Source organism: Suncus etruscus, chromosome 18 (genome assembly GCF_024139225.1).
Source record: "Suncus etruscus isolate mSunEtr1 chromosome 18, mSunEtr1.pri.cur, whole genome shotgun sequence".
In the NCBI taxonomy this organism is placed as follows: Eukaryota; Metazoa; Chordata; class Mammalia; order Eulipotyphla; family Soricidae; genus Suncus; species Suncus etruscus.
The window spans coordinates 13,467,043-13,611,221 of record NC_064865.1 but is presented as its reverse complement, the minus strand read 5'-3'; the positions used below and the strand labels follow the sequence as shown (position 1 = coordinate 13,611,221).

At 34.7% G+C, this 144,179-nt stretch overlaps 1 protein-coding gene and 2 pseudogenes across 1 annotated transcript; 1 reads left to right on the top strand and 2 right to left on the bottom strand.

Moving 5' to 3' along the window:
- Positions 1-5,259: 5,259 nt before the first annotated feature.
- Positions 5,260-5,940, bottom strand: LOC125996284 (prefoldin subunit 3-like; annotated as a pseudogene).
- A 50,951-nt stretch (positions 5,941-56,891) lies between these two features.
- LOC125996283 (syntenin-1-like) lies at positions 56,892-57,609 on the top strand (annotated as a pseudogene).
- A 10,657-nt stretch (positions 57,610-68,266) lies between these two features.
- Positions 68,267-141,743, bottom strand: LOC125996282 (cysteine-rich venom protein TEL1-like). Its single transcript, XM_049765225.1, has 7 exons — positions 141,648-141,743; positions 109,122-109,238; positions 107,523-107,614; positions 102,056-102,197; positions 101,284-101,378; positions 99,032-99,120; positions 68,267-68,451 (listed from the first exon to the last, which is right to left on the bottom strand). The coding sequence occupies exons 1-7, from the start codon at positions 141,741-141,743 to the stop codon at positions 68,267-68,269; spliced, it is 816 nt and encodes a 271-aa protein (XP_049621182.1).
- Positions 141,744-144,179: the final 2,436 nt, after the last annotated feature.

The following is a 144,179-nucleotide window of genomic DNA, read 5'->3' as shown; positions in this document are numbered from 1 at the left end:
ATAAATTAATCTGACTATAATATTAATGTTTTTAAGTTTATTTTTCTATAAATTAAGATAATCTTATCTTTTTAAACTCTAAATCCTTTAGACATAATACTTTTTTAGGAATCACTTAGAAATATGTTGGATTTTATTGTTTGCAAAAATAATTTTATTTGAAATTTGAAATTTAAAATTATAATGCCTTCCAGAAATTATGGTCAAAGACCCACCTTTAATTGCTAAGTATAAGCAATAGCTTCTCCTGTCATTATCTTTTATCTTTTACTACTATGTAATTTAACATTTATTTTCATTACCTACTTAGTTATCAGTGTTTAGCTCTACTATGAACCTGCACAAATGAATAATAGTCCTACTAATACTTAAATTTTAAAATGATACAAGTTTGCTTATTTTGTTCAGTTCTTTACAGATTTTTTTTGTTATTCGCCAGAAGTAACTTGGACACATGGCCATTTCTGGTATTACTAAGTCATCTAGGTTGAAGTGTTCAGTGTATGTCAGACAATGCCCTCTGCTGGGATGCTTTATAAACGTAAGATAAACTAGTCTGAATTCTTTCATAAGCATCATTGGATCATTAAAATGCATTTTTCTCTCTCGCATTTCCTCACATATTTTTCTCCAAAGAACTAATGATTTAATACAAAACAATCTCTATAGTGACTATAAATGCTATTGCTTAAAATGAATTTAAAAGCAAATCTAAATAAATGTTAGCGGAGAACATTCAACTGCATAATATAATAATTCTGGAGCTATATTTAGGAAGGAAAGTTGATTTCCCTATTCATGAAGGGTACAAATATGTTTTTTAAATAGGTAGATTATCAATAGCTAATATACTCAATGGTTGACCAATAAATCAAGATCTTTAATGGTTGTCTTATTTATAATTACAGCTATTTATTATGATTTATTATAGTTTTTGTTTCAAATATTAAATATAAGAAAAAATCTATTTTGATACTTTGATTATTTTCGATAGTTTCTGAATTCTCAGTAGGAAACTTGAAACTATATATAGAATTTGACATGCATGTCTACCACTAAGTTAAATTTGAACTTACAAAGAGCAAAGAGTTAAATATGAAAGAATTTTAAAGTGTTTTCTGAGATTTTTTCCAGTTCCTGAAATATTTGTAATACTTTGAAACACTTTATTTATGTAACAGGGATTATATATTCCATGTTGCTTTTAAGAGTTCTGGAGAATTCCCCAGGGGTTCTAGTTCCATGATCAGATTTGTAGCTTTCTCAAACCAAAATTGATCATAGGTCTATAAAGATAGTATAATGTTAAGGAGCTTGCCTTGCATGCAGTAGACCATTGTTTGATCCCTTGTACCACTTATGGTCCTAGAGCACAACAGGAGTGCAGAACCAGTGCAGAACCATCCCCACTGATATGCACCCCCCCCGGGCAAAAAAAAAAAAACCCCACAGCATTCATGATAAAATTTAGCATTTTCTATCAACTCATTTAAAGAACACAGTACTATAGTAAAGCTAATGGCCACAAGACGACATTAGTAATTTTCTCTTGGCTGTTTTTTTTTTTGAAAAATACTTCTGTAGAAGATAGGACATTTTGTAAGAACAGCTATACTAACTCAATAAAATATTACAATGCATTACAAGATTAAAATGCACTCTTCCACCCATCTTTATTTTTCTCCCAAGTAAAAATTTAGTGGCAATTTAGTGTTCTCAAACCAATGTTGGTGCTCAAGCCATCTGTGCTCCAGAACACCAGGCAATAGAGGATTACAGAGACATGTGTAGTTATGTTAGAAGTTCCATGATGTGGCAAGTTTCTCCCGCAGATCCAGGCATTTGACAATCATTTGCTCCTGATGACTAATCTTACTGACTCTTATTATTAATAGTCTACTCAAATTTTAAAGCATGATGCCTGCCAAAATCCTATGAGGATGGTAATTTTCCTTTTGTGTCTGTTTTTGGGCCAAACCCGGTGGTGCTCAGGGGTTACTCCTGGCTCTGCACTCAGAAATTGCTCCTGAGTTGGAAGATCTTATGGGATGCTGGGGATCTAACCAAGGTCAGTCCTGGGTCAGCTACCTGTAAAGCAAATGCCCTACCATTGTGCTATGACTCAAGTCCTGAGAATAGCAAGATTTATAACTCTTTTATGTCTTTCTTCATTGTTCTAAAAAAGAACCGAATTTGCACTTAAAGCTCTATAAGTAGTTATGTTGGTGGATTAAAAATGAGATATATAAATTGTTTCAAGAAAGTATATATTGGCATAACAGGAAAAGTGCATTGTAAATGCGATAAATTTTATAGATGGGAAGCACAGAATCAGTAGATTAGCTAGAGTTCTCAAAAAGTCTAGAAGCAGAAATCATTGCTTCAAAAAATCACTGGATACAATGAATGCTTAACATGACAATATTCCATGATTTCATTGTTGTTTATTATGTGGCTTAGATATTTAGTTATGTATCTAATTACCATCAGCAATGGAACTGAATCCCTTTGGCCCCTGTTTCTCATTATTTGACATCTATCTTTCTCCTCAACTTAAATTTTTTCTTCTCCTCACTATACTCTAGGGCCAAGAGTGTTCTAGAAGACCCCCATTTAAACCACTGAATTTCTTTATGAAGTTATTCTAAATACCTCATAAAACTGATATAATCTTGCATTTGTCCTTCTTCTGGCTCATTTTATCTAAAATAAAAGATTACAGTTCTATCCATGTTGCAGTGACTTGTGTAATTGCAACATAACTTACAGATGTGCAATATTTCATTGTAGCCATATACACATGTACCACATCTTCATGACCCACTCATCTGTTGTTGGAAATCTAGTATGATTCTACCCATTAGCTATTGTACTGAATGTTGCAGTGAATAATGATGTTCGTATTTCCTTTTTAATATTTATTTTCCAGGGAAGATACCCAAAAGTGGAATTCCTCAATTCTAATTTACTGAATATTCTTTATACTATTTTTATAGGGTTTAACTAGACAGAAATCTCACCAGAAATGAATGAGAATTCCTTTTCACTAAATCCCTACCATCACTGACCATAAGAAATCCAGAACTATTCTAGGCTCATGGATCATAAGAATCAATGTTTCCAAAATTACCATATTAATACCATATGAACTACTATTTAGATTGAGTGCAATTTCTATCCAAATTTAAAAAATGCAATCGTAGAGTTTATGTGTAACAAACATGATTGCAGATGGGTTTCAGACATATAAAGAACACCCCCCTTCACCAGTGCAACATTGATACAATCAAACAGCCAATTACAAATCCCCAAGTATATGTTCAGCTCATTTTTGATAAAATTCTCAAAATTTTTGAGATCATGATGAAGATAACCTTTTTAACAAAGTGTTGGGACATTTGGTTAGCCACTTAGTAGCATATGAAAGAATAAAGATAGTGTATGCCAAAACTTCAGTGCTGACAAGGTGACCTCTTTATTCACTAATGACCAATAGAAATTCAAGATTTCATATATCAAGCAGGCCTTCATGATCAATAAAATTGCTGAAACTCAAAGAGGATATGGTCTAATATCTTTAAGAACATATCCAACCCAAATATTGTTAAGGATGTTGAAATATTGTAACAAAGGTAAACAAATGTTTTGGCACATTTTATGTGTCTGATCCAGTATTGTTTAAGATAACTTTTCCTTAAATACTACTTTGTAAGTGCAATTTGACCTTTTAAAATTTCTTCTAATCATTGGTGTCTGATATAGACAGTCATAATAATTTTTGAGTACTATTCATCAGCTACACTTAATGGTGTTCAGGGAATACTCTCATCCCAGTGCTTGGGAATTTCCCCAAGATGTACTTGGTAAACCATGTGGCATTAGGAGTCAGATTTGGGCCTCTTGCATCAAAGTATGTACTAAAGTTATTAAATACTTAAAACCTTTAATAAACAGTGATGAGCACCTTATAAATTTCTTCTTCAGTGGTCTTTCTATATACACACAAATCAGGATTTTTTCATAATGTTTTTATTTTTCAGGGAAGAAGAATGCAAATATAAACCTATTACAACACAGAATATTTATTTTCAATGACTGCGATATTCTCTTCTCATAGATTTTGTAGGAACTCAATGGTGTATCTCTAAAAATTATTTTTTAATTTCATGGTTTTAATATCATAAAATACAAGTACAAAATATTGTACAAGTATACTTTTTACTACACAAACAAGAATACATTTATATTTCTGCCAGAATGTGTATCACTCAATATTAGCCATTATACCAAATATATTTCACAGGGAATTTTTTTTACTATTCTTATGAGGTTTAATCATGAATCAGAAAGCTCACAATTCATATATTTATCTTATTGTTCCTGTTTAGCTGCTTTGGAGAACTGTGAAGAAATAAAAAACTACTTTAGCTATGGGTAATTTTGATATTTCTTGTTGGCTGAGATCTTCCTTATGTTGGCATTGTAAAGACACCATGCATTTATATGGAGTAAGAAAAAAGTCTCAAAGTCCCCTTAGAGCTTTTAGAAGGCAAATTACATTATCTGAAAATGTACAGAATAGTGTAATAAATAGTTATTGACTAAACAGTTATTCATGAAACTGTTTACATAAAACATAATGACAAAAGAGGACTAGAAAGTCCCAAATTATGTAGTCAAGAAAAAAGTTTGCAAGGATCCAAACTGATTTCCCTACCTCTAAATTAATTTAATCACATTAAAAAAATATCAGCCAATAAAAAAGCACACTGTGCTAAGTGTCCAAATTCAACTTTCTAACCTGTACCTCAGTTTTCAGACATTTTGGCTAAGACATTTTTATGACAAACAAAAAAAGAAAAGCAGCAGCATTTATTTTGCTGAAAAATGTGAAAAGTAATAATACTGCTTATTCTTTTTTTGGGGAGGGGGGCACACCCATTTGACGCTCAGAGGTTACTCCTGGCTATGAGCTCAGAAATTGCCCCTGGCTTGGGGGCACCATATGGGACGCTGGGGGATCGAACCGTGGTCCATCCTATGCTAGCGCTTGCAAGGCAGACACCTTCCCTCTAGCGCCACCTTCCCGGCCCCATTCTTAAAAATATGTGAAATTAATTTTGTTTTTATAAATAAAATGTTTTTTAATTTTAATTATCATTCTTCCTGTTAAAAATCATTTGGATTTACTATGTCAACCTTCAAGGATATATTTTGGGGTATTTAAAAGAACATATTTGGAAAATTGAATGACATTTTTTAATTGCCACCATTATGCTTTGTTCTTGGTATGCTCTCGGTATCATCTTTGTTTCTGCGTTTCACATTCCAGTTATAAACCCTGGCCATATTGACTTCTGTGGTAGTAAACTGGTCTCGAAGAAACTCAAGGTTTTCTTCAAGAGAATCGGGATTCTTTGTCGCAGTTGATAAATTCTTTTCCATCAATGCCTGAGCTTCATCAATATTATATTCAAGCATTACATTTGCCCCCAAATAAACTGTTTTCCAAGCATGTCTGAGCTTCATCAAATCATATTCAAGCATAAAAATTAGCTCCCAACCAGAGACACACTTTATCAGTAGGAGGAACTGAAGCTTTGCAGTACAGGTTGTCTGCCAGTAGGAATCTGGTCTCCATTGACTTGGGGGACTTTATTTCTTTTGAATGTATTTTAGAATTTCTAAAGTCTGCTTAATTTCAGGAATCTGATTTTTAAACCTCCTTTTCTTTTGAACAAGATTGAGTTCCATAAATTTATACTTCTGGTACTGTTCATTGAGTTTTTTTAATACTACATCTGCAGTCTCATTCCCAGGTTGCTTCATGAAGTTATCTACATCCTCCACAAACACGGCCTCTGGAATCCCCAGGTGCAGCCGCCTCCCATTCCCAGCAGTCACTCCACCACAAGCACCACCATCTTTCTCGGCTGCCATGTTGGGGAAGCCTCTCTAATAATTGTTTTTATCTTGTACCCTTGTTAGTCTTCTTGTCTTTCTGCAGTATACTCATCACTAATGAGCAGTAATGTAGATGCAAATTTGGTTCCCTTTGTCAGGAAAAAGAAACTTTCTGATTATGAAAAGGAATTTCCTATCATGTAGAAACTTGCATATTTTCTCTAATTTTCCAGTTCTACTTTACTACCTATATTTGAATATCACATATTAAAGAAAGAGCTAAAAAAGAAATAAAAACAAAGAAAATGAGAGTTCAAAAGAAAGTATGCATTTTGTACTTAGAGAAGCTAAAGGATAAGGATTTGTAAACAAAAAATAACATGGTAAAGGACAAAAAGAGGTTTACATAAAGAACAAATACATTCAGTAGCATGGTCATTCCTTTAGATGCATGGGTGGAACAAGAGGGAAATGCTGAAAAAAGGCTTTTTTTTTTTTATAAAAGTGGATTATTTAATTTTTCAAAAAAATAATGCTGGGGCCAGAACAGTGGCACAAGCCATACAGCATCTGCCTTGCATGCACTAGCCTAGGACGTGTAACACAATTCAGCCCCCAGTATCCCTTATGGTCCCCAAGACAGGAACGATTTCTGAGTGCATAGCCAGAAGAGGCCCCTGAGCATCACCAAGTGTATCCCAAAAACCATAATAATAATAATAATAATAATAATAATAATAATTATTATTATTATAGCATATCCAGCATTTGCAATTTATATATTTTGTTTATATATGAACAATTACATTTTAAAACTATTTTTGTTGCTTTTCTGAATTCAATAACAATAACATACATTGAAAAATTACATTCATATTGCTAAAATTTTTAATTTTTTTCATTTAAAACATCATGACTTACAAAGTTTCCAGAGTTGGGTTTTAGTCATACAATATTTCAGCACCAGTCCCACCACCAGTGTCAACCTCCCTCGACCAATATTGCCAGAATTCTTCCCATAATCTTCCACCTTCCTCTGCAGCCTGCTACCATAACAGAACTGTTTCTAAAATTGACTGTTAAAGATTGGGTCTTATGATTTCATTATTACTGGCTCTGTGGTTTGCATATTTAATTCTAACATCACCAAAACAACTGAGTTTTCTCTTGACCTTTGTTCACCATGATTTCACATTTGTCTTTCTTTTATGTCATCCTGTGACCTGTACAAACACCAACATCTCTAGTTATAGAGACCTGATTTTATCATCCACAACTGAGCAGAAAGTTTCCTGACACCATAAAATGACCTGGGGGTGTGAAAATGAACGTGTGTGGAGTCTATAGTTATTCCCATGACAGTATGCTTCAAGGGTGGAGAAGCCCTGTATCTCTTAGGCCAAGGGAATTGCCTGTCTAATTCCCCCAATATTTACTGTGCCTATGCAGAGAGAGAGAGGGAGAGAGAGAGAGAAGAAATACAATTTATTCTTTTTTTTTTCTGTGCTCATGGTTATAGTTTAGTTGTTGTCTTTATTGCTGTGTTTTGTTTTGTTTTGTTTTGTTTTCTGAAGTTGCTGGTTTCAGTTTTTATTTGATTTTTGTATATTTTTGTTGGTTTTTATTATTTTTTGTTTTTTTTGTTTATTTTTTGTTTTTTTATGCTTTTCTTTTTTCCCTTTCTTTATTTAAATTGATATTTATAACCTCTAGATGAACTCCCCCATTTTTGTTTGTTTGTTTGTTGATATTTTTCTTTTTTTTCTTTATTTTTTTTCAAACAGAATCACATCTTGTTCTGCCTCATAAATTGAGGGGAAAAAATAATGGATAGTATCAGGACCAAACAGTTGTCTAAACATTCAGTAGAAATAAAAAATGATCAGACCTAAACATCAAACCCAAAGTCAACGACAACAGAATTGATACCCAATCTACAACAAGCTATACACAGATGGGACCAGCTATACTAGCAGTCCAGGGGCAAAGAAGAAGGAAATGGGATGCATGCTGGGAACAGGGGTGGAGGGAGGACAACTCTGCTTTTGAAAATGACTCTGACTCAGTGTCACTATGTGCCTTAAATATTATTGTGAAAGACATACACCAAGATCTCTAGATACAGACAGAGGTCTGATTTTACCATACATGACGAAGCAGAAGTCTTCCATAGACCACAAAAGCACCAAGGGGAGAGTAAATGATCATGCAAGGAGTCTATAGTTAATCCCATGACAGTATACTTCAGGGGTGGAGAAACCCTGTATTTCCTAGGCCAAGGGAATTCCCTCTATAATATCCCCAATAGTTACTGTGCATATGCAGGGGGAAAAGAAAAAAAAATAGCACAAAATAATCATTTTATCTACATATATAACTATTGATTGATTGATTTTTTTGACTTCTTTATTTTGGTGTAGATATTAAAGTTGATGTCTCCAATTTTATTTTATTTTATTTTATTTTATTTTATTTTATTTTATTTTATTTTATTTTATCTCTCTTTCTTTTTGCACTCTGGCATGGTTTGATTTCAGGACCAAGACTATTGTGTGGTGCTTGTCTTCATTGCTGTAGTGCTCACTGGATGTTTAATTTGATATTTCTTTCTGTGTTGTTGTGGTGTTTCAATTACCTTTTTTATGTCCTCTCTCAAACTGAGGTTGAAAGCCTCTAGAAGGACTTCGCCCATTTTCAGCTTATTTGATTTTTTTTTACTTATTTTATTTTATTTTTTTACCCCATTCTATTGCTTTCTTTCCTTCAAACAAAACCACGTAACTCGAACTATCTAGCTTCACCTCTCAAATAGAGGGGGAAACAAGGGAGGATACCAGGACCAAACAGATATATGATCACTAATAGTAAGCTAGACAAAGAGGGGACCACCTACTCTAGCAGCCCGAAGGGTGATGATGGGGGATATGGGTTGCAGGAAGGGAACGGGGATAGGGGGAGGACAAATTAGGTGATGCCTAGTCCCCTAATTCAATGTTAGTATGTATCTAAAATACTACTGTGAAAGATATGTAAGCCAATATAATCAAAATAAAAATTAAAAAATATTATTGTGAAAGATTTTTAATTCACGTTAGTCACAATAAAATTATTTTAAAAAAATGTATTGTCAGATAAAGGAAGTGGGTGGAAAAAAAAGGTATAATCATATTCTACTGATCAGAGTATAGTCAGACTAATGCATAAAGATTTAATTTATACGGCTGAAAATTTAAAAGTGTTTAGTGACTGTACATGTGAACTTTTTATTGACTGAATACTGGAGTTAGGATGAATAACTTCAACTTCATATGAAATCTGGGCATTAAAGAGTAGAAAAAAATGAGAAAGAATAAATTGTAATAAATGTAGCTAATCACCTTATTCACACACCCTGTTTTAATCCCGTTTTACATCCTATCTGATTGGTTGACACAGAGTCCACACCCTACTCTCCCCTAATATACATATCCATTTCCCACCTACAATAAAGAGAGTTATTCTCCCAAAGTGGCTGGTGGAAACTTCTTTGTGAGTATTTTACTGCCCGGGGCCCAACCTCACCAGTGACTTTTAAGCCTTTGAATTTGACATCACCAGTGTCATTTACAATAAATTTTAGATAAGCCATGTGAATACTTATTTTTAGAGAGTATTTGTTGTAGAGGAATGAGAGATAGTACAGAAGTAGGGTATTTGCCTTGCATGCAGCAGACTGGGACAAACATGAGTTCGATTCCAGACATCCATAGAATCCCCTGAGCCTGCCAAAATAGATTTTTGAGTGCAAAGCCAGGAGTAATCCCTGAGTGCCACCGGGTGTGGCCCAAGATGTGGCCCAAAAGACAAAAACAGAGAAAAGGAAGATATTAGTTATAAAGTAGAGTTAGTAATGATCGATAATGTCCAGCAAACATGATTGATACATTTTGCTATTTTGACATTTTCTCCATGATGTATGATTCTTAATTTATATGTATGGTTCTGATGGCATTAGTCATTAAGTACAACTTTCATAATCACCGACTTGTTGAAACTCATTAAACTTTAATCACCAATTTTACAATAAAATTCAAAGCTATTCAACATGCATTATATTTATTTTTAGCATTTTAATAAAATACTTCTACAGGTTACAAAGGGAGTCCAGGTGAAAAATTATCACTGTTTGGAATCAAATATGTAGCTAGCATACTACTAATTTTCATGATAGTAAATATCAAATACAAGCAGATGTTGTATCTCTATTCAATCTGTGCTGAGAGTTTAATGAATCTTTTTTTAACACTCACACTGAGCCCTGCAGTAGTTTTTGGTGATCTCGTAACCGCAACCAAATTGTTCCACTAGACTTTTACAATTTTCATATTCATCGAATACAGGGCAACTGGTAGCTTAGATTAAAAAAGAAAGAAAGAAATCATTTCACTCGCAATTCCATTCATAGCAGTAATACAAACAAAATGTAAATGCATAGGAAGGAATTGAACGTTATAGTCGATATAATTATACTCATGTATCAATTATAAATATATTATACTCATATAACATGACCATTTCTTAACTTAGGACATAAGATTGATTATTACTAAATTTATCACTTTACAATCTAAAGTAATGAGAATGAAATGTAAATGAATCTCTCTAGAATGCAGTATCCATTGACAATCATTAGTCAAGTCATGTGGCTGCTTAAATTTAAACATATTAAAATTAAATAAAATTAAATATTCAGGTACTAAATGGTACCTGTTACATTTCAAGTGCATAAGCTAATATGTCTGATGATGCTATTTTCAGAGCACTGTAAATATTGAACATTTAATTACTGCAAAAATGTTATATTATAAACTCTTCCCAGACTATTGCTATTAGTCTTACTTGCAGAAATAAAAAATTAGTAGAAGATATGAATGAAAAATTAAAACGGAAGGAGTTTTCACTTTAACTATTTCCAGCTAAATATCTAGTATTGGGCATAAAAACAAATACTTTCAAATTAAACTTATCATTCTGAGTTGGGGTTAGGTGACTAATATTATTCAGAGGTCAGGGGTACAGGGCTACATGATGTATGTGCAAGAACCTAGAATTGATCTTTGGAACAATATGACCTTCAGCAATACTACTTGTTAATAGATGATACCTAGTAGAGCTTGAGGACTTTTCTTCATTATGTTTAATGTGATCTGGACTCTTAGTGTGATGCTTGGGGGATCATGAAGTACTTGAAAATAACCAAGGTCTCACACATGGAAAGCATAATTTCAGGCCTTTGAACTATTTCTCTGGCCTTGATTGTGCTTTTCATTACAAATTATATCTAGAAGCTAAAGAGTATAAAGTGCTCATATAAGAATACAATACTAATTATTACTTAAGTTGGCTATATTCATAAGAATTTTAAAATTCTATAAAATTATAATTTTACTTTATTACACTTACAATCAAATGAATTCAAGTTCCGGCATAGTCCATTGTCACAGTCATTAGGGCAAGCAGCACATTGTGTTCCATTGAGGTAAGGCACATGCATGTTTTGCTGAAGATTACCACTGGAATTTAAAAGTAAAAACATTAAAACTTATTTTGGATAGAGCAGAGTGTCATTGCTTTGCATGTCATTGAACCAGTTTACTCTCTAGCAGTCCATATGATCCCCCAAAACTTCCAGGAATGATCCCTGAGCAGAGGCAGAAGTAATTCCTGATCATTTCTGGTGTGGCTCAAAAATCAAAAGAAAGAAGAAATAAGCTTTTATTTAGCTCTAGATAAATATTATGAATATCTATCAAATATGTTCATGGTGGTTGTGCCTAGATGTGTTAATAATTTAAATACATCATATGAATATGAGACTTTTGTGTTAAAAATCAAGATATTCATGAATGATTTCTGAGGACTTTTATGTGGGAAAGGTGGATATATGGACAAACATTCAAAGAACACATGATTAATTAGGAGGGGATTTAATATTAACTATTAGATTACCTGTCATGTTACATATTAAAATTTATTACAATATTCCCTATTCATGACAATTTGAAGTTTTTTAGGATCTTTTGGTAAAACTTTGAAATATGAATTTAATGATTTTTTAATGATGCTCTTAGGAAAATAACAGAAATGATGGTATGAAGGCATTTTTTAGATTATTAGTAGAAACATTTAAAGTAGAAAGATCAACAATCATGTACATTTTTTTCTTTGCTAAGTTCTCTTTACACATAAAATATACATAAAGCTTTTGCTTTTCAGTGTAAGATTACAGAAGTGATACTATCAATTACAAATCTAGAGAAAAAGCATCACATATTCACAAGAGTTTTCTTTGAGTCTTCAGAAAGGCAGTTTACATGGAAGAAAAATTAATTTAGACTTGAGGTGAAGGAAGAGAACTTAAGATTAATATATTTGGAATTAAGAAATATTTTTATTTTTCAGTAGTTGGTTGTGTCAATTCTGGAAAAAGATATGCCAAAATATTCCTTGCTTATGAACAATGAAAATATTTGGGTGGTGCTTTTCATGATGTCACACTTATTCCTGATTGTTCTCTGGGATTATTCCTTGAAGAGACTAAGATACTACATGTGACGACAGGGAACAAACCCTGGTTGATGCACAGAAAGCAAATGTCCTATCCTTTGTACCCCCTCTCTCCAGTTCATAAACATTATTTTTATCAGGTTTTTCTATTACAAAAATGAAAAATAAAAATTGCTAATCAGATACTGACAAAAAACTCTGAAAAGTATACTTACCCAGGCTAGTAATGGCAAACATAGTTATATTTTAGTTTTTCATATGGACAATAGGCAACGCCACATCCAAGAAGTGAAGAAGAATACTGAACAACCTCCATATCCATGAGAGTAGAGAAAAGAATCCATTAGCAAGTAAGAAAATATTAAATAGAATGAAATACCAAATTATAAAAGTAACACTAATATATTTTTCTTTATAATCATGAAACATTTAATTTGATTACTAAATAAAATATGCATTTTAAATACTATTAACTAAAATTGCACATCAAGTTTATAATGATACAGTGGTGAATAAATAATATTAATCAAAAATTAAAAGTGTTCATTTACATTTTGATAGACATTAACTTTATCTATTTAGATTTTTAAAAAAAATAGAGGATTTTTTTCTTCAAGACATGTTAGGACTTTGAGAATGAAAGGTCACAACTGACTTGTATGATAAAAAGCCAAATTAATTTTTTTGGTCTACCATGATCTGAAATATTCTTTTTTATATCAAATATATTTATTTTTAATATTTTTTATTTAAATACCTTGATTAGAAATGATTGTGGTTTGGTTTCAGTCATATTAGATGACACCACCCCCATCATTACAGCCGACCTCATGAATCTCACCACAAAGAGTGATGAGTTTAGTTAGAGAAATAACCGCATTGCGAACTATCCTAACAATGAGAATATATGAGGGAAGTGGAAAGCCCACCAAAGTAATTTTTCTACCCATATTGTCAACTGATTTCTCATGTGCAACATTGAAAACTGTTAAAATTTAGTGAGACTTTTTAAAGAGTACTTATAAAAGACAGTTAAAAATGTTCCCTTACCTTTGTATAATGTCCAATCACTGCACAAGGAGACTTTGGTCCTACGCCATACTTAAAATTCTGCTTCTCACTATTCCAATGACTGATTACTTTTGTCCATGGAACTGGATTACTTGCCCTAAAGTTATTCTCATCATAACCACTTGTACCTAAGGGAACAATATCATTATTGAAGAAAATTATAGAATAGCTGTCTATTTTTATATATAGGTACTTATATCTGAAACTGTAGTACTAACTCTAAAAACTTTATCCCTACATATCAGCATCTCTTTTTCTTAATCACATTACTTTCTAATATTTAAACAACTTTTGAATAAATAACTTTTATTATGTATGTTCACCGTACATTATTATAAATCAATATATAAACTGTATTAATTTACACTAATTGTTGTTTAAATTAGTTCCTTAATAGCTATAAATCAAGTTGAAGTCAGATAAGTCAAACACATTGTCAATGACCCCAAGGCAAAAAAACCTTAAAAGTAGGATGTCAAGTAAAAACTGTTCATGGTTCTTGTGCCTAAATGTGTGTGTATAATTTTTTCTTTATTATCAACTGATCAGTTATTATAACTAGTAGAGTTTATTGACACGATAAATCTGTTCTTTACAAATTACAACTTTTTTCTCTAGATGGCGCTCAGGAGCTACTCCTGGCTATGTGGTCAAAAATCACCCCTGGTTTGGGGAACAACATGGCATGCCTGAGGATAGGACACCTTACACCCTGTGCTACTGCTCGAGCTCCCATTTTCTCTCACTTTTGTATTATGACTTGCCAGTTTGTATTACCTACATTTTTGTTACTTCAACCATGATATAAGTTCTACTTATGAACCAAATCAATATATATATAAAAGTGTTATTTTGCTTGGACTTTGAAAAACTCACTGCACCTAGTTTTTGAAAATTATCACAGAGATAACAAATGACTAAGATGGATAATAATTTCAGAAGTTTTGAGTGATCACTTATCAGTAAAATCTAAACACATGGGTCAAATTCTCTTGGATAAATTAGGGAATGAATGAAAAACAGAAGCAAAAGAAAAGAACAGCAAAAGAATGGAAAGAAGGGTGAATGAAGCAATGAAAGACACAAGTGAAAGAAATGAAAGAATAGAGTGATAGAAAGAAATTTTTCAAAATATTTTTCAAGATTTAAAATTTATATTTATATTTTGAAGAAATGGGCATTTATACTTTGGTACTTGAGCATACCAGTTCATTCCTCAAGTACTATATGATCTTTAAAGCCCAACTGTGTGTACTCATAAATCTTCCTGAGCAGTACCTGGAATACCATGATGGTTTCAGCACTGCTGGCAAGAATAGTGAATCAGTTGTCATCCCTAGAACTGAATTTTTTCGGCTAAGTTGGCTGACTAAGAAGAGAAGTACCCATAAGCCCACTGAGAACTGATTGTGAATTCCCCACTTCCTGCAAAAACCAATACACATATTTATATTTCTTGACTTTATGCTGCTTAAAAAGAGTTGAAACTATTTTCTTGACTTCTTAAATATGGAAAGAATTAAAAATTTAAAGTAAATGTGATTTTTTAGTAGCATAGGCACCATAATTTATAAAGTTAGTAATAGTTTTAGTGTCCCTCCATCAATATCTCGATGTACTCTTCAACCTCTACCTACTTGGAAAATGATTCTCAAGATTTACTTCTGTTATTCTTTTAGTATGTTTCTTGATATATGAGGGAGTGATTCTGTGTTTTCCTCTATGTAAAATCACCCCCACGTACTGTGCCTCATACCCCAAACCAGACTGTGGGTGAAACACGTAGAGTCTGGCAATCTTCTTCCTTGCCTGGAGAGAACAAGCTGCCTGTCAGAACTACTATTATTAGTATTTTTTTTTATTTTTGTTTTTGGACCATACCTGGTGATGCTCAGGGGTTACTCCTGGCTATGCACTCAGAAATCGCTCCTGGCTTGGGGGAACATATGGGACGCTGGAGGATTGAACCCAGTCTATCCTAGTTAGCGCTGCCAAGAGACACCTTACCCCTTGCGCCACCACTCTGGCCCCTACCATTATTATTGAGTACTTTGACCACCCCCATGTGGGTCAGTAAGAACAATGTAAGGACAGATTGCTCAGGCTATTCTAAGCCGGTACCATCGTGGTTTACAAGTAAGACAATTTTGGGGGTTAAATCCAAGTTGTAAACAAACATACAGAGGAACCAGGGATAATCTTTGTTTTAGGAAACACCTCTCTTGTTTTGAATGCTTTAACTTACTAAGATACACATGTATTGATGAATTGCATAATTTCATCTTTTCTTATAACTAAGCACAGCTCCACTCCACATATATTCAACTATTTCATTATTCATATCTTAGATGAATATATTAATATAATTTGCTTTTATTTTCTATTGAATATAAACACTCTTCATAGCTTTTATTTTCATTTCAAAAATATGAAAAAAATGACAGTCCTGCTTCTAAAATAATTAAATTATCTACCACTTTAAAATAGGGCTTGCCTATATCTATGCGATTTGTTTTGTTTTTCAGTCACACCCAAGGGTTACTCCTGGTTCTATGCTCAGAAATTGCCCATGGCCGGCTCGAGAAATCTTATGGGATCCCAGGATAGAACCACAGTCTCCTGGAGTGGCTGCTTGCAAGGCAAATGCCCCTGCTTCTGGGCTCTTTCTCTCTGGCCCTGCAGTTTTTTTAATAATATAGTTAACTTATCTAATAATTCAGAACATGATATTCCATCTTATTGTATTGTTGTAACTTGGTAGAATTCATGTTAATGATAATGATGATGTTAGATATTTTAAAGTAAAATATGAAGTTCGACAAAGATTCAACAAACTTTATAACAACTAAAATATTTTCAAACTAGTTATCAAACACAACTATATAGTTTTCAAAAGAAAGTAGTCTACATAATATGAATAGGCAACCAGATTAAAGTCATAGGGTAATTATACATTTCACACACCAACTTTACTGCTGATTACTTTTATCCCTGAAATCCAAATTTGTACTCTTTACAAGAGAAGAAGAATTGTGAGAGCAATAGTACAGATGACAAGAACCTTGCCTTCATTTGGCTGAAATGATTTAGGTACCCTGCACCCTTTTGGGCCCACCGAATATGACATGAGTGATCCCTGAATGCAGAGCCAGGAGTAATCCCTGAGCACTGCTGGTGTAGATTCCCAAACTAAATAATCAAATAAAAATGTAAGAGAGGAGAAAGATAGAGAGAGATAGACAGAGAGAGAATAAAGGAGGGCTAGGAGAGAGAGGGAAAGAAGAGATAGAGATAATCTATATGACCTGCTTGGCTAATGAGTTCCTTAAGAGGAAATACTGTGAGAATATTCTGCAAAAGTTGTTATTTCTGAGTCCTTTCTCACTCAGAGTTGCCAAGTCGTGACATTAGGCACCTCCATTTAAGGGGAATTCAGCATGCCCACTAGATGCAATCCTCGGATTTTCCCGTTTCCTCAAAAGGCCGGCTGAGAGAGCTCTTGCCCTATGTGGAGAGTTGAGGAATTCTCCAAGACGCCTGGAGCACAGAGTTATTTTAACTTGAGAGGAGCAGCAGAACAATCATATTTATTAGCCGTGGTTTGTTAATGCAACAAAAAATCTTATTGTAATATTCATTGTTCATAGATTAACAAATATATATTAATTAACATACTGATTGTTCGCAGTTCCTTTGGACCATGTTTCCTGGTGCATTTATTTGCTGAAATTTGGGCTGACTTTTGTGCTTTATGATCCCATGTCTAAAAGGAACAAGTACAAAAAGAAATGAACTTAGCAAATCATACACAGTGTAGAATAAGCTTTATTATGTGATCAATATGATTTATAGCAGTATGTATATCAGTACATGGATCTGCAGATTATTCTCATAGTCAGATCATATAATGATTTTAAGCAATTGAAAAAATATTAGTTAATGGCTATTTATAATTGCTACAGTGTTTAAGAAGACTTCTAATAAATCAGTAAATATTGATAAATGTGGGAGTATTGACATAATATTTCCTATTACTATGATTAGAAATACTTCTTTCTTAGTCTTGTTTTATTTTCAATGAATATCTTTGTGAACAAGTGACCTTTTTATTTCTGGGTCCAGAAAACTATACATGTTTTCAATATATTAATTTTTCATAGTGGAGGTCTTTTTGATCTTAGATAAAGAGAGATAGTGATTAAAAATAGATAAGTACTAATTGTTCGATTCTCAACGATTTGCTTTAATTCTACTGACACACGTTTAGTAGTTCTGTGGTGGAATTAGATCTTAAATCATTATTTATTTATTTTGATTTTGGGGCCACATTCAGTGGCAATCAGGGGTTATTCCTGGCTCTGCACTCAGAATTTGACAGGCTTGACAGAATCATATGGGATGCAGGGGATTGCATCTGGGTCTGTCTTGGGTCAGCATATACAAGAAAATTGCCCTACTGCCATGCTATTTCTCTGGCCCCTCTTTAACCATGATTAAGTAAAATTAATAATCAACACTATCTTAAAGAGTTGAGCTTTACACATGGTTTTTCCAATGCTATGATCAATTATCTCAGATTGTGAAAAGTGTTGGGGATTAAGTGGAATCTCAAATAGTTATAGATAACTGGAATGATGTTGATATTGTATATAAGGCTATACACAAAGGGACTGGAAATATAAGTACACATTCTTGGAGCCTATTAACAAATTGTTTCAGCTCAATATGAACAGAAAAACTTTAGTGAAATGTGAACATTGCTAATTAGTAAATTATCCAAGGTCAAGAAGAATATCCTGAATTTAAAGAAAGGATCTTAAATTAGGGTTTTTGGAAGTCTTCAGAAAAATGGTTACAATGATATTGCATGTATTTATTTTCTGGGAGGAAAAATTCTATGTAGAAATATGTCAGGTCCAGAGTGATAACACATAGGTAGGGCTGAACCTGGACTGATCTTTGTTATATCCCCTCATGTCCCGTATGTATCCCTGAGCCAGGAGCCATTTCTTTTCTATTTTTCTTTTTCTTTTTTGGTTTTGGGCCATACTTGATGAAGCTCAGGGATTACTTCTACTATGTGCTCAGAAATTGCTCCTGGCTCAGGGGACCAGATAGGACGCCAGGGGATCAAACCCAGTTTCATCCTGGCAGCTGCTTGTAAGGCAAATGCCTACTGCTGTGCTTGAGTGATTTCTGAGAGCAGAGACAGGAGTATCCCCTGAGCACCAATGGGTGGGGCAAAAACAAACAAACAAGAACATAACAAAAAATATGGGACATTCTGAAACATGGGTATAAAAAGAATTAATTCTAACAGATTATTTTCATTTATTCTGTACATATTTTGATACTTTACTTAACCATAATAAGCCTTCGCAATATAAAAGCACAGCTATGATAAAAATATAGAGCTACAAAATTTTAGACACAATATTTCTCTACAATGCCTGTTGTCAGATACCTACTTTTATCCAGGCTGGCCCATACCAATATCTTAGCCGTTCTTATCTATTCTGGTCCATAGATTTCTCTTTACATGACTGCCTCTTACCATTCATTTTTTATAATTTTTGTATTTAACTATCATGGTTACAAAATTGCTTATGACTGAGTTTTAGTCAGACAATATACACCAACCTTCACCAGTACATATTTTCCATCACATATGTTCATAGTTTTCCTCCCAAGTTCCCTATGATTTTATATTTCACTCTGATCCCTTGCTTTTCCTTTTTCACATTGTGGCTTGCACTATTATTAATAAAGCATCTTACCATTTTTACCATGTTGGTGGCAGGTGGGATGACTGTTCTTCTACACTCATTGTGCAAGTTTACAATTTCCATTTGTATATTCATTAGTGAGGTTGACAATGAATCAACAGAATATTTCTAAAGATAAATAATATAAAATATTTTAAACATTTATGAAAATTATATATATATATATGCATGACTAATTCATTCAAGGCCACAAGAATCACTTTAAAAGTTGGTTCTAGTCAATATTCAGTAGTCATTATGGAGAAAGCTGGTACAAAATTATAATTATAAAAGGAAAATTATAAAGTGAAAGCTTGTAAGTGGGAAAATAATTTCTTGTTGAAAAATTAAAAAACTACTTTGAAACACAAATGCTAATGTTTTTGTTCAAGGGATCTTTGAATGTGTTTTTAAATGACCCACAAAATACACAATAGGAATATAAAATCCACAGGCAGAGGTTATTAATGTTACAGCTGAAGATTAATTCTAGAGTTGAAGATCTAAAATGAAGTCTGTATTACTAAGAGAATGGTAAGACCATTTGATATGCATTCCACACTAAAGAACATAATCATTCTGTGAAAAACTTTGATAACGTTGCTCAAAAGGCAATGTGGCAACATTATAATTTCCACAAGGCTATTAGGATTTTGAAAGTTATCCAATTAATAACCTATTGCTAACATATTTTTTCATGCCACACTGGTCATGCTCAGGGGCTACACCTGGCTATGTGCTCAGAATTGTCTAATTGCTTGGGGTACTATATGGCATGCAAGGAATCAAACCCAGGTCAGTCCTGAGCAGTTGCATGCAAGGCAAACACCCTACCACTGAGCTATCACTCAGGACCCTCTTATTGATTTTTTTAAGTTAGTAAGTTTTTAGTCTGCCCTCCCATATGAATGATAGTTTTGCTGGGTATTGGACCCTGGGTTGGAAATTTCTTTCATTCAGTCGTGTAAATATGTCATTCCACTGTCTTCTTGCTTGAATTATTTCAAATGGGAGATCTGGTTTGATTCTTATGTACTTTCCTTTGTATTTGAGGTTTTTTTTCTCCCTTATTGCTTTCAGGAGCTCCTCTTTCTCTTTGTTTTTTTGCCATTTGGATTATTATGTGTCTTGGTGTGGGTTTATTAGGGTCTATTTTATTAGGGACTCTCTTGACTTCCTGGATTTGTCCTGAAGTGTCTTTCCAGAGTGTGGGGAAGTTCTCTGTTATTATCTCCCTGACTACCTGTTCTTCCCCCTTCCCTATTTCCTCCCCTTCTGGTATACCCACAATTCTTAGATTGTTTCTTTTGTCTTTGATCATTAGATATTGGATTTTTGCTTCCAGTGCTTTGCCTTTTATTTCTTTGTTGGTTTCTTGATCTTTTTTTGATTGTAATTTTCCTTTGAGTTCTTCGATGTGCTTCTCCAACTCTGTGTTTCTGCTCGTAAGACTTGTTACTTTGTCTTTTAAGTCCTTCACTTCTTTTTGTATGGAATCTCTCATGTTCTTTGGCATTTCTTCTTTAATTTGGCTGATTGGTTCATCCATGGATTTCATATACTCAGTTGAAAGGGTTTCTTTCATTTCTTTTAGTAATTCTTGCATTTCCTTCCTCATGACCGCTTTTAGGTCTTCTTCCCATGGATCTGTGCGATTTGGTGGACTTGGAAACTTGATACGGCTTGTCATGTTATCTCCAGTTATTAGGGATCTCCTTGATTTATGCATAATTCTTTGTATTTAATGGTGTGTTTTGGAGTGCTGTGGCTACTAATTTCAGCCTGCTTTGGTCCCCTTCCTGAAGGTGTTTCTAGAGGGTGCTGTTGGGTGGGCTTGTTGAACCTAGCTCTTTCTCCTCCCCTTTGCTACCTAGAGTTCAGCCTTCCTGCAGTGGGTATTATAGCTTTTCTACTCCTTATTTCTGTCAGCGGTGCAGTTCCACTCCTGGCCACACTGGTTGCTGGCGGTGTTGAGCCTAGCTCTCAAACCCCCCTCCTTTCTCTGGGAGTCAATGGAGCTACGCCCCCTCCAAGCCTCCCTTGAAGGAGTTCCATCAGTCCAACCTTGAGGCTCTGCCCTCGCCCTTGGGGAGTCCCTGGTCCTCTCCAGGGCCCAAGAGGGTGGACTGCTCTAGGTCACCTGAGAGTCCAGATGGCTGGCCCTATCTCCCCCGACTATTTGGGTTGCTCAACTTGCCTTTCCAGGCGCCCACCCGGGGGAAGAGACTCACTGGGGGGGGGGGGGGTCGGTCCTGACGCCGAACAAAGAAACAAAGTCTCACCCAGGTCGCCCAAGAAAGCAAAATCTCACCCAAGCCACACAGGAAACAAAGTCTCCCCCAGGCCACACAAGGGAGCAAAATATCACCCAAGCCGCACAGGAAACAAAGTCTCCCCCAAGCCGCACAGGGAACAAAATCTCACCCAAGTCGCACAGAAAACAAAGTCTCCCCCAAGCCGCACAGGGAACAAAATCTCACCCAAGCCGCACAGGAAACACAGTCTCCCCCAAGCCGCACAGGGAACAAAATCTCACCCAGCTGCACAGGAAACAAAGTCTCCCCCAAGCCCCACACGGAACAAAATCTCACCCAAGCCGCACAGGAAACACAGTCTCCACCAAGCCACACAGGGAACAAAATCTCACCCAGCCGCACAGGAAACAAAGTCTCCCCCAAGCTGCACAGGGAACAAAATCTCACCCAAGCCGCACAGGAAACAAAGTCTCCCCCGGGCCGCACAGGGAACAAAATCTCATCCAAGCCGCACAGGAAACAAAGTCTCCCCCAATCCGCCAAAGGGAACAAAATCTCCACGAAGCCGCACAGGAAACAAAGTCTCCCCCAAGCCGCACAGGGAACAAAATCTCATCCAACCCACACAGGAAACACAGTCTCCCCCAAGCCGCACAGGGAACAAAATCTCACCCAGCCGCACAGGAAACAAAGTCTCCCCCAAGCTGCACAGGGAACAAAATCTCACCTAAGCCGCACAGGAAACAAAGTCTCCCCCGGGCCGCACAGTGAACAAAATCTCATCCAAGCCGCACAGGAAACAAAGTCTCCCCCAATCCGCCAAAGGGAACAAAATCTCACCCAAGCCGCACAGGAAACAAAGTCTCCCCCAAGCCCCACATGGAACAAAATCTCACCCAAGCCGCACAGGAAACACAGTCTCCCCCAAGCTGCACAGGGAACAAAATCTCACCCAAGACGCACAGGAAACAAAGTCTCTCTCGGGCCGCACAGGGAACAAAATCTCATCCAAGCCGCACAGGAAACAAAGTCTCCCCCAATCCGCCAAAGGGAACAAAATCTCCCTGAAGCCGCACAGGAAACAAAGTCTCCCCCAAGCCCCACACGGAACAAAATCTCACCCAAGCCGCACAGGAAACAAAGTCTCCCCCGGCCAAACAGGGAACAAAATCTCATCCAAGCCGCACAGGAAATTAAGTCTCCCCCAAGCCGCACAGGGAACAAAATCTCACCCAAGCCGCACAGGAAACAAAGTTTCCCCCAGGCCACACAAGGGAGCAAAATCTCACCCAAGCAGCACAGGAAACAAAGTCTCCCCCGGGCCGCACAGGGAACAAAATCTCATCCAAGCCGCACAGGAAACAAACTCTCCCCAAGCCGCACAGGGAAGAAAATCTCCCCCAAGCCTCACAGGAAACAAAGTCTTCCCCAAGTCGCACAGGGAACAAAATCTCATCCAACCCACACAGGAAACAAAGTGTCCCCCAAGCCGCACAGGGAACAAAATCTCACCCAGTCGCACAGGAAACAAAGTCTCCCCCGGGCCGCATAGGGAACAAAATTTCATCCAAGCGGCACAGGAAACAAAGTCTCCCCCAAGCTGCACAGGGAACAAAATCTCATCCAATCCGTACAGGAAACAAAGTCTCCCCCGGGCCGCATAGTGAACAAAATTTCATCCAAGCCGCACAGGAAATAAAGTCTCCCCCAATCCGCCAAAGGGAACAAAATCTCACCCAAGCCGCACAGGAAACAAAGTCTCCCCCAAGCCCCACACGAAACAAAATCTCACCCAAGCAGCACAGGAAACAAAGTCTCCCCCGGGCCAAACAGGGAACAAAATCTCATCCAAGCCGCACAGGAAACAAACTCTCCCCCAAGCCGCACAGGGAACAAAATCTCCCCCAAGCCGCACAGGAAACAAAGTCTCCCCCAAGCCGCACAGGAAACAAAGTCTCCCCCAAGCCGCACAGGGAACAAAATCTCATCCAACCCACACAGGAAACACAGTCTCCCCCAAGCCGCACAGGGAACAAAATCTCACCCAGCCGCACAGGAAACAAAGTCTCCCCCAAGCCGCACAGGGAACAAAATCTCCCCCAAGCCGCACAGGAAACAAAGTCTCCCCCGGGCCGCACAGTGAACAAAATCTCATCCAAGCCGCACAGGAAACAAAGTCTCCCCCAATCCGCCAAAGGGAACAAAATCTCACCCAAGCCGCACAGGAAACAAAGTCTCCCCCAAGCCCCACACGGAACAAAATCTCACCCAAGCCGCACAGGAAACAAAGTCTTCCCCAAGCCGCACAGGGAACAAAATCTCATCCAACCCACACAGGAAACAAAGTCTCCCCCAAGCCGCACAGGGAACAAAATCTCACCCAGTCGCACAGGAAACAAAGTCTCCCCCAAGCTGCACAGGGAACAAAATCTCACCCAAGCCGCACAGGAAACAAAGTCTCCCCCAGGCCGCACAGGGAACAAAATCTCACCCAGCCGCACAGGAAACAAAGTCTCCCCCAAGCTGCACAGGGAACAAAATCTCACCCAAGCCGCACAGGAAACAAAGTCTCCCCCGGACCGCACATGGAACAAAATCTCATCTAAGCCGCACAGGAAACAAAGTTTCCCCCAGGCCGCACAAAGGAGCAAAATCTCACCCAAGCCGCACAGGAAACAAAGTCTCCCCCGGGCCAAACAGGGAACAAAATCTCATCCAAGCCGCACAGGAAACAAACTCTCCCCCAAGCCGCACAGGGAACAAAATCTCCCCCAAGCCGCACAGGAAACAAAGTCTCCCCCAAGCCGCACAGGGAACAAAATCTCCCCCAAGCCGCACAGGAAACAAAGTCTCCCCCAAGCCGCACAGGGAACAAAATCTCACCCAAGCCGCACAGGAAACAAAGTCTCCCCCAAGCTGCACAGGGAACAAAATCTCACCCAAGCTGCACAGGAAACAAAGTCTCCCCCGGGCCAAACAGGGAACAAAATCTCACCCAAGCCGCACAGGAAATTAAGTCTCCCCCAAGCCGCACAGGGAACAAAATCTCACCCAAGCCGCACAGGAAACAAAGTCTCCCCCAGGCCGCACAAGGGAGCAAAATCTCACCCAAGCAGCACAGGAAACAAAGTCTCCCCCGGGCCAAACAGGGAACAAAATCTCATCCAAGCCGCACAGGAAATTAAGTCTCCCCCAAGCCGCACAGGGAACAAAATCACACCCAAGCCGCACAGGAAACAAAGTCTCCCCCAAGCCGCACAGGGAACAAAATCTCACCCAAGCCGCACAGGAAACAAAGTCTCCCCCAAGCCGCACACGGAACAAAATCTCACCCAAGCCACACAGGAAACAAAGTCCCCCCAAGCTGCACACGGAACAAAATCTCACCCAAGCCGCACAGGAAACAAAGTCCCCCCAAGCCGCACATGGAACAAAATCTCACCCAAGCCGCACAGGAAACAAAGTCTCCCCCAGGCCACACAGGGAACAAAATCTCATCCAAGCCGCACAGGAAACAAAGTTTCCCCCAAGCCGCACAGGGAACAAAATCTCACCCAAGCCGCACAGGAAACAAAGTCTCCCCCAAGCCGCACAAAGGAACAAAATCTCACCCAAGCCACACAGGAAACCAAGCATTATATTTTTACAAGTTAGCTGATAGGCCAAACTTATATCTTATGATAATATTTATTCTCTTAGATTTATAAATGACAGTTTTCCACAAGTAGAAAAACAATTAATATATTTTAAATTTCCTTTGAAATAATTTTGTTCATATGTTTATCCAGTTCACTTCTTATTTACTAAAGAATATTGAGTTCTCTGTGAAAGCCACCTCTAAAATTAAAATATTTTAATTACTTATAAAATGTAGTTACTTTATAAGGTTGATGTTTGAAAATTCTAAAAATGTTAATTTTTACATTTATTTATATATAAGCACATTTCTTAGTTTTTTAATTATGTATTTTTGTTGATAATCTTTAAGGTATATTATATCTTAAGGATAATGTTATGGGGCCAGAGAGATAGCATGGAGGAAAGTCGTTTGCCTTGCATGCAGAAGGGAGGTGGTTCGAATCCCGGCATCCCATAGGGTCCCCAGTGACTGCCAGGAGTGATTTCAGAGCTTGGAACCAGGAGTTACCCCCGAGCACTGCCGGGTGTGACCCAAAAACCAAAATTAAAAAAAAAAGAATAATGTTATGATCTGTTTAACATTTTTATGGATACATAAGCCATAGTTTTCTGTGTATCAGAAATTAAATTGAGATATTAATTAATACATGTTCATATTATTAAATTGTTAATATGGAAGTATGCACATATTTAAACTTGGTACTTATTTTCTTATTAGAAGAAATACTAACATGATAAGTTAAAATGCCATACATAGACATGAGAATTAATTTTATTTTTTATTTTGGAAGGAAAGTTTGACAAATAATTATATTAAATTGAAAATAAATTATTGAGGCCTGAGCTATAGTACAAGTGGTAAGGCATCTACCTTTCCCCTGCTAGCCTAGTATGGACCGCAGATTGATCCCCCAGCATTCCATATGGTCCCCCAAACCAGGAGCAATTTCTGAGCACATAGCCAGGAATAATCCTTGAGCACCATTGAATGTGGCCAAAAAACCAACAAAAGAAAAAAATTCTAATACATTAAGATAATTACATATAATCCAGTATAATTTTGAAAATAATGCATTTCTTTAGTTTGTGTGATTTATCTCTTATAGAATATAAATATATTGACAACAAAAATATTTACCTTAAAATTCAAGTGTCTTCACTTGTTTCTCAGAGAAGAAATGATCTGTTTTAGATGCTGGGAGAAGAAAGGTGGAAAGAAAAAGATATCAAACAGATATATATATATATGTATATATATATGTATGTATGTATATATACACTATATTTCCTGATTGGGCAAGTTCTGGTTGTTCTAGTAAGCATAAATTAAACAGGATATATCATAATAATAAAGTGATAATTCACTGCAGATTGATTCACTGCAGTTTGTTAACTGCTCCTTAGATATTATCTACAGATTGTCCAAATAGCTATTTGAGGAAATTTCCTTATTGTTTATTTTCTGATTATTGCCTTCTATTAAATCTATCTATCTGCATTTATCAATAATTTGTTAAATTAATCTATGATATTAATATCTTCACATTTATTTCTCTATGCTGAAGCTAACATTATTTTGTAAACTCTAATGTCTTTAGACAATACTTTCCTAGAAATTACTTAGAAATATGTTGGATTTTATTGTTTGCCAATATAATTTTACATTTTATTTGAACTTTAAAATTACAATGCTCTTGGGGCCAGAGAGGTGGAGCAAGTTGTAATGGGTCTGCCTTGCACGCGCTAGCCTAGTATGAACTGTGGTTTGTTCCCCCAGAGTCCCATATGGTAACCCAAGCCAGGAGCAATTTCTAAGCTCATAGCTAGGAGCAATCCCTGTGTATCACTGGGTGTGGCCCAAAAACAAAAAAAGAAAATTTACAATGCCTTTCAGACAAATATGGTCAAAGTCCCACATTTAATTGCTATGTGTAAGCAATAGCTTCTCCTGTCATTATCTTTATCATTTATATCTTTGTAATTTAATATTCATTTTCATGACCTACTTAGCTATCAGCATTTAGCTCTATGTATGAACCTGCACAAATGAATAATAGTCTTTCTGATACATAATAAATATTATTTTAATAATAAGAACTTGCATATTTTTTCAGTTCTTTAGTTTTATTATTATTCCTCAAAAGTAATTGTGTCACTTGGGCCCACTTCTAGTGCTATTAAGTCATTCAGGTGGGACAATTCAGTGCATTTTAGACAATACCTGCTGCTTGGATGCTTTAAAATCCTGAGATAAAGTAGTCTGAAGCCCTTCATAAGCTCCATTGGATCATTAAAATGCATTTCTTTAATTTTGTTTCCTCCAAAGAACTGATAATTTAACACCAAGCAACCTCCTCTATAGTGATCATAAATGCTATTGATTAAAATGAATTTAAAAGAAAATTTAAATAAAACCTATCAAAGAATATTCGAATGCATAATATGATACTTCTGGATCTATATTTAGGAAGAACAGTTGATTTTCCTATTTATGAAGGTTAAAACTATGTTCATTTCAATAGGTAGATTATCAGTAGATAATATACTCAATGGTTGACCAATAAATCAAGATAATTAATGATTGTCTTATTTATAATTGCAGCTATGCATTATGATTTATTACAGATATATTATTTCAAATATCAAATATAATATAAAACCTATTTTGATACTCTTGATTATTTTCACTAGATCTGCATTGTCAGTATGAAGCTTGAATATGTGGATGGAGTTTGATATGCATGTCTACCACTAAATTAAATTTGAATTTACTAATAGCAAAGTGTGAAAATGAATTTTAAATTGCCTTCTGAAATTATTTTTTCTAGTTCCTAAAAAATTTGTAATACTTTGAAACACTTTGTTTATGTAACTCTTAGGAATTAGATTCCATGTTGCTTTTAAAGAGTTCTGGAGAATTTGTCAGGGGTTCTAGTTTCATTATCATATTTGTACTTTTCTCAAACCAATATTGATCATAGGTCTAAAAAGATAGGATAATGGTAAGAACTTCACTTGCATGAGGCAGACCCTTTCTTGATCCCTGGAACCATTCATGGTCCTAAGTGTATTTTCCTTTAGAAGATCTCAATTTAGCAGACTTCACCCAGGAGTATAAAGACAAGATTGAGAAATACAATTTATCTTAGTTTCAAACCATTATGGTAGAATTCACAACAGACACTGTACATCATAGTGTGAAATTGCTGCAAGATAATATTGGATCAATTTTAATGACAAGAAGATCAAAAAAAGTCCCCAACATGTCAGTGAAATCTACAGTAACATACATTCTTTTTTACACTGTTCAGAGATCTACAATGAATGATGTAATTTTTTTCCAGCTAATCATTTTTGTTCTTTTTCAGTTTTTACTAATGCTCTATGGTGTTTATCTACTACAGGTAAGATTGTAGAAATGGTTTGAAAACACTGATACCTATGGTGAATATTGTCTTGTTTTTATTACTCTCCAAGATTGTAGCTACTTATGAATTTTATATAATCATATTCTTTCCTTTCACACAGGGATTTTCCAAAAGACTTCCATATTTTATTAATGTTTTTTCATATTTTGTTAAGGTATATTTTGCTAACTAGTTTCTATTCTGATACTACTGCTTTATTTTCCTCAGTTTAGTTATCAGGATGGAATTTGAACTCAAATTTTGGCAAAATGATACTTTTTAATGTAGACTCCCTTGTCAGTGCTCCTCATCTTTGCTCGATATATTATAGAGTTACTGTTCACTATTTGTAGTAGAGTTCTCCTTGATTGTACATGTAATTCTCTTTCAGATCTTCTCTATTCGATATTTAGAAGACATTTTGTGAATTTGAAGCTTTTCTCCTACCTAGATTGCCAGCTATTATGTTTTGAAGCACTTTTTACCATTCCAGCTGATTTTTCTTTTGATTCATTTTGGATTCATTCCATTGGATTTTTGGTTAATCTATTGTGTGAGTGTGTGTGGTGGCCACCTCTATGTTTAATGTTTGTCTGTATGATATGTAATGTCTGTCCATATTATATTTAGTCTTTCCTTTTTGTATATGACCATTTCCTAGAAGATGATGCCACTGCTGCCACAGTGGTAGTGCTGGTGCTTACAATACAGATCCAGTAAAAGTTTGTAGGATCTACATAAACCTACCCAACTGAACTTATAAAGACCACCCACTGTATGGGATGAGGGACCATTGGCATGTGAACTGCTCATGATCCTCTTCGTGGTTCATTATACATGAAGTTCTCTTGCCCTATATCATCATTCTGTCTGCCGCTGCTGCTGTCAGAGTTACTTGAGATCTTAAACACTATAGAGAGTTCTTCAGATCTAGGACATTTCCTGATCTGTGAATGCTGTGAGCCATTTTCCAGACTCCACAAGATTACGTTGCAGACTGCATTTGGAATCCAAAATTTATCTATTCTCCTCAGACTATCTCAAAATGCTTAGGGGATAAGGGGATATAATCTCTTTGTATACTTCTTAAGTGTGTTGTATCTTTTTAACATAGATATTCTCTAAGGTATATTATGCTTTCCTTTTTTATTTTAATATGCTAGTAGAAATTCTTAGAAAAGAGTACAGAGAGTATCCATGAAGTTCTTTTGTACTTTTAATAGAGCCAGGATAGGATCTGTTGGTTTATTTTCTTCCCATAGGCTGCAATAGTAACCTATGGCACTGTTTCTATTGCATAGGCATATTAAAATTGGAAATATTAGAAATTAAGAGGAGTTATTATACATGAGAGGTGAAGATTCAATAATTTTCTACTATAGGCACATTCCACTCTGATCATTTGCCTTGGTGTCTTGACTTGAACATAAGTCATTTCTACTCCTGATCCTTGGGACCATCATAGTTCTCTGCACTTACTCTAGGAATCGACCATCTACCAGTACAAGACCCTGGATCTGCACCAGCTAGCCACAGTCTGGTCTTCCCTCTATATACCTATAAAAGTTCTAGAAATCAGAGTCTATCCCAACCCTGAAGAGGTTGCTCAAGATCACCTTATGGCTCAAACTGTCTCTGAAATTTTCCAAGAAAATTTTCCAAGAGAAATTTTCCAAGGACCTTAAAGAAGACTATAGGATTAGACAAATTACTATGACTAGAGACTGCAGATGGCACTAACACAGGATGCTTTGTGGGTAGGAATACACTGTTTTTAAGTCAAAAAGTTTACTTTTATTGTTTCCCAAACTTTTGTTGTGCATATGCAAAATATTGCTAACCTTTTTTAGACACATATTCCATAATCTTAGAATCATGGGATATGAATTATTTTGTTTTTATAGAAGTCAAATAGAGAGAGATGTTGGGTTACTGATCCTACCATAGTCAATAATTGTTTTCATCCTAGGGTGTGATCTGGTGATAGTTTATTGGATTAACCTTTACTTGGTATTCTTGTCCCACCCTAAGGTGGGACCTGATTCTTGTCAATAAAAACAGGGTTCTGAGGAAGGCAGAGGCACATTCTTCATATTTCTTCCACTGAGCTCTACTCCATCCTAAGAGCAGAAACCTTTAGTGGTTTGAATTTCTTTCTTGAGCACTGGATTTCCTGAACTCATTCTCATACCTCTTCACTGTGTGAATTATTTCCTGTGGATCTCTACAACTGGAACTGTTCCCCCTGACCTAATTGGACAGGGAAATGGGAACTGCCTTTTCTGTTTGGGAGCTCAGTGGGAATCAAACCTCAATCAATCTTCTAGAGAACATGACTCTTCACTTCTGTAGAAGACAGAGCATTTTGTAAGAAAAGCTATACTAATTAAATAAAATATTACAAGTACATTACAAAATAAACGTGCACTCTTCCACCATACTTATTTTTCTCCTAAATTCAGCGGCAATTTAGTGTTCTCAGACCAATATTTGTGCAAAAGCCATCTGTGCTTCAGGACAGAGGATTCCAGAGAGGCACATGTAGCTATGTTAAAAGTTGCATTATGTGGCAGTATTCTCTCTGAAATTCAGATACTTGGCAATCATTTGCTTCTGATGACATCTCACTGATTTTTATTATTAATAGTCTACTCATATTTTAAATCTTGATGCTTGCCAAAATCCTAGGAGAATGACAAATTTTATTTAACTTTTTTCCTTCTTTCTCCATTGTTCTGAAAAAAAAAAAAACAACCAAATTTGCACTTAAATCTCTATGAGCAGTTATTTTGGTTAATTAAAAATGAGATTTAAAATAGTCTCAAGAAATTGTATATTTTCATAACAGAAAAATTTTTATTGTAAATGCCATAAATTTTATATATGGGAAACAGTCTGTGGTTCAAATATAGTTCTTAAAAGTCTAGAAGCCTAAGACTTTGCTTCAAAAATTTCACTAGATACAATGAAGCTTAATATAACAATATTCCATTATTTCATTGCTGCTGATTCGGTGGCTTAGTTAATTCATTTACGTTTCTTTTTATCATCAGCAATGTACCTGAATTTCTTTGGCCCTTGATCCCCATTAATTCACATTTGTTTTTCTCATCCTCAAATATTTTTTTTCTTCTCTTCACTATACTCTAGGACCAAGAGTGTTCTAGAAGACACACATTTAAACCACTGCATTTGCTTATGAAGTTATTCTAAATACCACATAAAACTGATATCATCCTGTGTTTATCCTTCTTCTGGATTATTTTATTTAACATAATAGCTTATAATTCCTTCCAGTTGCAGTGACTTTGTGTAATTCATCATTACTTAAAGCTATTTAATATTGTTTCTACTTTATTGAATAATCTCTATGCTATTTTATAGGGTTGATCTGGACAGCAATATCACCAGAAATGGATGAGAATTCCCTTTTCACTACATTCCACCATCACTGACCAAAAGAAATGCAAAAGTATTACATGATCCTTAACAATCAATATTACCAAAATGACCATATTAATCTGATATAAATTACATATAAATTGAATGGAATTCATATCCAAATTGAGAAAATATCTAAAAATTTAGAATATTTAATCATAAACTTTATGTGGAACAATAAAATACCATATATAATCAAAGGCATACAGAAAACAAGAACTGAAAGGGATCTCATTACCTAATCTGAAGCTACAAAACCATACTATAGGAACAAAAGTAGAATTTTAGGTAAATGTGTTAGAATAAAATTGAACATCTAATGACAAATCCCCAAGTATATGTTAGAATAATGTTTGAAAAGTTCTCAAATATTTGAGAACATAAAATGAATAAAGATAGCCATTTAACAAATAGTGTTGGGCAATTGGATAGCTACTTTCAGAAATTAAACTAGATTTATAGCTCATATCTTAGCCTGAAGTTTATTCAAATTGAATCAAAGACCTTAATATCATATCTGAATTTATAGTTTATTGAGAAAAACATAGCAGAATGTTCCAGACATATATGTCAAAGGAGTTTTCAGTGCTATGATGACAATGGCAAAGATTACAGAATCAAATATGAACAAATGAGACTATATCAAACTAAAAAGTTTCTGTATGGCAAAAGAAACACAGGATAAAGCTAAAAGACAGCTGAGTTGAAGAAAATATTTGCACTCAAGTTAATAGATAAAGGGTTGAAATATACAATATTCAAAATACAAAGACTGACCCCCAAAATCTAAAGACCTAATCAATAAAGGAGAAGAGAAAATGAATGAATGATATTCAAGCAAGACCAATAGATGTCCAACAGGCACATGATAAAATGATCATCATGTATCATCAGGGAAATCCAAATCAAGACAGCAATAAAATATCATTTAATACCAGTGAGGATGGCAGAGTCTAGCTCTTTTGAGCCATCTTTCTAGTACATATTCTGAGTTTATAAACTGATCAATGTGTTACAATGTGTTTTTTCATATCATGAAGGTCTCAAATCATTTGGTATATAATATAAACAGTTTATTTGGCTGTTCAGAAGTTATAAATTTTATGTATGTTTTTCTATACATAGACACTCTTGTGGTGTATGGCTGAATATATGAGTAAAGGAATATTAAGAAGGTCAGATTTCATATTTATTATATTGTGCAAAAGATCTCTGGCCTTTGGACTATTTATTGGAAAGCTGATCCCAAAACAACATCTGTTACACTCAATCTTATCAACTTCCTTCCCATCTCTTAATAATAACAAAGATAAGTCTTTATGAGTTTAAATATTTTTATAGATTCCACTTATGTTTATTCTGTGTGAATCATCTGACTCAGTATAATTACATCCTGTTCCACCCTTATTTTCACAGATGGCAGAATATCCTTTGTCTGGGTGAATGATATTCTATTATGAATATGTACCGCATCTTAAATTCCTTCTTAGTACTACATACCTAATTATGTTAGTGATAAAAGTAAATTGTAAAGTATCAATTACTTCCTCCGTGTTTGAGCCATTTGCAATACCATAAAACCTTACATCTACATTCTCGAGAATTTTAATATGTGATAATACTTACATAGCCTGAAATTTACTGGGGTAATTCTTTAGGAGAAAGATATCAGTGAGAAACTGGACAGGGCAGAATTTAGAGTACTAAGTAAAATCTCCTCTTGCTAAATCTATATGAACAAAGCTACAAATAACATTTTCTGACCTATACATTTTATTTATTAACAGTAATGGGATGAAAAGACTACCTTAGAAAAGTGACTTCACAGGCCAAACATACTTCATAGGAAAAACATAAGTGGGCACTTGGGAAGACATACACACAGTATCTATGTGACAGAAGAACTGCCTCTGAAAAGAAGCTCTGTATGATACCTAAACGAATCTAATACTCTATAGGAGAATATTTATGTTTATTTATTTTATGTTTATTAATATTTATTAATGGTATATTTTTCTTATCTGACTTTTTGAGATATTATTATTAAATAATATTTTTTTAAATTTTAGGTTTAGAATGCCTAATTCTTTTATTTTCTACACAACGGAATCCAGCACCAGAGTCTCTACTAGTGTTCACTTTCTCCAACATTGTCCTAGTGTTTCCCCAACCATTCTAACCTACCTCTTTCCCCTTGTCACTGTGGTAAGTAAATTCCTGAATGTAGACCAGTTCTCAGGGTCTATTGCCTTTGGATCTTTATATCCTTGCCTTTTTTATTTATATACCACATGAGAGAGACTACAGACTCATTTTGCTCAGAAAATATTTTCCAGATTCAACAATGTAGCAATACATTGCATAATTTTGTCTTTTCTTATGGCTAAATAGTATTTCATTGTCTATATGTTCCATGGTTTATTCATCCAGTCATCTGTTCTTGGGTAATTGCAATGTTTTCATACTTTGAATATTGCAAACATTTAATGAATGAATATGGAGATGCAAATGTATTTTTTAAATTGATTTTAGACTTGTGGAGATGACAAGAAACAGAATTGCTGTGTCTTAGTGAAGCTTGATCCTTCATTGTCTTAGATTTTTTAACATAATTTTTATTTTGATCATAGTGGCTTACATATTGTTAACAATAATATTTTAGGTACATATTTACATAAAATCAGGGGGGATTCCCATCACCAATTTGTCCTCCCTACACCTCCGTTTTTGTCCTACCTCCCATATGCTCTTCCCTCACCCCCAGGGCTGCCAGAATATGTGGTCCCCTCTGTACCTAGCCTACTACTTAGTAGTCTTGCACCTGTTTGGTCCTGGTGCCTCCCTTATTTCCCCCTCTAACTGGGGGGCAGGACTAGCTAGCTCAAGTTACGTGGTTTTGTTTGAAGAATAGAAAAGTAATAAACTGGGGTAAAAGTCTAATACGCCAAAAATAAGTGGAATTCTTCTAGAGGCTCTCATCATCGGTTTGAGAGACGAAGGAGAAAAAGAAGGTGAAACACTCCACCAGTACAAAAAGAAGTGTCAAATATCCAGTGAGGACTTCAACAAGAACGATAAGCACCACAAAAAAAAAAAAAAAAAAAAAAAACATAACAAAAAAACCCGCCATGGTCTTGAGATAAGAAACATGGCAGAGCACATAAAGAAAGAAAAGAAAAGAAGAGAGGAAAAAAATAAGTATAAATGGGGGCAACAGCTTCAATAACCACACCAAAACAAAGAAATCGACCAAAAATAGATAGGTAAATAAAAAAAATAATAATAATAAATGAAGATAAAAAATAATATATAAAAATGAACAATGTTTTGTGCTTTTTTGCTTTTTTTTCCCTCCTGCCCTGGCACAGTAAATATTGGGGGTCATTCGAAAAGGAATTCACTTGGCCTAAGAGATATGGGGTTTCTCTACCCTTGGAGTATATTGTAATGGGATCAACTATAGACTCTGTTCAGGATCATTTACTCTCCCAGTGGTGCTTTTGTGTTGTTTGGAAGAATTCTGCTCTGTCCTAGGTGATACAATCAGACCTCTGTATCTAGCGATCTCAGTATCTGCACAGTTCCAGGTTTGGGACTTATGATGAAGTCAGTCTTTGTGGTTCTAGAAGTTCCGTTCCCTCAGTGTCATTTTAATCCATCTTCTGTGGTTGGTGGTCTTGGTCTTTGCACTAAACCTAGGATGGCACCTAGGATAGCGTCTTTCTTTGTGTTTCCAGAAGCCCCATTCCGTTACAATTGTCTCTGCCGGACCTTTGGAACTGGAGATCATGGTTGTTGTGCAGGTCATAGTTCAAACCCTAGACTAGGGCTTTTTTTATTGGTCCCAAGATATATACAGTCTGGTCATGGTTCTTGCAGTCATCTGTAACTCGCGATCTTGGCTTTTGGACCTACCAACAGGTGACCAGTCTTCTGATTTTGTCATATCGTTAGCTGGTAAGGTAGGATAACCTGCTCTTAGGTCAAGTTGTTCCCATTTTCCTCGTTGTCAGGATATCGTATTAGAGCTAGCACTTGTTGGTGTTCTAGCAGTATTAAGGCTGTCCTGGGAATTCATAGTTATTTACAATACAGGGATAATTCCTACCTTGAAAATATGCCATGTGGAATCAACTTAGACCTCAGGTAATTAGATACCATCCGTCCAGCCTTGAAACCTGGATCCCAGACATAGAAACGGCACAGTTCTTCACAACAGCTGCAGGAATTGTCTTAGATTTTAATTGGAAGTCTTTGTGTATCATGAGGATCCTTTAATGCTGCTCAACTTTGCTATGCACAGTGATACTTATTGTTTGGAACAGGTCTACATAGAAGCTGCGCATACACTATGCATTGATTGAGTATAGATCTGAAATAAAGACTGACTTTAATATCCTGGAGGAGCATAACCCATGGAACATTGGATAGTGAGTATATTCAAGGTAAAAGACCTGGATATTAAGGCCTGTTAAGGAAATAACCGTTATATCTTGCTCTAATTTGCTTTGCACTGAATGTATCAAATTTATGGATCTGAAGACAGTTTTTCAAATATGGAGTTTAAAAGAAAAACCTGATGAATTAGAATTATTCAGAAGTTTTCTCTAGGCATTGTAGTCTGTGAAAATATAATTAATAATTCTGAGAAGGTTACAAAATGAATTATAATGGCTCTACTTTTAGGATACATGAATGATTTAATACAAAGTTTGAAACTTGGCAGAAATAGCATCCCCCAATCCTGTGAGAGAGGGACCCATAAAGTTTATTGGAATTAATGGAAATTGTGTTCTGTGTTAAACTGTTCTTTCTGAGACTTGGCCGATAGGTGTTTTGTTTTCTTTTAATATTTTTCTCTTTCTGTTTTGTTTTACTGTTGATGAAAATATTGTTTTGGCTTTCATGTTTTTCTTTTGTGTGAGTTTGGGGAGGGAAGGTTGGCATACCATGGCCTTCAAAGAGGTGCTCAGAATCCCACTTACCATTCTTTGATAACTGGTTAGCAATGTTGATCCACAGTACTTGCATTTGTAGGGACTATCCTGATAGCCCAGTAGTTCTTGAGGGATTACCAGGGCTATACCAGTGATTCTCAAGCAAGCATGTGCTGTGAGTACTCTAGCTCTTGTCCAGAGTATGCTAGACTTGTACCTTAACCCTATACTATCTTTAGGTCCAGACTTAAATTTATTTACTTTCATTTATAAATAAATAAATAAATAAATAAATAAATAAATAAATAAATATTTCTCTTACATGTATTACCATGGTGCAAAAGATTTTTTTTTTTTTTTTGTAATCTTGAGTGATGAGATAGATGTCTTTAGGTTTAGATTCTATAAGAACAACACATACACACACACATACACACACACAGAAAGGTAAGTGAGGCTAGAGCTATAGTACAGTGTTAGGTTGTTTGCCTTGCATCTGATTGGCCTGGGACAGATCCAGATTTGATCCCGGGCATCCCGTATGGTCCCCAGTGCCTGCTAAAAGTGATTTCTTAGTGCAGAGCCAACAGTAACCCATGAGTGATGCTGGATATGGCCCAAAACCAAACAAACAAAAAACAAAAATAATAACAACAAATTAACAAATTTAAAAAAGAAGTTAATTGGAATACAAATAGCCAGGAACCAAAATTAAATCAGTTATTAAATCAGTCCATACCCTGTGTAATCTGTTCAGAATAAATGTTAAAAACATACATTAGATGGATTACAATGATTTTGATATAAATTAACAATGAATTTTTATGTTGTTTATAAAAGTAAGTGGGCTTCATAATAAATGTTCAAATATTTTGTGAATTTTACACCTGTTGCTTTTCCTAGATGATTTCAAATACACTTATATGCAAATATCATAAATAAACATTAATGACTGGACACATGTAAAGACGCATTTTCTCAACAATTTATGATATACAATGAATTATATAGAAGCAGAGATTTGTATTCTGTGTGGCTACATTAGTATTAGGTAAAGCTAGATTGTTTTATCTGAGTGATGTATGAAACATGGTGATTATAGTTAATAAAAGTTGTATACTTGAAAATTTCTAAGAGTATAGCTCTCAAAAATTCTCTGAATATAAAAGGTAACTGAAGCAAGCATTTGTTAATGAATAGCATTGTGCTATTCATCTTACATTATGTACATATATAAAGTTATAAATTAATATACCATAAACTTATATAAATTTTATATATCTCAGGAAAGCTTGTGGGAAAAAATGATAGATCACAAACTGTTAGGAGACTCCATTATCAACTTTGCACACTGTATACATGCTCTATGTTGAAGATTTTTATTTTTTAAATATTATGATATTATTTTGGAAATAATAAATCACACACCATTTATCAAAGTGCTTAATCAAGGGATAAAGTAAGTTCTCAACAAATAAAGACTTTAGTAACTCAAACAAAAAGGAATAGTAGGAATAGCAATTATCATTGGTCACTCAGTGAACTGATTCAATAAAGTCTTGATTTCCTGTAATGAATAGATCAGTTTTTTTGCTACAGATTTAATAATTACTAAGTCACAGTTCTAAAAGGAGAATTTGAAAAAGTTTCAGACTAAAGAGAGTAAAATATAGTGCAAGATATCAAAGAAGATGCTATCAGTTGAACAAGAATAGTTCTTGTTATTACTGGGTCTGCAAAATAATGAAATGTTACTAGTCTGTTGGCAGCATAAAGCAAAAACTGTGTGTGTCAAAACTTCAGTGCTGACAAGTTGACCTGTTTCATCACTAGTGAGCAATACAAATTCCAGGTTTCATATATCAAGCAGGCCTTAATGATCAAGAAAATTGCTGAAACTCAGAGAGGATATGGTCCAATATATTTAGAACATATCCAACCTAAATATTGTTAAAGATGTTGAAAGATAGTAATAAAGGTAAACAAAGGATTTGGCACATTATTGGGGAGTGAGCCAAAATTGTTTAAGATATGGTTTTCCTTAAATACTACTTTGCAGGTGAATTTTGACCTTTTAAAATTTCTTTAACACTTTGTGTCTGATACAGACAGATCAATGTCACAATAATTTTTAAGTATTTATTTGTGAGCTACACCTAATGGTGTTCAGGGAATACTCTCAGCCCAGTGCTTGGGAATTTTCCCAAGATGTACTTGATAGACCATGTGGCTTTAGGAGTCAGATCTGGGCCTCTTGCATCAAAGTATATACTAAAGTTATCGAGCTGTGTCTCCAGCCCCAGTGCTAAATTACTTACCATTAATAAACAGTGATGAGCACTTTAGACCACTTCTGTGATCATTCTATACACACACTCAAATCAGTATATCATTATAATATTTGCATATTTCAGGCAAGAATAATGCATGTTTATACCAATTAAAACACAATATTTATTTTCATGTTCATTTGGTGGAATAAAAAGTTATCAGGCCTGAATACCAAATCCAAAGTCAAAAACAACAGTATTGATACCCAATCTATAACAAGATTTACAAAGGGAACAATTGCAGTAGCATTATGGGGGGTAAAGGAGGGAGATGTGGGATGCATGCTTGGAACAGAGGTGGCGGGAGGACAACACTGGTGGTGGGAATGCCCTTCATTCATTGTCACTATATGACTTAAATATTACTGTGAAAGATTTGTAATCCACCTTGGTCAAAATAAAAATTAAAAAATAACTGCAATGAAATAGCACCTTGAACCTAGGAACAGAGCTGATTTGTGAGGAAATTGTAACCTTGTATGTCTCTTCGTGGGAAGATGAGTTGGAAAATAATAGACAAAAAAGAACAGAGAAGTCCCGAATATTAGAAATATTATGACCCACTGAGAATACTTCCATTCACTGAAATGTTATTCACAGAAGCAAATATTAGATGGTCTGATTTAAATGAGCTCCCACTTCACTGAAATGTTATTCACAGAAGCAAATATTAGATGGTCTGATTTAAATGAGCTCCTTAGAGTGTCAGACTAGAGACACAGTAGATCAATGATTGCCAAGGATGAGAGCAGACGTGAATGGTGGTTTATTGCTTAGTGGATATAATACTCAGTTTTAAAAGATAAAAAGACTTTTGGGGCTCCCTTATATTGGCATCATGCAAAATACTTATAAAGTCAGAACGTGATGATGCTATTCTTTATGTATGCATATTTCATTACATCAAAATACTAAATCACATGTTAGCACATATACAAATTGTAATTTTTTTTTTTTTGGTTTTTGGGCCACACCCGTTTGACGCTCAGGGGTTACTCCTGGCTATGTGCTCAGAAATTGCCCCTGGCTTGGGGGGACCATATGGGATGCCGGGGGTTCGAACCACAGTCCTTTCCTTGGCTAGCGCTTGTAAGGCAGACACCTTACCTCTAGCGCCACCATCCCGGCCCCTACAAATTGTATTTTTATTGTAAAGTTCAAATGTATTTCATTTATCTGTCTGTTTTTTTTGGAAATTGCCATTTTCAAATGAATTTCTGTGTTCAAGAAAATTTGTTTTTATCAGTTTGAAAGAAAATGTCCTTAAATATAAAATATATATATATTCCTTTAGCCTGCTCATAGCAGCCTTCAAAGCCTACTTGACCTCTACTTGGTAGAGAAGGTGCTCAGTGGGAAGGAGAGGACTGGGCAGCCTTGCTCCAAGTTCATACTTTAAACTCATAACCTTTATTTCATAGACTTCATGTTCATGCTTCAAAATGACTTTCCAAAAGCAAATAGTTCTATTTCCCTGGAAACTAAAGACCTACCAAGGCTTTTAAGCTTTATTTTTCCATAAATTACGTTTGCTATGGTGTGTTTTACATTTATTCTGGGAGATCTCTCAATTCCAAAATGTGATATAAAAATAATGAGTTGATTTATAAAAAATACAGTAATTTTTGTCCTTTCAAAATGCTTATTTCCTTTTGATTCTTCTGTGAGTAATGTATTAGATGAATTCCTCAATACACTATTTTTATTTTAATTTGTTTAAGAGCATTATCCATAAATAATTAAATATTTTTTATTTTAGAAAAATGTAAAATATTATGTTCTTATTGCTAATTTTTTTATTTATTTTTATTCAAATCATGGTGATTTGCAAAGTTTTTCAGAGTTGGGCTTTAGTCATACAATATTTCGACACCAATCCTACTGCCAGTGTCAAACTCCCACCAAAATATTGCCAGAATTAATTTCATGACACACCTCCTTCTGCTACAGCCTATTATCACAAGAGATCTGGTTTTAAATATGGGTGTTAAAGATTGATTCATATGATTTGATTTTTATTATCACTGTGGCTTGCGTATTTTGTCCTGTCATTTCTCAACAAAATATTGATTGATATGATTTTAATTTTATTATCACTGTGGCTTGCATATTTTGTCCTGTCATTACTCAACAAAATATTGATTCATATGATTTGATTTTTATTATCACTGTGGCTTGCATATTTTGTCCTGTCATTTCTCAACAGCACTAAAACACTTGAATTCTCTTGGCCTTTTTCATATTTGTCTTTTTCTTATTACACATTTGTTTTTCTCATTCTCCAGCCAATCTTTTCTTTCTCCACATTAGGGGCTCAAGAGTGTTCTCAACAATCCCCATTTAAACCATTACATTTTCCCATGCAGTTATTCTAAAGATTAATATCACATACAAGTAATATTAATCTGTAATTGTCCTTCTGAATTACTTTAACTTCTTTATCTTTATTCTTTAACTTCTTTATTTACTTTATCTTCCAGTTTCATCCATGTTGCATTGAGTTGCATGACTGCAAAATTCCTTACAATTAAGTAGTATTCCTATATTTATACATTCATTATCATGATCTGCTTATCTTTTGTTGGACAACTTGGTTAATTCCATATCTTAATTATTATATTGAGTGTTGTGATAAATAGCAATGCATAACAATAATCTTGGTTTTTTCTATTTTAATATCTTTATTTAAATACCTTGATTGCAAATATGATTGTAGTTGGGTGTCAGTCATGTAAAGAATAGACCCTTCAGCGGTGCAACATTCCCTTTTCTTTGGTTTTTGAGCCACACCCGGTGACGCTGAGAGGTTACTCCTGGCTATGCGCTCAGTAATCGCTCCTGGATTGGGGGACCATATGGGATGCCAAGAATTGAACTGCGTACAGTCCTAGGCTAGAGCTGGTAAGGCAGATTCCTTACCCCTTTGCACTACCGCTCTGGCCCCAACATAATACTAATCTTAAAATCTCCACAGTGTTTGTCTGTGTTTTTCTTAAATCTCACCTTCTTTCTATCAAATAAAGAAAATTTCTCCCAGGGAAGTCTATATTGCCTTTTACCTCTTAATAAGGATTAATCTCTTCACAGCATCTAAAGGCTAAATTGCTAATGGCTACTTTTAATAAATGAATATTCTCTTAGAAATAAGTGTTTATTAAAATTTAAATCCACTCAATATATCTTTGCTTTTTAACACACTGAAAACTAAAGAGTCAATCAACTCTGAGCTTTCCTGCAATCGAGGAAAAACTGGGAAATTGGTAGAGTCATATAGGTAATCTTCTGATAACTGTGGTGCTGGAATAATGTCTGCATCATGCTATCATTATATTTATTGTAAATCATCTCAAAAAATAAAAATGGAAGGGAGAAAGCACAGCTTCTCATCTTGTTTATCGATCAAATTGATTCTTTATCAGTATTCTTGTATACTGAGCTATTTCTAATTGGCCTGCTAGGTCAACATATTTTTCTTCCAAGCTCTAATTTTCTGACTGCTCTTAGGCTACCATTTTGCTTTTCCTTCATCCTTTACTTGTTCAAGAAATCCTATGAGAAGTGTTATTTTAACATGGAGTAACTATGCATAGTAGTATTTCACTTTAAAGACAAGTTGAGGATAAAAGCATCATTATGAATAAATCAGTGTCCTAATCTCTCTAAACTTTTATGGATGTTGTAAAGGATTTAAAAGAAATGTTTTGAGAAAATCAGCTGTCTCATTTATAAAAACATCTAACACATTGCATCTTTTCCTTCTAAAATAGACTGTTGTATATTTTTCTTTTTGTTTCTTTTTCCAAGAGAACCACAGAACTTGAATAATTTTGTTCTTCCTCAAAACTTGGAAGGGGGGATGGATGATACCAGGAATAAACTGTTAAATGAACATTGAGAGGAAATAAAATAAATGATCAGACTAAAGCATCAAACCCAAAGTCAACAACACCAGAATCAATACCCAATTTACAACAAGCTATACACAAAGGAGACCTCTTAAATTAGCAGTCCATGGTGCCAAGTGGGAATGTATGGGATGATTGCTTGTAACAGCTGTACAGGGAGGACAACGATGGTGATGGAAATGGTCATAATTCTTTGTCACTATGTACCTTAAATATTACTGTGATAGACTTTTACTTTACCATTACCACAATAAAAATTTTTAAAAAAGTAAAGAGAAAAATAGAAAATAGATTTTTGTATATAGTGTAAATAACCCATTTAGTTTAAGCAGTTTGCTTTCTATTAATGGGATTATATTTGCTGACAGAAAAAATAACTAGTACTTACACATAATTCAACTATAGTTTGTTTACATAGCAATTAAAAACATACATTGTGGGATTTTATCACATCATTTTCTTAGATATCTGAAAGTCAGAATGTTAATATAATATATTTTAATCTTAAAAATATTCACAGCTTAATAAGTTAAAAGCAAAGCATCAATAGGTTTGTGTGTGATACAATCATGAAAGATTCAGGGAAGAAATATTTTAATATCTTAAATATACAAAATGGTCTTTTTATCCCTTATTTTATGTTTTCACACTTAAACACTTCTATTTTTTTTAAGTAAAATGAAATCTATGTGTTTTGTTTCTTTAGTTTGGATGGCAAAAGAGTACAGCAGGCTATGTCAACAGAGGCCTTTGAAATTGTCTCAATAGATCCATTGCAATGTATCTTACACACTAGCAATTCTGACACCAAATGGTAAGATTCACTGCTTCAGGAAGCAAAAATAAATCAACTGAATTGAGGTCCAAATAAATAATTGCACTGGAGGGAGATGGTGCTTTAGATAAGGCAGCAGCAGAAGAAACAGCAACAAGAATAATTTCTATCACCAGGGAAAACAATATACTCTCATGGCCCACAGAATATGGTGGTCTATGACTCAATGATAGCAGAGAATCTTAGATTTTATAGTACCAAGTTTCTTCCTGCTCAGTTCTTAAAATTAGTTCAAAAATCCTCTTAATCTATTTCCATCTCTACCCCAGAATGTAAAGGCCTGTTTACTTTTGCTTCTTTTCATTCTCAACCACTTATGAGTGGTATAATTTTATTTGATATTACATATTTGCCTTTCTTCTCATGATTAGATTTTATAAGCATGAATTTCTTCAGTTGCAACTTCTGTATAAAGAGACAAGACAATCTTTTCTTATAACAGAAAGCATTCCAGTGTGTCTATCTTCATTAACCATACATCTGTAAATGCAATTTATTGCCTTGTTTTTATAAGTAGAGCTTCAATGAGCATAAGTAAACTTACAGCTTTTCAAATTAGTGTTTTATCTATTTTCTTGTATACAATCCCAGTAGGTCACTTCAAAATCAGATGTAGATCTTTTTTCTTGAGAAACATGTTATAGACCAGTTTATAAGAAACAGAGAGTGAATTTATATTTTGAGAAATTGTGAATATGTTTTTCATAGAGGCTGAACTAATTGGCATTCCCAATAACAGATTATGATGTTCCCCTTTCCCAAAAGCTCACTTGTACTTGTTCCTTCTAGGTCTTTGGATATAGGTCACTCTCGCATGGATGAAGCACTATCTCCCAAACATAAGTAGTAACAGTGAGCATCCTTTACATATACCTGTTGAATATAGGTTTATCATTTTTATTGGTGAGATGTCTTTGTTTATCTTGTTCCCCTATTTTTGATGAGGTGAGTTTTTCTATTTATTGAGTTATTTTTGTTCTTATAATATCTTTGACCTGATTGTCTTTTGTGACTTCTTATAAAATCTGAGATCTGATGCTCAAACTAATCCTTTTCCATAATAATATTTTATTTAAGTATCATGGTTAAAAAAATTATATCAGTTGATTTTCCGTCATTGAATGTACACCACCCTTTACCAGCATAAATTTCCCTCCTCCAGTGTTCCCCATTTCTCTCCTCAAGCACCCCTTCTGCCTGTCTGTAGGACAGACATTTTATTTCTTTCTTCACGACATAATGTTCACAGTAATTTTTAGTGTAGTTATTTCTCTATGTTCACCACAATTTATGGTAAGCTTGATATCATAGGCTGGTCCTTCCAGTCCTCATTTCTATTGTCTCTGAGTATTATTACCATACTGTCTTTTCTTTTTCTAAAATCATACAGATGAGTGATACTGTTCTGTGACTCTCCCTCTGACTCATTTCACTCAAGTCCATCTATATATAGACAAATTTCATGACTTTAATTTTCCTAAGAGCTGCATAGTAGCCCATTGTGTAGATGTACCAGTTTCTTTAGCCACTCATCTGTTGTTGGGCATCTGGGTTGTTTTTCAGTTTCTGGCAATTGTGTCAGAATTCTGACAATTCTGACAAGAGTACTGCAATGAAAATGCAGAGGGTATTTTTTGTATTCTTAGGATAAATCTGTAGGAAATTTATTGCTGGATCATTTAGGAGTTTAATTGCTGTTTTTTTTTTTTGAGGAGTACTCACATTATTTTCCAGAAATGTTGGACTAGAAAGAATTCCCACCAGCAGTGAAATAAAGTTCCTTTTGCCCCACACCCATGCCAGCACTGATTGTTCTTGTTTCTTGTGATGTGTGCCAGTTTCTGTAGCTTGAGATGGTATCTCATTGTTGTTTTGATTTGCATCTCCCTTATGATTAGTCATGTGAACATTTTTTCATGTGACTTTTGGACATCTGTATTTCTTCTTTGAGTAAAGGACTATTAAATTCTTCTCCCCATTTTAATGGGGTTATATGATTTTTCTTGTTGAGTTCTTTCAGTATCTTTTATATATTATATATTAGCCCCTTATTTGATGAGTATTGGGTGAATATTTTTCCCCATTCTATGGATGACCATTTTACCCTAGTTGCTGTTCCCTTTGAAGTTCAGAAGCTTCTGAATTCAATGTAATCTTATTTGTTTATCTCTGCTTTTGCTTTTTTGGACAGTGATGCTTCGTTCTTGAATATGCCTTTAGTTTCAATGTCATGGAGTGTTTTGCATAAGTTTCATCTATATACCTTATACTTTCTGATAATGACGAATGAATATTCTCTCCCATTTCATGGAATTCCTTTTTATCTTGTTTTGGTTTTGTTTTAAGATCTTTGAAGCTGTGTTTAGGACTTCCTTATGGCTTTGCACTCAGAGTTTAAGGACCAATCTGGGCAGGGTCATGGAAACCATATGCAATGCCTGTAATCAAACCCTGATCAATTACATGCAAGAAAAATGCCTTACCTTCTGTATTACCTCTCTGGTTCTGGTAATTTTGTTTGAAATATGTTTTTTATTGTTTCACAAAGATTTAAAAGTTTGATGTAATTCCATTTTATTATTTAGTTTTTGTTACACTTACCTTTAGAGATGAATTCCTGAAGACAACACTGAACCTAATATTATGTAGTATTTTGCCTCCTTTCTTAAATGTATTTTAAGTTACATATATAGCATACATATCTTTAATAAATTTTAAATGAACATTTCTGCATAATATAAAAATTGACCTCGTTTAATTATTTTTTGCGGTTATTTGGTTTTCTCAAGATGACCTCCTGGTGTTGAAAAATGTAATTCCATACTTTTGGCTTCTTGTGATATGTTAACTCTATTTAGGAGAATTTATTTTAGGGTTGAACTATGTTCCATGTACATTATGTGTCTATTTTTATTTCAACACAGTAATTCTTTATTACTATAACTTCATAAGATAAAAATTTACAGTTAATAAGGATCAATATGTCACCATTTGTATTTTTCTCAGGATTCTTTGGCTTGATAACAATTTTGTGCCATAATTTTCAGTTATGTTTTTCTATATGATTAAAAAGGCTACTAGAATAGTTTTCACTGCATTTGAATGAATTTTTTTAGTTAGATGGTCATTTTAGCAATGATATTTAATCCACCCTTTAAAGATAGCACATCTTGGGGCCAGAGAGATGGCTCTTCCATAAGGCATCTGTCTTGCAAGTGCTAGCCTAGAACGGACCACACTTCAATCCCCCAGTGCCCCATATGGTCCCCCCAAGCCAGGGGCAATTTCTGAGCACATAGCCAGGAGTACCCTCTGAGCGTCAAAAGGGTGTGCCCCCCCAACAAAACAAAACAAAAAGATAGCACATATTTCTTTTTTCTTGAGTCCTCGCATATTCCCTCTTGTATTTTGTTTTGTTTTGTTTTGTTTTCGATCATACATATTGGTGCTCAGGAATTACTCCTAGCTCTCTGACCAAAATTTACTCAGGGTATTCTCAGGGGAGTACCTGGAATGATGAGGATCAAACTCAGGTCAGCTATGTGCAAGACAAACTTCCTACTTGCTGTATTATTGGATTTACCTATTCCTCATGTTTTTATTAAAGTGACATGTTTTACAATTTTATAAGTAATTAGCTTATGCATGTAATATTGCAACATCACACTCACCACCTGAATGCTCACTTCTCTCCACCAGTGTCTTCAAGGCATCCCCTCAGCTTTAGGGGTTAAACTCAATTCTATGGATAAATTCTTTAGCTGTGGAATTTGACCATTTATCACTCCCTTAATATTATTATTCCCCACATATGACATATTATTTTGTATATGCTTGTTTCCTTGTTGTTGACTTCACTCCGAGCATGATATTCTCTAGTTCTATTCATGTAACAGCAAAGTACATGATTTCATCTTTCTTAATTCATAATAAGAAATAGTACAGGGGTTGGTGGGGTGGGTAGGAGGGAGATTTGGAACATTGGTGATGGGAATGTTGTACTGGTGATAGGGCTGTTCTATACATTAACCCAACCACAATCATGTTTGTAATCAAGGTGTTTAAATAAAATATTCTTTTAAAAAAGATATTGAAATAATTCCAAGAGATGAGGGCAAGAAGGACCGGATCAAGATATGAAGTTCACAAAGAGTGGTGAGAGTAGTTAGAGAAATAACTACACTAAGAACTATCATAACAATGTCAGTGAGTGAAGGATGTAGGAAGCACACCTGGAATACAGGCAGGGGTTGGGGGAGAAAGGAGATGGGGATATTGGTGATAAGAAGGTTACACTGGTCTTCTTTTTATGACTGAACCCAACTATGATCATGTTTTTAATCACAGTGTTTAAATAAATATATTATTATTGTTAAAAAAGAAAGAAAATGGCATACTATTTTATCAAGTATATATAACAAGACTTCTAAATCATATAATTGTATTCAGATAAATGTGTTGTTTTCATATTCCAGCTAATGAATCTTCATAATGAATTATGAAGATAGGACAGCATATATATTACCAAGTTAATATTTTTAAGGTCTTGAATTATTGCCAAGAAGTAGTCTTGGAGCCAGAGTTATGGTAGAGTAATAAGGTGCTAAGCTTGCATACAGCTAGCCTGGGTTCAATCCCCAGTATCTTATTAAGTCCACTGAGCCAACAGAGTGATTCTTGAGCACAGAGCTAAAAGTAACCCCATGATCTACCAAGTATGCCCCCTAAACCCCTCAATATAATAAAATCAAAAGGTCTGACTGGGTTTTTAAGGAACACTATTATTAATTTTTAGAGAAACTTCAAAATTGTTTTTCATAGAAGTTATCCAGATAACATTCCCAATAAGAATGAAAAGGGATTTCTTACTGGCTGTATCCTGTCAACACCAGTAGTTTAATTTAATGTTTGTTGATTTCATGAGGAGACAATTTATTGCAAAAAGTAGTAGTGAATTAATAAATTTGTAAATCAAATTTATTCACATTTCTAATTGTTACCTTATTTTATTATTTTATTTTAATGTAATTTAGAAAACATAATTATTATACTGTTAATGTTTATGTTTTAGATGCATAAAACTACTTCACCTTCACTATAACCAAAGTGCCCAAGACTTCCTATCATGTCCTTGTGTCATTTCTAAGCTACCTCTTTGTTTTCCATTCCACAAGTCCCTCCATCTGAAGATCATCTTATTCTATTTTCTAACAAAACTATATTTTTATCTCTGCCATGGATAAATAATTTATGTACAGATAAATTTGTTTATATCATTATCTCAAAGATCCAGTACTAGGAGTTAATTTATATCTTATATTTATTAAACAATATATTCTAAATATTATTATTATTTAAGAGTTAGATTAGATTAAATCTGTAGTTACTATTCTGATATTTTTGTTTACACATATATTTGTTTATATATATATATGCTGTGTGTGTGTAATTTCTTACTGGTGTTGAATATCTTCAGTATCTATTTTTTAAGTTTAATAAATATATGTTTTAAGTATATTATGGATTTTTCAGTAAATTATTCAGTTTTATTTATTTGTTTTATGAACATCTTATTGGATAGTTTCATTTCTACCCCATTCTTACTATTTTTTCTTTTGTTTTATAGAGTGTAACAGAAACTAAGTTGAGCTAAATTAAAAAAGAAATTCAGCTTTTTCAATTCATTTTAATAGGCAAGATAGGAGAACATTTACCCTCGGATTTACAGTGGTGATGTTCAAATGAGTCATTAGAGTACACAAATACATAACAAAGCTTTTCTGCTTGATTCACCTAAGAAGATGACAGTGACATAATCTCTTCAGGGCCCAACACGTGATAAGCCTAATAAAGGTGATTCCTGCAGTGTGTTTGGGCACAAAAGAGTCATTTTAAAGGGCTACTACCTTGCTCCCTGCCTGCTTTTCTGAGTGAGGCAGCCATGAAGATGACAGAGAACATAATCTCTTCAGGGCCCAACACCCAGGAAGCCCTCCTTGCCTAATAACGGTGGATTCAGAAGAGCATCTTCTAACCCATGAACCACACCACAGCACACAGTAAAAACAACACTATAAGTGTGGCAATGTGAAAACAATGCATAACATCCCCATTTATAGAAAATGAAGATGGCAGCTCTGACGGCCCGAAAAGTATCAACCAGCTAGTATCCTTCCAGATAAGGGATTTAGAGAAGAAATATTGACAATGTTCATCGAGCTGAAAGAAAGTGTAGATCAACTTGAATGGAACACATATAAGAATCAAGAGGATATGAAGATAGAAATCAGAAACATCAAACTGAAATAACTGGTCTAAAAAACTTGGTAGATAAAATGAAAACCCCAATGATAAGCCTCTCCAGCAGAGTAATAGCAGCTGAATACAGAATCCGTAAGCGGGAAGATAAGATGCAGAACAATTTCATACAGCAGAAGAGATTGGAAAAGAATCCTAAAGCAAATAATCAGACAATGGGTAAACTACTTAAAGAATGTGAACAAATGAAAATAGAAGTCTTTGGTAAACTCAACAGAAATATAGGAATCATTAAAGTTCCATAGTCCCAGGAAGTGAATAATGATAAGAGAAGTTGGAGAAAAAAATGAGAAGAGGATGGGGCCGGGTAGGTGGCGCTGGAGGTAAGGTGTCTGCCTTGCAAGCGCTAGCCAAGGAAGGACCGCGGTTCGATCCCCCCGTGTCCCATATGGTCCCCCCAAGCCAGGGGCGATTTCTGAGCACATAGCCAGGAGTAAATCCTGAGCGTCAAATGGGTGTGACCCAAAAACCAAAAAAAAAAAAAAAAAAAAAGAGAGAAGAGGAATAGGAGAAAGAAGCAGAGGAAGGGGCCAGAGAGATAGCACAGCGATAAGGTGTTTGCCTTGCATGGGGAAGGACGTTGGTTTGAATCCCGGCATCCAATATGGTCCCCCGAGCCTGCCAGGGGTGATTTCTGAGCATAGAATGAGGAGTAACCCCTGAGCACTGCGGGGTGTGACCCCCCAAAAAAACCAAACAAACAAAAGAAGCAGAAGAAGCAGAAGAAGCAGAAGAAGCAGAAGAAGAAGAAGAAGAAGAAGAAGAAGAAGAAGAAGAAGAAGAAGAAGAAGAAGAAGAAGAAGAAGAAGAAGAAGAAGAAAAAGAAGAAGAAAAAGAAGAAGAAAAAGAAGAAGAAAGGAAGGAAGGAAGGAAGGAAGGAAGGAAGGAAGGAAGGAAGAAAGGAAGAAAGGAAGAAAGAAAGAAAGAAAGGAAGAAAGAAAGAAAGAAAGAAAGAAAGAAAGAAAGAAAGAAAGAAAGAAAGAAAGAAAGAAAGAAAGAAAGAAAGAAAGAAAGAAAGAAAGAAAGAAAGAAAGAAAGAAAGAAAGAAAGAAAGAAAGAAAGAAAGAAAGAAAGAAAGAAAGAAAGAAAGAAAGAAAGAAAGAAAGAAAGAAAGAAAGTGGAGGAGAGTCTAGAGATGTGGTTCAGTTTATAGAGCTTATAGGTGTCAATGCTTAGATTTGATCCCTATGATATTGTGTTCATGCTCTAATATTCTCACAACATGTATGAATTTGTGTATATCTGTATGTTTAAAAATATGTGATATACTTTTGCATACTCATATCTAATAACGTAACTGTAAAAATACACAACAATTACAACACAGATGCAGTGATTCACACAGTTCTTAAATGGCCAATTCTTTGATCAATGCCTTTGTCTTGACCAATATGTAGATTATACCCAAAGTCAAATTGAAACAGAAAAACACAATGTTGAATCCAAAGCTTGGAATTCAAGGTAAGGAGTAATAACAAAGACCACAGGGCCAACTACAGGTTGCTGAGAGCATTTACTCTAAGTACTTTGTCTTGTGAAAGCTCTAGACTGAAACTTCCTCCAGTGTTCAAATGACTGCCTTTATATTTAGTGTTCCAATTTGCACAGCAAGCAGTAGTGCCCCCACCACCTAGAATACATATCTTGAAAGTGGCTTTCACACTTTTACCCATGAAGAATTTGGTTCCTTCAGCAAAAACCTCTCATTTAGATACTCCCACAGGTCCATTCCACACAATTAGTTTGGCTTTAACCACAATTCAGAATACTTGCTCTCAGTCTTAGGTCTACAGTCAAAGTCAACCTAGTCAGAAGGTGTACCTGAGGTTATTATGGTTTTACCAACTTTAGGATTCTCATCATATTTGTCAGAAATAACGAATAGATCTTGTCTGAAACTTTACTTTCACCAAGTATAGCCTGAAGTGGGTTCAGTGGGTTTTTCAAAGCTTTTGCAATGCATTATAGTTGGTTCTTCATCAGAAACCCAGATGGCAAGGCCACACAAAGCCCTCTTTTCTCTTCCAAGATTAAATCTAACCCTTACCTCTTTTGCAATACCACTTCAGCCACAGAGTCAAGCTGGTCCTGCAGATCACTAATAGATTTATATACCGTCACCACATCTGAAATTAACTGTTGCGAGAGTCTGTCATGCCTGTCTATTGATATTGCTAGCCCTGCTCCCCCAGTCGCCAATCACCTAATACCCCGAGCCATACCAGTAGGGGCAGGAACACCATGACTCACAAGACAGATGAGTGCCGCCTAAGAGATTTATGCTAGGCAGAGGGATGGGCTCTGTCCCTGGGATAATATCAATGATGGGAAGTACTAATGCTGGGGCACAAATTCTAGTCCAGTTTTGAGGTAAAAAAGAGTAAGCCAAATTTCTCCCACATATCCATACCCATCCTGGAGGTAAGCACCCTGGGCTGGGGGGGGGGGGTCAAGTAGGATTTCCGAGCACTGAGCGGCTCCTACCTGACCCAGGTCTACAGATTTGGTGCCATTATGCAAATAGCAAACAGAAGATTCAAAGCTAAAAGGGACTACCTTAAAGGGTTTGACGTAAGTACTACAACTAAAAGAAGCAAAGGTTAGATCACCTAGTTGGACAGGGATAGCCAGAGGCCAATTTTCCCCGGTCTTCATACAAAGCCAACAATCAGCAGCTAAAGAGGGGTTAGAGAAATTAAGAGGTTTGTGAGTTTCTTCTAGGATGTTCTGAGTATTCGTATCTAACTTTTCAGCAGGCATCCGGGGTTGGAGGGAGGGATGCAGGGGCAGTTAGGCATTAGGGTCTCCACCTCCTTTGTAGCCCAGTCTATGGCCTCCTTCTCTCTTTCCTGGTCTGTCACCCCCCCCATTCGAGATATGAATGGGCACCTTTAGGGGCCAGCAAACCAAGTCTCCCACTTGGACCATGCAACTTGCGGCTCCATAGGGGAACTTATGGCTATTAACTGTCCATTCCACTCACATGCTTCCCTTGTAAGTCTCAGTGAGCTTGGCCACCAGATATGCCTTGTTATTTTTGGTACACTCTCGATACTTCCTATAGTACCGGGAGTGAACTTGATCAAGCTCCACACATCCAGCAGGACATCCCCCCCACCAAAGAGGGAGGCAAAAGCTGAGGTTTTGCTTTACACACCCATTCCAGCTTCCCCCCCACATGGGAAGAAGTAGGGGACTGGAGGTAAGCAGTTCTAGTTCCACAGTCTACTGATCGAGTGTACAGAAGCCTACTGTTGAGTTGATACCCACCCCCTGCAGTCACAGGGGTTTCCATATAGTCTTTTTACCAGTTCATCTGGGTGTATGGCCTGGTCAAGTCCTCCCTCAGCAAGTGCCAGGAGGAGCATTGTCAGAGACAGTGAGCGCAGCAGGGTTAGAAATTTAAACGCTTAATTTTTTTTTCTTTCTTTCTGACTTCCAAACCATTAGCTAAATTCTTCTTTGATATGTAAAGGACCCACTGGAATTACTTTGCCTACACCCACATTTTCCAGCCAGGTGAGTCTGGGAGGACAATAGCCATTTCCCCGGGGCTGGGTGAGTTCCCTTTTTTTTTTTCTTCAGCCAAAAAGCTGTCATTTCTTTCTGGCCTTAACACATGCCAGAAAAGTTGGGTGATTTCAAAGTCCAGAAATTCTCCAGGGAAAATTTATCCCGGTGGCCATTGAGAAGTCTGGAGTTTACAATCTCCATCACCCTCTGCCATGTCCCTAGAATAACAAAGCCAGTTTAACACACTATTTTTCTGGCCTAAGGAGAGGTAGCATTTTTTTTCTTAGAGTTTTCCTCCATGTTTAAATCAGACAAAGAAAACACGGAACACAGAACCACAGACAAAGATCTCCATTTAAAAGAAATAGGGTTCACCATGGCAGCTTGGGAACGTCTTCCCACTGTGGCAAAAATCAAACTCCTGGGGTGCCTACAGGGTCGTGACCTGTAGTTTTTGTACCCATCAGTTCACTACCACCTGGAATCCACGTCAAATGGGGACTTTCAAGCCCTCAGTCACACTTCCACCAATCCCCTATTTCTATTTCCAATACACATCAAGTCACAACCAACAACACAAGATATACTGCTAGTTTCTACACACATCAAATCATAACCAACAACATGAGACACACTGCTTAGAACCCACCGAGTAGTCTGTTCACCACCCTGCTCTGGACAGATCAAGGACTCCTGGCTGGCTCGCCAATGAAAGGTTTGGCAGTCCAGATACTGCTCCGACGCAGAGAAATGAAGAGACGATCACTCAGGCAAAAGCTCAAGTGGGGTTCTTTATTCTGGCCAGCCAGGATTCAATGCTTGTTCAGAACCGAACAGGGTCAAAGGACCATGTGGCATTCTACATTCGTTCGTATAAACCATAAGAAGGGGGAGGGATTGGGCCCGGAGAGATAGCACAGCGGTGTTTGCCTTGCAAGCAGCCGATCCAGGACCAAAGGTGGTTGGTTCGAATCCCGGTGTCCCATATGGTCCCCTGAGCCTGCCAGGAGCTATTTCTGAGCAGACAGCCAGGAGTAACCCCTGAGCACCGCTGGGTGTGACCCAAAAAACCAAAAAAAAAAAAAAAAAAAAAAGAAGAAGGGGGAGGGGGAAGGAAGGGGGGTAGTGACGACTTCCTTAAGAACAGGACATCCGCCAAGGTAATATGAGTTATTGATGGGGGCAGGGTAGTGATGACTTCCCTTTTCAATTTATATAAATTGCAGTGTTCAACCTATACACCAAAATAAGTTGGAAGTGGTATATTTTCATTATCTTGTTTCATCATTTTAGAGACATATCTGGCAGATAGTTCTATGGTTTCTTTAAGATCATTAAAGGTGAAAATAAAGGTGACAATATTTTTAAAATTACAACCTTATGATTAGTAATCTTTTAATTATTTTTCATGCTACCAGAAATCAAATCCAAGTCTTGTATGTTCAAACATGAACCCTAATACTGATTTTATTTTTCTCTCTCTTAGTTCCCTTTCTCTTCTTTCAATGTATTTTAACTTAGAAACCTATTATTTTGATATGCGCCTTGTAGGGGTTCTGACTTGCCTTGTTACTAGCTAGCTTTGGTCTGCCACATCTCGTGGACTGGGTCTTGGGGTTCGGATGCATTAGAGAGATTTTTTTTTTTTGGTTTTGGAGTCACATCTGGCAGCACTCAGGGTTTACTCCTGGCTCCATGCTCAGAAATTACTTCTTGGGGGACCATATGGGATGCCGGGATTTGAACCACCATTCTTCTGTATGCAAGGCAAATGCCTTGCCTCCATGCCATCTCTCTGGCCCCACATTAGAGAGCTTTTGAATCCCCTTTTAGGAGAAGGGATACACAGATGGTGAAATATGAAATAAATGAGACCACACAAGAAATTATGGAGATACACAGTCTGGCAAGCATATGACAAAATTTAATCTCTATGTTAGGAGTATATAAAGAGTAAAATGACAGTCTTAGGCATGAAAGGAATTTCAGGGTTGATAACAGTGGGAGTTTTGAAAAACAGAAACACTAACAGTAGGACTGTTAAATATACATATCAATCTGACTGGTTTAGCAGGCTAGCTGGCAAAAGATGCTCTTTCAGTAAGAGAGGGCCAGGTCAAAGAAATGTAAATTTTGTGCATAGCTAGGAGCTTCAATGACTAAGAGCTAAGCTCCTGACTTGACTTTTAGATGTAAATAGAGCTGACAGAGAGAAGAAAATTGTCTTAGTTTCTTTTTGGGTACTGAGAATTTCTGGGCAAAAGAATTTCATTGAGGCCACATTTCAGTCTGTAAATATACAAAGGGGAAATTAATATTTGAGACAAATAATATGAAGGGAATATAATGTCAGTACCATGACATAAATTTCAGAAATATCTCTTCTGGAATTCCTCAACTCTCCACACAGTGTTAAAGCTTCCTCAGAAGGCCTTTTAAGGAATCCCTTTGGGTTTTTTTTTTTCAGTTCTCAGCTTCAGGGGAATCTGAGATATATCTGGCCTACAGAATTCCCCTTCATTGGAGATGTCTATGCATCTACCCTACAGTGACTCACATGCTTGTCCTAAGGCTTGTGTTGCTCCCCACTCCACCCCAGCCCCTAGGTTCCTAATTTGGCTGAGCTAGTGAACTGAGGAAGTGAATTGGAATTCACTCTCTCGACCTAAAAAAAAATGCCTGCAAAAATGTCTCTGTATCCATCTCTTGAAGACTTGGTGGTTAGACAAATTAATTCATGCTCAAATTGATTTTTCTGGGGAACCATATGAGATGGCGGGGATTGAACCAGTGTTTGTCCTGGGTAAGCCATGTACAGAGGCAAATGCCCTATTGCGGTGCTACCACTCCAGGCCCTCAAACTAATTTTTTCTGTAAAACCTGCCAACTCAGTTCTTTTTTCAGAAACTTTTATTCCCAACTCTCAAGTTGCAAGGCCTAAATTTTATCCTGAACTCTTTCAATACATGAGCCTTCTTTTAAATAAAAAAAGAAATACATGCAAATATAATCAGAGTCCCGGTACATGAATGCATTAAGAGTAAGACTTTCCAGAATGAACTATCTGATGGCTCCTGTAGCAATGATGTGGGTATTTGTAGTGCAGAAATTAAGCAAGAAATTTGTGAAGTCATTTTGTGTTAAGACCAACTTGAGAAAATTTAGCTCAGATTTGTCAATAGATATAAATATATAATGTCAATCAATATAAAACATAATTTAAAATAATATCAAGATAATATTAATATCAATCAATATTAAGCATATTTGTTTAACTAGTCCAAGAAAATTCTCCAATTCATTGGTTGGTCTGAGATTTGGTGACCAAGGACTTCAGATAGGTGGGAAAAAAGCACACAAGGTGCTCAAACACGCTTCTGGAGAGAAGATAACTATGACTATTCATGATAGATTTTTTGAACATACAATTACTATGCATGTCCAGTAATGGACATGTTGGCTTTATTTTTAAAATTTGGGAAATAACATCCATATTGAAGGACAGTTCTGCAGCCAGAAACGGTCTTCTCACAGAACAGAACATTTGTGAAATCAATGGACAGAATGTCATTGGGCTGAAGGACTTTCAAATCGCAAACATACTATTAATATCAGGAACTATAGTTACTATCAAGATTATACCTGCTTATATCTTAGAACATATTCATAAACAGAAAGCTCCAAGCATTATGAAAAACCTGATGTATTCTGTCATTCCTGAGGTTTATGGCATGGCACCATAGACATTTGCTGTACTATTACAGTGTACTCCTTCAGCAACTTCTTTATTATGCATAAGAAGCTTTCTAGGAGCCAGAGAGCATGTGCTGCATGAAGAACTTTCTCTTTTCTAGCTGGGGATCTCACTGTTTGACCTTGTATCTTGTTCAGGTTTCAAGATAGTTGTGTCCTTATCCTGGTTTTACAGATGTGAAACTTTGCAGATGTATAGACTTTCATAGAATAGTTTCAATATTATAAATATAACGTTTGACAAGCCATTAATATTAGGACGATTGATCACATGCTTTGTGTTGTTTTAGAACTGAAAAATTAAAATGGATGAAACCTAGTATGAGTTAATGATGAACGGAGTTGTTTTTCTTATTCTTTTAAGGCTTTACTTAAGTTGTCTTTTTTTGATGAGCTAGGGCCCAGATGTAGTCTTTAACTTCCCGCATTTCACAGCCCCTGCGCGGGCAACTCCCTTTATCTCGGCGGGGACCCCTGTGCAAATATGTTTTACAGCCCCTGTGCGGGCAATCCCCTTTATCTAAATGTCGCAGGTATGTTTAAATGATACATTTCCCTTAACTTATAGCCCCTGATGTGGTCTGTATTTCCCGCCCTTTACTGCCTGTTTCTCTTCAAAGCTTACCTTGACCTTTAACAACTACTGACTAAGAGTGATTTTGCTTTTGCCTGAAAAGTATATAAACAGACTGGACAAAGACTCGTCTTTTGCCTCTGTCCTGTTATGGGCATGCATTAGACCCTGACTGGCCAGAAATAAAGAACTTGCTAGAGCATTTGCTGGGGCGTCAGTCTCTTCATTTCTCTGTGTTGGGCAGCTATATTAGGACATCCGGACCTTTCAGAACCAGTCACTTATATCCTAAATACAGTAGTGCTGTTCTTAACTTTAATCCAATGACATATTTGCACTTTAAGTGTGTTACTATAGTGCATTTATAATGACTGTTTTTTTTTTGTAAGATTGCTTTTAATTCCGTGCTTGTGTTTATAAAACCAACTAAGTAACCTTTGTTTCATTCTATGTAAGCATTAAGCAGTGGCTGTGAGTGGCAGGAGTCTATATTGATTATCATTACATTTTAGCTACTTTATCATATTAAGTCTCATTAATATGCTTAAACTGTAGCCTAAACTATGGTAAGCATCTAGGATAAAATTCAAAATATAATTAATGCTGCCTTTTAAAATCCAAAATGCAGGGTTCTTGCTATATTTTTAAAGTACAGATTCTAAGACTAAACTTTTGGTTTAAACTTTTGGTTCCCCCATTTTTCTTTTATTTGTGAAGTTAATGGGCTAATATCCAGTCCTGGCAACTTCCTCTCAGTATTATGTAACCTAGCTCTTTAAGTTGGAAAACTTTTCTTGGTAATACTTACCATTTTCTGACTGCTCCCTGTAAACAAACCAGCAGTGTCACTTTAATATTATTTTCCCCTTATTGTTAATTTATGCCTATCCTATATTTATTAAATTTTTAATAAGAACTAATATATTATTCTGAGAAATATGTACTTCAGTTTTGTGTTTGTGGCGACACACCACCTATATTCAGGGATTATTCATGGCAGTCCTTTGAAAATCATAGATATTGCTAGGAAAAGCCTTGTTCACTATATGCAAGGTAATTCTCTTATTTACTTATTCTGTATCAAGGCTGTACACTTTGATTTTTCAATCTTTTAAAATTTTCTATGAAATCAAGATGCTCTTAATATTGGATTTACATAGTGTTAGGGTAGGAAATTTCTCCCCATCTCCTGATCAATGTCTTGAGCCACTTCAAAGAGAACACAGGTCATGCAAACTGCAGAGGTGGTTTATTTATTGGCCAGGGTCCCCTCAAAAGAGAGAGACCACGATTCACAAGTTTGACAGATATTCATAAGGCTGGTTCTAAAGGTATAGCATCAGTGTTATTGCATAGACACAGCTGTGACCCCCCAAAAAAAAAGATATCTTAACTCAGGCATCTATCACAGCAGAGAGACAACCATAACAAAAGACCCTTATCACTACAGAGAGACAACCATAAAAACCTGAGGGAAGTTACATATCAATAAAACTTAAGGGAGGTGGTTACATCCTTTATTATGTAGGGTAAACATTACATCTAGGGCTGCATTCCTACCCTAAAGAATGGGGAGTGGCTAGTTTACTTTAATCTCTTAGAAGTAATCTTCTAAAACAGGCCAGGTGTGAATTGAGAGCATATGGCCTTATCTTGAGCAGGACTAGGCCTTTTGTTGTTTCTGACTTGTGACTCTGGCTTGTAACAGCCAGAGTTTAAGTCACTGAAAGTTCATGAAAGATTTTAAGGCTAAATTGCACTCAACAGGGGAAACTCTTAAACAAAAAGGACTTTTTATAGGAAAAAAACTCTAAACTTTTTCTCTTCAATATTCTCTATTGAAACTTTAGTAGAGGGGCCAGAATGGAGGCACAGCAGTAATGCTTTTGCCTTGTATTTGGCTGACCTACAGTTCAATCTCCTGGCGTCCTATATGCCCCCCCCCCCAAGCCAGGAGCATTTTCTGAGTGCATAGCCAGAAGTAAACCCTGAGCATCACCGGGTGTGGTTCAAAAACCAAACCAAAAAAAATGTTTAGCATATAATACAATAATATGTGAAAGATGATTCTTTAAAATAGGTAAAATATAAAATTTTCAACCCTAAACACTCCAAGTTGGAGAAAGCATCAGTTTCTTGATTTTTTTGTTTGTTTGTTTGTTTTTTTAATACTACCTGCGACTTTGTTAATAGCGCTAAGGATTTCGATAAGCTTAGGCAGAATTAAATGCATAATATCTCATATCACAAAGAGATATTTGTATAGGACTTTGCAGAGAAAAAGATATTGAAAAGGGAAGTCAACAACTAGTTACACCAGCCCCCACTTATACCTGCTTTTTTATTTCTAACCCTTTTTGTCTTAAAGAGGAAGTTTATACTAACCTTAGCGGATGTCATGCCCTTATAATAAACTCGTATTACCTGTATTACCTTAGAGTGTCTCAAGCGAATGTCATATCCTTATAAGGAAGTCATCCCTACTCCTTCTCCCCCCTCCCCTTCTTATGGTATATAAGGTTGAACAAAGAAAGCCACGTGGTCCTTTGTCTCTGTTCAGTTCTGGACAGGCACTGGACATTGGCTGGCAAGAATAAAGAACCCACTTGAGCTTTTGCCTGAGTGACTGTCTCTTCATTTCTCTGCATGGGAGCAGCATCTGGACTACCGAGCCTTACATTTTTGGTGAGCCAGCCAGGAGTCCTTGATCTGTCTGGAGTAGAGTGGTGAACCGACGACTTCGTGGGTTCTAAGCAGTGTGATTGTGTTGCTGATCATGATTTAATGTGTGTTGAAAATAGCAGTGTGTCTTGTGTTGTTGGTCGTGATTTGATGTGTGTTGGAAATAGAAATAGGGGAATGGTAGTGTACTAAGGGCTTGAAAGTCCCCACTCGATGTGGATTCCGGGTGGTAGTGAACTGACGGTTTCAAAAACTATAGATCACAACCCTGGAGGCACCCCAAGAGTTTGATTTTGCCATAGCAGGAAGATGTTCTCGGGCTGTTGTGGTGGACCCTATATTTTTTTATTTGGAGATCCTTGTCTGCGGTTCTGTGTTTCGTGTTTTCTTTGTCTGATTTAAACATGGAGGGAAACTCTTAGAGAAAAAAATGTTACCTCTCCTTAGGCCAAAAAAATTGTGTTAAACTGGCTTTGTTATTCTAGGGACATGGCAAAGGGTGATGGAGGTCATAAACTCCAGATTTGTCAATGGCCATCGGGAATAAATTTTCTCTGGAGATTTTCTGGACTTTGCAATCGCCCAGCTTTCCTGCCATGTGTTAAGGCCAGAAAGAAACGAGGCTAACTGACTGCTTTTTGGCTGGGAAAAAAAAAGGTGCTTTTTAAACTCCCCAGCCTGGAGTTTATCTAAAAAAAGGAATTCACCCAGCCCCAGGGCAACGACTATTGTCCTCCCAGACTCACCTGGCTAGGGAATGTGGGTGTAGATAAAGTAATTACAGTGGGTCCTTTACATACCAAAGAAGAATTTAGTTAATGGTTTGGAAGTCAGAAAGAAAAAAATTTTGAGTGTTTAAATTTCTAACTTAGAAGTTTCTTAAAATGAATAATTGGGTGAAAAATGTTGCAAATTATTGTGGTTGGCCTTTTTAAACAATATTGTTAATTTTGTGAATTCATGTTATTGTTACAGTATCTAAATTCCATGTCAAATTTATCTCACCAAACTTAATGATGGGTTTTAGGTAGCTTTAATGTGAAAGTCTTGATGGTACTAGGTTATGAATACCTAAAGAAAAAGAAATCAATAAAATCTGGTTCCACTAATTGCAAATATATTCAGCAAAGTAATTCCAAATTGGCAGCAGAACATTTAAAGCTCTGTTCTGAGGGCCCTAATGCTGAGTTCTAGGCTGAGTTGTGTGCATGTGGCGATTTTTAGCAGCAAAACCACTGCCAAAGGATGAGTGAAGAAGTTAAAAAAAAAAAGACGAGAAGCCAAAAAAATAGCACAAAGGTAGGGCATTTGCCTTGCATGCAGAAAGTGGCTAAATGCAAAAAGTTTAAGGATGTGCAAAAGAAATTAAAAATGTGTACTATGTGAAACCTGTATAATCAAACTAAATGATTATTATTGATATACCTTTAGGTTAACATAAAAAAGTAAATGTTTTTAAGCATGTTATAGTGTTTTCATGCTATTGAATAAAGAATGGGTTGAATGAACATCTAATAATAATAATAATAATAATAATAATAATAATAATAATAATAAAAGCTATTTTTTAAGAAAAATAGTAAAGGATTTAAAAGAATCATTAAGGTTCAGCTTAAAAGTTTTTGAAAATTGGTGATTGTTAATTATAAATTCTTTAAAAGTCTAAATCTGCCAGAAGAAGTGAGCATCCTTTCTGGTATTCAGAATTAATTTGTGTAATGTAAATTGCTGGTGCTATAAACCTAGGCCAAAAGACTAAGTAAGCTTTTATTTTCTCTATGGTTAAGTAATATTTGCCTTTTCTCTTTTTCTAGAGCCTTTCAGTACCATTTTATGTCACAGCATCATGTTGCTTTGCACAAGATACAAGCAGATGGCTTTCCTCTCTGTGTAAGGAGTGATCCCCATGCAGACAGGAAATTCTAAAATTAGTGAGGGGACCCCAAATCCCTCTTTCAGAGGAATAATTGGAGTTGAGGTGGTTTGACAAGCAGGCACCCTTAAGCATTTGGCTGTAAAGACTGGAAAGATACCAAAATGAATGGCCTGAGTAAGGAAACTGGAGATTTCCTAGAAGATTCTGAAGCAGCACTAACTGGTCACAGCCTTTGGGCCCTGCTCTCACCCTCCATCCTCAGTCTCAAAAGAAGATTCAAGGTCAGTCTCTTCCAAGTCTGAAGAGAAGTGGAACAGACAGGCCACCTCTGGAAGTTCCTGCAAGAGGGTGAGATGCCTACAGCCATCCTCAAGATCATCACGCTAAACTGACCAACTCATCAGCCAAACCTGAGTGACTGTGACATAATAAACCTGCTGTGTCTACAACCTATCCTCAAAAAAGCTCTGTAAGTAGTGGGGGTGCCCCAGATGGATATTTCTCCAACAATTCTGTATTTTGCGCAAAAGGAAAAAGCCAAAAGTTATTAAAATATCTGGCAAGGTACAAAGTAAAGGTAAAGAAAAAAAACTATTTTTGTAGCTAATTAAATTCTAGTGGGCCTAACTTAAAACCCACTTCTTTGAAGTAACTTATGTGAAAATATTCTTACTAGTTGTACTAGACCAGATTATAAATAGCAAATACAAGCATTAGTCTGACAAAAGTAACTCAAAGCTGTGTTTATTAATGATACTATGATGCTTTAATCACTGGTGTTTAATTTGTACTATCATTACAGACAATAAGGACAGCTGTGCCATTCAAGTTGTTCCATTTACTCCAGGGCCTGATTGGGTTAAGTAATATTCCCCTACCTAATTAATCTGATCCTTTCAGGTGTTAAGACTGCAAAAGTAAACCAGTTAACTGCTCATTTAGGAAAATATGAGATTTTACCCTATCTAGAAATTGAAACTACAGTTCCTTGCCAACCTGAAGTAGCTATAGAAAATTGATCTTTGACCACGTTCCCTTTAATGACTTCTAGGTTGATAAAATCTCTAGGAAAAATGTGAAGCAGTATGGTCATCAGAAAAAGCTACCAGAAAAATATGGGGAAAAGAAAGGCCACAGAAATTCATAAGCCAAGTTGACAATTAAAAATAACATTATGCCTATCTATCCCAGAGGTTGAAGCAGGTAGCAAAAATAAACCAACCCTAACATTTAACAACGATGCATATTATAAGGAAAGGAACAAAATTATGCTTCCCTTGATAATGTTAAGAGTAAGAAAATTATTACTAGATATAAAATTTCTTCATCTCTGTCTGACCCAGTGCAGGCAAGGCAAATGAAGTTTAGGGCTTTATTGTTCTCTCTACCCCAACAGCCCTTTAAGTTGCAGGATTGAAGAAAATAAAGCAGAAACCTCCTTATTTTCATGGTAAAATTCACACCGTGAATAAGAAGAAACCTCTGAAGATCCAGCTGAGTCAGCTCATAGGGCCAGGACAGAAGGCAAACAGTCTTGGTGTTCCTACAGCAGTGACTATAACTGCACATCAACTAGCAAGAATGACACCCTCTTACCCAGACTATGGATAAGGGGGGTTGTGGGCCTGGCCACTGGGGGAACAGGGCTAGTAATATCAATAGACAGGTATAACAAACTCCCACAACAGTTCATTTTATATGTGAAGATGGTATATAAATCTATTAGTGATCTGCAGGATCAGCTCGACTCCTTGCCTGAAGTGGTATTACAAAACAGGCGAGAGTTAGATTTATTCTTGGCAGAGAAAGGAGGGCTTTGTGTGGCCTGACAAGAAGAATGTTGTTTCTATACTAACAAATCAGGAGTAGTGAAAGACAGAATTAGACACCATCAAGAGGAGCTGGCTAAAAGAAAAAAGGAGCTATTAGGCGGTTCCTTAGGGTCTTTATGGGGTGGGATTCTCCCCTATCTAATACCCTCTCTGGGGCCCCTTTTGGGCCTCCTACTCCTAGTAGCCATCGGGCCATGCATAATCAATCACCTCACTACATTCATTCGAGCTCAGGTTGGGGAAGTCAAGCTCATGGGATTACGCCAACAATACCAAGAATTAGCTCACGCAGGTAATTCTGACTAGGAATATCAGGAGATGGAGGCCCCCTATCACAATGGCTTCTAGACTTAGAAGCCTTACTACAAGAAGTGGGGATTAAAAAAGGAAATCAACTAGTTACACCAGCCCCCACTACTGTAGCTCATGGAACTTAAAGGTCAGTTTGTATCTAACCCTTTTCGCCCTTATAAGGAACTTATACTATCTCAGCAGATGTTATGCCCTTATAATGAACTTATATTACCTCAGCGGATGTTATGCCCTTATAAGGAAATCATCTCTACCCCCACTACCCCCTCCCATTCTTATGGTATATAAGGATGAACAAAGAAAGTCACGTGGTTCTTTGCCTCTGTTCAGTTCTCGACGGGCACTGGACCCTGGCCGGCCAGAATAAAGAACCCACTTGAGCTTTTGCCTGATTGACTGTCTCTTCATTTCTCTACGTCGGAGCAGCATCTGGATTACCAAAACTTTCAGTAACAATGAGCATCCTTTACATATATCTGTTGGATAAAGTTATATCTCTTTTTCATTTGTTTACCCTGTTCTCTATTTTTGATTAAGTGGTTTGTTTTCTATTTATTGACTTTTTTTGTTCTTATAATATCTTGGACCTGATTATCTTTTGTGATCCTTATAAAATCTTAGACCTGATACTCATATTAATCATTTTTCATAATAATATTTTACCACCTTTTTATACTAATATCTCATTTAAGAACTGTAGTTACAAAAATTTTAGCAGTGACTTTCAGACATTGAATGAACACCACCCTTTACCAGTGTAAATTTCTCTCCACCCATGTTCTCCATTTCTCTCCTCAAGCATCCCTGCCTTCATGCTTGTGGGACAGATTATTTTATTTATTTCTTCACTCTGGCATGGTCAAGGTAATTTTTAGTGCAGTTATATGTCTAACTGTATTCACCACAATTTATGGTAAGCTTGATATTACGAGCTGGTTCTTCCATCCTCATATATATTGTCTCTGAGTATTATTACCATACTGTCTTTTATTTTACTCACTCTCACTCACTCTTTCCTTTCTCTTTCTTTTCTTTCTTTCTTTCTTTCTTTCTTTCTTTCTTTCTTTCTTTCTTTCTTTCTTTCTTTCTTTCTCTCTCTCTTTCTCTCTTTCTTTCTTTCTCTCTTTCTCTCTTTCTTTCTTTCTTTCTTTCTTTCTTTCTTTCTTTCTTTCTTTCTTTCTTTCTTTCTTTCTTTCTTTCTTTCTTTCTTTCTTTCTTTCTTTCTTTCTTTCTTTCTTTCTTCTTTCTTTCTTTCTTTCTTTCTTTCTTTCTTTCTTTCTTTCTTTCTTTCTTTCTTTCTTTCTTTCTTTCTTTCTTTCTTTCTTTCTTTTTCTTTCTTTCTTTCTTTCTTTCTTTCTTTCTTTCTTTCTTTCTTTCTTTCTTTCTTTCTTTCTTTCTTTCTTTCTTTCTTTCTTTCTTTCTTTCTTTCTTTCTTTCTTTCTTTCTTTCTTTCTTTCTTTCTCTCTCTCTCTCTCTCTCTCTCTCTCTCTTTCTTTCTTTCTTTCTTTCTTTCTTTCTTTCTTTCTTTCTTTCTTTCTTTCTTTCTTTCTTTCTTTCTTTCTTTCTTTCTTTCTTTCTTTCTTTCTTTCTTTCTTTCTTTCTTTCTTTCTTTCTTTCTTTCTTTTTTTTTTTTTGGTTTTTGGGGCACACCCGGCGGTGCTCAGGGGTTACTCCTGGCTCTCTGCTCAGAAATAGCTCCTGGCAGGCACAGGGGACCATATGGGGCGCCGGGATTCGAACCGATGACCTCCTGCATGAACGGCAAACGCCTTACCTCCATGCTATCTCTCCAGCCCCTTTTCTTTCTTTCTTTCTTTCTTTCTTTCTTTCTTTCTTTCTTTCTTTCTTTCTTTCTTTCTTTCTTTCTTTCTTTCTTTCTTTCTTTCTTTCTTTCTTTCTTTCTTTCTTTCTTTCTTTCTTTCTTTCTTTCTTTCTTTCTTTCTCTCTCTCTCTCTCTCTCTCTCTCTTTCTCTCTTTCTTTCTTTCTTTCTTTCTTTCTTTCTTTCTTTCTTTCTTTCTTTCTTTCTTTCTTTCTTTCTTTCTTTCTTTCTTTCTTTCTTTCTTTCTTTCTTTCTTTCTTTCTTTCTTTCTTTCTTTCTTTCTTTCTTTCTTTCTTTCTTTCTTTCTTTCTTTCTTTTTTTTTTTGGTTTTTGGGGCACACCCGGCGGTGCTCAGGGGTTACTCCTGGCTCTCTGCTCAGAAATAGCTCCTGGCAGGCACAGGGGACCATATGGGGCGCCGGGATTCGAACCGATGACCTCCTGCATGAACGGCAAACGCCTTACCTCCATGCTATCTCTCCAGCCCCTTTTCTTTCTTTCTTTCTTTCTTTCTTTCTTTCTTTCTTTCTTTCTTTCTTTCTTTCTTTCTTTCTTTCTTTCTTTCTTTCTTTCTTTCTTTCTTTCTTTCTTTCTTTCTTTCTTTCTTTCTTTCTTTCTCTCTCTCTCTCTCTCTCTCTCTTTCTTTCTTTCTTTCTTTCTTTCTTTCTTTCTTTCTTTCTTTCTTTCTTTCTTTCTTTCTTTCTTTCTTTCTTTCTCTCTCTCTCTCTCTCTCTTTCTTTCTTTCTTTCTTTCTTTCTTTCTTTCTTTCTTTCTTTCTTTCTTTCTTTCTTTCTTTCTTTCTTTCTTTCTTTCTTTCTTTCTTTCTTTCTTTCTTTCTTTCTTCTTTCTTTCTTCTTTCTTTCTTAGTTTGTGAACAGATCCTAGAACAAAGCCTAGTATAGAGTCTTTCTTTATGGTTTCAGAAATTCTGTTCCATCTTGGTTGTCAAAAGCAGACCTCTGGAATTAGAGATTGTGGGTTTTGTGCAAATCATAGGCCTCAGACTAGACTACAGTATTACTTATTGTTCCCAGGAAGAGTTTTGCTCATTAGTGGTTGTGAAAGTCCACCTTCTGTAATTAGTGATTGTAACAGTTGCTAAGGATTTCAGAATTAAATGGCCTAATAACTCATATCACAAAGAGATATTTGTATAGAAATTTGTAGAACAAAAGACATCACATGCTTTGGGGTTCCAGGATTAACTCTGGAAACAAAGAGTGTTGTTACATTGATTCATTACAGAGAGAAACTATATTTGATTTTGATAAGCTAACTTGGAGACATTTTTAAGTTTATGGGTGTTCCTCAAAGTATAACAACAAAAGCCAGACAGTGGATAGCACTTGTATTGCACATCAATCCTGTTTCTATGTTGACCCCACTTTGAGCTCTGACATGGTTTCCTGAGCTCTGCCAGGAGAGATCTATGAACTCAGAGCCAGAAATAATCCTTGATCACTGCTAGATATGGCCTCAAACCTCAAAATTAACATGGATATTATGGTAATTTATAGACCAAAGAAATGAATGCGAGTTCTTTCCCTTAATTCATGTACCAAAGATGAAATCCACATTTTGCTTTTCTAGGAATGTGTTTTCAACCCTGACACCTTTGTCTAGGACAACATCTTTGTATGCATAAAGAACCTTGGCTCTTTCCATGTTGTGAAGAGTTGTCCTTAAACCATTCTTATCCCCAGCTTTGTCAGGAATCAGATCTGTATCTTTAGATCCTAAAAGAGGATGTGAGTCAAGTATATTTATAGGATATTTCCTCTCTATATAAAGTCTTTAGTTACGTTTTAGAAATATCACATTATATACTGATACACTGTATATCTTTGTGGAGTATACAAGGCATTGACTGACAAAGGAAGTTACTTTTAAGTATGATTCAGTCCATTTGGAGTGTTTCAAAAGATGCAATGTTTTCATGTAATAGTTAAGTTTGGAATAACTTCAGTAAAATAAATCAAATAACAAACAAATTTCCTTTAATGTCATATTGTAATATGCATCCTAATAAAATGGATCAAGACAGGACCACAATTTAAGTTCTATTTTGTTACATCCCATCTAAGGAAAGCTCGCACCAGACATGGTATTTTCCTTCCCTGGTGCAGTGCTTTCCTCTTCTAAAAGAATTATTTGCCAAAGGGCCTGCTTAGTGAAATCAATCATTTGACCCTTTGCGTGGATCATTGGCCGTAATTCCAACATGGCTGTAACATTACATCCTTCTCTATTTGGCCACTATAGAAATCCAGCCTCAGCTCTCCTACAGACAAAGAAATGTCAGTACCAAAGCCCGCCAAAAGTCTCCTGCTGAGCTCTTCTGTGATCTCTCTCCTCCCATTTCCTTATAGGTATCTCATTTCTCTTTACCTGTCTCTTCATATGCTAATTCTAGCTCTGATCTCATTGGTTTATCCCCTTTTCTTTTCTCCCTGGCTATGCCCAAAAAATCCATCTATATAAGGCCCGATTCAAGAAATAAACTCGCTCTCTGGCCTCTTCCTCGAAACTTGTTTACACCATGTAATTCTGTGTGGTTTCATTTATTTCATATTTCATAATTCATATTTCATATTCATCCGCTTGTGCATCTGCTTGATTCCCAGTGGAAAAATAAACCCACTAAGGTTTGCTTCAGGGACTTTTATCTAATTGTGATAAAAGTCCACAGCATTATTTCATATTTCAGATAATGCATATACTATACTTGTTCTAAAAGGACTAGCTGGGGAATATCTTCTCTAAACTAGATCAAGGTAATGAATGTAGAATTTATCAGTCTATCTTCCTTCTTTTAATGGTTAGTAGTTCATGAATTAAAAGTAAAACCATATACAAATATTCCAAAACAACAACAGCAATAAAAATAACCTCTAAATATCTAAGATATTCTCCTATATGGTGCCATGAAACATCTTCAACCTTTAAAATTACCCACTACAGAGTCAACACAAGCATGCCTTTCTTTGAAAAATAAACAACATCTTTTCAAACAAGTACTTTTTTAGCTGGGGGCTAGAAATACTGTTATAGCCTTGCATGTAACTGAGCTGGGTTTGAGTCCCAGAGCTCCATATGGTATCCCAAACACCCAAAGGAGTCATTTTTGAGCACAGAATCAGCTTGATATTGATTGATTTAAACATTTTTTATGCCAATTGTTATTCTAGAAAAGGTTATTCTAGAAATGTTCATAAAACATACCTGCATGTGTTTATCAATTCTTGAGTCTCCAGTACAGCCATTTTATAATACATTCTTGCTTTTTAGTATGAGTATAGAACACACCAGAGATTTGAAAGCCTTTAGGTCATGGTGTAACTGCTCAACACAGTCATCAAGAATAAAAATATTGTTCCTAGCAAGAAAAATAAGGGTTTATTTTTAACAAGTTTCTCAATTACAGAAAGGTCATTTGTGAATGAATGAGGAGAGTAGAAAGCCTGTCTAGAATAACGTGGGGGTGGGGCGGGGAGGAGGGAGTTTTGAGACATTGGTGAAGTAAATGTTGCACTGGTGAAGGGGGGTGTTCTTTACATGACTGAAACCCAGCTACAATCATTTTTGTAATCAAAGTGTTTAAATAAATATATATGTAAAAAAGAAAGGTCAGCTGTGAGATCATTGTGAGTCCTATTAAGCAAGAAAGGAGTCTTCTGGGCTAGAGCAGTTGAAATAATTGCTTTGCACACAGCCAACTTGAGTTTGATCCCAATACACTATATAGTTCACCATACCTGCTGGAAGTGATCCATGAGTGAAGAACTAGGAGTAGATTGTGAACAATCAGATGTGGCCCACAGCAAACAAAAACAGTCTTTTAATACTGTTGAGTTACATAGGACATACATGTGAAATGAAGACTTTGAAGCAGCTGAAAAACAGATTAGGTGCATTCCTGTTTGTACATAACTCAGTGGTTTGAATCTGCCATAATTCTCTTGTCCTACAGTATCAAAATGTTCAAGAGTATATGGCTGTCCACCAAGAATAACAGTGATGACATAACTGCTAAAAGCAGTTGAAACATATTCAGATAGAAATGTATTTGTAATGTCGGCTAAGAGGAGACATGCTTTTCTAATGACAACATCACTCACGACACACTTAACTGTCTTTAAGCTGAAATAGTTTTGTATTCATTTCACTTTTCAGTTTAATAATGACTTCAGCTTCTGAAACATCGTATTGGCATCACAGTGGGGTCTACTTAAACAGAAAAGTATATTTTTTAATTGTATGGATGTTTCTATAATTCTGAGTTTGAATGCTTTGATATCAATGAATTTTAATCATTTAAGCTTGTGAACTGGTAAAGGTAGAAAAATTATTTGGTGAACTACTGTTGAAAAATTGTTATTTATTTATTATTTTTATAAAAATTATTTAAGCACCATAATTAAAGCATGATTGTAGTTGGGTTTCAGTCATAAATAGAACAACCCCCTTTACCAGTATAACATTCTCACCACCAATACCTCCCTCCCTCATTCCCAACCCTTGGCTGTATTTGAGACAGGGATTTTACTTCTCTCACTCATTCAGATTGTCATGATAGTTATTAGGTCATAATACAGAAAAAATTTAAGTGTCAAAATTTTTATATATCAATATCTAAATCATGTCTTCATATTTTACATTAAGATTTTAAATCCATTTGTAAGAGTAAAGGGTTAGAAAATAATTATTTTTTATTCCTTTGTATGAAACCATTAAGTTCTCAAAACCTCACTGAAAGTATTTTCATTATAGTATCTTGGTTTTCAGGTCACAAATATATTAAGGGGTGAGTTTACTTTTACTCTAGTACTACACAATTTTAACTACTTATATTTTGTAATATTATTATTTTTATTTGCACCACACCTGGCAATATTTAGGGATTTCTTTGCACCCAGAACTCACTCCTGACAAACTCAAGAGACCATATAAGAAGCCAAAGACCCAACACAGGTTGGCTTTGTGCAAGGCAAATCCCCTACCTGGTGTGCTATCATCACTCCAGCCCAATATTTTCTTTTATTGGTAACTTGATGTCTTTATTTTTTTTACCCTCCTCAGGATTGATTTGCTTAATTTATTTCTTTTATGTCATAGGAATCACAGCACATTTTTTTTATTTCTTAAATAGTTCACTTCATGGAGTGCTGGAGTGAAAAAGCTTTATTCACAAGAAGGTGGCTAGAGGATAAATGATGTCATTGGATTTTGCTTTTTTGTGGAGAGTCGCACGCTCAGCAGCTATCAGGAACTATTTCTTTGTCTTCATTTAGAAATTACTTCTGGCAGTTTCAATAGACTACACTGGATGCTGAGGATCTAACCTAGGTAGGCTACGCACAAGGCAAACACCCTACATTCTGAGCTATCGCTTAGGCTATAGATTTCCTTTTTTTTAATTTTATATGGAAGCTAGAGTTTAGACAATAAAGAAATCTTAGGAAAAGAATAATGTAAAATAAAAAAAATTAAAGTAATAGGGGACACAATAAAGAGTTAAAATAACACTTGTCACCCAGGTTTTTATCCATAGCACTGCATTATCTCTAACATACACACAGTTGGAGACTCTCTATGAGCAATATTGGACATGGGTACACAAGAAAACACAAACAACATGACATAACTGAAAAGGAGGAACTTACTTGAAAACTGTGTATTTGACAATATATAGAATATACATTCATCACAAGTGGTGGCTGGGGGAGAAATCACTAGGACAATAATGGAGAAAAGTGAATACATATGTGTAGGGTGTGATATTAGAATATTTCATGTATGAAATCTTACTACCAACAGTTTGTAAATCACTCTGTCCATAATAAAATTTAAAAAATATAGCACAATAATATGAAAAATATGAAAAAGTAAATGGGTCGAGTTCAAATATATATGCTAAGGTATATACATAAATGACAAATTATATCGGGATATTTAACTAACATGGAATTTGCGAATCACAATCCTTCTATAATGTTAATCCAAATAACTATTTTGACTAAAAACAACTCTAGTTTTAGACTTCTCAATTTAAAATTGAGTAAAAAGTAATATTAAATAACATGATAGCATGCAAGAATCATTGATGAATTCCTTTATATTCAGGCTCATATTTTCCCTATTTATATTTTTCTTTCTGTTATTCTTGCACTTACTTTATAAGAAAGATACTATTACTATCCAAAAGAGGAAATTGAATCACAGTATGTACTTTAAAATTAAAATGTAATGTCAGGGGACAAAGAGATAGCATGGAGGTAGGGCGTTTGCATTGCATGCAGAAGGATGGTGGTTTGAATCCCGGTATCCCATCTGGTCCCCTGAGCCTGCCAGGAGTGATTTCCAAGCTTAGAGCCAGGAGCGGGTGTGACCCAAAGATAGATAGGTAAATAAATAAATGATAAATAAATAAAATGTAATGTGTATCTAAAGTCTGGGACAAATGATATCCTGACACTTACCCTGTCAATGAGTGTATTCACTTTATAGAATATATGTGCAATTCATTGATATAAAATAAGTGGAATTTGAGTTCATTTCAATAAAGTATAATCTAAATTACCCAGGCAGTCTTTAGAATAACTTCTTGATAAAAGCTAAATTAGAATTTCCATATTTCATTGACATCCCAGAATAGGCAACAATTGTGTGTATATACTGCCATCTTTCAGATTGTTCCTAGAATTATTTGTCAAAGGAATGTTAAAAAAAATCCATGGTTCTCACTTAGCAAAGTTTTGTAATCATTCACCATGCTTTTACACATTTATCACAGGCTGATGTCACTTGCTCTTGCAATGCCATTTTGCCCTCAAACATCATCTAATCCATATAACTAGAAATCCCTGAAAAGAACCACACAACTTGAACCATTTTGTTCCACCTCTCAAATTGAGGGTGAAATAATGGAGAGTACCAAGACCAAACAGTTGTATGATCACTAAGTAGTAATAAAAATGATCAGACTTAAACACCAAATCCAAAGCCAATGACAACAGAATCAATACCCAACCTACAAAAGGTTAGGCACAGAGGGGACCACTTGTACTAGCAGCCCAGGGGTAAAGCAAGGGGATAAGGATGCATGCTGGGAACGGGTGTGGAGGAAGGACAACTTTGGTGGTGGGAATTCCCCTGATTCAATGTCACTATTTACCTAAAATATTACTACAAAAGATTTGGTCAAAACAAAAATTATTACTATAATAATAATAATAATGATAATAATAATAAAGCAATATTCCTTCTATCATGGGACATGGGATCATAAAAAAATTCCATGAACAGAATTCTTTGTTCTTAAAAAAAAAAACTGTATCACAGCTTCAACTGATTGGTCAAATAGCTATTAAATACTATATTATCTAAGTATAAAATCACCCAGTTATGTAATTATCACTTATCTGACTAGATCACCAAATAGACTAGAAGTTGATTATTGACTGAGAGTTAACTGCTAGTAGTGGATAATGTGGTGCATTGTCTAGGCCTCTTTCTAAACAGATCCTCCCTGAAGGTAGTTCTAGTACCTGCCCTCTATAAAAATAACTTTTGAGAAAAATTTTATTTTATTTTATTTATTTATTTATTTATTTATTTATTTATTTATTTAATTTTTTTGTGGTTTTTGGGTCACACCCGGCAGTGCTCAGGGGTTATTCCTGGCTCCAGGCTCAGAAATTGCTCCTGGCAGGCACGGGGGACCATATGGGATGATGGGATTCAAACTGATGACCTCCTGCATGAAAGGCAAATGCCTTACCTCCATGCTATCTCTCCGGCCCCGAAAAATTTTATTTTTATAACGTATTTGTTAAAAACTATGATTACAAATGTTTATAGTTGGGTTTCAGTTATAAAAATGAACACCCCCCTTAGCCAGTGCAAAATTTCCACCACTAATATCCCATATTTCCGTCCTCCACCTCTAATGTCCTCCATTTTCATCCTTCACCACCCTTGCCTGTATTGGAGACAGGCATTCTACTTCTCTCACTCATTAACATTTCCTTGATAGCTGATAGTGATAGCTGTGAGATAATACCTCATTGCTGTTTTGATTTGCATTTCTCTGATGATTAGTGATGTGGAACATTTTTTTCATGTGATGTTTGGCCATCTGTATTTTCTATTTGAGGGAATGTCTGTTACATTCTCCCCATTTTGGGTTGGGGTTATATGTTTTTTTTTTTCCTGGTGAAGTTCAACAGTGCCTTGTATATCTTAGATATTAATGCCTTTTCTGATGAGAATTTGGTAAATAGTTTCTCCCATTATATGAGTAATCTTTGTAGCTAGTCACCATTTTCTTTGAAGTATAGAAATTTTCCAGTTTAATATAGTCTCATCTGTTTAACTTTGCTTCTATTTGTTCACCCAGTGGTTCATCCTTGAAGATATCTTTAGCTTCAATGTAATGAAGTGTTTTGTCTTTGTTTTCCTCTGAATATCTTATAGTTTCAGGTCTATTATCAAGGTCTCTAAAGCATTTTGATTTGACCTTTCTACATGATACTATAGAGGTCTGAGTTCATATTTTGGATGTACTTGACCAGTTTTCCCAGCACCACATGTTAAAGAGGCTTTGCTCCGCCTTGTATTTTTTGCTCTTTTATCAAAAATCAATTGTTTGTAAACTTGAGGTTCCATATCCAGATATTTATATCTATTCCATTGATATTGTGTTCTGTCTTTATTTCAACACCACAATGTTTTAATATTTTAATATTCCCATATAATGAGAGAAACTATTTACCCAATACGCATCAGAGAAGGCATTAATGTCTAAGATATACACGGCACTGTTAAACGTTACCAGAAAAAACATATAACCCAACTTAAAATGGGGAGAAATACACATTTCTCACAAAGAAAATACAGATGGCCAAAAGGCACATGAAAACAATGTTCCACATTACAAATCATCAGGGAAATGCAAGTCAAAACAACAATCAGATATCATCTCACACCACAGAGAATGACACACATCACAATGAAAAAGAACATACTGTCATGTACTGAAGTGAACTTCTTTCAACATCCAGTGCTGGCATAGATATGGGAAGAAATAGACTCTCATTCACTGCTGGTGAGAATGCTGTCTAGATTTATTCTTTCTGGAAAACAATATTGATAATCCTCAAAAAACTGAAAATTGAACTTCCATATAATTCAGTAATACCACTCCTTGGTATATATCATAAGAACACAAAAACGCAATAAAAAAGATTCCTTCTGCATTCCTCTATTCAGCGCAGCACAGTTTACAATAGCCAGAATCTGGAAGCAACTAAGATTTCCTACAACAGATGAGTGGCTAGAGAAATTGATATATCTACACAATGGAATGCTAATAAGCCATTAGGAAAATTCAATCATGAAATATGCTTATATATGAACGGACATGGAGATTTTTATGCTGAGTAAAATGAGCCACAGGAAAAGGGATAAAATATAACCTATGTGGGATATTAGGAAAATATGAGATAGTGTGGCAATAATATCCAAAGACATTTTAAATAAAGTTCAGGATGTCCAGCCCAGGGTAGGAGCTTGCCACAAAGAGCCATAGTTCTATTACAATAGAGATGGATTTATTAGGACAATGATTATTGGAATTGGTCACTTCAGACGAAAACTTGATGCTAAAAGAGAAAGTGATGTGTAAGAACCCCCACATAAACAATATTTCAAATTATAGTATCAAAAAGAAGAGAGAGAGAGAAAGAGGGAGGGAGAGAGGGAGAGAGAAACTAATTGGTGGGGGGGTTGGATGATGGTAGGGAAAATGAAGGCATGAAGGCAGGAAGGATGCAATGATTTTGGGTTATGTAAATTGTATGAAAGAAACCCAACAATGAACAATTTTGTAACCATGATGCTTAAATAAATTAATTTAAAACAATAATAACTTGCCAAGATTCTTTTTGCTAAAATACTTATAATATTTCTCTACCTTGTAGTAATTCTAAAATAGAGATTTTATGTTGCACCTGATCTAGTCTGATATGATAAAAAATTATAGATATTTTTAAAATAAATTATTATCCAAGTTTAATTTTTGTTCTCTAGGTAAGGATATATATGTATATATATAAATATATGTGTGTATATATGTATATATTTCTGTGTGTGATAAGCTTAATATTCTTTTACCATTTCATTGTTCGCATCCACTTAAATAAATGCTATAAGATATTAAAATAAAACTTAGATACTTTTCTTACTAAATGACATTGTAAACTATGTATGTAGCTACTCTTCACAATAATTGTGTTATCAATGTTTACATTGCCAGTTTAGCTGTATGTTTATGCTGCCATCATGTGGTCATCTTCTAGAATTACATTTAAGTTCATCTTAAGAAATTACATTCACTCAAAAAGCCGGGCGGTGGCGCTAGAGGTAAGGTGCCTGCCTTGCCTGCGCTAGCCTGGACGGACCACGGTTCGATCCCCCGGTGTCCCATATGGTCCCCCAAGCCAGGAGCAACTTCTGAGCGCATAGCCAGGAGTAACCCCTGAGCGTCAACGGGTGTGGCCCAAAAACCAAAAAAAAAAAAAAAAAAAAAAAAAAAAAAAAAAAAAAAAAGCTTTGAAACATAGAAAGCTTGTTTCTGTACTGTTTAATTTTTAATACAAAAATATAGTATTTGGGGCCGAAGAGATAGCACAGTGGTAAGGTGTTTGCCTTGCACATAGACAATCCAGGACGAATGGTTGTTTGAAACCCTGCATCCAATATGATCTCCTGTGTCCTGCCAGGAGAGATTTTTTAGCACAGAGCCAGGAGTAACACCCGCCTGGTGTGACCCCCCCAAAAAAAACAAAACCAAAATAATAAATAAATATATACAGTATTTATTAAAGGCTATTTAAAACCGGTTAAATAGAGAAGACAAAAATGCATTATTTGAAAAGGCTTTTTTATTTTTTACAAGGGAATGCTAATATACTCACATTAAAAAAATATAAACAGCATGTTTTGTTTTTGGACCAAGTTACAGAAATAAATATAAATACAGATATAAATAAAATAAATAAAATAATAAATAAGAATAAATAAGAAATAAAAATAAATACAGATATAAATATATCTGATTCCATCAAAGATTATTGCAGCCATGCATGAATGCTGTGATTCACTGCCTGGGTCTCTTTCTGCCCTGATAAAATTACTCCAACAATTAACACATTTTATATATCCAAAAATAGGCAGGCATATAATTATAAATATCAAATTAACAATAGTGCAAACCAAGGGGTCAAAAGGAAAGAGAGAGACAGATGCAAATTGCATGTTTTAGAGACAGGCAGCGTAAGTGGGGATGGGGGTTGGGAAAGAAACTGGAGAAATCATTGGCTGAAAGTGTGCACTGGCGAAGGATGGTATACCCTGCATGACTGAAACCCAACAATGAACAATTTTTTTAAACACAGTACTTAAACAAAGCAAAGTAAAAATGAATTCTGTTATATTATATATAGCATTTCTTGAGTGGCAGAGGGGCTGTCTTTGTGCTTTCAAACTGGGAACAAGGCCTGGTGTTATTATATGACTGACAAGCATTGATAGCATTATCACTGCAAGCATTTCTCCTTTTTTTCAACTGTTACCTGAATTCCACTGACAAGTTCTCTGGCCTCTTCCTGGACTAGGAACCTACTAAGGTGTCCTGGAGGAAAATATCAAAGCTTATTTCCCCAATCTTCTATATCTCTCCATCATGATTTGTACTTGGGAACAAAGAATTTGTTGACCAGTGGCACTTTATAGCTACCATAATCCCGAACTTCAAAATGGAAATAGATTTGGTATTTTGTACTCATCACTTGGTGTTGTCCATCTAAGTCAATATGCTCAACATGATACCCTCCAAGTTGCTGTAAAATTTATTATTTCATCTTTTCTTATAACTGGATAGTTTTCCAGTGTTTTTCATATCAGCTCTTTTGTTATTGGGAACTTTGGTTGTTTCCTAACTTGGATTACATAAATTGCATGCCAATGAATATAGAAGTGCATATATATTTTCATGTTCTTGGGATGGAAGCAATCACTGCTCTGGCATATATAATTTTTATTTTCAATTGGTTGGGAAGTCTACAAACTTTTCCACAAAGTAAGACATTCTCACCAAGAATGAATGTGTGTTACTTTTTCAAAAATGCTCACCAATACTGTTTGCTTTGGACTTTTGATATAGGTTAATCTCACTGGTCTTTGATTTGCATTTCCCTGGTAACAAGAGATAATATACCTATACCCATTGGTCATGTATATATCTTCTTTGAGAAAGTAGGTATTAAATTTCCAGTCATTTTTTGAGGAAAATGAGGCTTTTTAAATGTTAGAAAACTGACACAAAATCTAAATGGATATTATATGGTGTAAAGTGCTATGTAGTATAAAATACCTCAATGACTTGTTAAAGTTTGTTATTCTGATGATATAGTCTGGCAGCATCAGCAACCACTAGCATCCTGGGACGGGCTCCATTTCAAATCTCCTGAATCAAGATTCAGAGAGTAAAATCAGAAATCTGTGTATGATTTTTAATCACAACTAAAGTGTAAAGAATTCTGCATTCAGTACATAAAAATATTCTTACCTCCTAAGATTGGAGCGATAGCATAGCAGTAGGACATTTGTCTTGCAGGGGGCTGAACTCGTATGGACCTGAGTTCAATCTCTGGCATTCCATATGGTCCTCCAAGCTTGTCAGGTGCAATTTCTGAGAGAAGACTCAGGAGTAACCCCTGTGCACTGCTGGGTGTGGCACAAAAATAAAAGAAAAATTCATACCTCCTTTGAGTCTCAATTTTTTTCTACTACAACTTATCTCACAACTGATAATAATTGTGGTTGCAGGAATTACTTTTCTCCAAAGGGTTGTAAAAGAGGTAGTGGTTTCTTCTTGACAACCTGGTGATCTGGTGAAGAGTATATTATTTGAGCTTCTTTAGTGATTTTGCTTATCATCAGAAAGGAACATTTGTAATACTTCTTTAGATTCATTCCACAAGATACAATCCTAAAGACAATTTTAACTTATAGTTAAAATAAAATCTAATTTAACTCACATTTAAAACAATTTGAACTTACAGTTAAATAAATAAATAGAACTTTTATCCTGTGCTAGTTTTGAATATTAGTGAGTTTATGCTATACACTACTATGCTATCTTATTCTGTTGTCTATATTATCTACTGTATGTCATAGCACATTTATCATTTTATGAATAGAACTTTTAACTTTTACAAATTGAATATATGATGGCATTTTTTTGGGGGTGAGTAACACCAGACACAGTGTGACAAGGTTTGGTGTTGCATCATTTACTCAGAGCCTTTTCCTTGGCTCATTTGTTGCCCTCTGCTATGAGAATCTCCATCAATTTTCAAAATGGTCACTGGAGTTCTCACATAAAGATTTGTTGGCATAGTCACAAAAGTCACTCAATCATGGTCAAGATATTTTTTACATGCAACTAATACCAATTTTGCATGTATAGATATTTTTAAATTTAAGTATTTTAGAATATGGCTTTTAAAAAGGACCATTCATTATACCAATAACTACCAAATAAAATGACTGAATTGATGACATTTATCACTTCTATAATTTTCTACAATGAACAATAATTTTCTACAATAAATTTTCTTGTCCTTTTTCACCCCATTGGGTTTCATTTTTGCTTTGTGGCCACACCTGGTGATACTCATGAGTTACTCCAGGTGATGCTTGGGAAAAAAATGGGATTCTGGAGATTAAACCCTGGTTGGCTTTGTAAAAAGGAAATGACCTACCTACAACACTATCTCTCAGGCCACCATTTGGGTTTCTTGAAATATGTTTTTACCTGCTTGATCTCAATTTTTAGTTAATTTAAATTTTCCAACTTGAATACTCTGATGTCTCAGGCTCTGAAACTCTACCTCTTTAGGATTATCTTTACTAATGTTATTTAGTTCTTTTATTTTCATAATTTTATTATGAACATTATTACCTTGTTTAAGTGCTATACCTGTAAAATCAATAAATCAAGTATTCACTTGACTGAATCCGATTTCTGCCTTTACAGGTGGTTAAGGTAACTTTGCTATTGTTCTTCTGATATCACAGTACACTTTTTCTGTACTCTTAATGTGTGTTGTTTAGCTCCCTTTTGCTTGTTTTTTTCCCCTCTGTTCTGTTTTTGTGAACTGACTTACCAATACTCTGACTTTAAGCCTCTGCTCCATCCTGTGCTGTTCTTGTTGTTGTTGATGTTTTTGTTTTTATGGTGTTTTGTTTGTTTTTGTTTTGGGGCCTCATCCAGTGAACCTCAGGGGTTACTCCTGGCTATGCACTCATAAATAGCTCCTCGCTTGGGAGACCATATGGGACACTAGGGGATTTAACCGAGGTCCATCCTTTGTCAGCCATGTGCAAGGCAAACGTGTGCCTCAGGCCCCTCTTCATTATTTTTTTAACTAAAATAATTCTATCTCTAAATTAACTAGGAGAAAGAAGGAAATGTTTTTGTTAATAGTTCCTTTTAAAATGTAGTGCAAGATTTTAAGGAAGTTACTAGTCACCCCTTTAGAGAACCCTGGCCATTCCTTTGTAAGAATGCTGATTGGGGGGATCTTCCATTATTATTGCTATTTTACTTGTAGGAATAGCAGTCATACCTGAAAAATATTACATTGTTATAATATGAAATTGTTATAATTTTAGAATCATTTTAATTTTGTTTGTAAAATATTTTGCAGTATGACTTTTCTGAAATACTCTGATAGTTGTGTGTTGAAGATGTGAGATATGTTGTACGCAAGTCATATTGACTAGTCATCAAGGCTAAGAAAGTATGCAGAATACAGAACAAAAATTTTCATAGTTCACTATATGTTAATTACTTTGAAAAAATTTAGAAAACTCATCCTTATATATAAAGTGTGTAAAAAAGATTTTTCAGTATATGGAAAGCATCACAATACCAGCAGATGAGTATCAAATAAATCTAGATTTCCGTGTATTTGATTTGTCCTTTGTTAATTTGTCAAAATGTTACACTTTGAAATTTATATATATGAATATATATATATATATATATATATATATATATAAATTTCTCTCACTACTTTCCCAGATTTCTATGACATTCACCATTTTTTCTTAGTATAAATATCATTTTTTCCCAATTTATCTGCTTTGGTTCCTTATACTTCAGAATGGAATAAAATAAGTCAATATTGTCTTTTACTCGTGACTTTGTAGCATTACCATCTCTTTAAGCTTTAGGTAGGAAATTTATTCTTAGACTTAGACATTCCCCATTTAAAGTTGTTTTGTTTTTTGACTCACAACAGTCATATAACTTAGGTAGTACACCCACAGAGGAGCATGGCCAATCTGCTTAGCTCTATAAGTGTTCATTTATGCAAGTTAAAGAATTCCACCATAATACTGAAATAGAACAAAATAAAAACACTACCACACTACAAGGGTCACAATATGGTTGCCCTCTTAAAAAATGCTGAAAGGTTTTCTTCTTCAATGCACAAGGGATATTTTCCACTGTAGACCACATTATGGGTTACAAAACATATTTTCCTAAAATCAAGAGGATAGAAATTGAATCTTCACAGACCATGATACATTGACAATAGAAATAAATTACAAATAGGGACTGGAGAGATAGCATAGAAGTAGGGCATTTGCCTTGCATCAGAAGGACGGTGGTTCAAATCCCAGAACCCCATATGGTCCCCCAAGCCTGCCAGAAGTGATTTCTGAGCACAGATCCATGAGTAAGCCATGAGCGCTGCCAGATGTGACCCAAAAATCCAAACAAAAATTGTTCACAGAAATGAATTACAAACTCAGAGAAAAAAAATCTTTAACATCTGGAAATTAGTAGCTCACTACTGAACAACCAGTTGTTGAAGAGAAAACCAGAGAGAAAATAAAAATATTCTAGAAATAAATGAAGACATGAATTATCAAAATTTGGGGGACACAGCAGAAATGGAAAATATTTAAATTATCAAAAAATTATACTGTCGCCGACCATGTGAACAGCCCTAGCCCCCTCCAGCCTGGTTTTCCCCGCCAGCTTCAGGGAGGGAAGCCCGCCCACCCACACCTAACACAACATATAGGTCTAGCCAGCTCAGACCTAATACCCAAATTTCTTAAATAATTAAGAGCCCATAAAATTGGAAGCAAAATACCAAACAAACCAGAAATACCTGTATCAAACAAGGCAGATGGCAAAAGTGCGCTCTAATCAAAAGGCCCTGCAAACCAGGCAACACCAAGAATTGCAAAGAAATATGGTTAAACCTAGGAAGACCCTAACATCTGGAGATATGAAAGGAAACACAAACAAGTTTCCAAGTCCACCAAAATGAACAGATCCAAGAGATGAAGATCTGAAAACAGCCATGAAAAAAGAAATGCAAATCATGGTAAATAAATGAAAGAAGCACTAGCCAGCAAGTACAAGAAAACCATGGATGTAAAAATTAACCAACTAAGAGAAGAACTGCTACAGAATAGGAAAATTCCATACAAATGAAATTTAAGGAAATAATAAATAATGTAAAAAAACTATCTAAGTAGAAACTTACAGCTGGAAAAGCATATAGAACAACTCGAAGAACAACTGCAATCAAAAACCATCCAGGAAACCAACAAGGAAAGAAAAGGCAAAGCACTGGAAGAGCAAGTCCAGTACTTAATAAACAAAGACAAAAGAAATAATCTAAGAATTGTAGGTATACCAGAAGGGGAGGAAAGAGGGAAATGGGAAGAACAAGTGGTCAGGGAAATAATAGCAGAAAAATTTTCAACCCTCTGGAAAGAGACCTTGATGCAATTCCAGGGAATAAAAAGAGTTCCTAATAAAATAGACCCTAATAAGCCAACAACAAGACATATAGTAATCCAAATGGCAAAAAAAAAAAAAAAAATCAAAGAGAAAGATGAACTCTTAAAAGCCATATGGGAGAAAAAAACCTCAAGTACAAAGGAAGGGACATAAGAATCAAACCAGATCTCCCATTTGAAACAATTCAAGCAAGAAGAAAGTGGAATGACATATTTAAATGACTGAATGAAAGAAATTTCCACCTAGGGTCCAATACCCAGCAAAACTCTCATTCATATGGGAAGGAAGACTAAAAACATTCTCAAATAAAAACGATCTAGCAATATTTGCGCAAACAAAACTTATTTTAAATGACCTACTCAGAGACGAATTACACAATCTAAAACCCCAATTGTAACAGCAAGAACAACCCTACACAACACAACTACACAGCAGCCCTCTCTGACAATAATCTCCCTAACTGTTAATGGTCTAAACTCTCCCATTAAAAGACATATACTAGAGAACTGGATTAGAAAACATAAACTGGACTTCTGCTGCTTGCAAGAAACACATCTACTAACGCAGGACAGAATAAAAGGATGGAAATCAATTATTCAGGCCAATGGAAAACAAAAAAAGAGTGGAGATGGCCATCCTAATAACAGACCAAATTGCATTCAACCTCAAGAAAGTGATCAAAGACAAGGAAGGTCACTACATACTGATCAGGGGAACAATAGATCAAGAAGTACTAACCCTGGTAAATATTTATGCACCTAATGTAGACTCAGCAAAATATGTGAGGCAATTACTCACAAACTTGGAGAAATACATGAAGGGAAATGTGATAGTAGTACGGGATCTCACTATCCACTATCCACTATCACCATTAGATAGATCCAGCAGGCAGAAAAATAGCAAAGTAATAAGAGCCCTAAATAAAAAAATTAGAAGATCGAGGGCTAGTAGACTTATATAGGGCCCTCCACCTCCAAAAAGCAGAATACACATTCTTCTCAAGCCCACATGGACCTTCTCCTGAATAGACCATGCCTTAGGATATAAATCTAACATATAAAACCACAAGTATAAGGATCATCAAAAGCACCCTATCAGATCACTATGTGACAGAGGTCAAAATTGATTGTAAGAAGAAACAATGGAGAAAATCAAACACCTGGAGATTAAACAACATGCTACTCAACAACAGTTGGATCAAAGAGCAACTCAAGGAAGAAATAAAAAGATTCCTTGAGACAAACGATAATGAAAAGACAACTTGTCAAAACTTGTGGGACACAGCAAAAGCAATAATTAGGGGGAAACTCATAGCAATACAGGCTTATGTCAGAAAAGAGGAAAATACCAAAATCAACTATTTAAAGGATCACCGTAAGGAACTGGAACAATTGCAGCAAAGAAATCCAACCACAACGAGGTCAAGAAATAATAAAAACCAGAGCAGAAATAAACAACATAGAAACCAAGAAAACAATACAAATAATCAATGAGTCCAGGAGTTGGCTTTTTTGAAAAAATGAACAAGATAGAAAAACCAGTGGCAAGACTCACCAAAAAAAAAAAAAAAAAAAGAGGAAAATAACCCAAATTAATAGGATCAAAAATGAAAGGGGAGAGATTACATCAGAACCCCAAGAAATACAACATATCATGAGGTCATATTATGTACAACTATACTCAGTTAGGCTAGAGAACCCAGCAGAAATAGACAAATTCTTAGAAAAATACCAGCTACCAAGACTGGAATCCGAAGATCTAGAAAATCTAAACAGGCCAATCACTTCAGAGGAAATCGAAGATATAATTAAGAAACTCCCTAAGAACAAAAGTCCAGATCCAGATGGTTTTACAGGTGAATTCTATCAAACATTCCGAGAAGACTTACTACCATTGATCCACAGGCTCTTCCAAACCATAGAAAAGACAGGAACCCTCCCAACTCCTTTTATGAGGCTAATATCACACTCATTCCCAAAGACAGCAAGGACAGCATCAAGAAAGAAAACTACAGACCAATCTCCCTAATGAACATAGATGCAAAAATTCTCAACAAAATTTTAGCAAACTGAATCCAGCACTACATCAGAAAGATTATACACCATGACCAAGTGGGTTATATCCCAGGGATGCAAGGTTGGTTAAACATATGTAAATCAATCAAAATTATACACCACATCAACAAGAAAAACAAAAAATACATGATCATAGCAATCGATGAAGAGAAGGCGTTTGACAAAATTCAACACCCATTCATGTTGAAAACACTCAGCAAAATAGGGTTTGAAGGAACCTATCTCAAGATAGTTACAGCTATCTATGAAAAGCCCACAGCCAACATTATCCTCAATGGCGAAAAACTGAAAACATTTCCACTAAGGTCAGGCACTAGGCAAGGCTGTCCACTCTCTCCACTCTTATTCAATATAATCTTATAAGTCCTAGCAATAGCAATCCGACAAGAAAATGGAATCAAAGGAATCCAAATTAGGAAAGAGGAACTCAAATTATTCCTCTTTGCAGATGATATGATGATATACATAAAAAAAAAACCTAAAGAGTCCACAGTAAAACTTCTAGAAATAATTAACCAATACAGCAAAGTGGCTGGCTTCAAAGTGAATAAACAAAAGACAGTAGCATTTCTCTACACAAATAATGAAGTAGAGGAGAGAGAGCTTAAAAATTCAATTCCATTTAAGATAGTAACAAAAAACATTAAATGCCGAGGGGTCAGCCTTACAAGGGAAGTGAAGGACTTATACCAGGGAAACTTCAAAACACTTCAGAAAGAAATTGAAGAGGATCTAAGGAAATGGAAGAACAACATCCCATGCTCATGGGTAGGTAGAATAAATATAATCAAAATGGCTATCCTACCCAAACTCTTATATAGATTTAATGCAATCCCCATCCAAATTCAGACATCATTCTTTAAAGACTTAGAACAATCAATCATAAAATTTATCTGGAACCACAAAAGACCCAGAATAGCCAAATACATACTAAAAAACAAGAAGCTGGGTGGCATCTCCTTACCTAACTTGAAACTATACTATAAATCCATAGTGATCAAAACAGCATGGTACTGGAACAGAGACAGGACTTTAGACCAGTGGGTTAGAACAGAATTCCCAGACATAAGCCCCCAGACATATAGTCAACTAATATTTGACAAAAGAGCCAAAAAGTTGAAATGGGACAAAGAAAGTCTTTTCAACAAATGGTGTTGGTACAACTGGAAAACCACCTATAAGAAATTGAAAATTGACCCATAACTCACCCCATATACAAAAGTCAACTCAAAATGGATCAAAGTACTCAAAATCAGACCCAAAACCATAAAGTTTATTGAAAAAAATATTGGCGGAACACTCGAAGACCTATATATCAAAAAAGTCTTTGATGATAGATTGCCAATGGCAAGAACATTAGCATCAAACATAAACAAATGGGACTACACCAAACTAAAAAGCTTACGCATGGCAAAAGAAACCATACTCAACAGAAGAAGATGGGTAACTGAATGGGAATAAATCTTTGCACTCAACATGTCCAATAAAGGGCTGATATCCAGAATATACAAAGCACTCAGAATGATAAGCTCCACAAAACCAAATAACGCCATAAAAAATGGGGAGATAAAATGAAAAGACAATTCACTGAAGAAGATGGAAAGATGGCCAAACACATGAAAACATGTTCACCTTCACTCATCATTAGGGAAATCCAAATCAAGACAACAATGAGGTACCACCTTACACCAGTGAGGATGGCTCACATAAAAAATAATGAAAACAATCTCTGTTGGTGGGGTTGTGGTATGAAAGGCACTCTCATCCACTGCTGGTGGGAATGCCCCCTAGTTCAACCCCTATGGAGAACAGTCTGGAGAGTGCTCAAGGCACTCAGAATTGAGCTGCCATTTGACCCAGCAATTGCTCTCCTGGGTATCTACCCCCACGCCGGAAGGACATTCATCCCAATATATGTGTGCACCCCACTATTTATCGCAGCACTCAGTATAATAGCCAAGTCTTGGAACCAACCTCGATGCACAACAACAGATGAGTGGATCATTAAGATGTGGTATCTATACACAATAGAATACTACATGGCAGTAAGAAATGATTCAATCACAGACTTTGCAGCAAAGTGGATGGGCCTAGAACATATTATGTCAAACAAAATAAGCCAGAAGATGAAAGATAAACACAGAATGATAGCATTATTCTGAAGCACCTAGAAACTACACCATATATACAACTAATATTCAAAGATCAAATAACAGGACTTAACAGGGTAGAAACTCCAAACACTGTAATACCACACATATACTGGGCAGAAGTGCCCAAAACACATGAAAGAGGAACATCATAAACTCTCGACCACACATTAAACCATAAAGAAACCAGCAACTGCAGAAACGGCAGCATAGAGTGAACAGGTATGTAATCAGCCTGTTACTGCAAAGGCTCATAATAATCTCTTAGGGATCTTATACAAGGTTACAGGTAAAGAATACCACGGGAAATCACTGACTACAACCTAAGTATTTCAAAATAATAGGTGTTAATGCCTTAAGCTTAATATATTTAAAGTAACCTCTCAGCTTTTCTGTCCACAGGCATTCTTGGATACAAAGGATGGACAACCTAAGATGGCATATTAGAGCTAAGCCACACGAGATGCCATACCCAGGTTGCGTTACAAAATTGTCTGGATAAAACTTTTTAACACACCCTTTATCTCTAGGTCATACCTTCTTTTAGGACCTGAAGCATGTGACCAGCCAGACCACCGAAGCAGCAACGGTGACCTGCAGACTTATACTACGGGGCCTACTCATAGAACATATTCAAGCAAAATGACATGCCCCCACTCTTTTCACCTCTCTTCTCACTACTCCCTCTTCCTTTTTTTTCCTGATTTAATCTTATTTTCTCCTTTCTACCTTTCTGCCCCTTCCAAATACTCTCTCCTACCCCCCTTCCAGGAATCCTGCTAACCCTTTACCCCTCAATTCCATCCAGATTTTCCAACTTATTAAAACTCTTCACCCTCAGTTCTTAATCTATTAGGCATCAAGACTGACCTCCTACCCCAATGAACCAGTACCCAGCACCCGAGTGAAGGGACATCCACTCAAACCCACACCTCGTCCCTGGCAGGAAAATACAACCAACACCGCTACTGATTCATGCTGTGTGGCTCTCCCTACCAACTTATCCCAATGTGGACTGTTGCTGGATACCAGACTTAGCCCTAAAAGGACTCCCAATGCAAGAATTTTACACAAGATCCCCCTCAAATTTTTTTCCAATCTCAGGAAGAGCAGGGTGTGCGATAAAAAGGTGCCTGGGAACCCACACTGTACAAGAAAATCTCAAAAGACAATGGGGAAACCTATACTTCCATCACAAGTATAAGACCTGTATAAAACTACCTCTTTATTTTTTTTTTTATTTTACTTAAAATCATTTTTTCACTATACATATGTGAGTAAATATTTTTATTTCTATTTTTATGTTTTTTGGGTGTGTGACTTGTTTCTCTGTTCTTTTCACCCCCAAACTGGCAATATAATGAAGCACCATTTCTTCCTGCAAAGGCACACTAAAAAGGGGAAATCCCACGTATATAAACAAGCTTTTACCTACTAGGTTTACGAACTCATACTTATTTATTTACAATACAGGGGAATCTCCCACCTTGAAAATATGTCATGTGGATCCATCTTAGACACCAGAAGATTATACACCGACCTGAACATGATCTACAGACGACCAGCTGATAGAACCATGACCGGGCAGTATGTATTCTGGGACCAACAAGAAAGCCCTAGTCTAGGGTTTGGTCTACGTCCTGCATAACAATCATGACCTCCAATTCCAGAGTCCTGACTGAGGCAATTGCAACTGAACGGGTCTTCTGGAACCATGATATCCCAGGCTCCATCTGAGTTTCAGAGCAAGGGCTAAGACCATTAACCACAGAAGAGAGATTAAAATGACATCAAGGAAACAGAACTTCTAAAATCACAAAGAAAGTCTTCATCATAAGTTCCACTCCTTGACCTGTGCACAGACTGAGACATCTAGATTTAGAGGTCTGTTTTTAACATCCAGATTGGAGCAGAAGTCTTCCATACAGCACAAAAACACCAAGGGGAGAGTAAATGAACGTGAAAGGAGTCTATAGATAATCCCATGACAATATATTCCAAGGGTATAGAAACCCTGTATCTCTAAGGCCAAGGGGATTCCCGTTTCAGATGACCCCAATATTTATTGTGCCTATGCGGGGGGGGGGAGGGACAAAAAACACTAAATAATCCTTTTTTTATTTTAATTTTAATTTTTTAATTTTTTTATCAGATTTTGTCGATTTCTTTGTTTTGGGGTAGATATTGAAGTCATTGTCCATTTTTTAATTATATATTTACTTTTTCTTTCTTTTCTCTTCTTCCTCTTTCTGCCTTGTCATATTTCCTATCTCAAGACCATGGCAACTATGTGGTGCATATTTTTATTGCTGCAGTGCTCACTGGATATCTTATTTGATTCCTCTTTTTGAACTGTTGTGGTGTTTCACCTTCTTCTTTTCCCCTTCATCCCTCAAACCAAGGATGAGAGCCTCTAGAATGACTCTGCTCATAGTCGGCTTAGTCGATTTTTACCCCATTATATTACCTTTCTCTTCCTCAAACAAAACCACATAACTTGATCTTTCTAGTTCCGCCTCCTAATTAGAGGGGTTAGTAATGGAGGCACCAAGACCAACAGTTATAAGACCACTAAGTAATAAACTAGACACAGAAGGGACCACGCATTCTAGCAGCCCCTGGGGGGGGGGGACAGTGGAGGATATGGGAGGCAGGATGGGAGCGGTTGTGGGAGGACAATTCGGTGGTGGGAATTCCCCTGATTCAATGTAAATATGTACCTGGAATATTACTGTGAACAATATGTAAGCCACTATAAATAAAATAAAAATTATATTTAAAAAATAAAAATAAATAAAAATAAATTATACTGTCTAGCATATGTATTTAATTGAGCTTCTATATTTTATTAGGTGACAGGATATGATATTTGAGAATAAAATTGTTTAAATATGTCATGTAATTATGCATTGCTTACAGTGTGTAAATAAAATGGCATAAAGAAACATAACACTACATATCTGAGAATGAGAGGTGTTATGTGCCAGCAATCAATTTTTTTAAGATTACAATAAACCTTTATTCCCATTTTACTCAAACTTTCACATTGCTCTCTTTTTTGTAACGTTTTTTTTTTTTTTTGCTTTTATTTGGGCCACATCTGGTGATACTCAGAGGTTACTGCTGGCTATGCGCTCAGAAATCGCTCCTGGCTTAGGGTACCTTATGGGATGCCGAGGGATAGAACCTAGGTTCATCCTATATAGGCAGCTTGCAAGGCAAATGCCTACCGCTGTACTATCTCTCGGGCTCCTTTATTTGTAACGTTATTTAAGCACATGGTTACAAAATTGTTCATTGTTGGGTTTCAGTCATTCAATGCATACCATCCCTCACTGGTGCACCCTTCCACTGATGTCTCCCATTTTTCTCCCAACACCCAACCCCTGTCCCTTGCCTTGTTTTAGTGCAGGCAATTTGCCTCTCTCTCTCTCTCTCTCTCTCTCTCTCTCTCTCTCTCTCTTTCTCTCTCTCTCACTCTCTCTCTCCCCCCACTGTGGTTTGCAGTATTGTTAATGGAGGGGTACCTTGCCTATTAGTTTATCCACTTACAGCTCAGTTCTTGTCCAGAGCTTTCAATTCCATGTATTATTGTTTAGATAATGTTTCACAAAAGACAGTCTAACATCCTGGATAGCAGAACTATATTAGTGTTTTTTTGTGTTTCGTGTCATTGTTGTTGTTTTCTCATCACCTGGAAGTGTCAAAGGTTCTTTACTTTAGGATCACAGGCTCAGGGAGTCTTTTTTTTTTTTTTTTTTTTTTTTTTTTGGTTTTTGGGTCACACCCAGCGGTGCTCAGGGGTTACTCCTGGCTGTCTGCTCAGAAATAGCTCCTTGCATGCACGGGGGACCATATGGGACACCGGGATTCGAACCAACCACCTTTGGTCCTGGATCGGCTGCTTGCAAGGCAAATGCCGCTGTGCTATCTCTCCGGGCCCAGGCTCAGGGAGTCTTGTGGGATTCCAAGGATTGAACCCAGGTTGGCTGCTTACAAAGCAATTGGCTACATTACTATTACTCCTACTCCTCCTTCCATAGAGTTTTTTGTTTGCTTTGGAACAACACACAGAAGTCTTCAGGGATTATTTCAGCCTCTAAATAAATATGGAATATACTGGTTGAGAGTAAGAACGCCTAATTGATGTTTGACCCTTCTGTATAAGGAGAATGAAAGGAATCTAGTGGATAGGGAGGGAGATAGAAGAGACAGATGGGAAGCAACATGGGGAGAGAGGCAGAGGTTTTAGGGGATTCAGGTCCATACTTAATATCAAGGAATAAAAGAGCTAAGTATTATTATCCAAGACCAGAAGGAGCAACCCGTAGTGGAAAGCTTGCCACAAACAGCGGAGCAGTGCAATAGGGTAGAGAAGAAACCACTATGACAATGATAGATGGAACTGATATCTCTGGACAAAAATGCATGTAAAAGGGGAATAAAGGGGAATTATATGTGTGATACATGCCCATTCACTTACAATACTGCAAACCATATTGTCAAAAAGGAAAAAAAAAGGAAGAGAGTGTGGGAGAAGGTGAGGGAGAAGGAAGAAAGAAAGAGACAGAGAGAGACAGAGAAAGAAAGAGAGTGGGGCTATGCCAAAGAGGGAAGGAAACTGAGGAATGTGGTGATGGCAAATGCGCACTGATGAAGGGTGGTATACACTATGACTAAAAATCATAAACAATTTTGCAATCACAGTGCTTCAGTTAGAAAAACAGAAAAGAAAAATGAAATACTTTAGAAAATAATAGGTATCCAGATGTAAAAGAGCCTGAGAATTGGTCTACAGAACTAAGTTTACCTTGGTTGAAACAAGTAATGTAAGTTAGACAGAGAAACAATAGTGGAAAATATGTTGTTAGAACTATTTATGAATGGGATCTTACCACTAGTGATATTTTAAGTCATGGTACCTGAAATAAAAAATAATTTAAATAAAACAACTAAAATATTACCTAAATTTTAAATTTTGCCTGACTTAGAGGACTGATTTAGAAATTTTGTTGCCAAATTTTCTAATTTAATACATTTTAAACTTGTTTTTATTTTGATTATTCTGTCATAGTCTTCTAGGCTTCTTATCTTTTCTCAAATATGCCAAAATTATTCTTTAAGTAATGACTTCATACTTTTTTGCCTGAATATTTTCTCAATAAAATCATCTGATTATTTTATTTTATTGTGTTCTTAGTTCAATTTCAACATGATAGATTATTCCATTTAAATGAATTTCTGCTCAGCCTATAAACATTCCCTAATATATGAACCATTTAATTTCTAAATGATGTTAAATATTTACTTTTTTTAATTTTATGCTCCCAATAAAATGTACTTGATATAAAATCTGGAACTTAGTCAATATGTCAAAGTGTTAAATTTAATGCGCAACACATATTTTCTGTAAGTACTTGTTGAATTTATGAATGAATCATTAAAATTTGAGATTATTATTATTAAAGAAAGTAGAAGGAATTTAAGGGAGAGAACAAAAGGGAGTTTTTATATACTCAAAAGATCATTGTCCTGGGGCTGAAGCTTTAGCACAGCATTAGGTAGGGCATTTGTCTTCCATGCTGCTAACACAGATGCGGCTGAGCCCAGTTAGATCCCTGAAGTCCCATATGGTCCTCCAAGCACCGCCAAAAATGACCACTGAGTACAGAGCCAGAAATAATCCCTGAGCACCACCGAGTGTGACCCCAAATACACACACATACACACACACACACACACACACACACACACACACACACACACACACACACACACGTCATTGTCCTTGAGATATATGGAATAAGGGGATAGAATAAAATCAGATAAAAAGGAAATCATAAAATATTTCACTATGCTTCCAGTTCAATGAATAATCATAAAAATTAAATTTTATAGTTGAAAAGTCTATGAGAATGCTCGAGTAGCCTTAATTTTAAATGAGCATTGCTATATGTATCTAGCTTTTCTGAATGTGTTTAAACAATCCATGGTTGGTATAAACTTCCCTGGATAGAGGGAAATTTTAATTTATTAGCTTCAGGACGTAGATTTCTATGGGAGCATTGTACAATATTTTTCCTGAAAGTGAAATGGGAGCTACAACAATAATTTGGGGAATCTGTGTAAGAAATATGTTATAAAAAGCTAGTTTGGGAGCTATCCTGGTTGTCTTGGGTTTCTCTCTACCTTTCCTTTAGATCACAAATATTCATACCCTTGGAATTTTAGATGAAGTTTGGTAATAGGTCTTAGGTGAAAATATGAATATTGGTATCATCTGAGAAGTCCATAAATATTCAAATATTTAATAATATAATGGAATAATCAAAGTATGAGTAGGGAGAGAAGAAAGGAATATGTAAGAAAGAAAAAACCAAGAAGGTGAAAAAAATGTATAATGTATAATGAAGCCTACAATAGAAGATATACTTTTTTATTTATAGGTAATTTTATTTTGCAGTTTTTTATATTTAGAGAAAACTTAAGATGGTGTAGATCACACACACACACACACACATACTTTTTACCCAGTTTCTTTCCGTTTCCTTTGATTTAGCTAACTTATAATATACCAATTCCTTTATGAAAATGGAGAAATCAACATTTCTATGGAAAAGAATTCAAATGCTCTTAGATTTCACCATTTTTTCCATTAATGACACATTTTTTCAATCTATTACAGAATTCTTTCTAAGATACTACATTGAAGTTAGCTCTCATGTATCCTTAGACACCTCTGGTTGTTAAGGTATTCTTAATTTTTTAACGTTTATAGTGTTGATGGTTTTTGGGAGGGTGAAGTTGAAGTTACACTCAACTTTTCTCACAGCTGACACCTAAGTGTGCCCAGAGGTAACTCCTGGCAAATTACTTGGGGGAGGTTATGGAGTGACTGAGATCAAACATGGGTTTACCTTCTCCAAGGCAATTGCCTAACCCTCTATTTTTCTGGTCCAAACATTAATAGTTTGGAGTGCCTGATCAGAGATATTTTGCAAAACATTCCTCAGGATTTATGATGAGATCTGGACTACAGATATTTAGAAAGAATTTCACAAGAAAATACCTTTTATCATAGGGTATGTATGCATTAATACACATGACATGATAGAAACTTTAGTCGCTTACCTAAGATGGTATTTTCCAGACTTCACAATGAATTGACTATTGCTTTTCGTTCAGATTTTACTTTTGGGGACAAGTTAATAAACTTCTGAAGGAAAGTTTAAAATTTTTTCTTTAAAAATTTTTCTTTAGGTACCAGAGCAGTGGCACAGCTGTAGGGCGCTTGCCTTGCAAGCAGCTGTCTCAGGATAGACCTGGGTTCGTTCCCCGGAATTCCATATTGTCCTCCAAGCCAGGAGTTATTTTTGTGTACATAGCCAGGAATAACCCCTGAATGTCACTGGTTGTGGCCCCCAAACCAAAAAATTTTTTCTTTAAAAATTATGTATAGATTTTATTTTTAAATATTTTTTTCTTCTTATTAAAAATCTTTGTTATTTGGGGCCAGACCCGGTGATGCTCAGGGTCTAAATCCTGGTTCTGCATTCAGAATTACTCCTGGTCATGCTCAGGGAACTATATGGGACGTTGGGGATAAAACCCAGGTTGGCCGCATGCAAGGAATGAACCTTACTTACCTCTGGTACTGTCTCTCCAACCTCTCTTTTTAAATATATTGAAAGGGAGCTTATGAAAAGGCTGGTAAAGTGATCAGGAGACAAAAGCCTTAAACACCTTGGTAGTTGAAGTGTTGTGGAATATCTATATACCTGAATTACAGAACCAACAAAACTCACAAGATCCCAATTACCATATTTGCCGGCATATAAGACGACCCCCTAATTTTACAGTTAAAATATAGGTTTAGGCGTATATTCGCTGTATAAGACAGAAAGTTCCTGTGCTGCAACTGTATGTACCACAGTGAGCCAATCAACAAGCAAAGGTTCAATGGGTATACTGTAATAGACTTCTCTCTGACTCTGGCCCATTTGAGCAGGCTTTTGACAGTGTAGATTCGGGTACAGAATATTGTCTAATTTGCATGCATCAAAAGCCTGCTTGGATTGGCCGAGTTAGAGAGGCCGTCTGAACAGCCTTGCAGTGATTGGTGCAGGATCGAGTTGGAAAATTCGTTTCGTGGCAATATCCAGATGATTTTTGTTTAGCGGCATATCTAGACGTTTTTCGGGATATATTGGGTGTATAAGATGACCCCCGATTTTCCGTTGACATTTTTTGTTTTAAAAGTCATCTTATACACCAGCAAATATGGTACAACATTCAAACCTAAAAACATATTCCTATCAAGGAGGCAGACTGAGAATTTCTGAGAGAAATGGATGGCATAGATGGAGGAAAGTTGATATTCTTTTTTTTTTTTTTTTTTTTTTTTTTTTTTGGTTTTTGGGCCACACCCGGTAACGCGCAGGGGTTACTCCTGGCTATGCGCTCAGAAGGCGCTCCTGGCTTGGGGGACCATATGGGACGCCGGGGGATCGAACCGCGGTCCGTCTCCTAGGCTAGCGCAGGTAAGGCAGGCACCTTACCTCCAGCGCCACCGCCCGGCCCCGAAAGTTGATATTCTTAATAACACTGTTGTTGCCAAATTGTGTAAATAAAACTCGAGTGTGTGTGTGTGTGTGTGTGTGTGTGTGTGTGTGTGTGTGTGTGTGAGATTTACTTGCTAGGAGACTTTGTTACCCTTCGTGCTCTTCAGACTTACTACTACCTCTGCATTCAAGATCAGTTTTTGTGGGGTCTGGGAGACAATATGAGGTGCTAAATACCAATTCTAAATCAGCTCTATACAAGAAAATTGTTCTACTCTTTAAGGGACAATCACTCTTGCCTCTCAAGTATCGAATAACTTTGTAAATCACAATAACATTTTAAATTAATTTCGTTTATTGTATTTTTTGGTTCTTGGAATTAACCCATGCCAGGGCATCACTCTTACATGGTAAATACTTTGCTGCAAGTCACACCTGAGACCTATTTTAAATTACTTGAATGCTGAATGAAATAAGTCAGAGAGAAAGAGAGAGAAAGAGAGAGAGAGAGGTAGACACAGAATAGTCTCACTCATCTATGAGTTTTAAAAAATAGAAGACATTATTGTAATAATACACAGAAACAATAGAGATGAGGGCTGGAAGAAGTGGCCCATGATATGAAGCTTACCACAAAGTGCGATAATAAAAAAAATGTCTAAAGAATAGAGATTTTAAAAAAGTGTGCTCTGGTATAAAGGAAGTGGGATTAAAAATGAAAGAATAAACATACTTTACTCTCTTGAGTATAATCACATGTATATATAAATATATGTTATGTAGATGAAGAATTAAAGTGTTTATTGACTGAAAAGTGGTTTTAGTTAGGAATAGTAATTTTGATTTAATAGTAAACATGGGAGATAACGTGGAAAGGAGAGTCAATGGGAGAGGATATTTGAAGATAAAACATGTGAAGATTTTTTGAAGGTATTAGTTATGAAGTGGAGTTAGGAAAGATAAATACTGTCCATCAATTATATGATTGATACATTTCTCTATTTTTGACATTTTTATAAAAGCATAATTCTTAATTTCAATGAATGTCTCTGATGATTTAGTCATATAAATGCACTTCCATAATCAGTAATTTGATTACATTTATTAAATGTTAATCAAACATTTATAATGAAATTCAAAGCTGTTAATCATAGATTGTGTTACTTTATAACATTTTATTACATTATTTATACGGAATGAAAAGGAGTTCAAATAAAGAATTATTACTGTTTAAAATCATCTATGTAGCTAGCATGATACTGATTTTCAGGATAGTCAATATCAAAAAATAACTAGATGATATATCTCTGTTCTCTGTATTGGGAATTTAATAAATCTTGTCTTCACAATTGCAAGAAGCCTTGCAGCTGCTCTCGGTGATCTTCTGCTTACAACCCAACTTCTCCACCAAATTCTTACAATTAGGTAATATATCTTCATAAGCACAACCATTGGCTTAAATAAAGAAAAAAATAATTTCATTCTGATTATCATACATAGCAGTAACATAAACAGAAAATGTAAATGGATAGAGAGAAATTGAACAAACTAGTTGATGTAATTATGCTTATTTTCATGATGACCATTTCTTACACTTAGCATATACTTTCTTTTAATTAAATACATTGATTATTACTTTTTTAAAATTTGAGTTTTGAGTTTCTTCTGAATTAAATTTACATTCAGAAAACATGTATATATATTTAAATAAATTTCACTAGAATGCAGCATCCAAAATGACAGTCGTTAGCCATGTGGTTTCTTAAATTTAAACATATTAAAATTAAATAAAACATAAAATTCAGGCTCCAAATTATATCTATACACTCCAAGTCATGAAGCTCATGTATCTAGAAACTATTTCAGAACACTGAAAAGATTGCAAATATACATCATTACAGTAGAATTATATTGGTAACTCTTCCTAGCCTCTACTACAACTAGTTTACTTTTATAAATAAGCAATTAGTATAGAAATATTAATGAAAAATTTAAAAGGGAAGGAGTTTTCACTATTTCCAGATGAATATCTAGCGGTGGATGTAGACCCAATAAATTTTAAACTAAGTACATCATCTTGAGTTGGGGTTAGATATTTAAAATTGTTCAGAGGTTTGTGATACATGATGTTTTGTATGTGCAAGGGCCTACAATTGATCTTTGAAAGTATAATGTCTTTGGCACTACTCTATGTTAAGGTATGAGACCCAGTAGTGCCTGTGGACTTCACCTTGTTATGTTTACTGTGATCCCATAGTTAATGCTTGTGAGATCATGAAATACCTAAAACTGACCTAGGGTTTCCCACATGTAAAGCATAATCGCAGACCTTTGAACTATTTCTCTGGCCTTATATGTGCTTTTTAAAAATAATATCTTTATTTAAATACAGTGATTACAAACATTATTGTGATTGGGTTTCGGTCATAAAAATAACACCCCCCTTCACCAGTGCAAGATTCCCATCACCAAATATGTGCTTTTCATTACAAATTATGCCAGATTTTAAAGTGTAAGAGCTCATGTAAAGATGTAATAAAAATCATTTCTTAAGTTGGCTACATTTATTAGACTTTATTTCGCATAAAATTTTATTTTACTTTAATATAATAACAACTAAATGTATTCAAACTTACTGCATAGTCCATTGTCACAGTCATTAGGGCAGGCACCACAACATTTTCCACGGACATAAGGCATGCTTAACTTGTTCTTATTACTACCACTGGAATTAAAAATAAAAAAAATATTAACTATATTTCAGGAACAGCAGAGAGGGTCCTTGCCTTGCATATGTCCCACCAGGTTTACTCCCCAGCATCCCATGATTCCCAAAGCCCTCCAGCAATGATCCCTAATCACAGAGGTAAGTGTAATCCCTAAGAACTGCTGCATGGCCCAAAAACACTTCATTAAATCATCTTTACAAAATCAAAACGGTTTCATTTATTCTTAGAGCAGCATCTATTGCACAAATTCTTGAAATTTTTCATGTTAAATAATTGAAAAATTAACATTCTTAAAGTGTAGTCTAAAAAATTATAAAGTCAGATAATAAATCAGTGTGTGGGTCTTGATTACAAGGTTTCACCAATTGCTCTGGTTTAAATAGAGCTTAACATTTTCAAATGTATTTCAAAATAGTAACAATCTGTTTTCTAGTGGATTTGGTCAAACAGCTAAGTTGACATAGCTCTGAAACTGCCTAAAGGCAAAGTATATCCTATTGTGAATCAAAAGGAGCTCTGGAAATATGGAAAATATTTTAAGATCAAATAATTCCTATTTCACATATATATATTTCATGATCTGTACTAGGGAAAATAAAGTTGTAGGTTAATTTTTGACTTCAAGATGGAAGTGATGATTTCATGGTGTTTGAGTTTGAATCAGAGATATAGAAAAATGATTTTAATTTCTGAGATGGTGTGTTTGTGAGGTAAAGATATAAGCCCAAAATATATATGAAACTCTGGCTTCTGGCACAGAATATAGCTATATATTTGAGCTCTTGAATAATTATAAAATATTTAAAAATTACCTACTTATAAGTTTTTCTCACCCATATTTTTCCTTATTATTTATTTTAATTCTTCTTTTCAGAAGAGTGATTCCAAATATTTTCTCTCTCACAGTCACTGAATTTGGATGCATTTTGATAGGATCTTTTATTATTTCAATGCCTAATTTAAAAATTTTTATTTTACTAAAACTAAGAAAATATTTGTGGGACTTTTGTGGTCCCAGAACCTTACCTGCCTTGCTGTCTCTCTGGCACAACACAAACATTATGAATGAATATTCAAGATGACCCAATTTGCCCATGGGGTGTTTGTGTGTGTGTGTGTGTGTGTGTAGTACAAATCTTACAACCTGAAGAATGGGAATGTTTCATGTTATAAATCAAAATAATCATAGAAGATTCCTAGGGGTGTGTAGTATATATGTAAGTGTACATACACAGCAAGCATGCATGACATACATGATAAATTATGAGGAAAAATTCACATATTATTCCTGAATATTTTAAAGATATCAAGGATTTCTTTGCAAATCTGTGCAATCTTAAGTTTGATGATTTCTTAAAAATTCTATGCAGACAATTTTCTAATCAGGAGTAGAAACGTATAAAGTAGAATATTTCCTCTTTGCTAACTCTTTTTACCCAAAAAATAAACACAAAAATGTTTATTTTTCAGAGTAAGATTACAGTAAGTGCTACCAACAATTACAAATCACATATGCCCATTGGGTAACTTTGAGTTTCGGGAAGGGCAATTTAAATGTAAGATAAATCATTTTATACATGACATGAGGAACGAAAGTTTCAGAATATTTTTTGAGTCGAGAAAATGTCTTCATTCTCAGTAGTGGGTTGATTTTCAAATCTTGAGAAATGTTTTCAAAATTATTCATCGCTTCTAAACAATCAAAAATTGTTTGGAAACTGCTCTAGATGATGTTCAGGCTTATTCCTGAGTCTGTGCTCAGGGATTTTTTGTTTGTTTGTTTATTTGTTTTTGGGTCACCCACGGCGGTGCTCAGGGGTTACTCCTGACTTTGTGCTCAGAAGTTGCTACTGCAGGCTCGGGGTATCATATGGGATGCCAGGATTCAAAATGTCTTCTCTTCGAATCAGCTGCATGCAAGGCAAACGCCTTACTGTTGTGCTATCTCTCCAGCCCCAGGGATCATTTCTTGAAGAACTATGTGACCATTTATAGTGACAGGAACCAAACTCTGATTGTTACCCAAAAGGCAAGTATTCTCTATCCTTTCTACTATCTCTGCAGTTCATGAATATTAATTCATCTAGTTTTATATTAAATATTTAAAATAATAAATTGCTAATGTATTACTGACAGAAAACTCCTTAGTATATACTTACCCAGGACAGTAATGACAAACATAGAAATATTCTTCACTTGCATTTGCACAATAGGAAATTCCACATCCAATACGCCAAGATGAATACCAAATAACCTCCACATTCATAAGAGATTAGAAAAGAATTCATTAGCAAAAAATAAATATTAAAAATTATAAAATAAAAAAATATAAAATATCAAATTATAAAGATAATACATGTTGTCAAAACAAAATAACACTTTGTTTATACTCATAGTGCATTTAGTTTGATTATTGAATAAGTGGCATAGTAAAATAATATATTTTAACTATAATGATACATATCAAATTTACAAATGACATGTTGGTAAAAATAATATTATTATAAAAGTAATAATATGATAGTACAACAAGTAGGGCAATTGCTTTGCATGCTACTGACCCGGGTTCAATCCCCAAAGTCCCAGATGATTTCCCAAGTCTGCCAGGAGTGATTCTTGAGTGAAAGCCAGGAGTAAGCTCTGAGCATAGCTTGGTGTGAACCCCTCCCACCCCCCAAAAAGAGAAAATTAAATGTCTTAAAATATTGCATTTCTAAGTATAACAATACTTTTTCTCTTTAGATTGTTAGAAAAATTGAGTATTTTTTTTTTTATCAAGCCTCTTGGAACTTTAGAATGCAAAGTCTCAATTGACATGTACGCCAAGGTCCAAAATAACTTTTTACTCTTTTAAGATCATGCTTCTGCCACATACAACATTGAAAAGAGTTATAATTTGAATATTTCTTTTTACAGTTAAATTTTTTTTACCTGTGCATAATCTTCAATCACTGACTTATTAGTCTTTGGTCCGGTACCAAATATAAAATTCTCGTACTCACTATTCCAAAAACCGATTACTTTTGACCACGAAGCTGCATAACTTGCCTTATAGATATTCTCACCACAACCACTATTATCTAAGGTGAAAAATAACTGTAATGAGTAAAATTTTATCACAGTTGTTAATTTTGATATATAGGTATATATATATAAATAAATAAATCTCTAGATCTATATTGATACTCTATACCTACATTTTTAGAATACTTGTTCTTCAATCACATTACTTTCTAATCTTCAAACAAATTTTAAATGAATAATTTGCATTATGTAATTTTGTAGGCTCAGACATTAATTATTATAAATCAATATTCATATCTACTATATTAGTTCACACTGAAAATCCATTAAGTGAGTTTCTTAACAGTTATAAACCAAACAGAATCCAGATGAGCCTAACAGATTTTTAATGGTCTCAAGAAAAAAAATTAAATAAGATATTAGACTTCAAGTAGCTAAATTATATTTTCTTTATTAATCATTTAATCCTTTATTATCAAATAATAGACTTTACTGACAGAGTAAATGATTTCTTTACAAGTGTATGCCTATTTTTCTTTCACTTTTGTATTATAATCTTGCCAGTACATAGATCTGTTCTTATTACCTATATTTTGTCAGTCTCACCCCTAATCACAAAGTATTATCTATATATGAAATAAGATAAATATATAGAAGTATTATTTTATATGACTCCAGAAACCACATCCTCTCCTAGTCAAGGAATGTTAGCATGGTAGGGAAACAACACAGTAACAACCATGCTTAGAGAACTAAGATGGTAGTTCAAATGACTAAACAAGTACCAACCACAATTTTAGTCTCTCAGATAATGACTTTAGAGAAGAAATATGGAGGATCCTCATAAAACTCAAAAAAGACATGCAACATACTAAATGTGCCACAAATAAGAATCAAGAGGATCTGAGATTAGAAATAAGAAAGGAGGTCTAGTAGTTCCAGCCCACTACATGAAGCTCATCACAAAGAGTGGTGAGTACAGTTAGAGAAATAACTACATTGAGAACTATCATAACAATATGAATAAATGAGGGAAGTAGAAAGCCTGTCTAGAGCACAGGCGGTGGTAGGGTGGGGAGGAGGGAGATTAGGGACATTGGTGATGGGAATGTTGCACTGGTGAAGGCAGGTGTTCTTTACATGACTGAAACCCAACCATAATCATGTTTGTAATCAAGGTGTATAAATAAAAATATTTAAAAAAAAGAAATAAGAAAACTTCAAATTGTAATAATAGGGTTGAAATAGTTGGTAGGTAAATGAAAAAAAAATATCACTGAAAAGCCTAAACAACAGAGTAACAGTGGCTGAAGACAGAATCAATGAGCTGAAAAATGAGATGCAAAACAAATCCATACAACAGAAGAGGTTGGAAAAGAGCTTCAAACAAATGATCAAACATTGGGAAAAAAACAAAAATAGAAGTGTTCATTAAACTCAACAGAAATCATGTAAAAATTATTAGAGTACCACAGCACAAGAAAACCCCTATGAAGTATCAACAATCAAGAACATCATTGCAGAGAAACTCCCAGAGCCAAGAGTACATGCAACCAAAACCTACATGCTCAAAGAATACCAGGCAAAAGAAATTTGAAGAAAAGCACCCAAGACATATCTTAGGCATGATAAAGAACCCTTTAGATAGTGACTGAATACTGAAAGCAGCAAGATCAATGGGAAAATAATATTCAAATAAGCATTCCTAAGATTTACAGTAGATTTGTCACAAGAGACCTTCAATGAAATTCAAATAAAATTAATGCATTGCCAAAGTACTTCACCCAGCCAGACTTATATTTAAGTTTGAAGGAATTATACCCAACTTTATGAATAAGTATCAGCTTAGAAATTTTACAGACTTACAGAATAAAGTGAAAAATATACTTCAAGATAAGACAGACCACAGGACACACCAAGCTCCTACATAAAAATTACACTAAATCTCATGACAATCATCTCTCTCAACAACAATGGACTAAGTGCACCAGTTGAGAACCACAGAATGCAAAATAAATTGTTTTGTTGCATACAAGAAAGATATTTGAATAGTCATAACAAACATAGACTCAAATTCAAAGTTTGGAAGACAATCCATTCAAGCAAACAACTCCATTAAAAAGGCTGTCATGGTCATAATAATTTCAGATGACACAAATTATAGATTTAAAAATCTTATAAGGGACAGAAATAAATATTTCATAATAATTAAGGAATATTTACAACCATAAGAAATCACACTCCTAAACAAGTATGCACCTAATGAAGGACCAGAAAATATTGAAAACAACTGCTGACAAATTTGAAGGAAGATTTCAAAAAAAAAAATAATAGTGGGAAACTTCAACACCACTTGAGAGGTCAACGAGGCTGAAATCTAACAAGAATATACTAGCACTGAAAGAAGCAATGGAAAAACATTCGCCGAGTAGATATAAATAGGGCTCTCCATTCTCAAAAATTGGTTACACATTCTTTTCCAATGCACACGAGTCATTCTCCAAAATAGACCACATGCTAGCCCATTAAACATACCTACGTGAAATAAAGAGTATAGAAATTGTATATACTACCTTCTTGGATCATATTTCACTGAAATTGAAAGTGTATAACAAGCATACACAGCAGAAAAAATTTAGTACCTGCAAATTAAACAACTCACTAATGAACAAAGAGTGGATCAAAGAAGAAATAAAAGAGGAAATCAAAAGATTCCTGGAAATAAATGAGAACAAAGACACAAATGATCAAAATCTATGGGACACAGCTAAAGCTATTCTAAGAGGAAAATTAATAATGTTGCAAGCATTCAACAAGAAGGAAAATGGGGGCCTACATAAATAATTTAATGTCACAGCTTATAAAGTTTGAATGCTATCATCAAAATAAATGAGAAATAGGAAGACAGAAGGAAATAACAAAGCTTAGAGCAGAAATCAATGAATAGGAAAATATACGGACTTTGATAATTGAAAATAAAGCAAGTGGCTAGGGGGAATAAAAATTTCTTAACTTATAGGTGTCTCTTTAATCAGAAAATCAAAAGAAATAGTTTAAATTTTCTTAAATAATTTAGGGAATGAGTGAAAGAACAGAAACAAAAGAGGACAGTGAAAGAATAGAAAGTAGGTTCCAGAGAGATAGCACAGCTGTAGGGAGTTTGCCTTGCACGCAGCTGATCCAGTAAGAATGGTGGTATGAACCCCTGCAACTCATATGGTCCTTCATGTCTACCAGAAGCGATTTCTGAGTGCAGAGCCAGGAAGTAATTCCTGAGCACCATTAGGTGTGACCCAAAAATTTTAAAATTAGAATGGAAAGGGTTAAATAAAAAGAACAGAAGTTAAAGACACAGTGAAAGAAATAAAAGAACAGATGAGACAGAACATACAGATTTCAAAATATTTTTTTAATTTATATGATTTTATTATTAGATGTTTGGGAAATGATCATAGATGTTTGGGAGCATTTATATATTGGTGCCTGAGTGTTCTAGTACCAGTACAATTTTCTGGCACCATATGATTTTCAGAGAAAACTGTTGTAACCATAGGACTTCCTCACCAGTTTCTGGAATACCATGATGCCCTCAGAGCTGCTGGTTAGAACAGTATATCACTTGTCAGTACAAAACTAATTATTTCAGCCAATTTGTCGGAGTATGACCAATTTTAAGCCCACAATTTGAGCACTGCATGTGAATTCCCCACCTCCTATAAAAACTAGTATGTTTATCTATAGACCTTGACTTGTTATTTGCTAATTTAAATAAGAGTTTAAACTATTCTTTCTGGCTTCTGTAAGAGGGAAGTAAGAAATTAAGATTTTAAAAGTAAATGATATTTAAATGTAGGCACTACGATTTATCTTGTTAGTAATAGTTCCAGTGTCTCAAAGTCTTCTTCCAACCCCAACTTCATTGGAAAAATAAACAATTAAGATCTACTTTTGATATCCCCTTACTTTGTTTCTACATATGAAAGAGTCATTCTATATTTATCTCTCTTCTTCTGATTGTCTTAACTACATAAGATAGCCATGTAGTGAGGTATTTAATAATTTCATTTTCTCACTGATCATTTGTGTCTTTGTTCTCATTTATTTCCAGGAATCTTTTGATTTCCTCTTTTATTTCTTCTCTGATCCACTCTTTGTTCATTAGTGAGTTGTTTAATTTGCAGGTGCTAAATTTTTTTTTTGCTGTGTATGCTTGATATACACTTTCAATTTCAGTGAAATATATATATATATATATATAAACACTGAGTATATATTAAATAGATTCAGTAACCAGGCAATAGTGATAGTCTTAATATCATTTGCTTTGAGTTTTTGACTGACTAGAAACATTCTCTTCATAACTTACATTTTCGTAACAAAAATATAACAAAGGATAGTACTTCTTTAAAAATAGTTGAGTTATTTACTACTTTTAAATCAAGCCTGCTCATATCTATACAATTTTAAATAATTTATGTATTTTGTTTAATGATCCACAACATGATTTTCCATTTTATTGTTTTTCTATTTCTTGTTAGAATTCATGTTAATAATGATGATGATTTTGTGTTTTGTAAGGAAGTTGGACAAATTAAAACAATTACACAAACATTTTAAATATGATATAATAACTGAATCATTTTCAAACTAGTTATCAAACAACAATAAATAGTTTTTAAAACTAAACAGGATACACAATAAGAGTAGGCAACCAGTTTAAAACTCAGTCGAATTTTATATTTCACACATATGACTTCATTGATGATTATTTACGCCCCTGAAAGCTATTTTTTTACACTTAACAATAGAGGAAGATGTGTCTGAGCAATAGCACAGAGTGTAGAGTTCTTGCCTTTCAAGTGGCTGAAATGGATTTGCTCCCTACCACCCTTTCACCCTTTACTGTCCTCTGAACCACATGTGGAGTAATCTCTGAGTGCAAAGCCAGGAGTGATCCCTGAGGGCAGAGCCAACTCCGGGCATTGAGTACTGCTGGTATAGCTCCACAAAACAAATAATAAAACAAATAAAAAATGAAAGAGAGAGAGAGTGTGTGTGAGAAAAAGACGGAAATGACTTGATTGACTCTGAGTCTACTTAGGAGGCAACACTATGAGACTATTCTAAAAACGGTGTTACCTCAGAGTCATTTCTATTTTTTTAATAACATCTTTAAAGACCATGATTACAAACATGATCGTATTTGGTTTCACTCATAAAAAGAATACCCCCTTCACCAGTGCAACACTCAGAGTTAAACTTGAGAGAAACAGCATCCAAATGAACACTTATTAACAATGGCTTTTTAATGCAACAACAAGAAAATGTCCTTTATATTTATTTTTATCTATTCAACAAATATGTATTAATAAACATACTGATTCTTCGCTGATCCTTTGAACTGTGTTCCAAAGTGCATTTCTCTGCCCAGTTTTGGGCATTTCGTGCTGATTCATTACACCATTGCTAAAAGGAACAAGTAAAAAATGGATATGAGCTTAGTGAATTATACACAAAGAAAAAGAATCTTTATAATTCTCATAATCAGATCATACAACAATTGTAAGCAATTGGAAAATATTAGTTAGTGGGCTATTTATGGCTACAGTTTTTACACACAAAGACTTTTAGTAGAATTAGTAAATACTGATAAATGTGGAAGCATTAAGATTATATTTTCTATTACAGTGACTTGAGATACTTCATTCCCAGGTTTGTGGTTTTTTTTTTTTTTTTGATTTTCCCTGAATATCTTTGAGAACAAGTGATCTTTTATTTCTGGGTCCAGAAAAGTTGTCACGTGATTAAAAATAATGTGAAAATTTTCATAAAAGGAAAAGGTTTTCTTGATCTTAGATAAGGAGAGATAGAGATCAGAAAAACATAAACACTGATTGTTTGATGCTCAGAAATTTGGTTTTAATTCTAAGAACTAGCTCTTTAACCATTATTAAATGATATTAAAAATTCCATCCTATCTTAAGAGAGTTGAGCTTTGAACCAAGGCCATGGTAAATAATCTTTGATTGAACTTGAAACAATCTATTTAATAAAATGTATAAGTGTAAGCCAGTTTGGGGGTACTTCATTTCTTTAAGAAGTTTGCTTTAAGCTGTAAGTTGATAGAACTTGAAGATTTGCTTCTAGCAACAGATATGATAGGAAAGTCTAGGGTATTAATTAAAATCCCAGGGGAATAGATAGTGATGACTGGGATGATGTCGATATTGTATATAAGGCTGTGCTCAAAGAGACTGGAAAGATAAGTACACATTCTTTTGAGCCTATTAAGAAATTGTTTCAAATAAAAATAAATAGAAAAATTCCAGAAAATGTAAATAAAATTAATTACTCGAGGTCCGGAAGTATATACTTTATTAATTCAAAGCAAATCAGGGAGGTCTTCAGAAGAACTATTGGATACTCTGAAATTGTAAATATTTGTTTTCTAAGAAGAAAATTCTATCCAAATACATGTGAAATTCTGAAAATGAATATATAAAGGAATAAATTCTTTTTTTTTTTTTTTTTGGTTTTTGGGTCACACCCGGCAGTGCTCAGGGGTTACTCCTGGCTGTCTGCTCAGAAATAGCTCCTGGCAGGCACAAGGGACCATATGGAACACTGGGATTTGAACTAACCACCTTTGGTCCTAGATTGGCTGCTTGCAAGGTAAATGCCGCTGTGCTATCTCTCTGGGCTCATAAATAAATTCTAACAAATTATTCTCTTTTATCCTATGATGTTAACAGGCTATTAAACATTAAAAGGGGACATTATATTTTTTTGTTTTGGCCTACTCACTAAAAAATACAGCTCTAATAGCAATATGCAGCCTGAAAATTTGTAGCCACAATATCTTCATGCAATGCCACTTCTGAGCTACTTATTTACTTTTCCCCAGGCTGGTCCAAAACAATCTATTAAGCTATTTTTAATCCATATTGATCTATAGCATTCTATTTTCTCTTACCATTCTTAGCATGTTGGTGGCAGGCGGAAAAACTGATCTTCTAAATTCATTGTGTTTGTTTACAATCTCCTTTTGGTTTTTCACTAGATCAGTTGACAATGAAAAAATAGCTGATTTCTAAAGAGAAATAAAGAATTTTAAAAATATTTCTAAAAGTTATATGTATGACTAATTTATCCAAGGCCACAATGATCACTTTTAAAAATCATTGGTTCTAGTCAATATTAGTTAGGCATTATTGATGAAACTGATCCAAAATCATTAGAATAAAAAAGTGGCAATTTTGAAGCTTTGAGAATCAGAAAGTAATTCATGTTTGATAGTTTATTCCTTTATTTTACTATGATTTAAAGTTTTCTATATATTGGACATTATTGGAAAAAATCTAAAAACTATTGTAGGCAGATGATGGCTACATTGCTGAAAATGCCAAAGGCTTAACTGATGCCAGAGGTTGCAGTCCTTTAACGTGGGTAGAGCTTGCTGGGAAAGAAAGGCTGCTATATTTCCCAGGTCTGGGGATGGTGGTGGGACTTAACAGCCCCAGTGGGTAATCATTTTTTTATCTGCTGTTTGTCTCTTCTCCCTTCCTCTCCACCCACATGCACACACACACACACACACACACACACACACACACACACTATTGTATTTCCAGTGTACAATAATCCTCATGTAACTAGAAAACAAATCTATATTTATTGCCAGAGTCTCAGATATAATTGTGTTCAAAACTTTGAGTAGATGATTAGTATTTTATAATGTTAGCTTTTATAGATCTTTTAGTTACCTTAGATTATATACCTAATAGCTTGCTGTCCCACTAAGGATGTATAAATTATTTTGCAAAGGTTTTAACTTTACCATACCAAACTTTACCATACCTGTTCACTTGCAGTAAAGAATTGAAATAACACAGCAATAAAACATAGTAACATTGGGAATAATGCCATTTCTAGAAAAAAATTGAACAATTAATTATATAGTATTCATGGTATAATTATCTATGAATTATCTTGCTATATAATCAGTAACAGAACAATTCAAGATTTATCACTTAGTTCTCTTTGAATGATGATTTAGTCTTAAAAGCAAGCCTCCCATGAGTATAATAAAGAACAACAGAAGTACATTACTGAAACTCTTGATCTATAACTATAAATGTTAAAATTTTGATATCCAATTACACAATAGGTCCATTATCTAAATTAAAGCTTCTTTCTTCATTTCCTAGAAAAAGGTCCTCCATATTCAAGTATCAGTAGAATTATTTTTACTATTTGATGTCATATTTACTCTTAATGAGGTAACAATGCATTAGTCCTCTTTGATGTCCTTAAGATCTCCTTAATGTTTTGTAAATAACTCTCCATTAATATCATTTCTAATTATATGGTAGACCAAATAAAGTATTAAAATTTTTTCATTTAATTAAAAATTCTGATTGATTTATAAATAGGCTAGAAAAATTATTATCCATATATAATTGTGTCTCTCTATATTAGTTATCAATATAGATTTAAAACTTTTTTTGACAAGAAGTTGATGTTATTATATGAATAGATAAGTTTACTAAATAAAGTAAATAGAATATCTAAGGGTTATATCAACCAAAGTAATCTCTTAAGCACTAGAGGTATCTGGAGAGATAGTACATGAATTGAGGTATTTGTCTTGCATATGAACCTGGTTTGATATTTGGCATTGTATGGACAACAAGCATTGCCAAGAGCAACCATTGTGTACAGAGTTAGGATTAGCCTCTGATTTTTTTCATGTGTGTCCAGCCAAAATAAAGAATATTTGCTCTTGTAGAACACTATGTCCCAGGGCTAAAAAAAAATGTCGCTTTCTCTATGGAGAAATTGTAAAGGGATAACATTTGCAAATTCTTTTTATTCTAAAAAACTACTCCTCTTCATTTATACCTATACACAAAAGAATCTGGGATGCATTGCATTTTCTGATTCTAAATTATATTATGAAGTTAGAGTAATCAAAATTGTGAGCTGCCAGAATAAAGATACTCTCATATCAATGGAATAGAATTAAGAGCCCAAAAATTAACTCAGATTTACAACAGTTAATAAATGATGAAGCAAACCTATACATAAAGCAGTGTAAAAAAATCTCTAACAAATGGTGCCAAGATAAATGGTTGGCCACATGCAAATATAAGAAACTGGATATTCATCTTTCATCATACATAAAAGTTAATTCAATGTAGATTGAAGCATAGACTAGATTCCATTGATACATTGAAGAAAAAATAGGAATAGCTCTTCAAAATGTGGAACTTAGGGGTCGGAGAGATAGTATGGAGGTAAGGTGTCTGCCTTTCATGCAGAAGGTTGGTTATTCGAATCCCAGCATCCAATATAGTCCCCTGTGCCTGCCAGAGGTGATTTCTGAGCATAGAGGCATGAATAACCCCTGAACACTGTCAGGTGTGACCCAAAAACCAAAATGTGAACTCAGATGTGTCTTCAACTATTTAACTTCTTTGGGAAAAATAAAAAAATAATACTAAATAAAAAATTTTTAAATTACATGATAGGGGCTGGCAAGGTGGCGCTAGAGGTAAGGTGTTTGCCTTGCAAGCGCTAGCCAAGGACGGACCATGGTTCATCCCCTGGCGTCCCATATGGTCCCCCCAAGCCAGGGGCAATTTCTGAGCACTTAGCCAGGAGTAACCCCTGAGCATCAAATGGGTGTGGCCCGAAAAATTACATGATAAATGAGATTGATGCTTAAATAGAAAAGATACATATTGAATGATGGAAAACACTTGCTCACCATAATCAAATAAAGTGCTAATAACTAAGATATATACAGCACTCACAAAGTTTATTAAAAACAGAAAACTAATAACCTGCAAAAAATGTGAACTGGAGGTGACCAAATACTTTCACGAAGAAGACACACAGATGGCCAGTAGGCAATTTAAAAATATTGATTTCACTTATTATTAGGGAAATAAAAATCAAAACAGATATTATTTTATATCAATGATAATGTTTCATATCAAAACAGTAGAAATAACCACTGTTCATGGGAGTGTTGTGAGAAAGGAACTCTCACTCAGTGTTGGTGGGATTGTCATCTGAGTCAGACTTTATGAGGAAAAAATACATATGACATTTTCTCATAAAAGTAATAGTAGGGATTCCATATTACATCGTAATTTTACTTTTAGCATCTACCCTATCCCAATAAAACAAAATTATTAATTTGCAAAGACTCATGCACCCATATTCAATGTATTATCTCATATGTATTATCAAGATATGGAAACAACTCAAATGACCAATGACAGATGAACGAATAAAATATAAAGTTGTGACTTATATACATAATGGAAATGATGGAAGTTTGAGTTCACTATGGCATGGGTTATAGCAGGGAGTTCCCTTTGATATTCTGCAATTGTATTAATTAATTTATATTAATATATCAGAGGAAAGACAAATTCTGAATAATTTTTACATCTGGTATTCAGATAAATAAAACATGAATATGTAGCTTTAAGCTATGACAAGTCTTTGGCTTTAGATGATGCTTATAGTATCAGTAGTGAGTGCAGAGTGGGGAGAATGAAGAAGTCAACTCTTAGCTACACATTCAGTGGTGGAAGTTCTTGGATATTTTGTAGTGGTGAAGTGCAATCATTTTTTACATAAAATCTTTATCTTTAATACTGTTGCAACCATGTTATCAAAACTATAATAAAATAACACAGGCATGGAACACATGCATTATAGGTATTGATGCTTTAATAATTCTAGAGAAAGTTCTAATGATACTCTTTTAATAAGTTAGCTGATGAGCTAAACTTAACTGTCATGATGGTATATACTCTCCCTACATTTTCTTTTGTTTCTATTTTCTTTTTTTTTATTTTTGGGGCCACACCCGGCAGCACTCAGTGGTTACTCCTGGCTCTGCGGTCCGAAATTGCATTTGACAGGCTCAGGGGAACTTATGGGATGCCCAGGAATCAAACTGGGGTCCATCTTGTGTGTTAGCCTTGTGCAAGGCAAACTCCCTACAGCTGTGCTATCGTTTTAGCTACACCCTAAATTTTCTTTCTTGCTTTTTTTATTTTATTTATTTATTTGTTTTTGTGATTTTGTTTTGTTTTGGAGCCACATCCTGTGACGCTCACCGATTACTTCTGCCTATGTGCTCAGATATCACTCCTGGCTTGAGGGACCATATGGGACGCCTGGCAATCGAACCATGGTCAGTCCTAGGTCAGACTCATGCAAGGCAAATGCCTTACCTCTGCACCACCGCTCCAGCCCAGCCTCCCTAAATTTTCTAAATGAAAAACATTAGTAAAATATTTTAAATTCTTTACATTAGGATACAAATAATCATTTGCATTAGATAGTTTCATCATTTATTCATGTTTATCCAGGATCACTTCTATTTACTGAAAAATTTTAGTTCTATATCAAAATTGCATCTTTTTTAAAATATACATTTGATATACATAAAGGAATAATATTTAAATTACATATATTAGAATGACATTAGACTGAAAGTTCTAAAAGGTTAATTAATTTTACTTGGATCTAAGTACACTTTATAAATAAATAATATCAATAAATATAAAAAATAAAATAATTATATCTTATCTTAGGAAAAATATAACTATCATTATAAAATTTTATTATGAATTAAATACATTATCCTTAGCTTTCTGTGCTTACTTATTTTAGTGTATTTAAGTTAAAACATTCATACATGTTAATATTAAGTTATTAATATTAATATTGCATTATTAATACATTAATAATATATTATTAATATATTAATAATTAATATGGTATTAATTAATATGGTAGTGTGGAAAATATAAATTTAGTATTTATTTTCTTATTAAAATAATTATAATATGATAATTTATAAATGTCTTAAATATGAAATTAATTTTACTGCTTTTTTTAGAAAAAAGTTTTACAGAATATTTAAATATTAAAATGGTAATATATGCTTTTGGAGAAAAGAGTTATAAGAACAAGAGTTCTTATAAGAACTTATAAGAGTTATAAGAACAAGAAGAGTTACTCTTCTTGTTTAAAATACTAAAATATATTGTGATAATTTGGAAAACTATCAATACAATTTTGAAAATTTTGAATTTATTTATTTTTATGATTTATGCCTAAAAGAATATGAATAAATTGACACCAAAATATTTACCTTAAAATGTAAATGTCCTCACTTGTTTCCTGGAGAAGAATAAAGTATCTTTTTTAGCTGTTGGGAGAAGAAAAGTGGAGAGACAGAGAGGCAGACAAATATATTATGCACTACACCTATTTCTTATTTTGGCAAGCTCTGGCTGTGCTAGTAAACCCAGAACAATAATGGTGAAACAGTGTTTGTTAAATAATAGTCAACTTTCACTGCTGTGTGTTAACTGCACTTTTGACATTACTTTAAGATTATCCACATAAATTTTAAAACATTTTTGCAAATTATTACCATCTATTTTCTGATACTCATCTATTAAATTTACCTACATTTATGAATTAATGATTTGATAAATTACTCTGACTATAATAATACATTTTTCACATTTATTTCTTTAAAAGAGACACCCCAGATTCCTTTTTATTTGTTTGTTTTGTTTTTGGGCCACACCTAGTGATGCTGAGGAGTTACTCCTGCTATACACTCAGAAATAGCTCCTGCCTTGGGGGACCATATGGGACACTGGAGATTGAACCAGGACACTGGGGATTGAACCACCGTCCATCTTAGTTTAGTGAGTACAAGGCAAACGCCTTACCGCTTGCACCACAGCTCTGGCCCCCACCCCAGATTTCTTAAGGGAGTTGATTGCTTGAAAGTTTGTCTCCCAATCTCTGACAGACAAGTATGTGCTAGCTATAAATATTCAGCTGTGTTCATGCAGGAAGCAAAATGTTAGCATCAGTGTTTTGATCCATTTTGCCACTTTGTCTCTCTTAACTGGTGCATTTAGTCTGCTGATTTTGAGAGGGATGATTGTTATAGAATTAAGTGTCAGGTTTTAGTAGGGGTTTGGTGTGTTTGTTGGGTCTGCCTTTCCTTAAAGCATACCCTTCAGTTATTCTTTTAAGGTTGATTTATGTCTGTAAAGTGTCTCTGCTGATGTTTATCCATGAAGCTATGTATCCTTCCTTCAAACCTGAATGAAATCCTGGTTGAGTAAAGTATCTTTCACAAAGAATTCATTTCATTGAGCTTTGGATCCTTCCATTGCCTTTGGGCCTTGAGAATTGCTTGTGATAAATATGCTGTAATTTGTAAGAATACTTCTTTTAATGTAATTTTTTCTTTTTGACCGGCTGTGTTCAGTATTCCATCACTATCTATAGTTTTCATGATTTCAACTAAGATGTAATTTTTAGTTCTTTCCTTTGGGTCTCTTTTAGCTGGCACACTTCAGAAAATGAGGATGTTGTTGCATGAATACTTCAGTTCTGGGAACTTTTCAGCTATGATTATTTCTGATTTTTTTCCCATGGGGGTTTTCTTCCTGAGCCTCTGTAGCTCCATAGATGTATGTTTTCCTATCAAATTTATCCCACAGTTCTATTGTCATCAGTTCACTTATGTTGAGAATGTTTTCCATCTTTAGTTTATTTATTTTTGACTCTTTAAACTTCTGTTATATGAAGGTGTTATGAAGCTCATCTTCAGGCTCAATGATTTGTCCTTATCCACTGTTACTTGGCTAATGAGACCTTCCAGTGAATTTTTCATTTTGCCTACAACATTTTTTTACCTTTTATTTCAGTTTGTGGTATTCTCATTTCTGCTCTCATATCCACTTGTGTCTTGTCTTATTTGTGGTTTGTTCAGTTTATTTTGTGGTTTCTTTTAGTTTTTTTTTTTTAACATCTTCACTGTTTCTTTCTAAAGTCCATATCAGAGAAGCTAGGATAAGTGCCCAGGATTTATTCACAGCACTTCATGTGCTAATGGCAGGGTTAACTATTTCTGCATCATGTGTAATGTCTGTTCACATCACACTTTGTGCTGGGTGATATGGTCCCAACTTTTCTGCCTCCTGTTATTACATTTTATCTTTTACCTCAATTTAACAAATTGTGTTGGGACAATTTGATAACCATTTGTAAGAAATTAAAGTTGGATCTCTGTCTCACACCTTACACAAAAGTCAACTCATAGTAGATAAAAGACTTTAATATCAGACTTGAAAAATAGGCAGAATGCTCCAAATCTAGACCTCAAAGGTGTCTTTAGTGGCAAAGATTACAGAATCAAGTGAACATATAAAACCTACTAAAAGGTCAAACTAAAAATGTTTAAGTCTGGCAAAAAAACACAGGCTAAAACTAAAAGACAGTTAACTGAGTGGGAGAAAATATTTGTGCTCAATACATCAGATAAAGGGTTTATGTCTGGTATATACAAAATACTCAGATAAACCTCCACAAACCTAAATTTCCCTCAAAATGGGGAGTGAAAATGAATAGATATCTTTCTGAAAAGGACAAACAAATGTCTAATAGGCACATGAAAAAAAATGTTATCATTTCTTATCATTATCATATCATTGAAATTCAAGTCAAGTAAACATGAGGTATCATCTTTAATGGTGTGTCACCTTATACTACTATATTTTTATTAGATAATTAGATCTCATAAATGTATTATCTTTAATTTTGCATCATCTTATACCAGTGAGATTGGCAGATAGTCAATATCCTTGAGCCATCTTTCTAGTAGATCTGCTGTTTTTGTGAACTGAACAATGTGTATCAAGAACTGTCTTACAGGTTTTATTTTAGGGTCTTTTTTTTACCTTAATTATATACCATCCCAGAAATGTGGAGAAGATATCAGGAATCAAGAGACATTCTGAATTTCTTAGACTCGTATTCCATGCTGAGTATACACATACATTTATTTTCCCCAAATGTTAAAGATTTTAATATTTTCTTCTTTTCCTTCTCTTTAACATTTAAAGGTAAAAATTATCACCATAATCTTTTTACTAGAATTTTGGATGGCGAAGAGTACTATTGTGGAAGAATTTCTGAAAATCAAACACAGGATCCAAAATTTGAAAACCTCCAAAGTCTCCTTCCAAGCATTTCTATTGTTTTTCTTTCTGATTTTTGAACTGGTTCAAAATCTCACCCCTCCACATATATTTTTTCCTGTTTGAGTGTCTTGATTTTATCTTCATTTAATTTTTAAAAATTTGTCTTTTGAGTTGACTATGTGAAATATTACAAGGGTGCAAAAATCTATTATTATTGGTACTATATTAACTGGAAAACCATCTTATAAGAACTACTTCTCAAGGCTGGATCCATGGCGCAAGAGGTAAGGGGTCTGTCTTGCCAGCGCTAGCCTAGGACGAACCTTGGTTTGATCCCCCATAGCCGGGAGTAACTTCTGAGCATCACCAGATGTGGCCCAAAAACCAAAACCAAAACCAAAACCAAAAACCAAACCAAACCAAACCAAACAAAAAAAAAAGAACTACTTCTCAAGATCAAGGCAGTCTCAAAGTTTTGATACATAACAAAAACATTTTTATTTGGCTGTTCAAAAGCTTTATTTTTATGCATGATTTTATGTACATTGTCACTCCTCTGGAATCTGAGAGTCAAAGGGACCTGAAGAAGGTCAGGTTTCACTGTTTGCTTTTTCATGTTCAGTTAGAGGTCTCAATTAAATTTAGCATCTTAATCTGTGCTCATAAAGTACTCTCCGCCAAGCATCAATATTGAAGATAGCAACTATGACTATCTGGGTTTTGTATTAAAATCAGGCAGATATGGAGCAGTCAATGTGCTTGAATGTAAATCTTATTTAATCTTTAAATTAGGTAGTCAAAGCCCAATTTTATTGGAGAACTTTAGGGAGAACTAAAATAACAATCATTTTTGATCCTCTATATCTTCAAAAAACAAATCCTTAGCCATAGGTTCACTGTAGAATTAGAATTAATTTAGTATAACTAATACATTTATAAAAAAGGTTGATTAGTTGAAATATATGTATATATATATATATATTTATATATATATATATTGGTTTGGGGGGACACACCTGGTAGCACTCACAGGTTACTCCACACTGTGCTCAGAAATCATTCCTAGAATCTGTCCTAAACAGACTCCTCCCGTATACCTTCTTATATCTCCAATAGAGCCACATTACTGGAATCACCTTGATCAGCATCATATTTGGAGGGAGAAAAATGCATGGTACAAGACCAGACAGTCATGTGTCCATTTGGTGGGAAAAAGTGGTCAGACTTGAACACAAAATCCAAAGTTAACGACAACAGAAATGATACCCAATCTACATCAAGTTGTACATGGGGGAACAGCTGCATTAGCATTACGGAGGGTAGAGGAGGGGGAAGAAGGATGCATGCTGGGAACAGGGTTGGAAGAAGGACAACACTGGTGGTGGGAATGCCCCTCATCCATTAATGTACTACTATGTGCCTTAAATATTACGGTGACTGATGGGAATGCCGTCTAGTTCAACCGCTCTGGAAAGCGATATGGAGATTCCTCCAAAAACTGAAAATCGAGCTCCCATACAATCGAGCTATACCACTCCTAGGAATATATTCTAGGAACACAAAAATACAATACAAAAATTCCTTCCTTACACCTATATTTATTGCAGCACTATTTACCATAGCAAGACTCTGGAAACAACCAAGTTGCCCATCAACAGATAAATGGCTAAAGAAACTGTGGTACATATACACAATGGAATATTTTGCAGCCATCAGGAGAGACAAAGTCATTAAATTTTTCTATACATGGAATCTATTATGATGAGTTAAATAGGTCAGAGAGAGAGAAAGACGCAGAATGATCTCACTCATCTATGGGTTTTAAGAAAAATGAAAGACATTCTTGCAATAGTTTACAGAGACAAAAGAGAGGAGGGCTGGAAGTTACAGCCCACTTCATGAACCTCACAACAAAGAGTGATGAGTTTAGTTAGAGAAATAACTACATAGTGAACTATCCTAACAATGAAAATGTATGAGGGAAATAGAAAGCCTGTCTAGAGTACAGATGGGGGCGGGGTGAGGAGTAGGGATATTTGGAACATTGGTGGTGGGAATGTTGCACTGGTGATGGGGGGGTGTCCTCTTATATGACTGAAAAACAACCACAATCATGTTTGTAACTAAGTATTTATTATTTTGTAACTATTTTGTTTAAATAAAAATATTATTGGAAAAATATTACTGTGAAAGATTTGTAATTCATTTTGCCCACAATAAAAAAAAAAAGAAATCGTTCCTAACAGACTCAGGAGGCTCTATGGAAATCCAGGGATTGAAACTAGGTCAGCAGTGTGCAAGGCAAGTGCCCTACAAGCTGTGCTATCACTTCAACTCATATTTAAATATATATTTTTTTTTTTTTTTTTTTTTTTTTTTTTTTTTTTTGGTTTTTGGGCCACACCCGGTAACGCTCAGGGGTTACTCCTGGCTATGCGCTCAGAAGTCGCTCCTGGCTTGGGGGACCATATGGGACGCCGGGGGATCGAACCGCGGTCCGTCTCCTAGGCTAGCGCAGGTAAGGCAGGCACCTTACCTCCAGCGCCACCGCCCGGCCCCCTAAATATATTTTAATAGAAGCAGATTAAAGGAAATGTATGCTCTTTTCCAATTTATGTTATTCCTTAATTTTCTCTTTACCTACTATGAATTTGCCAACACTTCTTTACTAAGTAAAGAATATTTAACTTAGCACTATAAAATTTATGATTGCTATTATAAGTTCAATATATATTGTAATATTTCCATTGTAATATAATTACCTTATTATTTATGATAATAAATACATTATCAAATGGATTTTTATCATGTATCTAATAATTTTTATTTATTTGTCATTGAAATGATTAAGTTCTGGTCTCTTACAAGTTTGATGATTGCAACTGAATACTCTGATATATAATTACTGTACTGTGCAGAATATCGCTAGGCCTTTGTACTATTAATTAGAAATCACACACTTCAACAGCATCTGTAACACTCACCTACATGTACCTTCTTCCCATCTCTTATTATGAAAGAAAAATCTTTATGAGACTAATTTTATTTTATAGATTCCACTTATATAGGATTTCATACAGTGCTTATTTCTCTCTGTTTGACTCATCTGACTCAGCATAACAGCCTCTATTCAACCCGTATTGTCATAGATGGCAAATATCCTTTGTCTTGGCTGAATTATATTTTACTCTGAAAATGTACCAAATTATGTTATTGAAAGAACTGAACTGTAAGTTTTCACATCCTCAGTGTTTGAAGCATTTGCTTCAAGTATCATACATACTGGTATCTACATTCTTGAGACTTCTAATCTGAAGTGGAACTTCCATAGCCTGAAATTTACTGGGGAGATATTCTTTGGGAAAAATCTCTTAGTTAAATACTTGAAAGGGTAGATTTATGGAGTACTAGATAAAATCTTGTCATGTTGATCTATAAGGGCAGAACTACAGATAGAATTTTGACATATGAATTTTATTTATTAAAAGTAATGGGATAATGAGACTACCTTAGGAAAGTGACTCCTATAGGCCAAACATAAGGTTTTTGAGAAAGGCAAATGCGGGAACTTAGAAGCAAATGTGGCACTTGGGAGCTTATACCCAGAGTAGCTCTGGGACAGAACTGCCTTTGGGAAAGAATCTCTTTGTGATGTTTAAACAAATCAACTACTCTATAGGACAATATTTGCATTACTATAATTAATTCATGTTATACATGCAAATGAAAAAAGAATAGTGATGCTACTTATGTCTATGATTCAGATATTTTACAAATAAAATGGTAGACTAAATAATTTAATTTTTTTCTATTTCTTTTTGTTTGATTTTGTTTTGGGGCCACACCGGTTGTTACTTGTGACTTTACACTCAGAAATCACTCTTGGCAGGCTCGGGGGATCATATGGGATGCAGATGATCAAATTCTGTTCAGCCACTTGAAAGGTAAATGTCCTACACACTGTACTTTCCCTCAGACCCCAAACTTTTTTATTTCTAAAAGCATGCTATTATCTATTTTAGAAATAAGAAAATAAGATTTTGTTTTGTTTCTTTCCTTACCTAGCTGCATTTTGTTACTTATACAATGGCTTTCTCTTTCTATTTGTACTTATGTCTCAATAGCAGTTGAATAAAAACAAAAAAATAAAAATTGTCTTCTTTTTTATTCAAGGGGAGGTACACTTGATGCTGACCAGGGTTACTGCTGACTATGGGCTCAGAAATTGCTTTTGAAAGATTTGCGGGATCATATGTGTGCCAGAGGATCGAACCAGGGTCAGCCACATGCAAGGCAAACACCCTACCAGCTGTGCTATTGCTCCAGCCCCCAATACTCTCAATAAAAAATAAGTTTAATGAAACTAGAGAGATAGTACAGGGTTTAAGATATTTGCCTTGAGTTCTCCTGACACTGGTTCCATTAGTGGTACTGCATGTAGACTAAATGTAATCACCAAACAGGGCGAAAAGTGGTCCCTGAGCACCACTATGATGCAAATTTCTCTCTCCTTTAAATTCAATGAATATAAATTAAAATTAAAATTAAAATATAAATTTTAACAGTTTGAGGAAAAACAAGGTAAATATTCTCTTCATTAAAGCCACAGATGCATGAAAATTAAGAATACTGTGCTTAAATGCATAGCTTGGAATTGGAAAAATGTCATATTTCACTCTTGAAATAGAAATAGTCATGATTACTTATAAAGAAAACAAGAGAATTTACAAAGCAATGGTGCATAACTTGCACATAAGCATGTGTTGCTATTTTTCAAAGATTACTTTCCAAAATTGACAACTAAATTCTGCAATTATTTGTAGTGAATCCATGATCTTTATTCCTCATTCAACTTTTCAAGATACAATTTTAATTATTATTGGTTAAAATTTTAGTTTTATAATACTGTTGAATGTAGTTGCTTTCTGCATAACAGAATCCAGCACCAAAATCTCTACTAAAGTGTCCACTTCCCTCCATAATTTTCCTAATATTTCCCCTTCCATCTTAACCTACCTGTATCACTGCCACTGTGGTAAATTCCCTTATGTAAATAAGTTTTCAATTTCTCTTGTTTTTGTGACTTTAATATATTTTCTTTTTTATTTATAACCACATCTGTACATTCTCCAAATTCAAGCATGTAGTAGAAAATTGCATGATTTTGTCTTTTCCTATGAATGAGTAGTATTTTATTCTGTATATATATATATGTATATATATATATATATATATATATATATATATATATATATATATATATATATATATATACCATAGTTTATTTATCCAGTCATTTTTAGACACTTGATTTTTTTCCCAGACTATGGCTAGTACAAATATTGATTAAATAAACAAAAAGATGCAAATGTCTTCTCTGAATTAATTTTGGGCGTATGGGGAAATGCTAAAAAGCAGAATTCCTGTATTATATTGAAACTTGATTTTTAGTTCTTTGAGAAGTTTTCATAAAGTGTTGAACTATTGAATCTTCCTACCAGTAGTGATATTTAAAAAAACAACATGACATCACTCAAATATTGGTCATATGGGCTTCATTTCTAAGTATTTATTTCTACACATTTTATAGTTATAGTTATTAGCAATAGTTTTCATTTATTAATGCTCTAAATTTGCTTTATTCAAATAAATTGTTATAATTTTTCTTTAAATTGTACAAAATATAAATAATAACAAATGCTGATACATACCTCTGATTCCACAAAGTCACAATACCTTTTCTTACCTTATACCTCAAAAGGAAGACTAATAAAAATTAGTGATATTTATTTACATCACTTGAGAATTTTATATCTCAATATATAATAAATTATACATTTTTTTAGTTTTGGGCCACACCATGTGATGCTCAGGGATTACTCCTGGCTATGAGGTCAGAAAACACTCCTGGCTTGAGGAACCATATGGAATGTCTGGGATCGAAACCAGGTCTGTTCTGGGTCAGCACGTGCAAGGTAAATGCCTTATGCTGTGCTATTACTACGGCCCCAACATTTAATTTTTAATTATGTGCTATTTTCCGGTAAAGAGGAAGAGCATTTTGTTGTTTATTGGGATCATATTAGAAATTTACTTTTGAAACAGTACATATTTATATGAATGTGCTTTTTATAAAGCTCATGTAATAGATTTTCATATGTTTATTTATTTTTCACTTATATTTGTTTAGTTTGATAGAATTGTTTAGATTCTTCAAGAATATTGGTTTTACTTGTAAGTAGAATTTACTTTTTTATCTGAGATTAGTTCTCTGTTTTATCATTTTATGCATGGCTGCACATAATGTCTACATTTATGAAAACAATTGCGATGCTACCATAAATTGGACAAGATATTCCTTGACAAAATATTTAGAATATTTGAGAAAACAAGGTGTACTTAAATATAAATTAACAAATCATGCCATAAATACTTATGACATGAAAATTAGTTCTTCCTGCAAATTGTATTAAAATTACAGAAATTAAACATATTGAACTTTTTGTATATAGTGCCCAATTGTCAGAAATATTATGGAAATGCTTGGTGCAACTGAAATTCTACAAAACACAAATGGTATAACAATCACTAGTAATATATTTAAGGAATCATCTGTAAATAAAAAGTGAGACACTATCCAAATAAAATTTGAAACAGTTTCAAATATAATATAATATAAGATAATAAAATATAAGTGCAGGGCAGTAGAACTATTTAATACATTTAAATACAATTTAGAACAGGAGTTATGGATTTAAGCCTAGTATATGAAAACAAAGAAATTTCAAATAATTATAGTAAAAGGATAAAAAGCTATGTACACATTATGCATGTAAACTTTAATAAAATGATTTTCTTCTTATAAGATTCTGTTTTATTATTTTGTCTGTTTTGGGCCTTGCATAGTGATGTACAGGCTTACTCCTGGCTTTGCACTAAATAATTTCTCCAGGAGGACTCAGGGTACCATACGGAATGCCTAAAATTGAACCAAGGTAGGCCACATACCAAGATAGCTCCTTACCCACTGTACTTGTTGTGACCTGAAAGTAATGTTATCTAATATTCTTTGATCATAAATAGAGAAAAAATTATCTTCGAAGTAAGATAAAATAATAAATTTAAAGTTTAAAATCTAAATTTGATAAAGAAATTTAGATATTATACTTGATACCTGGTGACATTTACATTAGATATTAAATAATAGCATATTTTAAATGACCATTTAAATGTTATAGAAAAAGCTAAGAAAACAAATGTTTTGACTCTTTTCTGATCTATCATATGCAGATCACAGAATTTTGGTACAAATAAGGACCTTAAACACTTAAAAGTAAAGATAGAAAAGTAAGAAATCAGAGAAGACTCAAAAGCAAGGCTGACCTGAGCTGGGCCTTCTACTCATCAAGTGACAAACTTGTAGAGAGGTTCCATGTAGTTGGTAGATTTCTTTATAGGGTGTGATCAGATATATGAAAATAATTAATGCCAGAAAGTTGAATACATTTCTGTTAAAAGGAACATGTTTTATATATCTGAAACACCAATGCATGGGAAAGATATTTAGTTGTTGAGAAAGAAAAAAGAAAATGAAAATGTGCCATGCATGTATACTTGGAAGATTTCTACAAGCTCAATTATTGCTGAATCTTTTATTTGGGATTAAGATAAAAATGTAAAATCATAAAATATTCTAGAATAATAACACTAAGACTTTAACAAACATCTTAGCCTAAGTATGTTGAGAAAATAAATCAAATTATTTTTTATTAAAATATTAAATAAATAGTCAAAAATGGTGGGTAAAATGTTATATATCCTTACTACCACTTTTATCTTCTTTTTAAAAATATTATTATTTTAATTTAATTTAATTGTTGAGAACTTATTGACAAGGGTATAAAGCAAATATTTACTAAATGTTAAGATGGTTTGTTCTTGTAACAGTTGCTGAAAGTTTTGTTGAATTACAAAACAGACTAACAGTTGTAGGATTGGTAGGGAAAGAAATAATATTTTCTGGCTGTACATGGCAGTTGGGTGATGATAAGTATGGTAACTGTATATCAAAATTATAAGTGTTAAAAAATCCAATGATATTTCTTCATGATTTTGCATCTGCTATCCAGATTACTTTCTTGGCTTCACTTTCCTTCCTTTTGACTTTTTCTCATTTAAGCTTAATTAGTATTTGATGTATTTAAGCTTAGTATATTTTAATAGTACTCTTACTTAGCAGGATTTGAATGCTTTTATTATGTGATATTTTATTTTACAAAAATCTCTTAATCAGTAAAACAAATTGTAATTAATTAATTGTAAAACTCTGGAATTTTATATATGTTTATTTTCTCTCTAACTGCTTGGAAATTGAATATATTTATCCCCAGCCCTTAATACCTTCCCTACTAGTAGTATATGTCATTATACATTGAAATATTATGGATACGGAATGAAATTCTTATTTACAAGAATTTATATATTTTAAAGGGTAGTTGAAGTTAAGTGGAAATGATAAATTCAGTGCATTCTGAATTGAATTTGAGCAATTAATGAACACAATAAAATGGAACAAAATGTGAATCACATAACCAGTGAGTGCAATAACTACGGCAAAGCAAAAAAGAAAAATAAATATATATAGATGATCATACAGTATTGTTCTTTTGGTAAATGAGGAGATATATGGGTGAGAATCGTTTCAATATATGTTATGCCAGGCTGACCAATTTAGAGCTACATGACTGAAACAAGTACATAAATCTTTATCTTCTCATACTATTCTTGGGTTTGTAACAATTGGCAGTTTGTTCTTCCCTGAGGCTTAGTTTCAACTCTGTATAATATTACTGTCTGTCAACAGAAAGGTACAAATCTATGTTAAGCATTAAGTAGTCTTTCTGTTTTTGAACCTTCTCTCAGCTCATTCTGTTCTTTCAAAGGTCAACCAAAGACTGCTTGGGTCTTTTGGCTCATTGTCTGGAAGCATATGGGTTTTTGTCCAAAGCTAATTCCTTTTAAACTAAAATCTAAGGAATAAAGGAATTCATTTAATGGCTTATCTGACGATATCAGTACCCTACATTAGTTCCTTGCTCTTTGGCATGTGACCTTTTTGTGTTTGTTTTAATAATGGACTCATTGCAAAGGTCAACTATGACTCAATAGAAGTCACTCTTGGTGGTTGTAAAATTTATTTCTTGAGCTTCCTTCAATGCTTCATTGCCTTCAAAGTAAGACTTGCTGAATAATTGCACTTGTTGATTACTATACTATCTCTTAAAGGCAATAATTTTTACTCTAATACTTAATGGAATGCAAGTCAAACTTGAATCAGGTTAAACAAGATCTAGCTTCAAATTTTATTATTATTTAAATATTTTGTGAGTTACAAAGTTAAAAAATTGCTCTTAATTGATTGAAATTCAATAATGAACAATTCTGTAAATGTGGAGCTCCTAGTGATTCAATTTAAAATAATTTAAAATCATTACTCATGATTGAGTCCCAGGAGTACAATATTTGAACACCAGTTCCTTAAGTATTCAATTCTCTCTACCAATGTAGCCCGTTTCCTTCCTGCATCCTGTTTTGGGTTACACAAGTTGTGCTCAGTTATTGTTTCTGGCTCTGTGCTCTGTGTAAATTTCTGACAGTGATTTGGAACTATATGGGACGCTGGTTATTGAACTCGAGTCAGCTGCATCAAAGGAAAAGGTCTTACCCACTGTGCTATGTTCCAGCCTCAGGCAGCACCTTTTTATTTTATTTTTTATTATTTTATTATTATTTTATTTTTCTTTGTTTTGCACTTGCTTGGGGGCCACACCCGGCTCTGAACTCTGGAATTACTCCTGACAGATGTTGGAAACAAAACAAAAGGGATGCCGGGATAATATAAGAGGTCAGCAGCATGCCAGGCAACATAGGACCTTCTTATACTATAGATCCTACCTGGCAAGCACTTTTATTTATTCACTTTTCCCTTTAGGCACTTGGGTGTACAATCCCATAACTAATAGGCTATCGTGCGTATTACATATATGCTGTAAAAAAATATTCTCTTGATGGAGAGATAATGGTACTTCACTTTTAATATAACATATACTTTATAAAACTATAAAATTGTTACCCTAACCTTATATTGTTATTTAGATCACTTTATTGTTTTGTTTTGGTTTTGGTTTTTGGGTCACTCCTGGTTCTACACTGAGAAATCACTCCTGGCAGCCTCAGTGGACCATATGGGATTCTGGAATTTGAACCACCATCCTTCTACATGCAAGGAAATTGCCCTACCTCCATGCTATCTCTCCAGCCCCTAGATCACTTTATATCAAAAATGAATATTAAGATAATTTAAAAAATTTTCTTCTGTTTGCTCAGAATTTTATATTGATCACATATTGTCCTCCAACTTCAAAATTTTGTGTCTTACATTGGTCTCCAGTTGGTTTTGGATATCTAATTAGGTGTTTGTTTATATTGCTGTAACATTTAAAAGTAGGGAAGTAGGGGCCGGAGAGATAGCACAGCGGCATTTGCCTTGCAAGCAGCCAATCCAGGACCAAAGGTGTTTGGTTCGAATCCCGGTGTTCCATATGGTCCCCCGTGCCTGCCAGGAGCTATTTCTGAGCAGACAGCCAGGAGTAACCCCTGAGCACCGCCAGGTGTGGCCCGAAAAACAAAAAAACAAAAAACAAAAAAAACAAAAAAAAAAGAAAATTAGGGAAGTATTTATTTTTAAAATTAATTCATATATTTAATTTAAAAATTATTACAACAAATATATATATATATAAATATATATATATATATATTACAACAAATATAAGTAACCCTTTAGAAAAAGTTTATATATAGAAATATTTAATTTTTAAAAATAAGTATTGAATCACCATGAATATATTTAAAAAGATTTAATGATTAACTTTCAGTCAAAGCCTAATATACATTACTTCACCAGTGCACATTTCCCGCCACCAATGTCTGCAGTTTGTTGCCATCTTTCCTTCTGCCCTCTAGCCATCCTGACAATAACTATGGCAGACACTCTTCTTTTTCTCTTTCTCTCTTTCCCTTTCCCTGTCTGTCTGTCTGATACCTTTTTTCATTTAGATTAGGAAGGCATTTAGATGTATGATCATCATTTTTCAAGCATTATTCTCAGTATGATTTTTTCACCCTCTTTCAACTAATTTATTGATATTCTTAAAAACATCAAAAAATTTTTGTTGCCTAACTTCATTGAACTTTCCCTCTCCAGAAGTTTTTATTTTCCCAATTCCATCCTCAAAAGAGTTTTCTTCTAATAAATAGCATATTGTGCTTCCCCTGAAAACCACAGACCTCTTTCCAGAGGAAGATAGAGCTATCTACGACTTTTAAATATACAGAATTTGGGGCCCAGAGAGATAGCACAGTGGTGTTTGCCTTGCAAGCAGCCGATCCAGGACCAAAGGTGGTTGGTTTGAATCTCGATGTCCCATATGGTCCCCCATGCCTGCCAGGAGCTATTTCTGAGCAGACAGCCAGGAGTAACCCCAGAGCAACGCTGGGTGTGGCCCAAAAACAAACAAAAAATAATTACAGAATTTGAATTTTCTAGACTGGATCATTCTGTGAACTACTTCACTTTTCTGAAGAGACCTTATTTACTCCTTGAACTTTCTCTTGAAATTTCTGATTGAAATTTTCTAGATTCTCACTCTACACCCATACTGAATGCTTCATTACTAAAATCTATTGTTTTTCATAATAGTTTTTTTAACATATTAACTATTTCTCGATTATAAGGCTATTTTTATCTCATTTTCTTTCTTCCTTTTAATTCTTTTTTTTTAATTGGGGGGGGGGTGCCACACCTGGCAGCGGCACTCAGGGTTTACTCATGGCTCTGGGCTCAGAAATCACTCCTGGCAGGCTCGGAGGACCATATGGGATGCCGGGGATCGAACCTCTGTAGGCCCAGGGTCTGCAACGTGCAAGACAAATGCCTGTCTCTGTGCTGTCACTCCGACCTCTCACGATCGTATTGATAATATTAGGTGATGTTGGAGACCTGACAATAGTTTTTTTCTTCAGATCAATGTTTTCTCTTCTACAACTGCATTCCTTAGCTAAGAACTTTTAGTTTCTTATGGAACCTCAGTATATTTCATAGGGGCTTTGGATGAAAACAAGTTTTGTAAGAGTCCAAAGTTGAAAAAATCTCAAAATCTCGAGAAAGATTGTTCTACAATATATTTGAATGTCCTGAATTAAATGTGATATTTGTGAATATAAAGATTATAGATGAAATATCAACTAGAATTATTAAAATTATGGCTAGTTGAGTACTTTTATGTATAGTTGTCTCTATGTATAGTATATAAGCACAACCATTAGACAGCCATCTAAACATTATATATGTTACAAATTCTTTCTCATCAGTTTCACTTACTATAGAGAGAAATCAGAAAAATACTTAATCTTTCCTAGGATATTATTCTTGTTAGTCAACTATTAATCAGCAAAATACAAGCCCATTGTCTATTAAGGTATACCAAGGAACTATTGTAAAAAATGGGGAGCAGATGTAATTAAAAATCAAATATTCTCATAACTTACACTTTACTAAATAACTGGTCAAAAATATTGTAGATTCTACCAGCTTGAGAAAAAATATTATTGTAGATTTTTCCACTAGCTTAGGCTAAGTAGGGTTTGTTCAGGCAATCCTTCTTTTAATGCAAGGGTCAAAGGCACACTGTTCGTTTTTATGTACTAGCATTGTTAGTTCTCATTATATATTAATGTTTAATAAACTCATTTTTGGTAGCCTGCCAACCACTAACCTAGGGCACAACTGGCCTTTCTCAGCAGTGTCTTCCAGGACTTTACCCCTTTTTTCAGTGGGAATGCTAGGCCTGCACCACAGAGATCCTGCTGGGAATAAGCTATCATGTTGTAGGATGTGGGCAATGGCACTTAAAACAAAATTAAGTAGGCTTTTACATTTTGTTTAATGTATATGAATATAATCACATTTATTAAATCCTTTTAGCTTGGTTCATGTCATTATAGTGGTGTACAACAAACTGTATTCTTACCCAAAACAACATGGGTAGTTCTGTAGGAAATGTGTGCTCCAATAGATTTAAGAAAGTAGGGATTAGGTCAGGCGCACTTGTATAAGGCCTATGAAATCATGAGGTCTAGCCTTGGTACATGATGAAGCAATGAGGAATGCTACCATTGACTGTCTAGTCACATCTGCCTAGTTTTAGAGCCCATGAATTATATAATAAAATGTTTCAAATTTGGCAGAAATAGTATCCCTCTACCCTGTGAGCTCCCAATAATTTATGGGGATCAATGGAAATGTGTGTCGTAAACTGATCTTTCTAAGACTCGCACTGAGGTACTTTGTTTTCTTTCCCTTTTTCCCTGTTTGATCTTCTATTGATGAAAATATGTCTTGGCTTTCATGTTTTTCTTTTCTGTATGTAGGGTGAGGTTATGAGGCTTGTCAAGAGGTGCTCACTCAGGATTCTCTCTGCCATTCATGGCCAATTAGTCAATTGATCCTTCATTACCTGTAATTCTAAGTACTATCCTGGTCACCAAGCAAAGCTTGGGGCTTTTCCTGGGTTGTACCCAGTGATTCACATGAGTGCATGTGCTTCAAAGTCTCTACCTCTGGTCCAGTTCATGCTAAACTTGTAGCTTAACATAACACTATCTCTAGGCCAGGTCCTGCTTAAATGTGTTCACTTTCAATGAACTGTTTCTCTTACATATATTAGTTCACCATTTTTTTCTAATCCTTAAAGATGAGATGCCTTCAGATATAGAATATAAAAGACCAAAGTCACACACACACACACACACACACACACACACACACACACACACTTATCCAAATCCACTCGAAAGAAAGCTAACTGAATTATAAATGAGCAGGCTTCAAAATCTTTTAGTAGGTTATTAACTAAATTGTCCTTGTCATGTGGTTTCTATTTAGAATAAATGTTAAAAACATATATAGGCTGAGCTATAATGTTAAGAATTTTTGGGCCCGAAGAGATAGCACAGCGGTGTTTGCCTTGCAAGCAGCTGATCCAGAACCAAAGGTGGTTGGTTCGAATCCCGGTGTCCCATATGGTCCCCGTCCCTGCCAGGAGCTATTTTTGAGCAGACAGCCATGAGTAACCCCTGAGCACCGCCCGGTGTGGCCCAAAAACCAAAAACCAAAAAAGAAAAAAATTTTTGATAAGTTCTGGATGAAGGTAATGGGCTTAGTGATAAATGTTCCAATATTTTGTGTATTCTACACCAATTGCCCAAAAATACAATTATTCTTGTAGGAGTACCTTCTTAAACAATACAATTTAAAAAAATTGATAATAAATGATGAGTGATAGGGGAAAAATACAGCAATCTTCAGAGTTTTATCTACTCATCAATATATTCTTCTTAGAATTTAAAATATTAAATGTGAGCTTTGTGGACATGTTAATTTATTGTTTACATAATATTTTTGCATTCTTCAAAAAAAGTGATAAAAAGTTTCATAAATTTATATCTTTTATTAAGGTTAATATATTGATGCATAATTTTATACTTTCACATTTTCTTGAATATTTGTGATCAGATATAAAATATTGTAGGGAAAGTTTAGATTTATAGGCCTTAGAAGAGACATTTATCTAACTTTTATTTATATAGTCTTACAACAAATGTGTTAAGTTAAAAATACTTACGTGCGTGGGAAATTATTTTTTCTTTATTTAAAAACCATGGTTATAAAGTTGTTCAGGATTGAGTTTTAGTCTTAAAATGTAAACTACCCTTCCCCACACACATTTCGCACCAATAATGTCCCCAATTTTCTTCTCACCCTTCCTGGTGGCTATTTTCTCCTTTCTTATTCTCTCTCTTCTCACCTCAATCTTTCTGTTTTTAAATACCATTTTTTATATTTAGACACTATGAATTGCACTAGTGTTAATAAAGGGGTATCATAAATATCTCTTAATCATCATTCAGCACCCAGCGTCTTCCAGAGTTATCAGTTCCAACTATAATTGTATTTCTACTTCCCTTTCTACCCTAAGTGTACTGCTCCATTATTTGTGGTAAGCTTTTTGCTATGTACTGGTTGTCCTGGATATTATCTCTGATGTATCTGGACATTATTACTATACTACCTTTTTCCTTATATCACACAATTAATTAAAATTATTCTATGTCTATCCCTCTTCCTCTGCATAATACTCAGCATAATGTTTTCCATACACATCCATATATAACCAAATTTCATGACTTCACTTTCCCTGACAGCTGTGTCATATTCCATTGTATTGACATACTATGATTTCATTACCCACTTTTATGTTCTCCAGCACTTACTTGGATTGTTACCAAAATTCGCTATTGTAAATAGTGCTGCAATGAACATAGGTATGCAGAGGGTTTTCTGTATTGTGCAATTTGTGTTAATTTCTTTTTTTTTGTTTGTTTGATTTTTGGGCCGCACATGGTAATTCTCAGGGGTTGCTCCTGGCTATGCACTCAGAAATCTTTCCTGGCTTGGGGGACCATATGGGATGCAGGGGGATCGAACCAAATTCCTTCCTAAATTAGAGAGTGCAAGTCATTTAATGAGTGAACTCAATGAAGACTTGTTCATTTCCTGTAATGAGTTAGATCATTTTAAGTACTACAGATTCCAAATAACTAATCCACAGTACTACTAAAAGGAAATGGAACCTATTCATACATAAAGAAAGTATATATTGTAAGACATTACAACAGCAACTATCAATTAAATAAAAATAATTATTGTTTTACTATGTCAACCCAATAATTAAATATTACTAGTCTTTTGGCAGCAATAAAAGGAAAAACTGGTCAATTGCACAAGAGGCATTCTTGTTCTACTGATTTTACAAAATAAGAAAATATTACCAGTGTTTTGTCAACATAAAATGGATAAAGACTGCTTATGCCAAGACCTCAGTGGTGACAAGTTGACCTCTTTCATCACTAATGAACAATATAAATTGAAACTTTCATACATCAAACAGGCATTAATGGCCAAGAAAATTTCTGAAACTCAAAAGGAATATGGTTCAATATGTTTAAGAATATATCCAACACAAATATTGTTAAGGATGTTGACAGATTACAGGTACCCAAAGGTTTGGCACATTTCTGAGTACGATCCAAAATTGTTTAAGATATGGTTTTCTTTAAATACTTCTTTCCAGGAAATTCGACCATCTAAAAATTCTTTGAACCCTTTGTGTACTGATACAGACAGACCATTGTTAAAATGCTAACAATAATTGTTTAAATATTTATTAATTTACCTGCTATACCTGATGTTTTTCAGGGATTACTCTCAGCCTAGTTCTAGGGAATTTCTGCCAGATGTAGTTGGAAGACCATGTGGTATTAGGAGTGAAATCTGGGCCCCTTGCTTTAAAAATATGCACTAAATGTATTGAGCCGTGTCTCCAGCACAAGTGTTTACATACTTAGAATCTCTAATAAACAGTGATGAACATCTTAGAAATATCTTTGTCTGTGGTCATTGTATACATATGCACACAAACCAGTATATTTTAATAATATTTGTATTTTTTCAGGTAAGAAGAATACATGTATATGCCACTCACAACTACCATAGAAATATCTTTGTGGTCTTTATATACTCATATACACAAACCAGTATATATATATATCAATAAAAATTGCGTTTTTCATATATTAAGAATGTATGTATATGTCATTACAACATCTAGAATATTTATTTCCAATAACCTGCAATAGTATCTTCTCCTGATTATGGAGGAATTCAGTGACACATCTCTAATACTTAGATGTCCTGTATCCTGTTTAGTCTTCTTTCCTTTTGACAGTTTACTATGTAGATGCAATATTTGGTTTATTCTGTCAGGAAAAAGAAACATTCTGATAATTAAAATGATTTCTCTGTATTGTATAAAATGTTACATATTTGCTCTAGTGGTCCAGTTGTTTTTTTATTATTTATCTTTAAATAGAATGCATCTTTATATTTTCTATTTATAAAGTACAGCACTATTAAGATAAAACTTCTCTTTTTATTACCATGCTAACTTTAAGAATAGAATGATGAATAAGATAAATAAATAAAAGAAAGAAGAAAAATAAAAGAAAGAAAAAGAAAACAAATAAAAAAGAGATAGATAAAAAGAGAAAGAAAGGAAGGCAGGAATTAAAGAAGGGAGAAAGAAATGCCAGGAAAAAGATGAAAGAAAATAGAAGAAAGTATGAAAAGAGAAAAAATAGAAGGAAAGATAGAAGAAATTAAAGAATTAAAGAAAGAAAGAAAAAAGAAGAAAGAAAAGAAGAAAGAAAGAAAGAAAAAGAGAGGAAAGAAGAATGAGAAGAAAGAAAGAAAGAAAGAAAGAAAGAAAGAAAGAAAGAAAGAAAGAAAGAAAGAAAGAAAGAAAGAAAGAAAGAAAGAAAAAGAAAGAAAGAACGAGAGAGAAAGAAAGAAAGAGAGAGAGAGAGAAAGAAAGAAAGAAAGAAAGAAAGAAAGAAAGAAAGAGAGAAAGAAAGAAAGAAAGAAAGAAAGAAAGAAAGAAAGAAAGAAAGAAAGAAAGAAAGAAAGAAAGAAAGAAAGAAAGAAAGAAAGAGGAAGGAAAAGGAAGGGAAGGAAGGAAGAAGGAAGGAAGAAAGAAAGAAAGGAAGAAAGAAAGAAAGGAGAGGAGGAGGGAGGGAGAAAGAAAGGAATAAAGGAAGAAAGGTTGTTTTTGTACTTTGAGAAGCTGAAGCATATGTATTATAACATTTCCAGAAAAAAGATGCCAGGCATTAAAATGATTTATCTTAGCTAAAACACAATAGTGAAATGGCTATAATTATCATAATCTTTATTCCATGCCAGTATTATTTTATATTTATTTATTTGTTTGTTTGTTTATTTATTTATTTTTTGGTCTTCGGGTCACACCCGGCAGTGCTCAGGGTTTACTCCTGATTCTATGCTCAGAAATCGCTCCTGGCAGGCTCGGGGGACCATATGGAATGCCGGGATTTGAACTACTGACTTTCTGCATGAAAGGCAAACGCCTTACCTCTATGCTATCTCTCCGGCCCCTTGAATAATTTCTTACTTTAAGCACCATAGTTACAGAAATGTTCATAGTTGAGTTTCAATTATTAAATGTACACCTCCCTTCACAGTGCAACTTTCCAGTCATCAATGTTCCCAAATTCCTTCCCTCCCCACCTCTACCTGTCCTTGGGATAGGCATTGCACCTCTCCCTCATTGTCATGGTAGCCATCAGTGTATTTAGTTCTTTAACTGTGCTCACTGCTGTTTGTGTAAGTTTAAAATCATGGGCTGGTCCTTCCATCCCTCATTTCTATTGTCTCTGTATATTATTGCATCCTGTACTTTATTTTTCTTATATAGCACAGATGAGTAAGGCTATTTTGTGTCTATCTCTCTTCTTCTGACTCATTTCACATATTATAACAATTTCCATACATCCATGAATAGAAAAATTTCATATCTTCATTTTTCCTAACAGTTACATACTATTATATTGTGTAGATTAACCAATATTTTTATAGCCACTCATCTGTTATTGGGCACCTGAGTTGCTTGCAAATTCTGCTATTGTAAATAGTGCTGCAATAAACAAAGGGATGCAGAGGTCATTTTCTATTGTGGTTTTTCAATTTACTTTATTTTATTTTTATTTTGGCATAACACCCAGCGGTGCTCAGGAGTTACAGGCAGCTCTGAGTTTAGAAATTGCTTCTGGCTCTGGGGATCATAAGGAAAGCCAGGAATCAAACTCAGGTCTGTCCTGGTGCATGCAAGTCAAATACCATACCACTATGCTATCTCTCATCCCCTTTCTATTGTGTTTTGTATTCCTAGGGTATATTCCTAGGAATGGTAATGGTGAAATAAGATAAGAGCTCAATTTCCAGTTTTTGAGAAATATCCATATTGTTTTCCAGAACTGCTGCACTGGACAGCATTTCCATCAATGGTGATGGAACTGATAGTTCTTGTTGTTTGTAATATGTGCCAGTCTCTGTGTCATGAGATGATATTTCATTGTTTTTTTTTTGATTTACCTCTCCCTAATGATTAGTGATGTGGAGCATAGCATTTTTTATCTGTTTTTTGGACATCTGTATTTTTTTTTTGAGGAAGTTTCTGTTAAATTCTTCTCCCCATTCTTTGATGGGGTTAGATGTTTTTCTTGTTGAGTTCTATCAGTGCCTTGCATATCTTAGGTTTTAGTTCCTTCTTAGATGAGTATTGGGTGAATAGTTTCTCCAATTCTTTGGATGGCCTTTGTATCCTAGTCACTGTTTCCTTTGAAATGCAGAAGTTTCTCAGTTTAATATAGTTCCATTTGTTTATCTCTGCTTTCCCCTTGCTTGGACAGTGGTGTTTTCTCCTTAATGATGCCTTTAGTATCAATTTCAAGCAATGTTATGCCGATATTCTGTGCTATATACCTTATAATTTTGGATCTGGTATGAAGGCCTTTAATCCATTTTATTTTTACCTCTGAGTATGGTGCTAGATAGAAATCTGAGGAGTTTTTATTTTTCTATGTGGCTGAGCAGTTATTCCAACACGACTTGTTGAAGAGGCTTTCCTTGCTGCTCCATTTTGGTCTCTTGCCCATTTATCAAAGATTAATTAATTGTTTGCATGTTAATCTCAGAATCCTAAAGTCTATTCCAGTAATTTGAGGGTCTGTCTATTCAAATATCATGCTGTTTTAATTACTATTGCTTTGTGTACAATTTTTTCTATGATTTTTTGCCCTCTTTTTTGTATTTTTTTCATACAAATCTTTATTTAAGTACCATGATTACAAGTATGTTTGTAGTTGGGTTTCAGTTATAAACAGAACACCCCAATCACCACTGCAACATTCCCACCATCAATGCTCCTTCTTCCCCACTCCTGCCTGTATTCACTACAGGCATTCTACTTTTCTCATTCTTTAACATTGTCATGTTAGTTGTTAGTGTAGTTATTTCCCTAACAGAGTTTGTGGTGAGCGCCAAATAGGCCCAGAGACAATTTAAGTTAAGGACTGGAAGGGCTGGAAGGACCAGCTCACAATTTGAAGCTTTGTGTACAATTTAAAGTTGGGGAAAGTGATGCCTCTCATCTTCTTTGACCTCAGGGTTTGTTCAGCTATTCATGAACATTTATTGTTTCAAATAAATTTAGGAGTGTACTTTGAAAAATGCCATTGGTATCATTAGAGTGATTGCATTACATCTGAACAATGGTTTGGGAAGCATTGCCATTTTAATTACATTATTCTTCCCAATCTATGAACAGGCTATGTGTCTTCATTTTCTGTGTCCTCTTTTATTTCTTTCTTTTCATTAATATCTTTATATAAGCACATTAATTACAAATATGATTGTAACTAGTTATAAAAAACACCCCTTTACCAGTGCAACATTCTCATCACCAATGTCCCAAATCTCCCTCCTTCCCACCCCAGCCTTGCCTGTACTCTAGACAAGTTTTCTACTTCCCTCATTTATTCATTCACATTGTTAGGAGAGTTCTCAGTGTAGTTATTTCTCTAACTGCATTCACCACTCTCTGTGGTGAGCTTTATGAAGTGAGCTGGACCTTCCAGCACCTCTCTCTTTGTTTCTGAGATATATTGCAAAAATATCTTTTATTTTTCTTAAGACCCATAGATGAGGGAAACTATACTGCATTTCTCTCCCTCTGACGTATTTCACTCAGCATTATAGACTCCATGTACATCCATGTATATTAAAATTTCATGACTTCATCTCTCCTGATGTGCCTCTTTTATTTCTTGAAGCAATGCTTTGTAGTTTTATTTATATAAGTCCTTCACTTCTTTATTTAAGTTGAATCTAAGGTTTTTGACTCTCTGTGAGATTCTTGTGAATGGTATGATTTATTTTATTAAATATATAAGTTTTATTTTGGTCATAGTGGCTTACATATCTTTCATAGTAATATTTTAGGTACATATTAACATTGAATCGGGAATTCCCATCACTAAATTTGTCCTCCCTCCACCCCTGTTCTTTTTTTCTGCAAGTTCAAATTTGCCTTAAAAATTCCAGATATTCACATTAATTTTGTAGTCTTCAACCTAGCTGTATTGGTTTATTATTTCTAAGAGTTTGGTGGTAAAGCTTCTAAGATTTCCTATATGTACTAGCACGCATTACAAATGATAATAGATTTAGCTCTTATTTTCTAACTTTGATCACATTGATTTATATTTTTTCTGATGTATTTATTTGTCTATTCTTTAAATTGTGACTTATAATTTAATTATAATTATGTATGATTATATTTTAATTATAATATAAATCATATAATATAATAATAAACATTATATATAATATATAATATAATTTAATTTATAATATAATTTAATGATATAATTATAATTGATAAGTTTTATACTTATTTTGTTAAATAAGGTACTTTAATTTTTGATAAAATAATTAATACAATTTTTAAATTTTATGTATGTACCATATTTCATTATTTGTTAAATAAAATCTAATAAATATATGTTGATATTTTCTTCAACTAAAGTCTGTATTTATCTGTAATTTCTACTCAATTTTGGTGGAATCTTTAGGGCCTTCAAATATAATTATCATGTTTTCTGTATATAGTCAACGCTTTACTACATATAACATTTTTGTTTGTTTGTTTTCAGCCACACCTGTTTGATGCTCAGGGGTTACTCCTGGCTAAGCACTTAGAAATTGCCCCTGGCTGAGGGGACAATATGGGAGGCCGGGGGATGGAACCGCGGTCCTTCCTTGGCTAACACTTGCAAGGAAGACACCTTACCTCTAGCGCCACCTCACTGGCCCCTACATATAACATTTTTGAATCTTTTTTTATTCTTAATATTATACCAAATAATAGTGAAGAAAGTGAGCATTCTTCTCATGTTCCTGATACTAAAAGAAAAGCTTTTAACTTTTTCATCATGAGAAATTATGTTATTGATGGATGTATGAGGTTTTCTCTTATCTCCATTTTCTTGAGAATTTTCAATCAGAAACTCATTGAATTTTTAAAATAATTTTTGTATAATTTGATGCATTTTCCTTAAGTAAAATAATCATACCATACCGCTTTTAGATTGGCCTCTGTTGAAGTGCTTTAATTCATGAATTGACTTGTGTATGTTGGACTATTCTTGAATTTTGTATAAATGTTACTTGATGCTGCATCATAATTAGTTTAGCATATTATTGAATTTAGTTTGCCAAAATAGTACTAACAGTATTTATATCTACATTTTTCAGAGAATTTATTTGAGGCATAAGTGCAGTTATCAGGTTTTTTTACATTTTAAAAAATCTAGTAAAATGAGTGAGTTCTGATACAGAATTGTCTAGTGTTCTTATCACAAAATTTTGAGAAGTCACCAAGGCAATTCTTGGTGACAATGCTAATCCTAGTTTACAGTAGTTATTGTGCTCTATTCATTTTTTCTTTGAAATACAAAACTAAAATAAGTAAAAGACAATAATATTGGGAGACTGGGTATTTGACTAAAATTTCAAACCTTCTCCAGAATAAAGTTTTACATTTTAGAAATCAGAGCATGTGACATATTTTTCTTGGAAAAGATATCTTTCAATTTCTATTTACCTGGCTGTTTTTGTCTCTTGGGCAACCCCCCTCCCTGCTAATTCAGGTTAGAGATCTAGTTCTAAGTAATGGCAGTTAAACTAGAGTTTATTATAAACTTGCCATGATCTCATGAAAATATAATTTTGGGTTCTCCTATTTGTTTATCCTGACATACCTCCAATTTACCTAGAATATTTGACAAATATTCCCATAAACTCCCTATTTATTTATCTCTAAAGTTACATGAAGACAATCATAAAAATAAAGAATTATTATAAGAAAGTAAATAGTTAATATTTTATCATAGAAGAACATATTCTCATTAATCTCTCCTTTTATCATTTCCTCCTCCCAAAAAAACCTCATGGCAGTATTTATAGAACATAATGAAACCATTATAAACACAAAAGCTATTTTATTTTAATTTTTTTACTATATAAACAAAAAACCAAAAAGGAACATATAAAACTGAGCCAAAGGTCAGGGATATGAATCAAAGTAAAGAGCAAGTATATGCCTTCACAAACTAAGCAAGGCTCTTCTATCCCATGTAACTACAAGAATGAGCACAGGCTTGCAAAGGCCCCTAGAAATGACCTTATAAAATAAGACAAAGACAAAGCAAATCCTAATATACTGACAAAATTTTATATACCTTAAGAACTATTGGTATTAGAGTAGGAGAAGTTAGGGCAATAAGTACAGTGGCTCATAGATATAGAAAAATGGTACTGGTATTTTGGTGGTGGACATAGTATAATAAAATTAGTTATAAAGGTCTAAACCTGTACTCTTAAAATCACATGCAGTAATATAAACCAACAATATTTCCATAAAATAGCTTGTCTGAGTATCTGGGAAATAACAGAAATAATAACTTATGGTTTTATTAGAATAAAAATACAATAAGTACACTCTAAAATTATATGATTTATATGTCTCAAATATATTACTTATGCTATTAGCACATTGTTTTATATTCCAAGTCATTTGCTTATATCATTTAAGTTGCATAGTATTTATAAGAATAGCATTTGCTTGTGTTTTACTAGGTAAAGAATAGTCCCTTAAATATTATTTGAAAATGTATGCTTAATGTGTGAACAAGAAAATTAATCATCCTTCAGAAAAAATAGGTGATTTCTAGAATATATTTGATATATATAGTATATAAATATAAAATTTATTTGTTGTTACACACGTAGGCATTTGTATTAATGATGGGACATCTTATATGGCTCCTTAAGAGAAAGAGAAACGCTTTTAATTTTAACTATTGTAGTTTGGGGTCCATGCTTAGAGTAGTGTTGGTTCTCATGACTTTTCTTGTTTGTTTTTTTGTTTGAGGGCCATATCGAGCAACAGCACTCGGGCATTACTCTTGCTCAGAAATCACATGGCTAGCTTTGGGTAACATGAGGATTCTGGAAATTGAAACCTGGTAAGTTGCGTGCAAGGAAAATGCCCCACTCATTGTACTATCATTCCACCCCATGTTCTTTTTTTTTTTTTTTTTTTTTTTTTTTTTTGGTTTTTTCGGGCCACACCATTTGATGATCAGGGGTTATTCCTGGCTAAACTCTCAGAAATTGCCCCTGGCTTGGGGGACCATATAGGATGCTGGGGGATCCAACCGTGGTCCTTCCTTGGCTAGCACTTGCAAGGCAGACACCTTACCTCTAGCGCAACCTCGCTGGCCCCCAGGCCCATGTTCTAAAGTATACAAGCAACTCACTTTTACACTATCAACAAATTCAAGGTCTCTTACAATTATACCTTTGTCATCTCCAGACTGCCTTCTCTTATTTTTCCCCTCCTATTCTCTTCCTTGGCATTTTCATTTCTGGAGTCCAGGACTAAGGTTTTACCCATCTAAATATCTTGTATCCCCAATATAGTAGAGACAAATGAGAATATTTGGTATTTATACTTCTCCTTTCAACTTACCTGGCATTGGTCCATCCAAATCACAGTAAATTGCATAATTTCATCATTCTTTTGTAAGAAAGTATGCCTGACATGCTATTTCTCCTGTTCATGTATAAATGAAATTAATAATATAAATTATATTATTAAGATTGCATAATTATATATTATGCTTTTTCTGTTTCACTTTACTGCTATGCCCATTAGTGCCTTGAGCTTATTCTGTGTTCAGAGACCACTTCTAGTGGTGCTCAGAGGACCATATGCATTCCTGTGGTCTATACCAGGGTCATCCATGTAAAAACATGTGTCTTAATTCCTGCACTATATCTCTGATTTCTATATTTTGAATTTTTACACATGAATATTGATCATTTCAAAGTTCCAAAGCTACTTAGATATTTTGATAACCATGAATACTCTTCATTAACTCAAATGAAAGAAGAAAAATATAGTTAAGCCTCCCTAGAAACAAAAAAAATTAAGGGACAAAAATGGCAACAGACTTCTATGTTGGCAGAGTTACAATGAAAATATTGTGTCCCATTAATGTTCAATTGTAAATGAGACAAAACAACAGAGTACACACTATACAAGGTTTTTAAGAAAAAATATTGTCCAGTCTTACTATTAAAATATTAACAAGGAGGTGAAGCAATAATTTAAGTTCTTGACTTGTTTTAACAGTCAGGTAGATGTTCAAAAGTATACAACTTGGTAAAATTACCTAAATTTGTGACGCAGAATAGTTTCACTCATCTATAGGTTTTAAGGTAAAGAAAAGACATTTTTGAAATAATTCTCAGAGGAAAAAGAGAGGAAGGCTGGAGGGTCCAGCTCATGACATTAAGCTCACCACAAAGAGTGATGAGTACAGTTAGGGATTGTTGAAATTGAGAAAGGAACTCTTCAGCTAGATTCAAAGAGAAATCCTAACTATTCTGAGTGGAGATATTTGTGGGAAGGAATTGCAGAAAGAAAGGTATTTGACCAGTTCAGATAGTCTAAGCTATTTGATATGTATATTTTAATTAAAAACCAAATAAAGAATTATTCATCATTTTCAAGGTATATGTATTTCAAAATACGAATTCCAATACATTTTATTTTGCTAGTTTTTTAGAATAACTGTTTGCTGGGAGAAACTGTTAATTCACCTCTTTGAACTAGATGTGATACTATACTTTCATTGAAATGGTGAAGAAGAAAAGGAAAGGTCTCATATATCTCATATTATTATATCTCATAATCTATCAACAGTTTTAGATTATAACCATAGGTTTAAAGTATACTTTTTTTTTTAAAGAAAATGTGCTTATTGTGGAAAACAATCCATTGACTATTTTGTAACTTTGCATATGTCCTGACAATTTATTAAAAATAAAAAGTAGAACTAGTCAATCAATTGTAATTCATCCCTTTGCTATAATACAGAAAAACATCATTATGAACAGGGAATTGTTGAACTATCTATCTCCAAGAATAATACAACAGGTCTTGCTCCTTCAGTTGGCTGCAGGATGTAGAGGGTGTGGAGAGAAAAGGAATGCATGAGGATGTGATATTCACATTTAATAACCAGCAATGGAGGGTGTGCATCTTTAGTTTTTAGCAGAGTAAAAAATTGTGTATATTTTTGCTAGTACTACAGCTCACTGCTTGGTGGTTGGAAGGTTGCACTGGTGAAGGGGAGCATTCTTTTTTTAATAATAGAAACCCAGCTACAAGCATGTTTATGATCATGGTGCTTAAATAAAGATTATTGTTAAAAATAATGAAAAATTAAATGCTTCCCAAGGTTTACACATTTCTTATTAAAATGAATGTCAACAATTGCATTTTCACTGAAAATTTGGTCTGAAATTCAAAGGCAGATGTTGGCAGACTAATTTTGCTAGACTTGGTTCTTGAATGAACTGAATAAGAAGTGTCTACTTAACATGGACAGTATGAATGCCATAAGTGAAAAGAGTAAATTTCCTTTTAATATTTGTGTATTTTATCCTCTAAAACATTTAGCAACTCTTTTGCTTAAATGATTTCTTTATTTGAGAACCATGGTTACAAACGTGTTCATTTTTATTGGGTTTCTGTCATAAAATGTATACCCTTTGCCCTCCTAAACTATTAGATACCTACAGAATCGCACCTTTGTCTTTTGTCACCAACAAAAATTCTTTTTTTTTTTTATTTTGTTTTGGTTTTGTTTTGCTTTTTGTTTTGTTTTGTTTGGGGGACACACCCGTGAGGCTCAGGCTTTGAGCTCAGAAATCACTCCTGGCTTAGGGGACTATTTGGGACTTTGGGGATCAAACCGTGGTCAGCCCTGGTCAGTCGTATGCAAGGCAAATGCCCTAGTGCTGCTCTACTGCTCTGGCCCCA

Excerpts from the sequence above, each read along its gene's own strand:
- LOC125996282 (XM_049765225.1), bottom strand. The coding sequence starts at position 141,743 with ATGGGTAAAACCTTAGTCCTGGACTCCAGAAATGAAAATGCCAAGGAA. Across the intron at positions 101,379-102,055 it reads TGATTGAAGATTATGCACAG|GTTATTTGGTATTCATCTTG; the intron begins GTAAAAAAAATT and ends ATGAATGTGGAG. Across the intron at positions 99,121-101,283 it reads GTTTGTCATTACTGTCCTGG|TGGTAGTAATAAGAACAAGT; the intron begins GTAAGTATATAC and ends TTTTAATTCCAG.